This window comes from Archocentrus centrarchus, chromosome 21 (genome assembly GCF_007364275.1).
Source record: "Archocentrus centrarchus isolate MPI-CPG fArcCen1 chromosome 21, fArcCen1, whole genome shotgun sequence".
Lineage (NCBI taxonomy): Eukaryota > Metazoa > Chordata > Actinopteri > Cichliformes > Cichlidae > Archocentrus > Archocentrus centrarchus.
In genome coordinates this window covers 20,786,593-20,930,771 of record NC_044366.1, presented here as the reverse complement: position 1 = coordinate 20,930,771, position 144,179 = coordinate 20,786,593, and the positions used below count along the sequence as shown (strand labels likewise).

General features: G+C 41.3%; 6 protein-coding genes and 1 long non-coding RNA gene across 14 annotated transcripts; 4 read left to right on the top strand and 3 right to left on the bottom strand.

The window, feature by feature from the left end:
* The first annotated feature begins 14,607 nt into the window (after positions 1–14,607).
* Positions 14,608–16,629, top strand: LOC115801243 (uncharacterized). Its single transcript, XM_030759006.1, has 2 exons — positions 14,608–15,443; positions 16,286–16,629. The coding sequence occupies exons 1-2, from the start codon at positions 14,850–14,852 to the stop codon at positions 16,610–16,612; spliced, it is 921 nt and encodes a 306-aa protein (XP_030614866.1). The 5' UTR covers positions 14,608–14,849; the 3' UTR covers positions 16,613–16,629.
* A 703-nt stretch (positions 16,630–17,332) lies between these two features.
* Positions 17,333–21,565, bottom strand: LOC115801076 (uncharacterized). The gene is made up of 4 exons (XM_030758780.1): positions 21,406–21,565; positions 19,833–20,597; positions 19,215–19,643; positions 17,333–18,893 (listed from the first exon to the last, which is right to left on the bottom strand). The coding sequence occupies exons 1-4, from the start codon at positions 21,481–21,483 to the stop codon at positions 17,805–17,807; spliced, it is 2,361 nt and encodes a 786-aa protein (XP_030614640.1). The 5' UTR covers positions 21,484–21,565; the 3' UTR covers positions 17,333–17,804.
* Positions 21,566–21,733: 168 nt separating this feature from the next.
* Positions 21,734–38,117, top strand: LOC115800128 (nectin-1-like). Of its 5 annotated transcripts, none has more exons than XM_030757381.1 (8): positions 21,734–22,091; positions 26,756–27,097; positions 27,213–27,515; positions 31,268–31,361; positions 32,885–33,039; positions 33,633–33,732; positions 34,125–34,200; positions 34,430–34,572. In XM_030757381.1, the coding sequence occupies exons 1-8, from the start codon at positions 21,959–21,961 to the stop codon at positions 34,439–34,441; spliced, it is 1,215 nt and encodes a 404-aa protein (XP_030613241.1). In that variant the 5' UTR covers positions 21,734–21,958; the 3' UTR covers positions 34,442–34,572. The 5 variants fall into 5 exon arrangements, with proteins under 5 accessions (XP_030613241.1, XP_030613240.1, XP_030613242.1 ...); XM_030757380.1 differs by having other exon boundaries at positions 34,122–34,200; XM_030757382.1 differs by having other exon boundaries at positions 34,122–34,200; positions 34,354–34,475.
* Positions 38,118–48,550: 10,433 nt separating this feature from the next.
* LOC115800809 (nectin-4-like) lies at positions 48,551–81,196 on the top strand. Of its 3 annotated transcripts, none has more exons than XM_030758343.1 (8): positions 48,551–48,704; positions 73,330–73,671; positions 73,799–74,101; positions 75,236–75,329; positions 77,178–77,332; positions 78,131–78,227; positions 79,617–79,694; positions 79,833–81,196. In XM_030758343.1, the coding sequence occupies exons 1-7, from the start codon at positions 48,641–48,643 to the stop codon at positions 79,648–79,650; spliced, it is 1,089 nt and encodes a 362-aa protein (XP_030614203.1). In that variant the 5' UTR covers positions 48,551–48,640; the 3' UTR covers positions 79,651–79,694; positions 79,833–81,196. The 3 variants fall into 3 exon arrangements, with proteins under 3 accessions (XP_030614203.1, XP_030614202.1, XP_030614201.1); XM_030758342.1 differs by having other exon boundaries at positions 79,617–79,697; XM_030758341.1 differs by having other exon boundaries at positions 79,617–81,196.
* A 3,596-nt stretch (positions 81,197–84,792) lies between these two features.
* On the top strand, positions 84,793–104,727 carry LOC115800261 (poliovirus receptor homolog). Of its 2 annotated transcripts, XM_030757508.1 has the most exons (9): positions 84,793–85,079; positions 96,205–96,546; positions 96,655–96,957; positions 98,527–98,620; positions 100,514–100,668; positions 101,016–101,130; positions 103,888–103,966; positions 104,248–104,306; positions 104,481–104,727. In XM_030757508.1, the coding sequence occupies exons 1-8, from the start codon at positions 84,965–84,967 to the stop codon at positions 104,296–104,298; spliced, it is 1,254 nt and encodes a 417-aa protein (XP_030613368.1). In that variant the 5' UTR covers positions 84,793–84,964; the 3' UTR covers positions 104,299–104,306; positions 104,481–104,727. The 2 variants fall into 2 exon arrangements, with proteins under 2 accessions (XP_030613368.1, XP_030613367.1); XM_030757507.1 differs by having other exon boundaries at positions 84,794–85,079; positions 104,248–104,727.
* Positions 104,728–138,772: 34,045 nt separating this feature from the next.
* Positions 138,773–140,956, bottom strand: LOC115800700 (uncharacterized). Its single transcript, XM_030758198.1, has 6 exons — positions 140,952–140,956; positions 140,678–140,764; positions 139,531–139,869; positions 139,061–139,190; positions 138,964–138,994; positions 138,773–138,829 (listed from the first exon to the last, which is right to left on the bottom strand). The coding sequence occupies exons 2-6, from the start codon at positions 140,757–140,759 to the stop codon at positions 138,773–138,775; spliced, it is 639 nt and encodes a 212-aa protein (XP_030614058.1). The 5' UTR covers positions 140,760–140,764; positions 140,952–140,956.
* A 2,278-nt stretch (positions 140,957–143,234) lies between these two features.
* On the bottom strand, positions 143,235–143,972 carry LOC115800254 (uncharacterized). The gene is made up of 3 exons (XR_004021648.1): positions 143,892–143,972; positions 143,789–143,816; positions 143,235–143,515 (listed from the first exon to the last, which is right to left on the bottom strand). It is a non-coding gene; the product is annotated as an uncharacterized LOC115800254 (long non-coding RNA).
* Between the last annotated feature and the right edge of the window lie 207 nt (positions 143,973–144,179).

Here is a 144,179-nt window from a genome sequence, read left to right as displayed (position 1 = left end):
GTAAGAGGTGAGTGATTTCACTGATATATATATATATATATATATATATATATATATATATATATATATGTATAATCACTTTTTTCTTAAAAATAAAAAATCTTTCTATCTAATGGTCCTTTGTATACCAGATTATTTCATCCATCCATACAAGAATGCACGCGGCCAGATAATACGAAGACCTTTGGGGGAGTTAAGGATCGTTACAAACCGTAAGTCTTTTTTTTTTTTAACAAGCTGTGTCTGAATTAAATCCATCACAACTTTTCTCAAACTCCTGCTTTTTTTTTTTTCCCCATAGCATTAGTTGAATCGTCAAGAAGGGAATCTGAAAATCGTGGGTGAGTAAAAGTTGTTTGATATTTTTTTTTGGATTTATATTTGATTTTTATTATGCGATATTCATTCAGCCTTTCATACCACAGTAGATCGTTTCATCACGCTGGAGCAGGAAGGCGTCAATCATTAATTCACGGGCACGCGAGTGAAATCTATCGCTCTGTGCACGGGGGTGTGTGTGAGGACATTACGTCGTCTACGAGAGACACAGCGATCGCAGGACCATCTTCACATCACGAAGCAACCTCACATCATACATCACATCAATCTTGTGCAAAAAAAAAGGATGGCCTCGCTCTTTTGAATGATTACGTACATAGGCTGAACAACGGGGAACTTTTCAGCGAAGACGAGGTGGTCGAACAGATTCCATCAGGGCAACAAACCAACTCCTCTGAACCAGGACAACAAACCATCTCATCTGAACCAGGACAACAAACCATCTCATCTGAACCAGGACAACAAACCATCTCATCTGAATCAGGTGACAACAGTCCCTCTTTTTGCTGTGCTACAACTCCACGCTGTATGAGAGTTAGGGGTCCCAATAATAATGTGCATGACATAACTGATCACGATTTGATTGAAGCTTACAACGCATGGGTAGCGTCAACCCCTGCTCCTGAAATCGCCAGTCATAATAATCTTTGTAATCCCGAAGTGTTATCATCTGTTTTAAACTCTATCAAAACCAGGCATTGTACCAGAGAAACAAACCTTACTGAATTAAAAGAAACAAGACAATTCATTGTAGATATTTTAAACACACAACTAGCCGTTGTAGATATTTTAAAAACTATTTTAGAGACCGTAAGTATAAGATTACTGCAAGGCCAGGAGGCACAAGAAGCTTCATCCGTTCCTTGATCTCAGATTATCAATGGAACCCACGAAGAAAAAATTTAAATCCTCTGGCAGTTTGAATATCGACAATAACAAACTTCGTACACAACTCCACATTTTAAATATATTGAGTAATCACATGGTTAAAACATGTGATGGTTTAAAAAGAAGTGTAATGAACTCATCCTCTTTATCAGACAGTGTTGAACCAGGGGCAGAACCATGCAATACACACGCTGTAACTGTTAACACAGACAGCAATAATCATTCTTCACACACCCACACATTTTACATACCAGATGCTAGTGCTGTTGGTAATGTCTGCACAACCATCGGCGCTAATGCTGCTGCTACATCCCAATGCGATGCGGGTCTGCCATGTGCTACTGCTGATGCTACTGTTTGTGGTGCTATTACTGCTGAGGCTACTGTTTGTGGTGCTATTACTGCTGATGCTACTGATTGTGGTGCTGTTTGTGCTGCTAATGTTAGCGACGCTGCTACTGCAGTTGTCACACTCCCTAGAGGTGGGGGCGTGCACTGTGATCCTGCAGGCCCGTCTGGTTTATCTGTTGCTGTTGCTGCTAGCGAGTCCAATGCTCTGTGTGTGTCTAACATCTCATCTCATAGCTATGATGTGGGTGACATACTAGTAGCCCCAGACATGATTGATTTTTGCGATGACGATTGGTTGTTTCAATCGCCGTCTCTGATGAGCGATAGCATGTCTAATGTTGGATGTGCTGATAATGCATACATACAGGCTGGTGATGGTGATCATCTCGTGATACCGTCGTCCTCCAGTCATAGACCGTGTATAGATGTTACCAGTGTGCGGAGTGATGTTACCACAGCCTGTGTGGATTCCATCCATTCTGATGTGAGTGGTACTTTGCAAAGCGGTGGAATGGCTAGGGACATACCTGTTTTTAATGGGCGTGAATTCAGACAGCCCATAGATTTCAGAAACATAAGATTAGATAATCCCAGCCAAGCACCAACAATACTGCGAGAATGTCTAGGTAATGTTATCGATCGTGCGGTGGACGGGGCTCCCCCATCTAGTGTTGAATGTTGTTTTAAGAGGGCCTAGCTTATCTAGCGATGTACAAGCTGTGTTAAATTCAGATAATGATTATAACCCCGATGTTTTTCTCGATGAGATAGCCGCAGTTATGCAAAGTAACGCTGACACACTTGGCGATGATGAGCTTGAGTTCATTGTCAGTATTGCACTGAACAGAGGCGGTGGTCGTGGTAAACGTTTAAAACTAAAGAACATGTTTTACGATGAAATTCTGGCTAAAAAAGGACAGCATCTATACAACCCGGACAATGACGACAACCTGTGTTTCAGCAGGTGTCTCACACACAAAATCCATCCTAAAAAAAAAGAGCCAGAAAAAGACGTCATAGCTAGACAGACACACATAAAAGCAGGCCTAGACATAACACAGCAGGTGATGCTCTCAGATGTCTGTAAATTTGAATCGATCTTAAACATCAAAATTGTAGTATTCCACCACTCTTCTGCAGGGCGTAAACGTGTGCAGCCTTTCCACACAGACACAAAAGCAAGACCCGACACAATTTTCCTGTATCTCCATGATAACCATTACTATTTGATCAAAAACCTCACAGGATTTTTCGGCTGCTCGTATTTCTGTAACCTTTGTTACAAAACATACGAAGGTCCGCTCATGCATAAATGTGATGTGACATGCAATGTGTGTTATACAGCAGCATGTAAACAACAGCAACAACGACAACAACAATCCGAAACAACCATCAGATGTAAAGACTGTAAACGCATTTGTAAGTCTTCCATCTGTTATCAATACCACAAAACACCTGATCCGAAACACAATAAGATACCATGTGCTTACATGAAATACTGCGACAAGTGTGGTAGCGTGTATAGATACTGTAAGAATTCAGCACACGTCTGTACGCCTGCGAAGTGTCCACACTGCCACGAAGCGAAAACTCAGGATGAAACACAACACCTGTGTTTCATTCAACCTGTCGACAAACAAAAGCCTAATGATAAATACATATTTTATGATTTCGAGACCAGGTTTGAAAATGGTAAACATGAAGCAAACTTCGTCTGTGCCATGGATTTTCAGGGAAACAAGTTCTGCTACAACACGTCAAAGTGTGTGAGCGCATTCATTAGGCATTACAGATGTGAAAAATATAGTGGATACACATTTATAGCACATAATGCGTCTGGTTTTGACAGTTACTTAATTTTAGAACACTTTGTCAGACAAAGAATTGTTCCTTCCGTCACAATGAGAGGTAGCAGAGTAATAATAATGCATGATGACTGTTATGATCAACGCTGGATTGATTCATTCAGTTTCCTCCCCATGAGCCTTGCCAAGACACCAGCAGCCCTAGGGTTCGAGGATTTGGAAAAGGGATATTTCCCTCACAAATTTAATACTAAGGCCAACGAGTTTTATATTGGCCCGTATCCTGATCCATCCTTTTATGGGTATGACAACATGACCGCAGATGCTAAAGCTAAATTCATGGAGTGGTACCAGCCCGTGCGCACAACCCTCTTCAACTTCCAGCATGAAATACGCAAATACTGTGTTAACGATGTGGAAGTCCTGCGAAAGGCCTGTCTGATTTACCGCGAGACTCTGCAGGAGTGTGCGGGGCTCGATCCGTTCAGACATGTGACCATAGCGTCGTATGCGATGTCACACCTTAGGTGTGATTTTTCACACCTATGTGATAAAAAAGCCTTGCGCGTGCATGTGAGGTGCGTGTGCGCGTGCGTGTGTCCGTGCGTGTTTGCGCTGACGTGTGATAATGACGTATACGGTATCCGTTCAAATCAGCTGATCTCATTGTCTCTCCTTACAAGGGGGCTTTTTCCCAGACGGACATCAAAAAGGTTCAAACTCACAAGACAGTGGCTAAATAAAAATACAAAGGTAAATAATCTAATATCCGAGCCCACCTGCGGTGCATAAAGCACACAACACAGTGGCTAAATTAAAATACTATGGCTAAATAATAGCCGTATATCCTCCTCAACAGTAGGGCTGTTCATTTACATACAGTAGGTCTGAGGATCCCAGTCTACAGATCAAAGGGTTATGACGTGTGTCTCCACCTAGCGGGGTGTGTCTTAAGTTATAGGGTGTGTATATAAGATCGTATGTACCTCACTTCTTCAATTGACCACCGGCATATACAGCTTCGGAGAGAATTTGCGACAGCTAGCGATCAACCAACCACCCATCTAAACTGTCATGACGTCCTTCAACCCACTTGCCGGAGTGAATCCGTCTGACCCTTTTGGAATCAGGACCGACTTCGGAGGTACGTCATCAGATGCGCAGATTGATGGGCGTCCTCGCAAAAAGAAGCATGATGAAGAGGTTGAATTTAAAACAGATTACCAGGGTGTGAACGGGTACGTGTATACAGCTAAATATAGGGACGGTAAGGTGGCGCTGTGTGTGAATTGTGGGGATGACGAGATTTGGGGCGTTGGTGGTTCACACCATATGTCTATTAAAAACTGGACACTTTTTCGCACCGTGGTCGGGCCTGACCTGGACCAGACAGGCTTCCCCGACATGCTGTATGCATCCCAGTGGTATTCACCAACAGGGCCTGAGTTGTACAGAGTGGAGGCTGATCGTTACAACCGACCCACCGAGGAGTTTATTTTTTTGAGTGTTTGTGAAGACAGGGAGAGGGTTATTGCATCCAGAGGAGTCGAGAGCTGGAGATTAAACCCGTATCCTACCACAAAAGCTGAGCGCATGAGTTGGTTTAAGGACTTGTTTTTTATCCAGTGGGCAGATTGGAGAGCTGTGCAGCGAATGTTTAAGGAAGTCGATGCGTTTATCAAGAGAGACAAGCTCAACAAGGGTTATGAGAACGTTAGAAAACGCCTTGTTTTTGATGATTTCACCCTTACTACGAAGACTGCTGAGCCTTCTGCCTTGTGTAGGCCGAAAATCATCAGACTGTCAGACTACTAGGGATAAAAAATAAATAAATAATGGTACGTTTTTAGTGATTTGTATATATATATATATATATATATTACATTACTTTAATGCTGGATACATAACTAATGATGATTTTTTTTGTTTTTCCAGACGTTAAAACAGCCTCATCTGTTACACCTTCACATCCAACACAGATGTTGAGCATTCCTCCTCCTGATTCACCACCTCGGGCACCATCATCCCCACCCCACCCGCGGGTAGTGGAGCTGTCAGACGAGAGTTTGAAAAACGTCAAAATCGCCACAATTCGTCTACTGACGTGCGCTATACGAAAGTATAGAGAAGAGGTGTGTTACGGATGTATCGTTAACCACCCGAGCCAAATGCAGCATGAATGCATATGGGAAACCCCAGATTTCTATTTCGCCACACATTATGATGAGATCGTAAAGATATTGTGGACCCCAAGATTCATCCCGGCGGTCAGGCTCTTTCTCTGTGCCACCAGCAGCCTGTGGGAGTCACGCAACAAGCTAACAACAGCCGTAAATATCATTCTAACTGAATTGTTGCCTTCAGCAAACATTGAGCAGGCTATGAATGACATATTCTTACCTCTGATGAGTGAAGATGGGGATGCATCTGTTAAATACGCCCATCTAGGAATGATAGAACACTATTGGTCTGGAAGACATATGTTGTAACATAATCAGTGCATATTTGTTGTTGTCACCCATATGTTTGAAATAAAAACGTGTGTTATTCCATACAGACTGTTCATTTACCTTTGCATTCATCATGGAAAACGCTCTGCGCAAAATATATCATAACCACGCACACCCTGCGGGGTTGGCTAGTGTGAATAAATTATACAATGGTGGGGTTGAGTTGCTTGATAAACCACCAACATACACTGAGGTGAAACAATATTTAATGACAGGTGATACATATACTCTCCATAAACCTGCCAGGGTAAACTTTCGCAGAAACAGAGTATTGGTGAACGGCATAGACAAGCAATTTCAGGCTGACTTGGTTGACATGCGTGAATATGCATGTGATAACGACGATGTGAATTATTTGCTAACCTGTATAGATGTATTTTCAAAGTATGCGTGGGTTAGGTGTGTTAAAACAAAGTCCGGACGTGCCGTAGCTGCTGCTTTTGAGGATATTTTGGCTGAAGGGCGCATCCCTCTTAAAATTCAAACAGACAAAGGAACTGAATTCTATAACGCACATTTTCAAAAAGTGTTAGACAAATATAATATTACACACTTCTCAACACATACTGAAATCAAGGCCGGTGTCGTCGAACGTTTTAACAGAAGTCTGAAAACACGGATGTGGAAATATTTGACCTCTGCAAACTCTAGAAGATATATAAACGTCATACAGGATTTTGTACAAGCATATAACGGCTCATATCATAGATCTATTAAAATGGCACCAAAAGAAGTGAACGCAGACAATGAGGAATTAGTGTTTAAAACATTGTACAAATCAAAGCCTGATGAGGTGTATGATTTTAAATTTAATGTGGGGGACAATGTAAGAATTTCAAAACTGAGAGGTAAATTTAGAAAAGGCTATGAACAGACTTATACGGACGAGTTGTTTACCATAAAACAGCGACTGGGGAGAAGATCACCACATGTCTATATATTAAATGATCTTAGTGGGCAAGAGATCGAGGGAACATTTTATGAACAGGAAATACAACATGTTATTATCGATAAGAATAAAATTGAAAAAATTGAAAAAATACTAGCTAGAAAAAAAGTGGGTAGGAAGAAGATGGCTCTGGTGAAATGGTTAGGTTGGCCGTCTCATTTTAATTCCTGGATACCTGAAAAAACCACATTAAATGTGAAATAAAAACACGCAGCACAGACTACAACACAGCACTCTTTTTTAAGATTGTGAAGACGAATGATGGAGAAAAAGAATGGGTTTTATGTTACGCTACCATCAAATGCGTCACAGCACGTTTATCCAAATAATAAGATATGGAGTTTCAGAACTAAACTGGCTAAACCTATCATTCTGAATGAGCCGTATGAATTGATTCTGATCGTCTTTCAAAGATAATTCAATATCGTCTATAACAGATTTGCACACCGATGTGTAATGCGGTCTGTCAAATGTGAGAATGGGTATGGAGCTGCCTTCGTTCGCTACATTTATACATCTGAGGAGGGGTACATGGGAGTCGCCTACCAGCTGGTAATCTACAATATCGCTGTATATAAAAATATTATATCTTCCTCCGTGAATGTCAGCAGGATGAGGGGCGGATTTGGATGTCTTAGAGAGTGTAAAAGCTTCTCCCGGATTAAAACCCAGTATTTCGGCTAGCCGACCTTTAAACGTTAAAGTAACTCCTTCCTGTGCTACTGCATGTATTCTATTTGTAATCAGGTTGTGATAAATGCTGAAGTCCGTGGACTGTGTCAGCTTAAGGTATTCAGAATAAAACTCTTTTATTATTTGCGCTATTGAATCATAATATCCCACGGGAAGGTGCACATAGACATTTGATTTTCTTTTAGGGACATACACGACTACCATCGCATCAGATTTTGAAAAGGTGTTCCAGATTCTAGGGTATTGAAATTCGATAATACCAACTTCATACGGCTCATTCAGAATGATAGGTTTAGCCAGTTTAGTTCTGAAACTCCATATCTTATTATTTGGATAAACGTGCTGTGACGCATTTGATGGTAGCGTAACATAAAACCCATTCTTTTTCTCCATCATTCGTCTTCACAATCTTAAAAAAGAGTGCTGTGTTGTAGTCTGTGCTGCGTGTTTTTATTTCACATTTAATATGGTTTTTTCAGGTATCCAGGAATTAAAATGAGACGGCCAACCTAACCATTTCACCAGAGCCATCTTCTTCCTACCCACTTTTTTTCTAGCTAGTATTTTTTCAATTTTAAAGATTTTATTCTTATCGATAATAACATGTTGTATTTCCTGTTCATAAAATGTTCCCTCGATCTCTTGCCCACTAAGATCATTTAATATATAGACATGTGGTGATCTTCTCCCCAGTCGCTGTTTTATGGTAAACAACTCGTCCGTATAAGTCTGTTCATAGCCTTTTCTAAATTTACCTCTCAGTTTTGAAATTCTTACATTGTCCCCCACATTAAATTTAAAATCATACACCTCATCAGGCTTTGATTTGTACAATGTTTTAAACACTAATTCCTCATTGTCTGCGTTCACTTCTTTTGGTGCCATTTTAATAGATCTATGATATGAGCCGTTATATGCTTGTACAAAATCCTGTATGACGTTTATATATCTTCTAGAGTTTGCAGAGGTCAAATATTTCCACATCCGTGTTTTCAGACTTCTGTTAAAACGTTCGACGACACCGGCCTTGATTTCAGTATGTGTTGAGAAGTGTGTAATATTATATTTGTCTAACACTTTTTGAAAATGTGCGTTATAGAATTCAGTTCCTTTGTCTGTTTGAATTTTAAGAGGGATGCGCCCTTCAGCCAAAATATCCTCAAAAGCAGCAGCTACGGCACGTCCGGACTTTGTTTTAACACACCTAACCCACGCATACTTTGAAAATACATCTATACAGGTTAGCAAATAATTCACATCGTCGTTATCACATGCATATTCACGCATGTCAACCAAGTCAGCCTGAAATTGCTTGTCTATGCCGTTCACCAATACTCTGTTTCTGCGAAAGTTTACCCTGGCAGGTTTATGGAGAGTATATGTATCATCTGTCATTAAATATTGTTTCACCTCAGTGTATGTTGGTGGTTTATCAAGCAACTCAACCCCACCATTGTATAATTTATTCACACTAGCCAACCCCGCAGGGTGTGCGTGGTTATGATATATTTTGCGCAGAGCGTTTTCCATGATGAATGCAAAGGTAAATGAACAGTCTGTATGGAATAACACACGTTTTTATTTCAAACATATGGGTGACAACAACAAATATGCACTGATTATGTTACAACATATGTCTTCCAGACCAATAGTGTTCTATCATTCCTAGATGGGCGTATTTAACAGATGCATCCCCATCTTCACTCATCAGAGGTAAGAATATGTCATTCATAGCCTGCTCAATGTTTGCTGAAGGCAACAATTCAGTTAGAATGATATTTACGGCTGTTGTTAGCTTGTTGCGTGACTCCCACAGGCTGCTGGTGGCACAGAGAAAGAGCCTGACCGCCGGGATGAATCTTGGGGTCCACAATATCTTTACGATCTCATCATAATGTGTGGCGAAATAGAAATCTGGGGTTTCCCATATGCATTCATGCTGCATTTGGCTCGGGTGGTTAACGATACATCCGTAACACACCTCTTCTCTATACTTTCGTATAGCGCACGTCAGTAGACGAATTGTGGCGATTTTGACGTTTTTCAAACTCTCGTCTGACAGCTCCACTACCCACGGGTGGGGTGGGGATGATGGTGCCCGAGGTGGTGAATCAGGAGGAGGAATGCTCAACATCTGTGTTGGATGTGAAGGTGTAACAGATGAGGCTGTTTTAACGTCTGGAAAAACAAAAAAAATCATCATTAGTTATGTATCCAGCATTAAAGTAATGTAATATATATATATATATATATATATACAAATCACTAAAAACGTACCATTATTTATTTATTTTTTATCCCTAGTAGTCTGACAGTCTGATGATTTTCGGCCTACACAAGGCAGAAGGCTCAGCAGTCTTCGTAGTAAGGGTGAAATCATCAAAAACAAGGCGTTTTCTAACGTTCTCATAACCCTTGTTGAGCTTGTCTCTCTTGATAAACGCATCGACTTCCTTAAACATTCGCTGCACAGCTCTCCAATCTGCCCACTGGATAAAAAACAAGTCCTTAAACCAACTCATGCGCTCAGCTTTTGTGGTAGGATACGGGTTTAATCTCCAGCTCTCGACTCCTCTGGATGCAATAACCCTCTCCCTGTCTTCACAAACACTCAAAAAAATAAACTCCTCGGTGGGTCGGTTGTAACGATCAGCCTCCACTCTGTACAACTCAGGCCCTGTTGGTGAATACCACTGGGATGCATACAGCATGTCGGGGAAGCCTGTCTGGTCCAGGTCAGGCCCGACCACGGTGCGAAAAAGTGTCCAGTTTTTAATAGACATATGGTGTGAACCACCAACGCCCCAAATCTCGTCATCCCCACAATTCACACACAGCGCCACCTTACCGTCCCTATATTTAGCTGTATACACGTACCCGTTCACACCCTGGTAATCTGTTTTAAATTCAACCTCTTCATCATGCTTCTTTTTGCGAGGACGCCCATCAATCTGCGCATCTGATGACGTACCTCCGAAGTCGGTCCTGATTCCAAAAGGGTCAGACGGATTCACTCCGGCAAGTGGGTTGAAGGACGTCATGACAGTTTAGATGGGTGGTTGGTTGATCGCTAGCTGTCGCAAATTCTCTCCGAAGCTGTATATGCCGGTGGTCAATTGAAGAAGTGAGGTACATACGATCTTATATACACACCCTATAACTTAAGACACACCCCGCTAGGTGGAGACACACGTCATAACCCTTTGATCTGTAGACTGGGATCCTCAGACCTACTGTATGTAAATGAACAGCCCTACTGTTGAGGAGGATATACGGCTATTATTTAGCCATAGTATTTTAATTTAGCCACTGTGTTGTGTGCTTTATGCACCGCAGGTGGGCTCGGATATTAGATTATTTACCTTTGTATTTTTATTTAGCCACTGTCTTGTGAGTTTGAACCTCTTTGATGTCCGTCTGGGAAAAAGCCCCCTTGTAAGGAGAGACAATGAGATCAGCTGATTTGAACGGATACCGTATACGTCATTATCACACGTCAGCGCAAACACGCATGGACACACGCACGCGCACACGCACCTCACATGCACGCGCAAGGCTTTTTTATCACATAGGTGTGAAAAATCACACCTAAGGTGTGAAAGGGCCGCATTATTATTACTACTTTTGTTTATTTTCCCACCAGTCTGCTACACAGACCAACGAAAGGGTGGAAGTGCTCCTGTGATAAGCAAACACCTGAAATTAAAGTTAAGCATCATAACTGGATAGTTTTATTCAACATTAATGTCTCACTTGTTATAGTTGGAAATTAATCATTCTCTCAGCTGTATTCCTTGATGTTGAAATGTGTTCTGCTTGTTTTAACAGCTTATTTTGAATTAAAGACTTAAAATTAAACCACAAAAAGGAGAAAAAGTTCGTTCTCCGTTTAACAGCTGCTTTACACAGCTGTGCTTCGCACTCACGGTTGCTAGGCGACATGAGCTACGCAGAGGTGACGGCAGGTGACGCTGATATGAAGGCTAGCCGCTCACTTCCGGTCTTTGTGGTCTTCGTGGGCTGCGAAAGACGTGGGCCGGGTCCTTCGCAGGATGCGGCCCCTAATTTGGACATTGTGCGTCGATATAATCTGTATGCCGGGAACTCGTGCACTGAGAAACGTTCCACGGTGCAAAGTGCGATTAAAATGCGTTAAAATTTTTAACGCGTTAATTTCCCCGTAATTAATTAATCAAAATTAAGGCGTTAAAGTCCCAGCCCTAATTTATTTTCATTCCTACAGTGTTTGAGTTGGCTGACCAAACTGATTAGCTTCATAGCCTCTTTTCAGCTTTGGTGTAAACACAGTTTTGACCAGAAGAACAATTAAATTTATGCAGTGATTCTAAGTTTCTTGCAGTAGCACTGTACTATTAAGTCTTTCAGATTTTATTGCTACATTCTGTCCAAATGCTAAGAGAACATTAAAAAAAATAATAACTTCATAGGAATTTTAACCTCACATCACTGTGGGGCACCCTAAAGGAGAAAGTGCTTTTAGTGAGCCATACATGGTTATTTTTTGTTCTTACGCATCTGCACCCCTTCACACAAATGACCACAGATGACCAGTAAGCTGTTCTATGTTCCACTGACTCACAGAATGACCTTAAATAGAAATAGAAACTTTTTTTTTTTTTTGGTACTCGTTCTCTCCTGTGTGTGTTCATAACTTTAAAGCTGCAGTAATCTGTAATGTAATGTTTTTTGTTTGTTTTTTTTGTTCCTGGGGTCCCTGTATAAGCTAAAGCAGCTTCTTGGGAGTTTCCCCTTTTACAAATCTTACAGGCATGGTGTTGTGCAGATGTATCCATCTTAAAGGTTTGTGAATAAAGAATAAAGAGCTCATTCAGATTTAAAAAAAAAAAATAAAAAATCTAGTTTCTCCTCTTTTAGAGGCCAGTCCTGAGGGGTGCTCTATGAAGTGTGATGAATGGGTTAACAAGCTATGCTGAGCATCAAGTCAGAGTTTAGTGTCATTCTTTCAACCTGGCTAGATCACCATGGTAGCTCATGCTGAACATATAATGTGGTCCTGAGAAGGTTTAAAGTCCTCTAAAAGCCTGACACTTTGATCGACTCTTTTAATGATAGCATGCTCTAACCGTGATTCAGATTCTCTGCTGAGACTTGTTAGGACGTATCTCACTGTTACTGCCTGCTGTAAAGTTATAGAAGTGCAAACTGTGTGTTGCTTTGCCACTGGAATTTACACGCCTTGACCCAACCCTTTGTGGTATCCCTGGTTGAATGATGGTCTCTTAAAGTGATAGTTCACAAAAACTTTACTGAAGTCTTGATTTGTTGAAACCTTTCAGTGAACACACCATAAGAGCTAGGGACAAACAAAACCAAAGATTGCCATCTTAAAATAAAATATTAATATACATTTTACTTCCACATAAACCATGATTTGCACATCAAATTTGAGCTTGAATTTGAATTTACCATCACTGGTAAATTAAAATGCAGTTATGACAAAACTGCAGCAGCCCTATTCACTCTAATAGGTTTACAGGCTTACAGCTTAGGTCTGAGGAAGGGCAGCTGTGGCCCGAAATGTCACTCTCATCATTGTTTTGTTTTCAATTTATATGAGATAAGAGGTGCATTATTGTTGATTGACATCACAGAAAGTATACAAATTTAAGTTCAAACAAACTGATGCAGGCAGAGTTATCATTTAGAAGCATTTTATGTATATTCAGTGAATGTATTTTGAAAAATTAAAAGAAAACTAAAATCTTTCCTCCACCTGCTCCTTTGGCATTTTATCTTTAAAGTTTTCTCAGTGGAGTGAACTATAAATGCACAAAGGTTACAGGAAATGCACTGTCTGGCTACAGTTTAAAAAAAAAAAACAAAGCTCAAGGATCCCAAACAAAGGCCACACTGTTCAAGCAGTGTGAAGGGAGGACATCTGAGTTCACCCAAGTAACAATACTTCTTTACAATCTGTGCCTGTTAGACAGACATTGTTTAAGTGAGAATGGGGGGAAAAAAAGAGACATTGTATAAGTCAGTTCATAGAAACTAACTATTGAGCTTTTATTTATTTTTACTCTCCAAACTTACAGTACCAAACTGTGCCTCATTTATTTGACATTATTTCAGTTAAAACCTGTACAGTCTGTCTGAGGTTGCCTTAGACGTACATTTTTTTTTAAGGCGGGGAAGTTACTTGAAAGTATCTGGATGAGTTCAGCTTGTAAAGCATGATCATCTTTAATCTGTTTGAGGGTAAAATATGGTATTTTCATAGTCGACAACAGTAGATTGCCATTATTGTCACATATCACCTTATATGTAATTATATGTTTTTTAACAGAGCTTTTATTTAACCATGCAAGTCATTAAGAACACATTTTATGTGCAATGGTGGCCCAAGGGAATGCAAAGCTTCATGAGAAAGAAAATGAGGTCCTGGATTCATCTACTAAAGTGGGAAATACCTCAGACGTGATTTTGAACTTAAGTGTTTACTGTGCAAGAAAAAGCTCATACGGCCAGAACACATCACTCAGAAGGTCAGATGCCTCCTGGATCATCTCAACCAGATGAGAAAAGACTCTACTCTGAGCCCCTCTCAAATGATGGACCTTCTCTCTCTTTCTCTAAGATTCCTGGATCACTATCTGAAGCTCGTGGCTAACTCTCTCTTAATTTCCCACTTTAATGTAAGTCAAAAATAAACGTTTAAGTAACCAAAAAAAAAAAAAACCTACACGTGTTTTTTTTTTTTGTTTTTTTGTTTTTTTTTTGTTTTTTTTAAATAAATGGCTATAAATGGTTTTCTACGGAACCCCGCAAGGGACATGGGGGAAAAAAAAAAACATGGGAGGAAAAAAAAAAAAAAGAGGCACTTTTGCGAGACCTCGCAAAACTTTTGCGAGATCCCGAGATACCTTTGCGAGATCTCGCAATACTTTTGCGAGATCCCGAGTTACTTTTGCGAGACCTCGCAATACTTTTGCGAGATCTCGAGTTACTTTTGCGAGATCTCGCAATACTTTTCAATTTAAGGCCATGCACTTCTGGGTGAGTCTTGCGACCTTAGAAACAATCACAATAATGGAGGACGCACATCCATGGGGGGAATACATAGATTTTTATTTCGATCTTGGTTTAAACTATAAAGACATTACGTCGGTGCTTGGTAGTAGACACGGCTTTCATATTAGTGAGAGACATCTGAAGAGAGTTCTCAGCGCAAGGGGACACACTCGTCGCAAAGCGTACTCTGACCTCGCAGCCTTGGTTGATTTCATTAGCAACGAGCTGCAGTACTCTGGACAGCTTCACGGATACCGATGGATGTACGCTAAATGCAGAGAACATGGACTACGTGTAAGAAAAGAGGATGTGCGCTTGGTATTGAAGGAGATGGATCCCCGAGGAGTGGCATTAAGGCAAGCAAGACGTCTCAGGCGAAGGAACTATTTTTCCAAAGGACCGAACTTCATCTGGCACCTGGACTCATATGATAAACTAAAGCCATATGGCATTTGTATTAATGCGAGTATTGATGGTTTCTCAAGGAAAATAGTCTGGCTTAATGCCTATACAACAAATAGTAATCCAAAGGTTATTGGGGGCTATTACATAGAAGCGGTACAGCGTTTAAGGGGCTGCCCTAGAGTTGTGAGGGGCGATCTTGGAACCGAAAATGGTCATGTTAGAGGCTTTCAGCGTTTTCTTGTGCCCGTGAACCCAAATGACACCCTTGACAGTTACTTGGAGGGAGCAAGTTCTGGCAATCAAAGAATTGAATATTGGTGGCGTTTTCTTCGCAGCCAGTGTCTGGAGTTTTGGTTGTCCTTGTTTGAAGACATCAGAAACAATGGATACTTTGATGGTGGATTTCTGGAAAAAAACCTCCTTCAGTATTGTTTTATGGGCCCTATCCAGGTGAGCTAATAAATTGCTTTTTTCATACGTGTGTGAATGTATGTCTGTGACTGAAAGAGAAAGTGGGGGGCTGAAAGAAAGGAGGAAGCATAGAGAGAGAGGAGAGAAAGTAAAGTGAGAGATGAGAGTAGGGGCAGGTAGAGGGAATAGACAGACTTGGAGGAACAATGAGACAGGGGAGATGGAAAAGGGAGAGAGGAATTGTCAGGTAAACAGGTTTTTTGTGAAGGAAGACACCTGAGACACTTTAATTAAAAAAGTAAATCATTTATTGTATTAAAGGATCAGAAAAAGTACACATGCATGCGGGGACTCAGAAGAGACAGGCTTGTTTGTGTGCTCTCTCTCTCTCTGAGCTCGTGTTCCTGTCTAACCAAAACATTTTTATACTGTCAGCCTTCTGTTATCTTAAACATAAACAATCTCTGGGCGCTATGAGTTGACCTTCATCACAAGCTGGTTTTCATGACTCATGATTCCTCAGCTGTGGAGTCATGAAGCACATCATCTTCCAGATGTTTTAGTTATGTGTCCTTGTGGCTAGTCCTCAAGATAAGATGTACTGAAACAGAGAAGTTAGTCTACTACATTCTGATCTGTTGCTCTCTGTCTAATGTATTGTTTAATTGTTTATTATTTGGTTGATCCATTGTTCATTATTTAATTTACTGGAGTTTACCTTTAAACATTTGTCCTTTATTCACTGAGTAAAAAATAATCCCTAACAGAATCAAGAGGACCAGGACAGTAAATACAATGAAAACTGAAATTGCTATATTTAGCATCTATTTTTAGACCACCATATACGCACAGTTCCTCAATTTATGCACTCTTTTTAACAGGATGAGCTGGATGAGACTGCACAGGTTTGGAATGCACACTCCATCAGGCCATCAAAAAACATCAACATCCCCAGTGGCCGGCCCAATGTGATGTATACATTACCTGAGCTCTACAGGACAAGAGACTTCATTTGCCACGTTGAGGAGGAGCATGTTGAACTGTGCAAAAATGAGTGTGTTTTTCGGCAGACCAAACCATGTGATCAAGATGTATATGAACTATGCAGTATCCTTATGAGTGAGTCCCATCGGACTCCACCAACAGACCCATATCAGGCTGTGAATCTGTATATGCATCTAAGAGAGGCCATCATGGCATCACTGTAAAACGTGTGCAGCACAGAACATTTCTTAACATTGACCTCAAGGTGCTGTATGTATGAAATCAAACATCTGGATGTAAAATGGACTCAAGTTCTCTAGTACACAGCCATGTTTGAGAATGACTTATTGCACAAGTATTTCATTTTGTATTACAGGAAGGTCAGTGGTAAGCTGTGAAATGACTTCTATAGTAATGTTTTTTTGTTTTCCAGTAAGTGAGTTGGCATTTATTGACTGGAATGTAGTTAGCTATGGTGTCTAGAATATAATGGGTAAAATACAAATTCTGTTCTTTGTATCTGGCAGGCCACACAAAACTGTATTATGGGGCATCAAGACCCTAGGGGCTGCAGTTTGAGAAACTTGACTTTCAGGATCAATACAATCTAACAATATTTACTTTTTTTCCCAATTTAAATGATTTAAGACTTATTGGTGTGCAAAGCTAAATAAAATGCTGATCTTTTGCAGTGTTGGAGGCTCTGAGGTACATAAACACTAGGTTCTGGTCACCAAATTATTCAAAAATGTATTTTATGAGCAGAAAGTTTAATTTTCTGAACACACCTGTCCTGATGAGCTTTAATAAAATGTAAATTAATTCAAATGATACTTTGACATTAGACACCACTTTTATAATGAAGTCATGGTATATGTTTTTGTAATATGGGACAAATAAACTGAAATATAATCAAACTTTTATTTCTTAACTTGAAATATACACTGTACAGACAACAAACACAAATGACTGAAAATCATCATTAACTTTAAATCTTTTTTACTCAACAAAAAACTAAAAGTACATGGACCTTTCACCATGAAATCAAGTGTATATCTCTTTCTTCTTGCCTGGATTCTTCAACAGTTCCTATAAACAGCTAGACACAGCAAAATAAGTATAGGTGGTTTTCATGTGAGCCGAACTTTGACACCAGCCTCAAACATGGTGTCAGCAGTAGTGAAACCTACAATCAATGTACGAGCATATTAGAAATTAAAGAAAATCCTTATGAAATGCAACAGAACATAACATTACACGATCTGAAAATGAAACCGATGACTGATCATTATATGGCAGAATGCATTCAACATTTCAATAACAAATTTAAATAGAAAACAGTGAAATCAAGGGTAAACATATTTGTAATCAATTACAGCTGTAATTATTAATCCAGAAAAAAGACTTCCAGCAAGTTCAAATGATGTCCATTTCCAAGTAATTGCTGGAAAGGATGTTGTCAAACTCCGTGCGAAAATCAGGATAGCAAGTGTAAGTGCACGGTACTTCAAGAGTAGCTCCACAGGTATGAGCAACAGGCCTTCTGTTCAGCCCTGTTTCAGCATTGAAGCACACCAGAATTTTGTCAACACAGATGACAGAAGACCCTGTGCAGAAACGCAGGATTTTCTCAGCTTTGCTTTCATCAGCATTTTTGACATATCGCTGAAGACGGTTAAAGGTTGTTTGTTCTATTTGAGACAGCATCACCTTTGTTGTTTGAAATAGTTGTGATACTCTTTTGCCTGTGGCCTTCTTTGTCTCATACAGAGACACCACACTTTCCCTGTTTGACAGTTTCAGTTGTACACATGCCATGGCTGTGGAGAAGCAATCAACTACATATTTTGGCTCTTGGAGAATCGCCTTATGAGCCATTGCCTCAATGGCAGGCTGCATGTTGTTCTGAGGAGGTAGGGAGTGGGAACCCATCCTTGTAAAAAGGTCAAGCAGGTCCTCTTCATCACTTTCATCCATTGTGCCATTGAGAGCCTTCTCAACAGCTGATCTCTCAACAGGAGGGAGGTAGATTAAAAACGATGACATCAGGATGTCTGCATCAACTGAGTCGATTCCATGAATGCATGCTAAAATGAAAGCCTTTGATAGTCTCACCGGAATGACACCATAATCCAGCAATCCTTTCACCCAAATGTGTCCAACTGCTTTCCACTCTGCCTCACCAAAGTCTGGCCTCAGCCTTGGAACTCGTTCTGTTTCACCTTCACACTGTTCCAAAAATTGCTCCCAAAAGGCAGTGTAAACCTCCCTTGACACCCCAGCATCATCAACAGCTTTTTCATTTACAAAGTCCATCTTTAAAGTCACAGTAATTATGCTGCTGTCCATAAATATAGCCAAAAGATCTTCAACAACATTTACCCTGCGAACAGATATACGTCGGGGGCTCTCTGGATTTCCTGGGTTGCCAGCTGAATTTGATGGGGAAAGTTGGCTGCTAGAAAACAAGGGCAAATCTTGTGCTGTGAAATTCAGTCCATTGTCCTGGAAAAAACAAACAAACACACACATGCCATAAAAAATATCAGTGATTTGAATGTTTCACAGTTTTAAGTTAAGTTGTCTGTCCACTCAGAAATCAATGTTACCTTGACAACTCGTTATTTGTCATTATTTGTTATTTGTGAGTGCACAGAATCATGCAGTACAGAAAATATTGGACCTGATTAATTCTTTTCAAAGCACTAATCCATAGCTGATGTTTTTGAGTTGAGACTCTAAAACTATGCAAGTTATTGTTAGAGTATAATCATATTTTTATATTTTGTACTTTTCTACGTTATCCAAAACTGTTCGTGGTCTTACCTGTATTAGATCGTCACTGTTGACACAATTCAGCATTATCACGACTGCCTCATCAGCATCGGCTCTGACAAGGTCCTCTTCGGGATTCCATACAACTGTATCAGCCTCATCTATACCTGGATCAAATTCAGAGGCCTCATGATGGGTGTGAGCTGACTCTAGCTGGGGGGATTCTTTAGGGACTGCACTGGTCAGATCAATAACTCCTGAGCTGTGGTCATATAAATCGCTGCAAAGCTGAAGTTGATTCCAAGCATTCTCATTACCATGATCACTTGAGTCAGTGCCCTGCCACTGTCCCGTGACAGTTGTTTTAATTTCTGTTGGTGTTGAATGCATGTAATGTGACTGTCCTGGACTATGTGTTGTCACTGTCTCACACGCTGATCTCTTTTTTTTTGGTCTTGGTTGGATCTGGAAATCGTGATTCTGCAAACAAGAAAAAAAAAACAACATAACGCACAAAAACTAACAGAACATAATTATTGTTTTTGGCAGCCAAGCATTTAGTATATGTTAATAAATACAAAGCTGGGAGTCTTTCAAAGATATGTGAAATGTACCTGACCAACCAAGGGGGTTTTTATTATTTGTAATATATTTTCTATTGCCACAAACCTGTTCGCTATTATCACTGTCAGATGAATCCCCACGGTCAACGAGATCTGTGATAAAATCATCCGACTCTGTGTGAGGTCCATGTTTAGGCAACTGTAACTCTTCCTTGGTGATACTGACAGAATCCTCCTCAGATAAGAAATCTTCCCCACATTCATCCACTTCAGATGAGGAAAGAACTGTTAAAGATGTTTCTTCTTTTGTGCAAATGTAAAACCTTAGCAGCTTCAATTTTGTTTTTTCATAAAGTCTGCCAACAGTGTCATCTAAAGGAATTGGATTTTTTTTAAAGTCACTAACAGTAAATATAAAGTCTTCAACTCTCCCTTTTGTAGAGTTACCATCTGGAAAAAACAGGTCCTTTCCCATTTCCAGAATCTGTGCTACAGTCGTGTTTTTTTCCACCGTTGCATGTCTTGTTCCACCACCATTTCTGGTTCTCACTTGATGATATTCATTGTCAATTAAATGAAGCCATCCAATTTCAATCCTTCTGGATGTCTTCTCTGCTGCACTATTTCTATATCTTGACATCCCTTCACCTCGCTTTTGGAACAGACCAGATGTACCACACAGTGCTCCTTTAGTCTTTGATCTCATTTTCCATGCTCCAATTTTTTCTCTTAGATTCTGCAGAAGAGTCTCTTTATCCGTGCTGTATGTAGATTGTTGACAGAAGGACAGGACAGCTACTCGGTCACCATATGAAGTAATATATTTTGACATTTGATCATCAGTCATGATGGATATCACTGCCTTGTCCACCTGTACACAAAAATATTACAGAAAAAAAAATAATTACATTGAGTTTGTAGTTTCATCCTAGCAAGCCACGCAGCACACACTAATTGTATTTTTTTTTTCAAGGAATTTATTAAGATTCTACTTGTATTATTTTCAATGGCACAAGTTACTTTGTCAATTTTTGTCTTCTTCATGTGCTGTAACTGTAGTAATATTTGTACACCGTGTAACTACGGTGCCCCTGTACATGTTGCCAGCCTGTCACAGGGCTAACACTGAGAGACAGACAACCATCCACTCACATTCACAACTATGGACAGTTTAACCTAGGTAACCTAATCCCATTAACTGCATGTCTTTGGACTGAGGGAGGAGGCCATAGAGAACCCACGCGCAAACGGGGGAACACACAAGCTCCGCGCAGGAAGGTCCCGATCTGATGGATTTGAACACAGGACCTTCTTGTGTGGCAATATTGCTAACCGGGATGAAAAAAAATTAAGGGTCCGCACACCAGCAAAGCTCCGGAATAATATTTGTTAGAGACAAACCTCACATGAGAGGGACGTTTCGTGCCGTAGATTACCCTTCCTCAGACTAAAATACCATTGCTAATAGCAAAATATAACAAAACATTGCTAACCACCGCACCACTGTGCTGCCCGCTACAACCATCTATAACCTTAATGAGATGAACTGGCATGTAATGACGACAATTAGTATCTAATGCTTGTAAATGCTGCTTCTGTTGTTACCAAGTTAGCCACCTTCTCAACCCCCGCATTTTTAATGCTATTTTGTTTTATAACTTAATGAATTTTATAAGTACCTTGTCTCGTTGCATGCGCATGATGTCCTCCTGTGGGACCTCTCTTGACCTCAGGAAACCTTCTAGATCGTCCTCCATTTCTGCTCTGTTCCATGAAACCTTCTCATTCTTCAATGGCCCAAACCTATGAAACCATCTTTCTTTTGCGAGATCTCGCAAAGGTATCTCGGGATCTCGCAAAAGTTTTGCGAGGTCTCGCAAAAGTGCCTCTTTTTTTTTTTTCCCCTCCCATGTTTTTTTTTTCCCCCATGTCCCTTGCGGGGTTCCGTAGTTTTCTTGGGCTGCTTCAGCTTTTTAAATCTGAGCAAATACAGCGTCACATTCAATGTGAGGAGGCGTCACTGTTGAGTTTCCCATGATCCCAAATGTGTCCGTTATTCCTTACATCGTGTTTTGGAAGAGATTTTCACCGTTTTGAAAGAAGCAAACAGTATATTATTTCTTTGTAAATATAAGTGTTTTTTTATACACCTAACTAAAAGTAACCTTCGCTGCACGGTGCATCTGCTTCTCCTGAGAGCAGCCGTGAACTAATGGCAAGAAAGAGGAGCGGATGGAGTGGGCTCCGGGTTTTGTTTGTGTTTTCATGGGTAATTACCGCGGTCATTTAATGTCCCGTCATTTCTTTGTGATTCCCTGTCGTTTGGCACTAATATCTGCGGTCCTGCTTACCGGAGAAGCTGACGGTATGTAGAAAGTTTCTTCATGTTTCGATAGGCTTGTGCTGAAATGAGACAATGCGTTGGACTTTTGAAGCGAATTTATTATAAAGTGACTGAATTGAACTCAGAAGTGAAATTGCCATAGCAGTATACACCAGGAGGTGTTGTGTGCTAAAATAAAGCATGTTGTTGATGTTCTAACTACATTAGTTTACTTCAACAGGGCAGGAAAACCGAATGACCGAGAGTTTGTTGCACTTTATTTCATCAATGGCGGAACGCTTCAAGTCAGTATTTTTATTCTTCTCAAAGAGAAGAGCGTTTAGGAAAGCTGTTCCAAAGATGTTGATTCTCTTCGGTTCTACTTTCATATATGAATAAACATTCTCAGTGGTGAATTTTAACAAATCCAGATACAGACCCTCGATCACCAGTCCCTCACATTTCCACCTCAGACACTGAAAAAAGTATGTGACTGGTCAGTTTCAGTGATGGTCTTTGTGCAGTTAGTATGTTGTAGAAACAACAGCATGGTAATATCAGATCATAAAGGTGGGGTGGATTCATCGGCATGTGTAGCTATTAAGTTACTATAACTTTGCTATTTACCTTTCAATAACTCTAAGGATTTTTTTTTTGCGTGCGTGTGTGTGTGTGTGTGTGTGTGTGTGTGTTTATAGAATTTGAAAACATTTTCCATCACTAGCAACTTGTAGGTCTGTGGCAGGACAGATCACATCACAAACACAGTAACAGATACCTAGAAGTCAGTGTAATCTTGACTAGGGTTTAATCCCGGGATCCGGGATTCCCGGGAAATGCGATCAGAACCGTTTCCCGGGAAACGTTAGACGGGAAACCGGGAAAAAAGTCGCGCGCGTCGATTTGACTTTCAGAAAGAAAAGAAAGCTTCAGAAAGTTAAATTTAAGGAAATATTGAGAGAAGGGTTCGTTTAATGCGAAAAGCATTACTCTTCATTTCAGGCACGTTCAGCCTCCGTTTAAGGCTTCAGCCTTCATCTCAAGCGTTTTAATAGAGGTATTACACAGTTGTACTTTTTTCCTCTTTAATTTGTTGAAATCGTAGGCAATGTGTTTACCCTAAGGTATTTTGTATTATATAATTCTATATTATTATATATTGTTATATTGCATTATATAGCCTATAAAATATGCCTGCCCTGAACAATAAAGAAATATCTGTTTAACTTCGAGTGTTTCTTTTCCTCGTTTGCAGCTGCTTACTAACAATCATGAATTAGGATACGGGCCTAATGTGTGAAGAAATTATGATGAAATAGATTGCTTTAACATATTTCGCTTTTAAAATGGAGTTGAGTAAAATGTATATTTTTTAGGCTATAAGGATTGGCCAGTTTTTCAATAGACGATTCACAGCGAACCTACTTTAACCCTCAGACACGGTGTTATAAATTTGCTGTTGCCAGAATGGCAATGACCAAGTCGTAGTGCATTACTCAAGGCCCTGTGTTATGCCATATTATAGTGTAGTACGGTAGTTCACTTTTCAATGACTGTTACAGCGTTCCACTGGTGGAGATATAGTGCAACAGATGTCGCCACGACAGCGTGGCTGAGCCTTTATCAATGCTGTGGAGATGAACCGTATTGTTTTGCACCAGCAGTTGTAAAATATCTTGGTATAATTCCATGTACAATGGAGGAATATTCGAATTATATTTGTTAAGGGAGTGTTGAGGAACGATACAACACCGCATAGCTCGAGCACTCAAATGTCCAGATGTAGGTTTTATTGCGTTAATCAAGCCGACGTTGCCCCCTACTGGGCATAACAGGACATAGCTGGAAAGCTACCTCTACAATATCACAATAGGTTAAGGCCGACACAGGCTACAGAAGGCCTAATTAAAATAAAAAAATAAATAAACTTTTTCCCGGGATTTGATTCATGTCATTTTCGGGAAAAATATTAAACCCTAATCTTGACCAAACATCCATTATCTGTAAGAGTCGCACAGTATTTCCTTGACTGCATACAGAACTCACAGTACTTTTTCATGGCCATTTCTGTAAAGCTCTTTCACTGATGTAGAAATTAAGTGTAGCAACAAATCTCCCCAGACTCCCCCAAGGAATTCAGTCTCTCTGAGAAAAAAAAAACACGCTGGCAATAAAAGTAGTTTTTAAAGCTCCTATTGTCTGTGTTTCAGATAGTTTGTGCACTGTTTGTTTGAATTTTAGGTCCAGTTACATCAATACAACTAGGGTAATTAATTCACACCTCCCCCGTGATTATTTTTTTCCACTTACTTACTTTATGCAGTCTATAAATGTGTGATTTTCAGTATGCTCTTTAGGCAGCAGTTTAATTTAGTGAGTGAATTGAATTTAAATATCACTGGAAAAATCTTGGGCGCAGTGGTTAGCACTGCCTCACAGTTAGAATGCCTTCTGGAAGGCCTGGGTTCGAATCCACCTTGGCCCAGGCCTCTCCCTCTCTCTGTGTGGAGTTTGCATGTTCTCTCCGTGCTCGTGTGGGTTTCCTCTCACATTCCAAAGACATGCCCTTACTGGGGTTAGGTTAATTGGCTGCTCTAAATTGCCCATAGGTGTGAATGAGAGCATGAATGTGAGTGTGAAAGGTTGTTTGTCTCGACCTGTTCAGGGTGTACCCTGCCTCTCGCCCTATGACAGCTGGGATAGGCTCCAGCCCCCCCGCGACCCTGAACAGGATAAGCGGATGTGAATGGATGGATTGACCTTGCTTTGGTTCACAAGGACATGCAGTAGGGAACTAGCAAAATATGTGTTTTCATTCCTCTGTCATTAGTTTGTCTGTCAGCAAGCAGGGTTCCCACTAGCCTATGAAATTCTACCTTTTAATCATTTAAATTTTAGTAATTTAAATTTCTTAAACTTTTACTTCAAAAAGTTTTATTCTTTTTTTTTTTTTTTTTTTAAGTCAGTTTAAGTGGGCATACTTCTGTCTGTAGTCTTATAAATTTAAGAAAAGTTAAAAGTTTGAATATTAAAGCCAGCTTCTCATTTCTTCTAGCTTTTGCTGTTAGCAGCCCACATGTAGTCTTCATGTGTTTGTATATCATTCAGTAAATCATTCACTGGAGGAGGGGAGAGCAGGAGATGTGCGCAAACTATGACAGACAAACTTGTGGAGTGGCTGAAACTCCCAAACCTCTAAAACTAGTGAGGGCAGCCCTCCATTATTTGCTTCATCATATCTAATCAGAGAACCACACCCTAGTGAAATAAATACTGGTGTCCAGCTGAGTGGACATGTTTATAACTCTGTGGAAAAAATAGGTTCATAAACAATGTTTCAATTGCACTTCATTTTTATGCCTAAAGAGGAAGAAAGACAGGAAAAAAATCTTGTCTGAGTTTTTCTTTCATGCTACACTCCCTCTGGCAGCAACTGTTGTGTTTGAGGGTCTCTGCAGACTGCTTACGTGCTCTTCACAAGTGGAAGAAACTAGGTTTCCTGTCTCAAGGTGTTACCATGGGGATGGTTTCAGCCAGGAAGGTGGTCTCCATAATGTAGATCCCTCTCCTATAGGCTGTGGTGCCACTTGCAAGGGGAGAGCAATGGATGGGAGTTGGGGCCTTCACGTACACTCTACCCACATAAACTGTCTGGAACTGCTGCCAGTTCAACTGTTGCTGAAGTATTTCCTCCCTTGGCTGAGAGGTCACCATGTTTTAATGAGGTCAGAGAGACAAGGGGGTCTGAGGTCCCTCAGGTTACACTATGTTAGGTTATTTCCTGTTTTATTTTGGTAGGGCTTTGGTCTGTGTGCTTTGGGTTTAGTTTTGCTTCCTGTGTTCCCCTCCCAGCTGTTTCCCATTTGCCCATTACCTGCTGTGTATATATTGTCTGTTTTCACTTTGTTCTCGTTGTGTAGTCAGACTTTAGTTGTTACTTCTGTCGTGTGTTCTGCAGCTGTGTGCTCTATGTCTAATTCCGGGTTTACTTTAAGTTTATGTTATGTTGCCAAGTCCCGTTATTAAAGCCTTGGATTTCAAGTGAGCTTCTTGTCTCATGAGTCCTGCTTTTGGGTCCTCTGCCTTGCTTGCCACAGCCAACCCTGACAGGTGCTCAATAGGATGGTGTTACACAGAACTACTGGCTGCAAGGAAGTGGAAGGACTTCTACAAACTAAAATGACATCCTGAACATAACATCACATTGGTTCTTACTTCCCGTTATGTTGATCGTTTTAGCTAATTTTGGAGGGTTATAAGTTATTTTAAATTACAATGACTGTGTTTTTAAAGAAATTACAAGAAAGCTTGCCTAAAGAGTTCAGGTTAGGTTGAAGAAAGGCGTTAATATCAAATATTGTGTTTGAAACTCAGTAGAATTGTACACACTGTTTTTGCCTTTTATACTGTATATTTGTACATGTTCTGATAAATTGCTGCACCTATTTACCATATTCTTAATACAATATAAAGAAATGAGGGGTCACTCATGATTTTTCACACAGTACTGTACATTCCTGTAAATCTTTTTAAATTAATATTTGCAGGCAAATGAGGTTTTAATTTACCTAGCCTAAATGCATCTCCTAGAAGCAATTTTTTTCACTCCAGTCATTGTAAGTGCATGCAAATAAAACCCATAGCAAAGTACTCAACACCTTCTTGGATGCTCTTTGAGCATTAATACCATTTCACACTCTTTTCAGCCTTACAGGTGATTGGTGGAAGTGCGACAGTGGTACAAGGAGGTACCGCTATCTTACCGTGCCACATCATTGATACCAGTGATGACTTGACACAGATTACCTGGCAGAGGAGGACTAGAGGAAAACCTCAAAATGACAATTTTCTTACTATCCAGCCCAGAAATGGACCGTTGTTTGTCAATGGAGGTGATGATCGATTTAAATATGTTGGGAGTTTTAATGACAAAAATGGAACGCTCCAGTTATCCAATGTTACCCTGAAGGATGAAGGCAGCTACACGTGCATCTTCACTTTGTTTCCCAGTGGAAATCAGAAGACTGAGATTCCTCTAAAATTGCTTGGTATAAAAAAATGAACTAGTTTTATTTTACTTTTTTGTGTTTGTAAGACATTGATAGAATTACTTTCACCATACTGCTTGCATGTTGACTTACTTGTGTGTTGTAACTCTCCCAGTGCCTCCTTTCACAAGCGTGGAGGACAATCTTCCCACTTTGGGTACAGAAGAGGTTTTATTTGCTACCTGCACGGCTGCTGGTTCGAGGCCTCCTGCAGAGGTGAGGTGGCTCACTGGTACTTTGGCAGAAAAAGTGAGGATGACAACAAACTCCACCCAGTATGACAACGGTACAGCCACCACAGTCAGCTCTCTGTTTGGTGTACCTACGAGAGAGATTAACCGTCACCTGGTCCAGTGTGTCATCAGCGGTGACTCCCTGTCTACAGAAGTAACCCTGCCCTTCACCATACAGGTCTACTGTAGGTATCAGCTGCTCATGTAGTTCATGATTTGTCTTCTGTTGTGTTGATTTTAGAATTTAAATTATTTAATCAAATATGTAAAAAAAACAACAAAAAAACTACATAGATGGATGCACCCAGGATTAAACTCAGCTGCCAAGTGATGCTACTGAACTGAAGTCAGCAAAAACTTCTTAAGGCAGTAAAATTATTTTTACTGGTTAAATCAGTAATTATGTAGCCATAAGACAAAAATAGTTTCTGAAATTAATGACCAAATAATTTTGATTATAAAGTTAAAGTATGTACATTCAGTCCTTTTTACAATACTCTACATCAGTGTTTTTAACAAAAACAGACATAAACCCTCTAAACATTGTGCATACTCTCCTCTTTGTTCAGTTTGTTTTGTTTTTTCCCTATGGATTTGTGACATTATCCCTGCTTTCATGACTTTATTATATTATGATATTATGTTGTCACAATAGATGGACAAAGAATTTCTCAAAGATGAGTAAAGACAAAATGAGAAACAAATCTAGATAAAACTTTTGCTGTTGATTCGAGGTGCCAGTGCTTTTCTTCGCTTACTAGCAGTAGTACAGTACATTATTTACAGTGTTTGTGTGCAATGTAGGTTTATAGCTGTATTATAGATAAATAAGATTAAAATAATGTCTGCCACTTGTCATTTTAGTCATTTTAGTTGTTCTCTCAGCAGATCTTCACCTCTCAGTATCAATTACGATTTGAGTGACACAGCCAGTCCCGCAGAGTAATGTTGCCGACCATGTGCATTTTCACTATGTTGTCAAAATATTCACTCACCCATCCATAACATTAAATTCAGGTGTTTCAATCACTTCCAGGGCCACAGGTGTATAAACCAAGCACCTAGGCATGCAGACTGCTTCTACAAACATCTGTGAAAGAATGGGTCGCTCTCAGGAACTCAGTGAATTCCAGCATGGTGCCGTGATAGGATGCCACCTATGCAAAAAGTCTGTCGTGAAATTTCTACAATACTAAATATTCCACAGTCAACTGTTACTGGTATTATAACAAAGTGGAAGTGATTGGGAATGACAGCCACAAAGTGGTAGGCCACATAAAATCACAGAGCAGGGTTAGTGGATGCTGAGATGCATAGTGCGCAGAGGTCGCTAACTTTCTGCAGAGAAAATCACTACAGACCTCCAAACTTCATGTGGCCTTCAGATTAGCTCAAAAACAGTGCGTAGAGAGCTTCATAGAATGGGTTTCCATTCCCAAGCAGCTGATTCCAAGCCTTACATCACCAAGCTTAATGCAATGCGTCGGATGCAGGGGTGTAAAGCACGCTACCACTGGACTCTAGAGCAGTGGAGACGTGTTCTCTAGAACTACAAATCACTTCTCCATCTGGCAATCTGATGGATGAGTCTGATTTTGGTGGTTGTGAGGAGAACGGTACTTGTCTGACTGCATTGTTGTCACGGTGCACCTTGTGGCATGTGAAAAGGAGAGGACCCAATAGCAGGACTCAGAAGCAGGCAGTGTGGGCTCTGGGGGCCAGCCACGGAGATGGACAAATTCTGGCAGACTGCAGGGCCAGCAGCAGAGGCCCCCCTGAGCCTTAGTAGGTAGCCAATGGGTCACCCTTGGTGCTTTGGTTGTTGGCCGACAATGGTGGCAGTGATGTAACTCCCCAGACAGCGGTGATGTCCGAAACTTGGGACCCTCTGGCTCTGGACGCTCAGACGGAGTGGAACCCTTTGGCTCTGGATGCCCAAATGGAGCGGGTGCAGCTGCAGACGCTGGAGACCGGCCGCTCTGTAGGATGAGCCACCTCCTTTTTCAGCAACTGGGGTGGCACATAATACTCAGCCATCCCTCCCAATGACTGGAGTTGCACAGGACCTGCTGACTTCACCGAAGTCTGAGGCTGTTGCAGGACCTCAGCTGTCCCCACCCTGGAAACAACACCCTGGGTGCTGGGACAAAAACGAGCCTCTGCAGGGCCCATCGCTGACTCCTCAGATGAATCAGGCTGCTTCGAACTCACAGTCCTCCGAAGAGGCAGAAGCAGAAGCCTGGCTGTCCCAACCCTGAGAGGAGAGTCGGGCGTAGGAATGGGCTAGTCCCTTGCCAACCCCACCCTAGGAGCAAGGACAGGTGCAGGATGCTCAGCTTTGACTGGGGCAGTGTGCTCTGAAGCATTAGCAGTCTCTGGGGCAGCGTGCTCTGTAACACCACATATAGTTACAGAGTTAGCCAGCTGGAAAACATTCACAGTCTCAGGGAGGGGCAGCTCAACTTTAGAAACTGCAGTGTAACAAACTGGCAGAGATACATAAACACCCTTTGAGGTGGCTGGTTCATGAACAGAGAACACATCGATACTCTCTGCCAGTACAGGATCCCGACACCTGGCTTGACCCACTGGGTTACAACTTCCACATAAAGAGTCTTTATAGCCCTGTTCACTAGCTCTACAACAAATGTTCTGCACAGATTCAAAAACACTACAAGGGATGTTTCTGTTATCAGCTGGCTTAGAGACAGAAAACGAAAGGTTACTTGTCTTAATTGAGCCATGTGCATCTTTGTCATCTGTCTCCAGAACACAACAGGAAAAGGTTATGGGCTCAGACACACAACATAAAACAGGATTGTGAGCGAACTCAGAAACACAAAATGAACTGGGCTCATCAGTGGAGTCAGCAATACAACACTGAGTCTCTTTATTGGTGACCTGTGTGAGAGAAAACTCATTCTTCATGTTTGACACAGTCTTTTCAGTAACAAGTTCCCACAGAAGAAAAGCACTGGGGTTACTCATGGAAGCCGATGTCTCAGAATGCTATTCAGCGACAGCTGAACGGCATTGCAGTCATTTGCGAGACTCCATATAAGGCTCCAGCACCCAGTGCTCCCTGCCATTAGGCCACTGGGCTCAGACGTGTGGTTGCTGGACTAGTGCTCTTCATTTGACTTGCCTGCACAGAGTCCTGACCTCAACCTGACCGAACACCTCTGGGATGAATTCAAGCAGCAACTGTAAGCCAAACCTTCTCATCCAATATTAATGTCTGACCTCACAAATGTACTTCTGGGGAATGACCAAAAATTCCCATAAACACTCCTAAACCTTGTGGAAAGCCTTCCTAGAAAAGATGAAGCTGTCATAGCTGCAAAGGGTGGGCCGACATCATATTAAACCCTATGGATTAAGAATGGAATGTCACTTAAGTTCACGTGTGTGAAGGCAGATGAGTGAATACTTTTGACAATATGGTGTATCTGTTTCTGCCCAACTACTTCCAGCATAACAAGGCTCCATGTAACAAAGGAAAAGCTGTCTCAGACCCTTTTCTCAAGCTAGACAGTGAATTAATTATGCTTCATTATTCTACCAAGTCACAAAACCCATGTAGAACACATGGGAAATGACAGAGCAGATTTTAAGGTCAAACTACAAGCAAAAGTAACTAAAGATTATGAAAGCAAAAACAGGGTCCTCCTGTATTGTGTTTTAGTGACACAGTATCCTGCGGTGTTCAGTTTCTGGTGTAATTCCCCCAAAGAGCAGGAAACTTTATCTGTTTTTTTTTTTTTGTCGGAGGTGATTGTTAATGAACCAGTGACAGCCTGAAAGTAACCAAGATTTTTGGCTTTGTCAGGATGTGATAAGATTCACACATGGAACATTATTGTGGCATCATTAGTATCGACTCATTTCAGGATTAACACAGTTCTCTCTCTCTCTGTTTTTTTTTTTTTTTTTGCAGTTTCTCCCAGAGAAGTGAACATCAGAGTGATTTCAGAGGACTCATTTGAGTGTGTGACAGATGCCAACCCAAATGCAAAATTTACCTGGAGCAGGTAGTAATGGTTTCAGCTGAAACATTAATTTCAATGTTCAAGGTTTTTTGGGGTGGGGTCTTAAGTACACTGTGCTGACGAGTTGGGCCTTTGGCACGATGAATTTGAATTGTGTCCTCTGATTTTCAAAAAAAAAAAAAAAAAAAGCCTTGAGAGAGAGAGTTACTTAGTGTTATCTAACATGTAACATACAGTACCAGTCAAAAGTCAAACTTTTGACTGGTACCGGGCCTGTTGTTGTGGAGGGTGCCTGTGCATGTTCTGCGTAATGTTAGCTTGCATGCAGGAGCTGTCTGACCTGAGAGGTTCGCTGCATTTGGTCTTCCACGATGAAACAGTGAAGATGAACTGCAGATTGACTCATAGTGCCGCTTCTTGTAGCGATATTATGCGCTTTACGTAACGAAAACACTAGATGGCGCTTCCGTGACCACAGCTTTCATTCAATATATTCAGACTTTCATTCAATATATTCAGACTTTCATTCAATATATTCAGACTTTCATTCTATATATTCAGAGTTCATTCTATATATTCAGACTTTCATTCAATATATTCAAGTTTCATTCAATATATTCAGACTCTCATTTTAATATATATATATAATATTTCCTAAACGGCATTCCATATATATTATATATATATATATATATATATATATATATATATATATATATATATATATATGGTCTCACTTGTTTACTCAAAACCAATAGGTGATGTCTCATCAACTACATGGATAATACTCTTGGAAAGCCAGTGACCAATGAGACTCTTCTGTGGTTATAAAAAATAGGAACTAAATAAAGTACAGCTTTTGTAAAAATCAAGCAGTAATATTAATTAAAGGTCAAACAACCATGAAGCCGTAGAGATTGTGTTCATATCCTTTGCACTTAAGATGACACAATGTAAAAAATTCTTACAAATAAAAATGTTGCTGTAAAATAAATGTTTTGGAGTAAAGAGTGCAAGAGTGCAACTCCACTGCAGTCGAGTACAGCAGCATAAGCTAGAAATAAGCAAAAGAAACTCAAATTTGTAAGAACAGAATCCGTGTAAATGTGTTAAAATAACTGAATCAGTAATACTTTATTAAATACATTATCATGTTCCATAAAACAGTGGAATTACAAATAACATGAATATTTTTTTACATGGCAGGGCAGTTTTGTTTTTTTTTTCCACTGTATATTTCATCGTGCATGGACCGTGTGGTGAAACTGAGAGGTTTCATTGTCTGGTATCATAACTCGCTGCTGTTTAGCCACAGTCTACAGTATCCTCATATCAATGCCCCGCAGAAGAGAATAAAAATAAATGGAAGAAATTGCTCCACATGTTATTAGCTGAGCTCTGCTCATAGATACAAAGTAGCGTGGTACGACACCTCACTAAAAGTAAGATTGTCTTCACAAAAACATGAAATCAACAAATAAAGTGAGGTTTGCTGTTCGGTTAAATTTAAAGAATACAGCAACATTTGTGAGCAATAAATATGAACCTCGTTCATGTTTTTCCAGATATGGCCAGTCTCTGCCGCAGTCTGCTGTCAAAGTTGAGGGTGCAACGCTACAACTGCTGAGTCTGACCTCTAACCTAAATGGCCTATATCAGTGTGAAGCATCTAACCCATACGGAAGAAAACACACCCAGCTCTCTGTGCATGTGGCATCAGGTGAGGTCAGCTTTAATTTAGCTGTGCAGTTTGTTAACTGTTTTTTTTTTTTTTTTTTGGGGGGGGGGAAGGGGGGGGTCTGATTGTTGGATTTGAGCTTTTGTGGATGTTGTCATTCTGATGTTCTGTTTGCTTTTCTGTGGGGTTCCATATAAGGATATAAACAGAAACTTGAACATTTAAACTTAGATTAAAGTCACGGATTCTCCCGATGGAAGCATCCAACCCACCTCTAAATAAGAGGATAAAATTCCTTGGAAAACAGCCAGCATTAAACAGAAGTTAATGAATGGATGACTGATGTTCTCCAAGTGCAGCACGATATTATTCATGGAAGCTCAGAGCACGTCCCAGCTTGTGGGTTTTTTTTAGTTTTTGGGGTTTTTTTCATGGTCATTTAAAGTTTACGCTATTTCCTTTGGTGCCTCAGAACTTGTCAGTACAAGAGATTTTTGAATGTGCTGGGGACAGGTGTTGCATGGGGTTTCAATATTATCTGAGTCATCTAAATGTGAACTATAATGCCTTGAAGGTGAGAAAGAACCATATATCATCTCATGCTCATTATATTATTCATTCTTGTGTCCCTGTAGGAGCCTGCTCTGCTGCTTGGGCATTACTTGGTGTTTTGCTTTCCCTGAATGTTGTTGGGGCTGCAACATGGTACCTTTATAAATCTGGACGCTTTCAATGGTACTCATAAAAATAACCCTGCATAAATTTAATGTTTGATACTCCTGATATTAAAGCATCAAGTAGGTCTGGGTGTTTTTGGTATGCAGAAAGATTTATGCTGTATGTCACCACTAAATAAGGCAGACCTGCTCTGTAGCAGCTACTGTTAGCAGACCAGCTAACAGTACAGATGAAATGAAAGTTCAGCATTCAGCTAAATGATGAGAAGAAACTGTCTAGAATGATTCAACAAAATTTTCAAACTGGACAGTCTGTTTATGATTGTGTTTATTTGTCCAGTTAGATTTCAGCTGCAGGTAAAACCTTTTGTTCAAATCTGCACGTATGCAAGATTTCCAGGCTCAACTGTAAACTGTGCACTCTGTCATTCATTTGTATATTTTGAGGAGGTTCTGGAAGAATGTCCCAGCAAATGAACCATGTGGTGACAGAGCAGCGCAAGAAGGACAGCAGGGCGAGCAAGAGGTCAGTAACAGTTAACTTGTTGGTATTGTTTTGAACATATTTTAATCAATATGCTTTTCTTGGAAAAAAAAACAAACATTTCTGCGAACGAACATTAAATTGATTATTGTTTTGAATATTATAGAAGCTGAATTTTTTTTCTAAAATCCACAGACACACTGAAAGTCTTTGCAGAGATAGTTGAAATAAAACAGAGTTTTAAAGAAATGCACTTAATTGTCTGCCTCAGCAATCTCTCTGACACCTGTGGAAGCAAAAGATTGACTGGAGTGAAGGGTTCCAGCAAGATGTCATTCCAGACTCAGCTGGTAAATGCCATCCATCCATCCATCCATCCATTCTCTTCCACTTATCCTGTTCAGGGTTACTATCCCAGCTGACACAGGGCGGGAGGCAGGGTACACCCTGTACAGGTCAGCTGGTAAATGGTATCCAATTATATCCCTGCCTCCGTTTTATTTACCTTCTCCTGGTGTTAATTGAAGCTTCTGTCCTACTGTAGCCATATGTTACAAGTAATGTGCGCTGATGCTTACATGTAAGGGAGAAATGTAACAAAGTATTTAAAAGCAGAGCATTGTTTAGTGACTTCCATTCTCCTTGCCTGTCACTGTCACAGCGTTAGGATGTGGTTTTAACTACCTGTTTGTCATGAACAGCCCAAACAAGTACTTGAGATCTATACCCGTGTTCCCACCAACAGTTTGAGCTGCTTTCATCAGCAGTTAAAATAATTGGATGAATGTGATTATTGTAAATCCAGCTGTTGTTTTTCTCCACCAGTTCCTGGTGGCTGTTTTAAGCAGATTGTTTCAACAGCAGTGCTTCTTTATGAAACAGCAGATGGATTACCAGTGCACCACAGTAGCCGACACAGACAGTAACATCAATACATCATTCAGACAACGCAAGTGTTGTGTCTGAATGATGTATTGATGTTACTGTCTGCTCAACAGCAATTTAGCATCAGACAGATTACTGGTTTGTGCAATGTGAATTGCACAAACCAGTAATCTGTCTGATGCTAAATTGCTGTTGAGCAGTCAAAGCTGAGGATGCACAGACTTACTCTGTAATCCCATCCACAAGATTACTGCATAATATACATAATGCTATAATAATACAGACGCACCCTCGTCTGTAAATGGGTGGCTCTGAGAGAATGCATAGAGGAGTTTTTATTACTGGAAAAAGATGCTGCTTTCTGTTTCAATATTTTTTAATTCAGTTTGATAAAGGTTGTTTCATCACTAGATTTTTTTTTTTTTTTCACCAAAATTTACCATTGACCAAAATATTGTGTGGTAGATCAGAAGTTCTGCACGATGATGTTGCTGTAAAGTTGTCAAGTTTAAGGAATGTTTAATGGTATTACACTGGTTGTGATGGCACTCGTGGATGTTACATTGTGTTTCAGTGTTCACAATCTTATACAGTATAAATCTGTATTATCAAATCTTTATTTATTCAACAATACCTTTCTTTACACTCCAAAGGTAGTCTGAAATTGCCTTTAGTGTGTACTGTAAGCTGCTTCACTTTCAAATGTGTGTATTTCACTGCCGTATACACACAAGTTTCTAATATCCGTAAATCTGATCATCTGTTTTGTGTTGACTTCATTTGTTGCATTATATCATTTCTAAAATGCACTCAGCTGCTAATCTCATTACTTTCCACACTGGTTTGAAAAGGGATAAACTGGCAGGCTTATTTATTCTGTCTTCAGACTTGAAGAATATTTGAATTCTGAAAAGCTTCAAACTCCAGTCAGAACATCAGAAGATAATTTATTTCCTTTATTTTATCTGGGTTTCACACATTTCTTAGTTGCCCTTTACGTCAACGTGGATAAAATCCCTTGTCTTTGGGGTGCCACGGTGGCTTTAGTGGTAGCACAGACATGCATTCCATGAGGCAAAAGCTGGAAATGCAGGTTTGAATCCTGTCCTGTGCTCTTTGCTGCATGTATTCCCCTATCTCTTCTCCTGCTTTCCTGTCTTAACCTATACTGCCAATAAAGCTGCTGTGGCCTTAACTAAGCAAAGGGATTTTTTTTTTCTTCTTTTTTTAAGGTCTGTTTACCCTGCAAACAGTGCTCGGTAATCTGCGAATATATTCTGCCCGTCTGCAGCACCTTTATGGCCCTCAAGGAGGCCACAGCAGCTTTAGACAATAACATTTACTGCAGTGGAGGATGTAGTCATCATCTGGGGAGCATGACTTTGGCAAATTATTTGACCAATCAGATTGTTGCGAAAATCTGTCTTTAGATGTAGTCATGAAAGGAAAGGTATTTGGGGGTTTTACCTGCAGGTTTCTAAGTAGGGTAAATTTAGCTGAATTCATCTCATTACTTACACTTGTACGTGTATTTCAATACATACAACTACACGTAATGCTTTGGCAGGCAGGTTGAGTACCCCAATGCAGGACTCAGAGTGGGACTAAACTTAAAATATCAGCTTTTATTGCTGAAAAATCAGAACTGCAACAAAATATGAATTCACGTGAAAATTCAGACGCTGCACAAGGCGGGAGGGGAAACTACGACGAGGATGCGACAGAGAACAAAGGGAAATGCAGACAATTAATACACACTACTGTAGATAATCAGGGGGATTGGACACACCAGGGAAAACAGCTCAACAGAATCACATTTAACAAGACAGCAGAAGCAAAACTGAATACGGAGCATGCGATAAAATGGACTGTCAAAGTAAAACAGGAAATGACTGAATACAGAGACCAGGACTAAGAACTTAGACTCCTGCATTGAAGCACTGCACAGTCATGCTGTTAGAAAGCAGTTCATCACTAGTAATTTTTTTTAATCATGTAACATTCAAATGTATGAAGAAGTTTTTTAATTTTGGGGGGGGCAGCTTTTTATAAAACAAACTATTAAAGTATGTTGTTTATTAATTTTACCTCACTTGCGGTATTTGATTTTAATTTTTATGTTTTGGTTGTTTGGTGTGTTTGAAAACTAACAAACTGGAATTTTGTTGTTTTCTAACTGTGTTAATGAACTGTTAAATTACTGATTTTTAAAAACTTGTTTTTCTTAATAAAATGCAAATAAACACACAAAACTATTAAAAATTCCTCTTCATCAGCATACATATTTCTAGTGTGGATACCACACCTGTGATTCTTGATAGAGGCCAAAGCTTCAGTTTATGTCTGTCATGTAATCGTGTGGATGAAAACTGGCTTCTGTCACAACACTGAAGCTTTTCTGTGATTACTTATTGGTGTTTTTATTGTTGTGACAGCTTTTCCTGTTGTGAGCTCTGATTTTCAGACTAATCAAAGACTGACTGAGAATGCGTGCATTAGTGCTGATCTGTAAAACATTGCTCAGTGAGATAAATTCTTCTAAAGTAATGTACCAGCATCGTTTCTTTTGGATCTGTGCTTTAATCTTTTATATTTCTTCGATAATATTGTTGCTCTGATCACCTGTTTTGTTGTTAGCTAATCTGATTTGGGTGCAAATTAAAGACAGAATGAACAAAAAGTTCTGAGATTCAAGCACTACAGAAAAAAAAACAAAAAAAACTATAAGCCTACCTCCGTATCCAGCTTCTAGCATGAGTGTGTCATGCCACAGAGCTACCATGTCAAAATCAACTAAAATCTCCAGCACCTTGTTGAAACTATGCCACAAAAAAATTAAGGCAGTCCTGAAGGCAAAAGTGGATCCAATCTGGTATTAGAAAGGTGTACCTAATAAGGTGGCCAGTGAGTGCATGTCCACAAATAAATAAAAAGGTAGAAGCTGGAGGAACCCAGGCTGTACCTGTCTTACTGCCAACAGGAACTTATTTGGGGCACAGCTGATGTTTTTAAAGAAAAGCTGACTTAATAAACTGAAGACCTTATCTGGAAAATGATATTCGAATGCTGCGTAAAATGGGAAAAGTACCTCTACACATGCCAGTAGTAGAAACTGAAAGTCAGGATATTACAGGCTCTGCTGCTTTGGCTGCACCACTTATTACTTTTTATTTATTTTTTAATCTGTGGCTTTTGAGTTGCTTAATTTGTAGAAGAAAGCTAAATGGCCAAAAAATGAGTTCTACTGAATTCACTGCACCTCTTTTTTTTTAGCTCCCTTATAAACAAACTTTACTCTTTTTTTTTTTTCTTTTCACTTTGCCAACTGATGACCTGAATAAGTTATTGCAGCAGCTGTATACGGTTTACTCTTTCAGATTTTACTTTTGCATTTCTTTCCAAATGTAAAAAGAGCAATCAAACTTTTACTTCATAAGAAATTACATCCTACATCAGTGCCTGTAATCAAACAGTGGGGCACATTAAACGAGAAACTGCTTTTAGTGATTAGTACATGATTATTTTCATTTCTTAAGCATCAACACTGCCTCACATACACATGATCACAGATACAGTGCCCTCTGTAATATTTAGGACGAAGACTATTTTTGTAGTTTTGCCTCTGTGCTCCACCACAGTGGATTGTGTATCAAATAATCAGTATGTGATTGAAGCTCAGACTTTCAGCTTTAATTCAAGGGGTTAAAAAAAAAATGGCATGAACTGTTTAATATTTGCAGCCATTTTTAGACACAGTCCCCCAATTTTCAGTGGTTCAAAATTAATGGGACAAATGACTGAGCAGTTCTTCCAGGTGAGCCCTGCTCCCTTCTTATTTCATGACAAATGAAGCAAAAATATTATCTGATTCAAAGTGCTGAATTTGTATTTTATAGCTTTTCACTGTGTTTTTTATGTAACGTTAAATATGAGGCTCAAAGAGATGTTAGTGGGAGTCAGAGAAACAGCAAAAGTGGCCAAATCAACAATCCAGTGCACTGTTAAAAAGAATGAATGCACTGGCCAGCTCAGCAACAATAAAAGGTCTGAAAGCGTCGACTGAAGTGCAGAAAGAGAGAATTCTTTCAATGGGTCAGAAAACAACCTCACAGCATCGAACCAGGCCAAGAACATTCTTGAGGAGGCAGGTGTCACAGTCTAAAATCAAGAGATGCGTTCATGAATGGAAATACAGAGGGTTTACAACAAAACCTCTGATTCAAGAAATATAAAAGAGCCTGCGCAGTCCTGTAAGGGGGTAACTTGTTCCAGAATGAAGGGAAGAGAAACGTATGGAGGAGAGTGTAGTGTCTGAAATGCCTATGTGAAACTGCATTTGTGTTGTCTCCTAAAGGTGTAAGAAAATTCCAGCAAGGGGCCTCTCAGTTTGGGAGCTCATCTTCACTGATTATCTTTACCACAAAGGGAAAGTTGTGAAACTGGGGGTCTCTGAGCCCCTCCAAAAACTGGTAGAAACCAGTCTAGGTGTGACAACGTGTGTACCAGATGTTAAAGCATATACAAGGCTGTAAGTTTCTTTGTTCAGTGTGCAGAAGATCATTGGCCTTCTGTCATAGCCGGGGATGAAACGGGCGAAGAAGGGCAAACACGCAGGACTCCAGAGATTGGCATAACTTAAAAGGTATTTATTTAGATTGGGGGAAAACGAATACAAAAACCTTGGAAGGGAGACGAAGGGCAGACACAGGGAGCACAGGAACACGCGGGCACAATACATCAACGACGCAACAACAGGCAGAGAAAACGCAGGACTTAAATACACAGAAGGGCTGATGAGGGAAGACGAAACATTTAGCTCAAACATTTAAAGCATGAAAAAATTACTCATTATGGGTAACTCAGAGATTTTGTGTTAAAGCAGCTTGGACGAATAAAGCCAAAAATGTTCTGATTTGATTAAAAGGAAACATAGCATGACTGCCATTTGTGGGGGGGGGGCTGCTTTATCTGACAGTGAGGGGTGAAGGGAGACAAGGAAGACACCCCGGTCGAGATGCGAACCTGCGTGGTCGCCTGCTCATTCATTGAGCCACCCAGGCGCTCGTGTCTCTTTTTTTTAAATCCACAAATATACTCATACAAACATTATTCATTAAAATGGTGAATTTTCTGTGAATCAACTTATTTAACAATTACTGATTCAATTAATTATTTTAGCTTTTTGATATCACCAACATCACATCTTTACACTTAGGGGGATCGTTAGCAATTATCTGCATACATATTTGGTATGTGATTATTTAAAAACTGAAACAGAAACAACAATTGAAAGATGAAGTGGTGTTTACATTTTTTGTAATGATATAAGGTAAACTCCAAGAAAATAAGTCAGTGGAGCAAACTGGAAATATATTACCACAACTTAAAATATTCAACAAATTTAATTGTACTCAAAACAAGTGAGTTAGAACTTCAACAATTCATTTTTAATTACGTTTAATTTATGGGAATGAGTGGCTCCAACTTTTTCAGGAGATTAAGTTAAATGAACTTACTTCTTTTATTAAAATATACTGTTAGGTTTTATAGTGTATACATAGCTGCTAGTGGAATAGGGCCACAAATGCTTATTGATGATGTGACTGCTGATAATTGGATGAATTGTGAAGTGTACAGGGCCGTACTCTCTGCTCAGATTCACACAACTGTGCTAAAACTTCGTTCCAAAGTGCAAATGGATGATCACCCAAAGCATACTGCAAAAGCAACCCAAGAGCTTCTCAAGGCAAAGTAACAGTGGCCAAGTCTTCAGTGGCCAAGTTATGTGATCTCAACCTAACAGTGTATGCTTTTCCATTATTAAATATAAAACTGAATACAGAGAGACCCACAAACAAGCAGCAACTGAAGGTGGCTGCAGTAAAGGCCTAGAGGAGCAAATCCAGAGAGGAAGCCCACTGGGTTCTAAATTTCAGGCAATCATTGACTGCTAAGTTTTTCATCCAAGTATTTACAGTACATGTCTAAATTCATGTTAGGTTGTCCCAATAATTTTGAAGCTCTGAAAATGGGGCATTGTGTTTAAAAAAAAAATGGCTGAAACACTTCATGTAATTTCTGTGTAAAATACTACGATCATGTTGTAAAACATATTGGTACACAATCCACTGTGGTAGTGTACAGAGGCAAAACTACAAAGCTGTATTTGTCCCAAATATTTGGAGGCCCCTGTAAAGACATGTCTTTAAAAACTTGCAGGGAATTTATTATTTATGTCATGTTCTGGGCTGTTTGCCCAGCGTCTCCGTTCTGAAAAGTTTTTTGTAATCTTTTCCCCCCATCTTTAATAAACCTTTTGAGTTATGTATGTCTCCGGAGTCCTTCGTGTTTGCCCTTCCTCGCCCGTTTCCTCCACGGCCATGACAATTTATTTATTGCACTCTAACTCATGATAGTTGTACTCTTCCATATTTGGTCATAACTTAAAAGTTACAATATAGTACTATCGTGTGCACTCATTCATTAACTCCCCATAAGGTAGTTGACATTTTTTGGTACTGTAATTTCCCACACTTTACATATGCTGCCATTGCTGTGCCTCAGTGAGATTAAGAAGCATGTGGTCTTGAGGAACGTGATTATGAAGAAATGGCCTATTTACAGTCAAAGTTTAATGTGTTTGTTTTAATGTTCTAAAAAAGGGATGCTGTAATAAATCTGTTGTAATGTTCTAAAATAAATATTTCTTTCACCAGATGTGTTTCTTGCATTTTTATATTTAGACAGCTTGGATTTTTTTTTTTTTAACCACTTATGGGCATGGAGCCATGCATGATAACTTCAGAGACTTGATTTTCTGAAAGAAATGCCACAAAAGTAAGCAAGTCTTGTTATATCTTCCAATAACACTCTACATATGTCAGTGAGTGCCTGTAAAGGGTTACGACTGGGTTACTGATGTTTCTGTTGTGGCTGTGACGCCCTGTTTCAGCCACATAACTGCTGTTTTTCTTTCTGCCTACTCCTGTAACCAAGCTTCCCTCTATTTTTCATCATTTGACCCCTGCTCAGTTTTGGAAGCTCACATGAGTATAAAGGTGAAAATGGCGACTCAAGGTACTCCCATTGCTTCCTATTAAGAGTGAAAATATGGCCTAATATATTCCTTTAGCTGAATATAGAAAAAAAAATCCCAAAGATAAGTTTCACAGGCATGAAACTTTTGCTCCAACCAGGTGATTCCAAAAGAGCCATTAGCCTAAAACTTGGCACATCTCGGCACAGTGTGCAGTGTGTCCTTAAAAATTTGAGGTTTGAGTTTCTAGTTTTAAGATTGTACAGGCAGACAGAGACGTTACTCAGAGTGTTGAGAGGAACAGAGGGAGAGTTGCAGTTTATGTAATTGAGAAGTTATGCAACCCTACTGTAAGCATCTCTGTGTAGCCCAGACATTGAACTTTCAGCTGTTGGAATATGTCCATTCTCTTCCCAGAGAATACTCCTCCTTTATTATTGTTGCTGTGTACATCCTCGGCTGATACATCAATAGCAGTAGATTGTTTCCATTCTGCTGTGTGCAGACTGCAGAAACTATCCCACTATTTTTATTATAATTACTGGGTATTTCAGCCACACCAAGCTGGACTCTGTTTTATCCACCTTTCACCAACTGGCCCTCTAGGGACTACATAACAAGCAGTCACCACCCTGAACTCACACACTCACCCACTCTAACTGTGCAATACCCACATCTCTGTGCAATATTATATTATTCATACTGAACAATATCTATCACTCCTATATTGTGTAATATCAAATATTCATTCCCCTAGTGCAGTACTCACCATCTTCATTATTATATGTATATACTTATTTTATTTTTTATAATGTATATATTTTTATACATTCTGCTTTATTTTCTGTTTATTTTTAGAAGTTCTATTTTATATTTTAGGAAGTGTGACTTTCTATTGCATGGCACTGAACAGGAGAGGCCCTCCAATCTCATTGTACATTCTGTATAATGACAATGAAGACATTCTATTTTATGCTATTCTATAACACTGGACCTTTTTTATGCTAATTCAACAGATAAATATACTGCCAGGGCCCTACACTTCCCTTTGAAAGGGCAAATGAGTTAAACCATTTCTTCAACAGATTCAGCTCACAGCCCCTATCTGCCTGCTTGACGCATCACACCTCTCCCCTTCCCTCGGATGGTTTCACTGTAGGCTTCTGCGGGCTTGTGCTGCAGCGCACAGATTCTGCAGCTCCTTTTCAACTCGACCCTACAACAGGGATGGTCCAAACACTGTGGAAGACAACATGCTTGATAAATGTTCCCATAAAGCAGTCACCATCTGGACCCAGCGACTACGGCCCAGTGGCCCTGATGTCCTGTGTGCTGAAGGTGCTAAAGAGAGTGGTCTTAGCCGATCTCAGACCACAGGAGAGGTCATCGCTACAGTTTGCATACCAGCCATGCACGGGGGTGGAAGATGCCATAATGTACCTGCTGCAACAAGCTCAGTCACACCTGGATGGAGCTGGTGGCTTTGTGAGAAGCATTTTTCTTTGATTTCTCCAGTGTGTTCTGTAGTGGAAAATTTATTTGTGTTCAAACTCAAATAATCTCTGTGAACCTCAGAGGACGTGTAATTGTAATTTTCATGTACAAAGATGTGTGAAAATGTAACTCAGGTTCAAGGTCATGACACAGGTTATTATCATGCTGACACCTGCATGACAGTGGGAACTGAAACTCCCCACAGCTAACAGAGCAAGATTGTATCCACACAATGGAGTACATGCAGCCTAGTTCTCTACACTGTACCTCCTATATCTCTGTGGGAATAGGTAGTGATTTTGAGACACAGCAGTTCAAGGACAAATGTAGAAATGAAGACCTTACTATCACCAACAGCAATACCCATTAATTCAGGAAGCCATTGCTGGCATTACCTCTGTTTTTAAGTCTTTGATGGAAGCGGGACTGATTGTTCTGTGTGACAGTTCACCAGTGGGTGCACCAGTTTTCCCCATAAGATTATTGCACTAATATATCTTCAAAGACTTTATCTGTCACGCACCTCATGTCTCTGGTATCCCTTGTATATATATCCCTTGTATCTTTCTTTTTTTTTTTTTGCCTATTTTTAATCTTCAACTTCAATCCTCTGTCTATCCTGTACCTATGTGGTATTGACAATAAAGAAAAGTTGACTTTGACTTATGAAAATGTATGATCAAGATCAACCTATATAGCGGAGATTTGTGCAGGATTTAGAGTCAGTAAATGCAGCTGTGCAGCCGAGAGCCTCTGATGTTTCAAACCCCCAAATTATCCTGTCTCAGGTGCCTCCTGATGATTGGTGTTTCTCTGTGGTGGATTTAGCAAATGTTTTAATCAGTATTTCAGTTCACACAGACTGCCAGTACTGGTTTGCCTTCATCTATAAAGGAAAAAGCTATACACATACTTGATTGTATACTTGATCCTGAAATAGGATGCTGCCTTGCAGTATGTTGATGATTTCGTGATATGCAGCCCACAGAGATAGCAATGTGAAATTCACAGTACAAGGTTACTGAAGCATCTGGAAGCAACAGGACACAAAGCCCGTCTTTCAAAACTGCAGCTTGTAAAGCAACCTTTTTGCATCCTGTGATCACAGCTGAGGACAAATCCGTCTCACCAAGAGGACTGAAGCAACTCAAAACATAACATAACTATTTCTCAATAACTATTTCTTGCTGTATATAAGCTGTGGCTGCAGCTGAAAAGGCCAGGCTGACAAAGCCAGACACCACATCTGGCAACAGCACGGTGCCTTGGATACACCACAGATGTGCTTAGCGTGACAGAAATTACATGTTTTAAATCCTGTCATGTTCCTGCTTTTTGCTGGGGAGAAGAACAGCATAATTGTGTTCCTGTGGTAGACGAAGTATGCTATCTTTGCCCTCATGTCTCTGAGTCACCACTGACTAACCCTGATTTTGTTTTCCTTGTAGATGGTTCAGCATCTCGCCATCCAGCCACTGGTCAGAATCAGTGGGTAATGCAGTTGTCACCCAGTATGAAGTTTGAAATCAGTTTTTTCTGCCTTTTTATTACTCATCGCAAGCGGCTGAGTTGGTTACACTCACTGAAGTATGTATACTGGCTGAAGATAAAATAGTTACACTGATTCTGGGCATGCTTTTGGTGCATTATGGAAACACAGGAAGTTTTTGAAATCTGATGATAAACCTATTCAGCATCATGACAATGTGGCTGCACTGCTAGATGCTGTCCTTCTGACAAAAGCGGCCCTTGTGTCTAATTTCACACTAACAAGCCTGAACCAGTTTCTACAGGGAATATCAGAGTGGGATGCAACTGCTCAGGCTGAAGTGAATGTGGGAAGTGAGACACACAAACACATGACAGCACGCTGGAAAAAACAAATGGCTGTACTTTTGAAGAGGGCACTTGGTATGGTCCTAACAATAAACCATGTTTGCTTAAATTTTTTTACTTCATTATGCTAAGTTGAACCTTGGGTTAAAAGCAAGGATGTAACAGAACTGGTTCACTAAAGGTTTCACTACTTACAGTATGCACAATGTTTTTCCAGTCATGCCCAGTTTGTCCAACATATTATTCTGGGAGAAGTATGTCAGGCAAGCTCCACACCCACCTGTAACGAACCTTTTGAGTATGTCATGATTGATGAGTCAGTCAGTTAGAAAATGGGAAGGTCCGTGTGTTAAAATGATGGATGGTACAACAAATACAGCCACACTGGTTTACAAAGGGATTCTAAGTTTAATCTCAAAAAATTTGCAGTTCTTGTGTGGCTTGTGTAACGAACAGTCTGGGTGCAGGTATCAAACTCTGCAAACCTCCATGCCTGGAAAAGCCTTTTGATCATCAACAAAAAGATTTCATCACCCTAATGACATGTGGAGGTTAAAGAATTGCTTGGTGATTGTTGCAGACTAAGGTCTCAAGTATCCTGTAATTACGTGTGATTCTTTATTGGAAATTACACAGAACTTAAATTTAATTACAGGGTACAGTCCTGTAAAATATGTGTACTTACATGTAAAGGTGCATATGGCCTGAGTCGCGGGCTGTATTATGAAGAGTCACCTATCCTACTAAACAAGTAATGTTATTTCACAGTTTCACCTTATGATGTGTTCACTTCCATCCCAGGTGTTTATTTTTGCTATAACAGCTATGTTTTCCTTGCAAATTTTACACTATAAGTGATTAAATGTAATAAAAGGGTGGAATTGTAATGGGAAATGTATTTGTGTTTCAACTCAAACAACCTTTGTGTTTCTCTGAGGACATGTAAATGTGATTTTCTTGTACAAAAAAAGAAATTGTGTAAAAGCTGCGTCTGAGGTCATTAATATGCTGATGCCTACATGATGATGGGAACTGAAACGCCCCACGGCTAACAGAGCAGGATTGTATCCACACAGTGGTTATAAAGGAGCTGTTAGCATTTTGCTGGTGCGAAGACTGTTCATGCTGTATTGATCCCTTTTGCAAAGGTTTGTTTTCAGAGCTCAATTTATTTTTTCCACAACACATTCAACACCATCCAGCCACTGTTACTGGGTGAGAAACTGCAGATGGTAAGAGTGGACAAGCCCACCATCTCCTGGAGTACTGACTAGCAGACAGGCAGACTGCAGTTTGTTGGACTAGGCTGTGGTCTGTCTCATGTGGAGGTCAGTGATACAGGGGTCAGTGCTGTCCCCCTTCCTGTTCACCTTGTGCAGTTCCAGTGAGGGGAGTGGGGGAAGAGGGGGACTCAGAGTAAAGCTGCTGCTCCTCCACATTGAAAGGAGCCTGCTGAAGTGGTTCGGGCATCTGACTAAGATGCCTTCTGGGCACCTCTTAGGTGAAGTGTTTTGGGCATGTCCTATTGGGAGGAGGCCCCAGGGCAGACCCAGGACATGTTGGAGAGATTATATCTCTCGGCTGGCCCAGGAATGCCTCAGGGTTCAGCTGGATAAACTGGAGGAGGTGGCCGGGGAGAAGGAAGTCAGGGTTTCTCTGCTCAGGCTGCTGCCCCACAACCTGGCCCTGGATAAGCAGAAGAAAATGAATTATGGATAGAGGCAGAGACCATTACCATTCTGGCATTTAGTGAATGTTTTTTTGACACACACACACGCACACAAAAAAAATGAAACCCAAGCAACCTGTTCTCCACTACCCCATCTCAGTGCCATTCCTCAGTGACGCGTAAACGACAGGAAAAAAAAAAAAGATCAAGGCTTTCAGACAAAGAGATATTGTTAAAGCCGTGTAGGAAGAAGCTAACAGGGCCAAACTTCACCTGACTAACAATTCTTCTTTGTTCAGAACCTAGAAAAACTTGATAAGCAGCTTTCTGAACTAATGAACTAATAACTATAAATCCTATTTTTTTTTTCAAAGCCTACTGAGACTGCATCTCATTTTCTTTGGGCAATCAGGTCAATAAAGTAAAAACTTTATAAAATTTGTTTAAAAAAAAGTTTTTTCTCTCTTGAGAAAAGTGGGGGAAATGTTTGGTATAGATATATATACATCAATTGGTGATTTCTGGCTGAAATTCTGTTTCTATTCTGTCAAAAATCATGGTTTTAAAAATGAAAGGCTGCTGTGACCCTGGGGTGTTGAGGATGGATATGGAGGATATTGTTACCCATAAAGCCTTGGTTTTTTCTTCAGTAGTTTTTAAACTTGTTGAAATGATCTTATCCCTCACTGACTCTCAGTAACAGTTTGTTCCAACTCTTTAATAAATATTCATGAAATTGCACTGACAGAATACAACAGCACTACAGATGCTGGAAGTCTTTGCATTGACAAGCAGTCTGTTTTAAATGTGTTTTAATGCATAATAAATTACTGGCAATAGCAACAGGCAGAAATGGGTCTAAGTCCACAAAGAGGTACTGTTGAAGCAATGTGGAGACAGAAGTTATTAACTCAGAGATTTTTGAGGAATGTTAGCAACTTCCACATTTATTTGTCCTTGCTCCTGTACCGTGAAGCCAGTTCAACATACCCAACATTCCCGATGCCATTATTTGGATTTACTAACAAGATCAATGATCACGCGAAGTAAATCAACCCGGGGTTAACCCTGAGGTTATCTAGGTAAGACAAAAATCCTGCTTCATAGTACAGGCCTTTGGTTTTCTGCCTAGTTAATATCACCTGTGTCCAGTCTGTCTTTCGGTCAGATGACGGTTTTATTTGCACCAAAGCAGGCGAACTTAATTCACAATAGTTCAGTTTTAAAAATAAATAAATAAATAATTTATTTTTCTACTGTAATTGTAACTGCACAGAAGGCAGAAACCTCTCATTTCTGAGGTGCACAGACTGCCACAGCTCCCGCAAACCCCTCCCACTGGGGAGGAAATCCAGTCCAATCCTCTTTTGCACAGACGGTTTTAAACGGTTTCTAAAATATCAAAACAGTATCCCTTAATAACCCCAAAATAAGTTTTTGTTTGTTTGTTTTGTTTTGTTTTAATTTGTTTTTGTTGTTGCCTACAGGTAACCGAAGGTTTACTTCGCTGTATGGTAAATACGTGTATATAAGAGCTAATGGCAAGAAAGAAGATTCAGTAGATGGAGCCGCGTCTTCTGTTTGCGTTTTCATGGGCAATGCTCCTGCTGACCAGAGATGCTGACGGTATGTAGACGTTTTTTGTTCGCTTTGGTTGTTTTGGCAGCAAAAGGGGGACCAAGACAATATGTGGCAGGTGGGCAAAGTATTATGCCTGATTGGTGGATTCAGATTACTAGAAACGTTTGTGCGGACTTTTGAAATTGTTTGCCTTTAACAAAGCTCCACACGAAAGGAATGTAGCTTCTCACTGGAGCTATTGTTTATACAAAGTTGTTATATTAATTATGTCGTGCATTTTAAGACAAAGTTAGGGAGGTGCTCGTGATTAGGGGGGTGGGAGGTGCTTTTGTGTCTGTGTGTTATTTTGAAGAAATTAAGAGAAATATAACTCCAGTAACATTTTTTTCTGGTAATCTACTTCATTCGTTATTCACTTGGATTAGAAATTTAGTCAAATCTTCAATGTTACCTACACTACCTGTGCATTATTAAGGCTGAGAGCATTTGTCCTCGAATTCCTATGGAGTCCTGTGGACCGGTGCATTGCAATGAAACTCCACACACGCAGAGAAGGTGGCCGAGAAGTGAAATGTGTTGAAAATTTCATGTTTTTTTTTTTGTTTTTTTGTATTTTTAATTAATTTTTGAATATGATGTTAACATATTGCATCAACCTTGCTGAACTTGAGCAGGTTTGTCCTTTAATTTCTGTGGAATATTGCTTGAGAAGCAATTTTGCAAATATTGAATGTATTAGGCAGAATTACAGTTGTACAGTCCAATAAATCATTTTGCTAATACTAATTTTTTGCACACATACAGTAATAGATACATATCAAATGAAAATCAGCAGGTATGCCTCATAGTAAGGTTAGCAGGGGAATTTTGGTTCCCAAACACATGAAAGTATAGACCTATCACTTCCTCCCCCAGGACGAAGGTCTCATTTTCCTCCAGTGATCACGTTTCCTCATGGCATCTTTCTATTGTCTTGAATGAGATGATATCTTGGAGGAAAGAGACTGTGGTAAGTTTGTGGAATGTCCTTGTAACGTGCCCGGGCATTACTCAGCATATACACAGGATGCAATGTTTTCAACTCAGAATTGCACTTTATTGTTTTTTTGTACGGCTGCTGCTTTATCAGCTCTGGTGCATGGCACCAGCTTTCTCGCTGCTACCACTTTCTCTCCTCCTGCCATGCACATCTGGTACCAGTGTGCTACTGCATAAAATGCTGCTGGCCTCCCCTGGCGCTGTGCCCTGCACCCACTGCACCCTCTGCACCACCCCTCCCCTGCACACTCTTCCACCATTCACGTACTACTCTGAAACAATAGTCCACACATATTTGTAGTTTGTACTCTGTGTGGAAAAGTAAAATGGTCTCACAGTCTTCTTTTAAAGTCTGTTAATGTAACATCTGATAATTGAAGCACTCCTCTATCTCAGTTTGTTCATTTATCACAGAATTCCTACATATAAAGGAATACCATAGAGCCAAACTTGAAGCAGCAAAGCAAAGAACAAAGAACTCATAAAGAACCCAAACATAAATCATAGTTAAAACAAAAAGAACCACAAACTCACAAAAAAAAAAATCATCAAAGATTTATGTCTCCCTGTGTTTCAGAAAGGTCTTTCTGTTTGTATGTTGAGTTTTAAGACCAGTTACATTAATACAGCAAGTAAAATTCACACTGCACCATCACCATATTTTTTTCTCAGAATTTCTGTTGGGTTTTGCCTTGGTTTGGTGAACAAGGGTGTGGGATGCTAGTTTGCATTCCTTGGTCAGTAGTTTGTCTGTTAGCAAGGCTACAACCCCCCCAAAAGCCCAGTTTGAGTATTTGGAGTATTGAAGAATCCAGTCATTTCATCCAAACCACCAGAGGTGGGAAGTAACGAAGTACAAATGCTTTGTTACTGTACTTAAGTAAATTTTTCAGGTATCTGTACTTTACTTCAGTATTTATTTTTCTGACTACTTTTTACTGTTACTGCTTACATTTTTACAGAAATATCTGTACTTTCTGCTCCTTACAGTTTCAAAACAGACTCGTTACTTTAGTTTTAAAGTTTGAGAGAAGTTTGCATTTCCGCCATCAAATGATCTGAGCCTAAATGGTGGAACAATAACACATATCAGACAATCCTACTGGCGTATCCTCCATCACCGGGGCTTATCACATACAAAGATTAAAGAGGCAAAATCATAATTTATGTGTCATTTATACCAGAGGTCCCCAACCCCCGGGCCGTGGACCGGTACCGGGCCGTGGGACATTTGGTACCGGGCCGCACATAAAGAATAAATAACTTAAATTATTTCCGTTTTACTTATTATCTGCGCCTAAACTATATTTTATTTTGAAAAATGGGCGGATTTGCTCCGTTACTTCCCTCCATGACTTCCTCTTGACGTGTCAAGACGTTTCTGCTCACATGATACGTCACCGCTAAAATTAAACCCAGAAGCTTCAGGCCTGTCTAACGAAATCGGTTGGTTGACCTACATAACGCTTCTTTAAATTTTTGAGTGCTCAACAAGAGTAGAAAAGCACTATGTAAGAACTAGTCCATTTACCATTTTTATTTATCAACACCGGGGATAGCAGTGAGGTAGACCCAGCCATCAAACTGACTCTCCAGCGCTTGACACCGCGGCTCTGCAGCCACGCTCCATGTGAAATCGGCCGAACCCAGTCAAACCAGAAGCCAGCAAAAATGAGTATCAGAGAAACAAGCTCAGGGGGCTTACACTGATTCAGTGTTATGGTGAGTTGTATTTTTCATGCGCTTTATACAGTAAAAATCACCTAAGTCGAAGTCGCACAAATCGGGTTTTCGCTCTAGTTGGATGGCATCTGCAGGTCCTGATTTTTCCTAACATTAATTCCAATAAAATCATCACATAAATCCGTCGGATATTCACCTACCTCGGATGAAAAATCTGGTCCCATTGTAATAAATTTCCAGTTAAATGTGATCGCATAAACTGGATGAGTTTAGCGCTAAAACCCTCCTCAGCTCCTGTCCGCCCACTTCCATGCATCGGCTCGTTCATGCACAACTACACACACACTAACAACGCCTGGAAATTGTTTTAGTGTTTATATCAGTTCATTTCACCGGGGACAATCGTGGCAAGTGTAAGCTACAAACTTGCACTTACGAGTAAAATTTCAGATTATAAAATTTGCAGAAGCAAATTCATAGATGAAGCAGAAGCCATTGCAGCGAAATTCGATAATAGACCCCAAACTGGGCCATTTGAATCCGACTGAGGTGATTTCTACTGTATTTGTTTTTGCGGTGTATCTTATTTTGAAGGCATGTTTTACCATGGCTCTAACAGCTGACCAGGGAGCGCTGTGGGCAGAGAGCCTGTTATTCATGTTGAGGCGGGATGTTACGAGAACGCTGCTGATAGAGTTGCATACGAATACAAAGTGGATTCCCGTTTTTTATTATTATACGTAGAAAATATCACACTTGGTTATGGTCGTATCATTTATTTTGACGTATTTATTCGCCACACCTTAAAAGCCGGTCCGTGGAAATATTTTCTAACACTAAACCAATCCGCGGCTCAAAAAAGGTTGGGGACCACTGATTTATACCACTGTAATCAGGTGTAGCCCGGTTAAAAAATGGGAAACTGTCATAAATAAGCTGTTCATAATAAATATGTGATATTTGGTTAAAAACAGTTAAAATATATTTTGTTGTGTTAAGTTCATGGCTGAAATGTTAAGAATGTTAAAAACCATTTGTTTTAATTATTGTATATTTCTTTTGGTTTTAAAAACTATATTTCTTTGAAAGAACTGTTTTTTCCGAGTGGAAGTGAATGAGACACAGGTGCAATGGTGGAGTGAGCACGAGAGGAGACGAGAGGAGCTACGGTAGAGAAGTGGATTCCCGCAGAGATCGGAGGAAAAAGTTTATGGCTACAGACATTTTGGATTGTCGGTTAGACGAGTCAGAGATTGTGGGCCATCGTGAAAATGGCAAACGTCGACCTGAAGTTTGCTGTGTGGAAGTTTGCTGCTCGTTGGTGAAGTGAGTAGCTAATGACTGAGCGATCGGACTGTAAGCGGCTAGTAGCTAACCCAGCTTCAAGACAGCTGCCCTGTCTGGACATTTTGTGGGCCTGGAAAAGAGATAGCATCCAAGCAACAATTAGAGTGGCCCGGGGACGCCCGTGGTTCCTGTAGTGGAGGTGAAGTCCATCTTGTTCTGCAGTGATTCCTGAGAGCTTCTGTTCTGCTCCGGAGATGAGGCCTGCTGGCTAGCTTCTTCCTGCGGGACACGTGTCTTTCAAAAGGGTACCACCATTTTATTTTGTTGCTCCAGGTGGAGTGAAACAACCATTGAGTTTTAGGTCACTACGATCTCCAGCCACGACTCAGGCCTGCAACATTTATTTTCTTTTATATTGTTTTGCCGGCTTAGTTGTAAAATGATAAGGATGATCTGAAATTTAAGTTGAATAACAGAAAGGACTTTAATTTTGTATTTCTCTTTTATTTTCATTGAACTATTAGTAAATTGACCCTTTCAATTTCAAATACTGTTGTGTTTATTGTGTTTATAGTAAAGCTCATTCTCTTTAAGGTTTCAAGGTGGTAGTAGTAAATGTACATTCTCTGTTGCTAATCCTATTGTGTGTTAGTGTATGTTAGTTTCTGGGGGTAATTTGAGTTGAATAATCTTTAATTGTTAACAGTTACAGTAGATAGAGAAAAGAACCTAGGGCCCCATCTACATCGTTATTTACTTACATGGTAGACGGGCTACATAAAATGGAGGCACCGCTGGGATGTATTTCACAACCCCCCCTTTTTTTAGATTTCAGTGGATTAGCTAAGAAACCATAGAAAAGCAATACTCTTAAGAATGGCAGATAAGGTAAACCTTTGTTTCTGAGCTGAAGAGATGGTGCAGGGGTGAAGGTTTGGATGAAGCCCATGGACTAATGGTCATTGTCCCAGAAGAAACTGAAATATCCAAAATTGAAGAGACTCTTTAAACTATTAAGTTCTTAGAGCGAGTTCGTGTCAGAGGAGGGATCTTTGATGCCAGATCAGACAACCTGATGGTTTTGTGCGAAAGTAGGGAAACTTTATCTGGCGCAAGGCTTCCTTCAGAGGTCCATCTTCCTGAGGGAAGGGGGTCCTGGCCCTTCGTCACTATGGGAAACTCCCCTGACACTGCTGATGAAGAGTTTGACAAAAAACTAAAAGGGCTATTGGCAGCTGAAGGAAAGACCATAGAGGACCTTAAAGTCCTGCTGACTACTGGTGAACGCCCAACTGACTCTACTGAGTCTATCCTCCAAGCAGTTGCGGATTTTTTGGAAAAGGCTACTGAACCTCCCTTAGAAGGTATTTATCGACGCTTGCACATTTTTTCAGGAGCACAGCCTGTCCCAGCTGGGGAAGAGCAGTTTGAGTACTGGCTCGAACAGGCATGGCTCATGATAGAGGAAAGTGAATGCACTGATAAAGAGAAAGAGCGGCGATTAATGGAAAGTTTAAAGGGGCCAGCACTGGAAATTGCAAAAGCTGTGCGAACCTCCAATCCGGATGCTAGCCCTGCTGTGTATTTGGAAGCCCTAGAAAGTGCTTTCGGAACAGCAGAATCCGGGGACGATCTGTATTTCGCATTCAGATTGATGCAGCAGCAACCTGGAGAAAAACTTTCCGATTTCCTCAGAAGGCTGGAGCGCGCTCTCTCAAAGGTCATTCAGAGAGGTGGCCTTCCCCCTAGTTGTAGGGATAGGGCGCATTTGGAGCAACTACTCAGAGGGGCAGTGGCCTCTGACCTGATGTTAATCCAGCTATGCTTAAGAGAGCGAAAGACAGCTCCTCCTACCTTTCTGCAGCTTTTGAGTGAAGTTCGGGCTGAAGAAGAGTATGAAGCCTCTAGGATGAAACTCAAAACTTCAGTGCATCGAGGGGAAGCAACACAGACAGTGGATCTAAGACAGGCAGAGATCCAAAGTCTAAAAGCTGAAATCAAAGAGCTCAAGAGCATGGTTGCATCAGTTGGGACCAAGCCCCAGGTACCTAAGGACGAATATCCCAGTGCTGGTACTGTAATCAAAGAACACTCTTTTGAGAACACTCAAGAGTCTAAGCTGACATCTTTAAAGAAGCAATTAAAGAGGTTACAGCAAAAAGTAAATAAAAGAGTACCTGAATCAGACACTCTGGCCAAACCAGCTACAGTCTCAACTATGGAGGCTTCTGCTAGCTCGTTCTCCAGACCCTCCAGACACACAGAGGAACAGTTCTGTTACCGGTGTGGGGAGAAAGGTCACTTTGCCGCAAAATGCCATAATCCAGAAAATCAGAGCAAGGTCATTAGACAACTGATTCAAGCTCTAAAGCTAGCAAAGGTACACCAACCTTCTGCAAAACCAGCAAGGGAAGAGGTTAACTGTGGTGTCAAGAGAAGTCTCGTACTTGCACCACAGGACTCTGGAATCCCTGAAGGTTTGATTGGGCCACGTAGCATTGTACAGTTAAAAGTTAATGGACACTCTTGCCATGCTCTGTTTGATAGTGGCTCTCAAGTCACTATAATTTTTTGAGTCCTGGTACCAAAAGTACCTCCCTGATGTCCCCATACAACCAGTCTCCGGTCTGGCTCTCTGGGGTTTGAGTGAGTCAGAGGCTAGCTACCCTTATCGTGGCTATGTAGTTGTAGACCTTGAGTACGCATCCATGGTCACAGGGACACGTCAGACTGTGACAGTTCTTGCCCTGATTTGCCCCAGTCCCCGAACTGATGAGCAGACCTCAGTTATTATAGGGACAAATACCAGTCATGTCAAGAGTCTGGTGGAACAGTGTCGAGCAAGTGGCATTGATATCACACAAACTCTTGGCATACTGGCTGAGTCTAGCAGTGAGCATTTAGCTGCAGGGACTACATCACCTGCCAGTGAGTCAGAGGACAGTGTTGGCATGGTGACGTGGCAGGGCCCTGGCCCTCTTACTCTGCCCCCAGGTGCAGACCAGCAGGTGGTCTGCAAAGTTGATCTCACGCAACCTGTCGATAAAGTGATCCTGATGCTTGACTCTTCTCCCTCGGGTCCACTTCCGGCCAGTGTGTTACTGCAACCCATGGTAGTACCAGGCCATGCAGTGAATGTCAGTAATTTCAGAATTCTGGTTCAGAACCAGTCTCTGAAAGACACAGTCATATCAGTGGGCACGGTGCTGGGACACATTCAATTCAATTCAATTCAATTCAATTTTATTTATATAGCGCCAAATCACAACAAACAGTCGCCTCAAGGCGCTTTGTATTGTGAGTAAAGACCCTACAATAATACAGAGAAAACCCAACAGTCAAAAACGACCCCCTATGAGCAAGCACTTGGCGACAGTGGGAAGGAAAAACTCCCTTTTAACAGGAAGAAACCTCCAGCAGAACCAGGCTCAGGGAGGGGCAGTCATCTGCCATGACGGTTGGGCTGAGGGGAGAGAAAAGAAATGCCGTGGAAGAGAGCCAGAGATTAATAACAATTAATGATTAAATGCAGAGTGGAGTATAAACTCGGGATGGCACGATACCACTTTTTTATGTCCGATACCGATACCGATATTTTAAATTTGGCTATCGCCGATACCGATACAAATCCGATCTTTTTTGTATTATTATTTTTAAAAATTGTTTTTAAATGCCTGGATCAATTTTAGGTAGGTCAACAGTCTCTCACACAACAAAAATCAAAATCTTTTAGTTGTCCCACATACAAGACTAAGGACCGGGGGGCAGAGCTTTTCAGGCAGTGGCACCAAAGCTCTGGAACTGTTTACCACTCCATCTCCATTTAGCTGACTCTGTGGAGTCTTTTAAAAAACAGCTGAAAACTTTTCTGTTTAACCAGACTTTCTGTTGACTTTATTTTTATTCTTTTTCTTTTAATATGGTAATGTTACATTTTAACATGGTGTTTTATCTGTTTTTTGGGTTTTTTTGGACATTGTGTTTTAATTATTGTACAGCACTTTGTGACTTTCTGTCTGTGTAAAGCACTATATAAATAAACTTTACTTACAACAATCGCTCTATCACCTGAATCCTGTTGCTCTTATGTGAGAAGGTGATGCATTGGCTTATGGTAGGTTGCAAATTTCATTAGGGCTACAACTATTGATTGTTTTAGCAATCGAGTATTTTATTGATTATTCCATCGATTACCCGAGTAACTGGATAAGAAATACTTTTTTCGTATTAACAGTTCATCTGCATATTTTAACTTCCGTACTGCAGTTTTTCCCTGTGTGAATCAAACAGGGTGGATGGAGCAGCTACAAAGTTCTCTTTTCTTCAATTACTGATCAGGTGGTTGATGAAGGACCTCCAGCTGTTTCACAGTAAAGGTTTAATGGAGGTTACAGAGGGAAAAGCTTCATTTGGACACTATAAAAACATTTAGTCCACTCCATCTGAGCTCACCGGCTCCGCCTCTTTGCTTGTGCAGACAGACTGCACGTAAATCAGCTGACTGCTGCTGTTGCGTCATCAGTGTTTATGTTGAAAAACTAGGGGCTGCGTGAGCGCAATCTTGTAATACTTTATATTCACAAGCATTCTCCTAAATACGTTTCTACTGCAGGTCTATATTTAGTCACTAATCAGGGATTAAAGTATAAAAAATATTTTTTTTTTTTTTTTTTTTTTTTTAAGCCTGTCATGTCTGGTAGATCTTGCAAGCAGAACTGTGATCTGAATGCGTTGTTGTGCCAAACATATTTGCTATTTCAAGATGAGCTCTATAGGTTCTCAATAGGCTCTTCTTGTTGATGTTTTAACCCTTTATTTTATTTATCTGAGTTATTTTTCCACATACTATGTAACAGCCAGAGCTGACAGGCTGAAGAAGAGGAAAATAAAGAGAAGAAAAAGGGAGAGAGAAAGGGAGCAAAAAAAAAAAAAAAAAAAAAAGGGGAAAGAGCACAAGTCTATTAATCAGATACTTCATCACTTTAACATATAAAAAAATACTATCAATACTTGCAAAAATAAATTTGTGTGTGAAAAACAAAACTAACAAAGCATGTTACGCACACCAACAATTTTGTTGAGTTGTGATTGAGTGGGCGTTTGTGTCTGTGTCATGTTTGTGTCTGTGTCATGGAACGTACTTACCAATGAGGGCAAAACGCTGCAGCTCCACCCATCAGAAGCCAGAGGCAGGTACGGAAAGCCCCCGGAACCCCAGGCCACCAGCAGCCCACCAAGAGCCAGGAAGACCCCCGGCCACTCAGTCCAAAGACAACCGCACACCTACCCCAGCAGACGGGAGAGGGTGGTCTCAGACGGAGCCCCCCCAGTCGAGGAGCGAGGGCTCCAGGGAACCCAAGGCGATGAGAAGCCAGCCCCCCCCCAGCGGCCAGCCCCCTGCACTGGCCGGCGGCAGGGCTCCCGGGCCCACGGCACCCAAGGACCGCCCGACCCTCCACAGAGCCCCCCCCCACGCCGAAGAAGCCAACGCAGCCCCGCACCGCACCCCCAAGGGGGGCAGGCCAGCACCCACGCCAGAACACCCAGCCCCACCCAGGAACCCCGAGGCACCCCCATCCCAGGGGGGTAGGGGGGAGGAGGCAACCAGCAAGGAGCGGCCAGGAGGCAAGGCACAAGGCCCAGACCCAGGTCCAGCCATACATACAAACACACCCAGACACCCGTGTACACATTTATACACAGATACTCATACATGCCCATACATACATACCCACACACAGATATGCCATACATACACATTCACTCACCCACCCATACTCACGGAGACGGTGACAAATACACAAAGACACACATTCATCCATAGCTACCCACCCTCTGAAGGCGGGGCAAGTGGAAACCACCCCAGGGCCAACAGCGACCCCAGGACGCCACCAGCCCGGTCCCCAAGGAACCACCCGACCCCTACCCCAGGCGAGACGCAAGAAATCGGGGTGTAAGATGACCCATCCACCCCTCCTCCTCCCCAACTTGTAGGTCTATGTGTTAATGTTTGTGAGTGAATGAGGTGTATAGGGTGCAGTTAAAATTGAGGGGACAGTTATGCCACAAGCGCCAACTGTTGGTCGTCAGCACTTGCCCACACTGCCCCCCCAAAACCCTCCATGTCTAAAGTGCAAATAAAATTTGGAGACAGACAGTGACGAGGATCCGAGTGGGGCCACCTCAGCGGCCCATCTCATCAACCTCTGAGTAACATGCCTGCCCCAAAGGTCCTATGTGTATCAGGGTGTAAGTGTGTATGTGTTGTGAGTTATAATGACTAAAGTGCAATTAAAACGGAGAGGCAAGTGGTGGTGCAGCTCTCCACGTGGCCTCTCCATCCTACATCTGTGAGTGATGTGTATTCTGTGTGTGTGTGTGTGTGTGTGTGTGTTTGTGTATGGGGAGGGGGAGGGGGGGGGGCATATGACCAGGAAAAATCCTGGAAGAAGAGAGCCAGCTGTCCGCTGGCTCAATAGGCACCCCGACCTCCCACACCCCAGCACAGGGCAGGGGGAGGTGAGCCCCGGGCCGCGGTGACAGCATCCCGGAGCACTGCAGCACCCCAGGTTGGCGCCCTTGCCCCCACCGCAGAGGGCGACCCGCTCCTCCTAGATGCCCATTCACTCAACAATAGACACAAACAGGCGACAGGACATACTGGCCTGGGCATGGAAATGCAGTGCCCAGTCCCCCCCAACCACCCCACCGCGGCCCCATCCCCCACCCCACCCCCCTGCAATGCAGGCACCCCAGGGCCCCAAAAGCGTAGACCGGACATCCCGACGTCAGGCCAACCCACCCCACCCGGCGGCGCGGCCGGGACAGCAGAGGCCCCCCCCGCGCCAGGGGGGGCCCACCGGGAGCCGGCGCGGCCCCAGTGCCGGGGCCCCAGACCCCAGCCCCCAAGCCATACAGGGAAGACCAGCCAACCGACCGAGGGCCGGCACCACCCCCCCAAGCACCCCGCCCACACCCCAGGACCGAAGGCAGCACCATCCAAGCCCCCACCACCATCAACCAGGACAGGCACACAGACATCACCAGAAGGTCGCCCCAGGGCCCCAGCCCCAGGAGGCTACCAGCTACCCAGGCCCCCGGAGTCCCCCTCCACCCCCCCACAAAGCACATCAGGAGCAGAGCCCGCAGCCCATCACCCCCACTAAGTAATGGAGCTGAGCAGTGGGAACCAAAGAGAGTCACATTCCTCCAATTTGTTTTTAGAAGAAGCAGACATTCTCTCTAAACTAACATGATCTACTAATAAATTTCTGTACTGAGTAATACATAGTTTATTTTTTGTCTTCCAGTTCATGAGGATCATCTTCTTAGCGATGCACAAGGCAGTAAGAACTATGTGTGATATATTTAACTCCATAATTAATTCACTGACATCACCTAAGATGCATAGTCTGGGGGAAGTTGGGATATGACAGCTAAACCATGTGGATAGATCTTCACAAATCCTCTGCCAAAATCTCTGAACTGGTACACAAGACCACAGAGCGTGTAGATGATTATCCTCTGAATTGCTTGTACAGTGGGTGCATATGTTTGAGTGTGTAAGGCCCATTTGGAACATCCTTTGTCCAGTGTAGTATGTTCTATGGAGAATCTTATATTGTACAAGTTGTATTTGGGGTCTTTTAGTCATTTTGAAGATATTTAAACATATTTCTGTCCATAAATTTTGATCCAGGTTGACAGAAAGATCACGCTCCCATTTTGTAATTGGGAGGGAAACTGAATCATCAGTTTTTATTAATAATTTATATAATTTTGATAACAATTTTGGGGTACAGAGGTTAAGAAATTCTGTTACCCAAGTAGGCATTTCTAGATTCAATTGATTAAGGTTAAATCTTCCCTGTAGGACGGACTTAACTTGTTGATATTCCAGAAATCTACCGTTGCCAATTCTATATTTTGATATAAGTTCTTGGAACGTGATAAAATTTCCATCTTGGATAATATGTTCTAAGTTATTTATACCCTTATCACGCCATAACGGAAAATTCAGCATTTTCTTTTTCTGACAAATATCTGGATTGTTCCAAATGGGTGTTAGTTTACAGGGGATGAGTGAAGACTTAGTTATTTTTAAAAATTCCCACCAGGCTGTCAGAGAGGTATTTATACTAAGGACTTTATAGCAGTTATGATGTTTAATACTGGAACTAATGAAAGGTAAATCTGAGATTTTTATTTTTCCACAAAACGCCTGTTCTAGATCCAGCCATGGGTTGTCTAATGAATTGGATTTGATCCACTTTGAAATATACTGCAATCTACTGCTTAAGAAATAGTAATAAAAGTTTGGTAATTCTAGACCTCCACTGTGTTTTGGCTTTTGTAAAGTTTTTAAGCTTATTCTTGATGGTTTGTTTTTCCATAAAAATTTTGAGATGTTTGAATCTAGTGACTTAAACCAAGGAAGAGTAGGTTTATTAGGGATCAATGAAAATAGATAATTAATTTTTGGTAAAACCATCATTTTAATGGCAGCAACTCTCCCCATGAGTGATATAGGTAAACTGTTCCAACGTGTGAGATCATCCTCTATTGTTTTTAATAAGGGGATATGATTTAATCGTACCAAGTCTGAGAGCCTGGCGGAAAAATTTATGCCTAAATATCTAATATTTCCTGACTTTAGTGGGGTCCTAGAGGTTCTCTGGAAATTACAATTCAGAGGCAAAACTGTTGATTTACTCCAATTGATAGAGTAATCAGATATAGATGAGAACTTATCTATCAGTGTGATAGTCTTCAAAAGAGAGCCTTGTGAATTCCCAAGGAAAAGTAATACATCATCAGCATAAAGGCTAAGTTTATGGTCCATATTTTGACGGAGAAGAGGTCCTTCCGGTACCGGATGGTCACCAGTGCTAATAGCTGCGCTTGCTAGCAGTATGTCCGGGAGCTGACGTAGATAAAGAAATAACAGCTGATTCTCAGCACAGCGAGCACAACACACAAACACGCAGAGAGCAGTGGAGGCGTGGAAAAACATGTCAGCGATGATCCACTCAGTGTCAAAGGGAATCCGTCGCAGCGACGGAGAACTTCATAGAATCTGAGGGTTTTTTCTAACTCCCGATCCACTCCATTCCAGTAGGTGGCGGTAATGCAGCTCTAAGCTGGTTTGTTCAACCGCAGACCCACAAGAAGAAGAAGACGACCGAAAACTGCAATGCAGCTAATGTGAGTCGGATCGGATTGCATTTTTTATTTCTTTCCGATATCCGATCCAGTAATTTAGGCCAGTATCGGACCCGATACCGATACTGAATATCGGATCGGCGCATCCCTAGTATAAACAAAGTAAATAAGGTGAATGAAAAGAAACAGTCTATTGTGGGACATGGGACACATGTACCTCACTGAGAGTGTTGCTACAGTTCCTCTGGCCAAGTCAGCATCAACATCAGACATTGATGCCAAACTGATTAATTTTGGGGATTCACCTGTCCCAGAAGAATGGAAGAGACGATTAAGAGAAAAACTGTCTCAGCGATCAAATGTCTTCTCCAAGGCTGAATGGGATGTTGGGCTAGCCAGAGATGTGGAGCACACAATTCGCCTCTCTGATGATAGACCCTTTCGGCAGCGTTCCCGCCACCTGGCTCCTGCAGACATTGAGGATGTCAGAAAGCACCTCCAACAGCTCCTGTGTGCAGGCATCATTAAGGAGTCTCGTAGCCCCTATGCGTCACCAATTGTGATCGTTAGGAAGAAAAATAGGACTATAAGGATGTGCATTGACTACCAGCTACTGAATAGCCAGACAGTTCCTGATCAATACACTACACCTTGTATTGATGAAGTACTGGACTCCCTGTCTGGAAGCCAGTGGTTCACTGTTCTCGACTTGCGGAGCGGCTATTACCAAATAGCCATGGCTGAGGAGGACAAAGAAAAAACTGCATTCATTTGTCCTCTGGGCTTTTTCCAGTTCAAAAGAATGCCTCAGGGAATAACTGGAGCCCCAGCAACTTTCCAAAGGTTAACGGAAAAGACTGTTGGTGACATGAACTTGCTGCAAGAACTGGTTTACCTCGATGACCTAATTGTCTTTGGAAGGTCCTTGGAAGAGCACGAGGAAAGGCTCCTCAAAGTTCTAGACCGACTTGCAGAGGCTGGACTGAAACTCTCTCTTGAAAAGTGTCAGTTCTGCCAGCCAAAAGTAAAGTTTCTTGGCCACATCGTATCAGCAGATGGTGTTTCACCAGACCCACAGAAAATCGAGGCAAACATTGGCTGGCCTCAGCCAACAAACCTGAAAACATTGAAATCCTTTTTGGGTTTCTGCGGATACTATCGCAGGTTCATAGCCAACTATGCTGCCATTGTCAGACCGTTGACTGAGCTTACAAAAGGTTATGCCCCCACTCAGAAAAGTAAGAGGCAAAACAGAGACCCTACTAAGACTTATCTGAGTGAGTCAGAACTTTTTGGTGAAAGATGGGATCAATCCTGCATAGATGCATTCCATCAGATCATCTACTGCTTGACTCATGCCCCTGTGTTAGCTTTTGCTAACCCTGAAAAGCCGTACATCCTGCATGTGGATGCAAGCTTGAAGGGGATTGGGGCTGTCCTTTATCAGGAATACCCAGAAGGATTGAGACCAGTTGCGTTTGCCAGCAGAAAGCTGAGCCAATCTGAGAAACGATACCCAGTACATCAGCTGGAGTTCCTGTCACTTAAGTGGGCTGTGGTGGACAAGTTCCACGATTATCTTTATGGGGTTCGATTCACGGTGCGCACCGATAACAATCCCTTGACGTATGTGCTCAACACAGCCAAGCTTAATGCAGTAGGGCATCGATGGCTTGCTACCCTCTCCACATACGACTTTGACATCCATTACCGACTTGGAAGACATAATATAGATGCTGACCTCCTTTCCAGAAACTTTCCAAACAGTGATAACACAGAATGGGAGATCATTCCGCAGGCAGATGTAAAGTCAGTCTGTCAACAGATTGGTGTCTCTGAGTCCTTAGATGACCCCCCAAGGTATATTGATCAGTTAGGAGCTTCTCCTGCTTGTGTGCCAGACATCTACTCTTTCCCGACATACATGGGACTGAAGTCTTTAGAGTGTCTGAGAAAACCACAGCTGGTCAGTGCCCAAAAAGAGGATGCGGTGATTGAAGCAGCTTTGCAAGCAGTTCAAAGTCAACAATGGCCTGAGGCTACAGAGAATAATCCAGAGCTCTCCCAGCTGAAACAAAACAAGGATAAGCTGGTAATAAAGGATGGACTGCTTTATCGAGTAAGTAGGCAACCTTCAGGTGAAGAACTCACTCAGCTTGTTCTACCTGTGGAGTTCCTTAAGAGTGTGTTGACATCATTGCACGATGATTTGGGACACCTTGGAATTGAGAGGCCCACTGATCTCCTGAGGAGAAGGTTCTTTTGGCCCAAAATGTCAAGAGATGTGGAGCAGCATGTAAAGACTTGTGGAGAGCGCATTACCCGTAAGTCACCTCCACAGAGAGCAGCTCCATTACATCAGATCCTGAGCAGTGGCCCTATGGATCTAGTATGTATTGATTTCCTTTCATTGGAACCTGATAGTAAAGGCATGAGCAGTGTATTAGTGATCACTGATCATTTCACTCGCTATGCACGAGCTTTCCCTACAAAGAACCAGAAGGCTCAGACTGTAGCAAAGATACTGGTTGACAAGTATTTTGTACATTATGGTCTGCCTTCCAGAATCCATCCAGATCAGGGCAGAGATTTCGAGAGTCACCTGATTCGAGACCTGCTGAAGATGCTCGGAGTGCGGAAGTCCCGAACTACTCCGTATCACCCTCAAGGAGACCCTCAACCGGAAAGGTTCAACCAGACCTTGCTTTCCATGCTTGCTACTCTGAGTGATGAGAAAAAAACAACAGTGGAGTCAACATGTTGGATTTCTGGTGCATGCATACAACAGTACTAAATGCGACGCAACAGGGTATTCCCCGTATTATCTGATGTTTGGCAGGGAAGCCCGGCTCCCAGTGGACTTGTGTTTTGGTACTGGTGAGGATGGAAAAGGAGAGAGCCATTCACGCTATGTGGCAAAGTTGAAGGAAGACCTTCAGAGAACATATCAGCTTGCCACTGAAACTGCCAACAAGAGTCACCATAAGAACAAGAGAATGTACGACAAAAGAGTTGGCTTTCAGTCTCTCAAAGTAGGTGACAGAGTGTTACTCAAGAACTTGGGGCTTAAAGGAAAGCATAAGTTGCAAGTCCGGTGGAGTCCTGTCCCCTACACTGTAGTGGAAAAACTGCCCAATCTTCCAGTTTATAGAGTCAAACCTGAAGATGGCTGTGGAGGCGTGAAAACTATTCATCGTAACCACATCCTGCCTATTGGACAACTTGCGAGGTTGCCAAAGACTAATAGGGATTGCAATCCACCCACCAGACCAAACACCAGAACTTCATCTACCCAGTGATAGACCCAAAACTTACCTGAGATGAGAGATCACTTTCTCAATTAGATGAAGGTCCAGAGCTGGATCATTCTGAGCAAGAGCGTTGGACTGATCAAAACCAGCAATCTCAGGATTCTGTTCCTGATTCTGGAACTGATCTTGAGGAAGAAGATTTGGAAGGGGATGGATCTCACCATGCTAGAGCCCCAAGACAGGTGAGAGAGATAGATTGCAGACATGATGAGAAAACTGAGATTCGCCCCAAGAGAACAGTGAAGCCAGTTGTTAGGCTAACATATGACAAACCAGGTACTGCCAAAGATGAACCAATCACCATCATACATAGCGGTGTTGTCAAAAAGATTGGGCAAAGCTAAAAAAAAACAAACAGGATGCTTGCTCACACCCCCTTATGTGTTTTATCTGTTGAGATGTTTGAAGCCTGATGAGGACATCAGATGTTTAGAAGGGGGAGGGTGTAGCCCGGTTAAAAAATGGGAAACTGTCATAAATAAGCTGTTCATAATAAATATGTGATATTTGGTTAAAAACAGTTAAAATATATTTTGTTGTGTTAAGTTCATGGCTGAAATATTAAGAATGTTAAAAACCATTTGTTTTAATTATTGTATCTTTCTTTTGGTTTTAAAAACTGTATTTCTTTGAAAGAACTGTTTTTTCCGAGTGGAAGTGAACGAGACACAGGTGCAATGGTGGAGTGAGCACGAGAGGAGCTACGGCAGAGAAGTGGATTCCCGCAGAGATCGGAGGAAAAAGTTTATGGCTACAGACATTTTGGATTGTCGGTTAGACAAGTAAGAGACTGTGGGCCATCGTGAAAATGGCAAATGTCGACCTGAAGTTTGCTGTGTGGAAGTTTGCTGCTCGTTGGTGAAGTGAGTAGCTAATGACTGAGCGATCGGACTGTAAGCGGCTAGTAGCTAACCCAGCTTCAGGACAGCTGCCCTGTCTGGACATTTTGTGGGCCTGGAAAAGAGACAGCATCCAAGCAACAATTAGGTGCCGTTTTCACTGGAAACGGTGTCGTCTTGATGCGTTTCAGCCTTTCGTTTACACGATGGCGTTTCAGAAACAATCCGCGTTTACACGATGACATGTGAAACGATGAAAATGATGTAGTTCCCATGCCAGGCCACAAGTTGACGTTGGTTTTCTCTATGCAAAGTTTGTTTATGCAAGACGCGCATGCGTGGAGTGACACAGTAGGTAGTTGTTCATTACTTACAAAACGGCCAATGTGAGAGGTTTTGTGTGGACTGACTGAGGTTGGATCGCTGCTGCACACAACGCTGAATTACAAAACGGTAAAAACACAAGAAAAGCATAAGAAGCACTCGTGAATCCGCGAGTACTGTTTATCAATTTGCGCGTGCGCGAAAAACTGTGGCCGTCGCAACCATAGTGCGCATGTGCGAGTCGAGCGTTTTCAAATCACCCCGGTTTCAAGTGTTTACACGAGAACGCAAGCCGGTGCGTTTCTGAAACGCTCCACTCTGGACCCCGTTTCCGAAACACATCGTTTTCACGCTGTTGTCGTGTAAACAGAAGGGCGAAACGCATCAAAACGACACCGTTGTCATGTAAACGCAAGGCCGAAACGCATCAAAATGACGCCGTTTCAAAATGAAAACGGTCTCGTGTAAATGGCACCTTAGAGTGGCCCGGGGATGCCCGTGGTTCCTGTAGTGGAGGTGAAGTCCTTCTTGTTCTGCAGTGATTCCTGAGAGCTTCTGTTCTGCTCCGGAGATGAGGCCTGCTGGCTAGCTTCTTCCTGCGGGACACGTGTCTTACAAAAGGGTACCACCATTTTATTTTGTTGCTCCAGGAGGAGTGAAACGACCATTGAGTTTTAGGTCACTACGATCTCCAGCCACGACTCAGGCCTGCAACATTTATTTTCTTTTATATTGTTTTGCCGGATTAGTTGTAAAATGATAAGGATGATCTGAAATTTAAGTTGAATAACAGAAAGGACTTTAATTTTGTATTTCTCTTTTATTTTCATTGAACTATTAGTAAATTGACCCTTTCAATTTCAAATACCGTTGTGTTTATTGTGTTTATAGTAAAGCTCATTCTCTTTAAGGTTTCAAGGTGGTAGTAGTAAATGTACATTCTCTGTTGCTAATCCTATTGTGTGTTAGTGTATGTTAGTTTCTGGGGGTAATTTGAGTTGAATAATCATTAATTGTTAACAGTTACAGTAGATAGAGAAAAGAACCTAGGGCCCCATCTACATCGTTATTTACTTACATGGTAGACGGGCTACACAGGGATAACAGAGGACCGAGTCTCGAGTCCTGATGTCCGTAAGTTGTGGTTGCAGTACTTCCAGCATATTAGCTAGCACTACACAAGAGGAGCGAAAATTAAGGGAGTAACGTGTGGCAGGTAATTTTAAGTGCAGCATTTCTAAATGCTCAACAGATATCAGCAAACACACAAAAAGTGTCTGCAGTTGGTCACACAGTGTGTCTGCTAGCTAAAAGAAGAGCTGCTGTATTTCTAGAGAGAACAGAATGAGAGAGAAGTTCACTCAGAGATGGAGAAAGATGTAAGAAAGAGGAGAGGAGAGGAAGAAGAGAGGTTAGATTTAAAGGTAAGGACTGCAAAACAAACTGAGGTATCCACAGTATTCCTGACTTCGCGCCACTACCCATAATTCATAGCGGAAACCGGTTGTTTACTTCCGTTTGCGCTGTTGTTCACGGTTGCGGGCTTACACGCTTGCCGTTCAGTTTAACATTTTAACACTGCAGTTCTTTTACCTGGCCTAAATGGTACCACATCGGAGGTGGAGACATTGCAAGGATGTTTTAAAAAGCAGCGAGGTAACAGTGCCTCACCCATCACTTGTGTAAATGACATTAAATTATGGCCTGAAGTCAGCTACATCCACATTATCAGTTACCTTGTTTTTTCCGAAGGTGTTGATGGCGGGGAAATCGCGTAATTATAAGAGCACCAGATTACCTTCAAAGCAATATAATCAATAAAGTAATGCTTAACAAACAAGGCAACGCTGTTTTCCTTAAAGCAGCTGTAGAGCCGAGCCAGCGCATCAGCCAAGCTAAGCATCCCTTAGCATGGGTCATGCTAAGGGAAAGTGGAGTGGTGGAGACAGCTGTTCCTGTATCGCGATTAGGGAAATTATGTAGTGATGCTGCAGCTATTCTGTGGAAGGTATATCAATTATCTGGATATCAGTGTTCAGATCACTGAAACAGAAACACTGGACTGGCCGAAGGCTGTGATCGGGGAGACACGCAGCTGTCATCTTGCTAACTGCTACGTGTCTACATGAAGGCACGCATTGTTTAAGCTTTGTGCAGGCTGTATGCTGTAGTGTCACACTATAAATAAAATAATGTAAAAAAAAAAAGAGGCTGTACATTAAAGGAAAACTTAAAACATAAGGAGAAAATACAGTAATAGGATGTGCAACTGAGTAGTATAATTTGGGGGAAAAAGCACAAGTTGAATCCGAGCTCATGTTCCAACTAATAAAGCCGCCTGTTACAGCACAAAGTAACTGAATTTTGTCATTAACTCTGGCTGTAACTTTGGGTAACCGGAAGTATAAAACCGAACAGCGGAAGTAGCAGTCTGTCATGGCAGCCTACGTGTGCTCTTCCAGAAACCCGTGGATATGCTAACTCTGTGTAATACAAAGACTTATAAAATCTGTATGCTGTCAGTGTAGGGGATGGAGGTCAGCTCAGATAGCTAAGAAATACTGGGTTACATCTTTTTGAATTCAGTTCATCCTCACAGAACAGTAAACCTCAGAGCAGCAGCAGCAGCAGGTCAGCTGATCACAGCCTGCACACCAACATCATTTACTGGAGCTCTCAATAGAAAGTTGTGATTCTTCTCCCCATGCAGAGCCACTACAGCTGATCTTAGGGTTCCTCCACCTTCTGAATCCCACTGTAACCCCTGAGTACTCTCCTGTTTGTGTTTACATGTGGAGGCACAGTCACCCTCTACTATGGAGGACACAGAAAATAGAGCTGTTTTTAAATTCCCTTTCACAGCTTGTGTCCTACATAACAGATTCAAGTTGAGTACATTTATTGGAGTTAAAATTTAGTTTGGAATAACATTTGTATTCTCCTGTATAATTTTATATGATTACAATAATGTATAATGACGTTCAGTTAGCTTTACATGAAAATAGCAGATAGAAACGTCCTCCAAAGAGTTACTTTTACTTTCTTACTTTGAGTACATTTCAAAACCTGTACTTTTTTACTTTACTTGAATAAAGAAGTTGAACTAGTACTTCAACTTTTACCAGAGTATTTTTCAACACAAGTACTTGTACTTCTACTTAAGTACAGAATGTCTGTACTTTTGCCACCTCTGCAAACCACAGAATTCAAAACAGGGAGTTGGCAGTGTTGGCAGTGTTGCCAGATTTTGCAATAGAAACAAGCAACCAGCTCTATGAAAACAAGCCAAAAATAAGCCCAACTGGCAACCCACAACACTGTGTAAAAAGCACTATAGCTCATTTATTTGTTTTGTCTCATTGGGTGTTGAAGCTGTGAAACCCATGTTTCTTAGCCTCAGAAGAGAAGGGTGGGTGCACAGTTTTGTTTTTTTTTGTTTTTTGTGCATTTGTGCTTCTCGGTATTAGCATGTTGAAATAAATCAGCGTGGTGAGCACATATTTCACACTTGCAGAATGCCTTTAATACGTCTCCCATCAGGACCGCAGCTACTTTCTGACCCCCACCCCGCCCACACACACACACACTCACCAAAAAAATAAGATTTCACTCATTCATGAACTTATAAAATCCAAGACTTATTTTACAGGCTTTTATTTTCCATCACTCACACACACAAAAAAGTGTGTGTGTGTGTGTGTGTGTGTGTGTGTGTGTGTGTGTGTGTGTGTGTGTGTATGGGGGGGGCAGGAGGAGGGGAGGTGAAGGGGCACAGGGGCGTCTAATCAGCACCGTGCCTCTGTTACTGATCATATCATATGCACAGCTGTTAAATACAGAAAATGCCAACTAGAGAAATAATTTCGCCACATCATTTTGGCACCCCCCTCTTGTGAGGCGACCCTATGCATTGCATATAGTGCATACCCCCTTTTTGCAGCAGTCTCCCATCTGAGCTCAAATCCATTTTTTAAGTGTGCTCTCTTTCTCCCACTCTTTATTATATTTTTTCTTTATTTTCCCCACTTACTGGAGCTCATTCTTATCCTTTCTCCTCACTGTGGGCTGTTATGAGTGTTTGTTTGGGTGTGCGCCTGGTCAACTTCTGTGGGAACGATAAACAGGAAACGGGAGCTTGCAAGGGACAAACTACCTACCACTCGTCTTTTGCTTTCTTATGGGGCGCCGGGAGATAATCAAGGCATTTCACTCAGAAAGAAAATCAAGCCCAATAAGCAAGTTCACGTTCACAAACAAGCCCAAAAAACCTGAACCTGCGACTCAAGAGATTTGCAAGCCACTTTAGAAAAACGCAAGCCCAAAGTCGCTTATCATAAGCAGACTTGGCAACACTGGGCGCTGGCCTTTGCTGAGAAGGCAAGGAAGCTCAACCCCTTGAGTTGTTAGAATTTTTTAGACTCTTCCAGTGATGTGAAAATTCAAACCATGGCAAAGATGTGTTTGCTAAGTCAGTAGCTGGAGCATAAAATCTAATCCAGCTAGTCCATTTTTTTTTCAGCAGTGTAGCCGTGACTCTTGCCTGCCTGTAATCAGGTTACTTACCTCTACACAGTGGTAGATTTTTAAGGTATCTGTACTTTACTTGAGTATTTATTTTTCTGACAACTTTTTACTTTTACTCACTACATTTTTACACAAGTATCTGTACTTTCTACTTCTTACATTTTCAAAACAAGCTCGTTACTTTAGGTTTAATGCGTTTGAGAAACGTTTCCATTTCCGGTCAGTGCGGGAGCCGGCTTTTGATTGTGAGCATCTTTTTCTTGGAAGTTGCAACTACAGGGCGGGAACAGACACCCCACATGGTAGAGGGAGAGGCTCCTGCAACGCTCGCTCAGAGACCAGAAAGAGCTAGAGGAAGTTGCACTTTACATAGAGGCTGCACGCTGGAACAGTGAGGAAAATAAATGACAGAAAACGTAGAGGACAAAAAAGTGTCTGCAAGTGTGTCCGCTAGCTAAAAGAACAGCTGCTCTATTTTAAGGGAGAGCAAAGAATGAGCAATAACTTAACTCAGATGGAGAAAGATGTAAGAAAGAGGTAGAAACGTCCTCCAAGGAGCTACTTTTACTTTCTTACTACGAGTAGATTTCAGAGTCTGTACTCTTTTACTTTTACTTGAGTACAGAAGTTGAACCAGTACTTCAACTTTTACCAGAGTAGTTTTTAACACAAGTACTTGTACTTCTACTTAAGTACAGAATGTCAGTACTTTGGCCACCACTGCCTCTACATGAAGAAAGTACTTTATGGCATGTTTTATGACGACTGTGCCAAACCTCGTGAAATAAGATGATAAACAAACTTGCTGGGTAAAATCTGTGGTGTTCCTGTTTAGCTTCATTAAAGCCGTGTTTCCATACGGAACGACTCAGTGCGGGTCCACTCGACTCAACACAACTCGCCACGGTCGTGTTGTGTTTCCATTGCAAATGAGGGCCACCACAGTGTGGGTGGAGTCGATATAGCAGCGCCGGCAGTAGTCTCATGACATAACTTAAAAAAACAATTGATGAGATAGAGCAGGGATCAGGTGTGTTGGATCAGGGGCACATCTAAAACCTGCAGGACACCGGCTCTCGAGGCCTGGATGTGAGGATCCCTGAGACAGAGGCAAGCTAACAGCTAATGACAGTTTAATATCATCATCATGCATAAGCCCCCTGTACAATATTTTAATGGATGATGGTTATTATTGTTAAGTATAACCCTATATCCCCGAACATGTCATAATCGGGTCACAGTGTACTGCAAAAGTGCAGCCGTTAGCAGACTTACGGCAACAATTACCATAATGAAACCCTATGTTAGTTGTGAAGTGCAGTTTCTCAGCTTTCAGAAACCGTTTGAATTTTTCCGATAGGACAAACGGTCGCATAATTACTGTAATTCAAAGTTCCTTTGATCAGCCGCCTCCGGCTCGGTGTTTACCAGCTGTCCACGGCTATTGGAAAAATGATTTCTGTGATAGTATAACCATTGTTGTATAACAATTATGCTTATATTACATGTATCTGTATTGCTCATTTAAGTTGACTGCGTACGTGGGGGGATTTTTTGTCTATAACCTTATGACCTTTTGTACAGAATGTGTTTCTTAGCAATGAGAAGTGTAAGACAGAGGTGCGAAGATTCATGTCTGTAACCTTCCTTTGACCCATCTGAGTTTCATATCTATATGGTAGTACAGAGAAGGTAGATAGAAGTGAGAGGTTATGCTAATGTCATTATTTAATTATCGCTATAGTAAGGTGCAAAATCAACTTTCCATCTGACTCCACTGACCTTTAGAACATTGAAAGCGGAACATTGAAAGATGTCAGTGTTTCTGTTATTTCCTTTATTTATGTGCCTTCCTATTTCCTGTTCGTGTGCTCAAGTGTGTGTGTATAAGAATGACTGAGAGCAGAGGACAAACTGATGTACATGCTCCTGTAATTGTCTTGCAAGAGAATTAAATGATCTTTACTGGAGATTTGATCGTGTGGCCTCTGGTTTTGGTAATTTTCTGAATTTATCCAACAACAGCTAGTAGGAGCAGGTAAATGGTGCTTCAGGGTTAAAATATGCATGCTGGGTGAGCGTTTCAGATGGCTCTCTTGTTGCAAAACTACCGCTGCAAACTGTCGGTCTGGGCATTGTGCTTCTATTTTCTTGCTGTCAGTTTTAAAAATGGCATGCTTGATTCTGGTGAAGGAGTCGCTCTCATGACTCCGCTAGTGATGACACTCCCTGGCCAATCAGTGGCATGCTCTTCTTCCACGTCACATTTTCGGATCACCTCGGTTCGCTTGGAGCTCAGGGTGAGTGAGTACAAAGAAAGTACCTGCAACCTTGCACCAGATACTAATAGAAATGCTTTCAAATCGCGGCGAGTCGAGTCGCACTGAGTAGTTCCGTATGGAAACGCAGCTTAAGATGCACTTCATCACACAAATTTAGTACATCAGGTAAGTTTCTCCTGTTTCAGTTCCTGTCATTAATACCATTTCATGCTCTTTTCAGCCTTCCAGGTGATTGGTGGAAGTGCGACAGTGGTACAAGGAGGTACCGCTATCTTACCGTGCCACATCATTGATACCAATGATGACTTGACACAGATTACCTGGCAGAGGAGGACTAGAGGAAAACCTCAAAATGACAATTTTCTCACTATCCAGCCCAGAAATGGACCATTGTTTGTCAATGGAGGTGATGATCGATTTAAATATGTTGGGAGTTTTAATGACAAAAATGGAACGCTCCAGTTATCCAATGTTGCCCTGAAGGATGAAGGCATCTACACGTGCATCTTCACTTTGTTCCCCAGTGGAAATCAGAAGACTGAGATTCCTCTAATCTTGCTCGGTATAAAAAAAAATATAAATATATATATGTATGTATGTAAAATATGCTGAGTGTTTGTATGTGAAACAAAGTTAGCTTTACCATACTACTTGTATTTTTACTTTTTTGTGTGTTGTAACTCTCCCAGTGCCTCCTTCCACAAGCGTGAAGGACAGTCTTCCCACTTCGGGTACAGAAGAGGTTTTATTTGCTACCTGCACGGCTGCTGGCTCGAGGCCTCCTGCAGAGGTGAGGTGGCTCACTGGTACTTTGGCAGAAAAAGTGAGGACAACGACAAAGTCCACCCACTACGACAATGGTACGACCACCACAGTCAGCTCTCTGTTTGGTGTACCTACGAGAGAGCTTAACGGTCACCTGGTCGAGTGTGTCATCAGCGGTGACTCCCTGTCTACAGAAGTAATCCTGCCCTTCACCATACAGGTCTACTGTGGGTATCAGCTGCTTGTGTAGTTTATGATTTGTCTTTTTTTGTGTCACTGTTGATTTAAGAATTTTAACTTTTTATTAAATATTAAAAAGGTACACAGACAAACACACCCTGTAGCTTGAGCCACAAGGTGTTGCTCCTGAACTCAGCAAAAACATCTTGAGGGAGTCAAATTATTCTTTACTGGTTGTTCAGTACAGTATGTCTGTGTAGGTTCTCAGTCATCCAGCTCATAGTAGTCTCTGGAGCTTGAAAAAAAGGACTTAATTTTTTTTTTCTTGAAGATGTTTCACCTCTCATCCGAAAGGCTTTTTTAATTCTCACGCGAAAAGGTGGAGAGACCCAGGTATTTAAACCCCAATGGGCGTAGTCCCCTGGAGGTGGTTGTAACTCGCTATTGTTCATGTGTATAATCACATGCTCCAGCGTGTGAAAGGAGGCATGGGTCATTGCAATCAGTGGTTTCGGGTAAAACCAATTTGGGACTTCGCCCCATTGTATCAAGTGATCTATTGAGATCATCTGAACAAAGGTATGATTGAGATTGAGGCGCCTGTGGAGGAAGCTCAGGACAGCATTGTAAGAGAGGAAAGTTGGTGACATAATCCCACCTCCTGTGTTCAATGATGGTTGTTCACAGTGGACATAGATGGTTGTTCAGTATTATCCATTATTCAGCTGCCTCAGTTGAGCTTTGTTTGCAGCAAGAGTGCTGCTTAGTCACATGGTACATTTGTGGCATCCTGTTTCTAGTGAAATTCCCACAGAGGCGGAAACAAAATATTTTTTTAGTGTCTGCAAGTGAGCCAGTGAAAACCGAGAATGCATGCCATGAAAGTATGATGACCTTCTGCCAGTTACTGTAATGTATCACCCTGATCTTTTTTTTTTTTTTCCTGTCCTGAGAAACGGCATCTTGCTTGTGAAAGGGAGCCAAGTGAGTGTAAATATTGAGTTGCTATTAAATAAAGCATGCAGCATGCAAAGCATTGTTTTCCCAAATGACTTTGAAACTAAAGGAAAAGTAACCAAAATTTATGGCTTTGAGAGTAAAACATATGAAAAATGTTATTTTGATATCATTAGTGTTTCCTCACTTCAGGATTAACACAGTTCTCTCTCTATTTTTTGCAGTCTCTCCCACAGAAGTGAACATTACAGCAATTTCAGACGACTCTTTTGAATGTATGACAGACGCCAACCCAAACGCAAAATTTACCTGGAACAGGTAAAGTTTGAATCACAATTTCAGATGAAACATTTCAATGCTCAGTGCTTTTTTTTCTGTTTTAAGCACACTGTGCTGAAAGAGTTGGGCCTTTGGGAAGATCAAAATGAAGTGTTTCAAAACACATGCCTCACCATGGCTCACATTGTGAGGCATCTGCACACAATGTGATCCAAGCTTGTCAGCTAAGACAGTCCAACAATCATTTTGCATTTGTCTTTTGTGATGCTTTTCCAGGCTTTCACTGCAGGGTCTTTCATTTTTTTTTTTGTTTTGCTTTATTTTGTTTTATTTGTGTGTGTGTGTGTGTGTGTGTGTGTGTGTGTGTGTGTGTGTGTGTGTGTGTGTGTGTGTGTGCGTGCGTGTGTGTGTGTGTGCGTGTGTGTGTGTGTGTGTGTGTGTGGGCAGTCGGGGTGGGGGGGGGTGTTACTGCCTTCAGTCTCCGCATTAACAGGTAAAATGCTCTATAGGGTTTAAGTCTGGAGATTGACTAGGCCACTCTAAAACCTTCCACTTCCTGCCCCTGATGAACTCCTTTGTAGTTTTGGCAGTGATGAAGGATCTCCCAATCAGTTTGGTTCCATCTTTCTTTAAATTGGCAAAATGTTTCTGTAGACTTCATTGTACAGTTGCCATCATGCATGACAACATCAATGAAAATAATGAATGGAATTAGGATTTGAATGGAAGGAATGTCTGTTCTGGCTAAAAATGACTTGGTGTCAATTATTCATCTTTTCTCTAACTGCAGTCCCCTATAGATATTTATTTATTAATCCCATCTAGCTAGATTTGGCTCATGTTATAGGAGCCTTCATGTCAAAATGTGTATGTTACTAGACAGCCTGGTGTGCCATAATAGTGGTTTTACATTAATTTCTATGGGGTCAAAATGGTAAGTGCTCATCTTTTTTTTTCCTTCATATCACACACACCCCAAAATTCACTGTTTTATGAAGAAGCCAATTTTATGAAAAATCATGAAAGATGAGATGTTTTTTTTATTTACATGATTTTTAAAAAGCAGAGGGGTCAAAATTACTCCCATGGCCAGTGTTGCCAAGTCTGCTTATTATAAGCGACTTTGGGCTTGCTTTTTTCTAAAGTGGCTTGCAAATCTCGTGAGTCGTGGGTTGCAGTTTTTTGGGCTTGTTTTTGAACGTGAAGTTGCTTATTTGGACTTGATTTTCTTTCCGAGTGAAACGCCTTGATTATCTCCCGGGGCCCCATAAGAAAGCAAAAGACGAGTGGTAGGTAGTTTGTCCCTTCCAAGTCCCTGTTTCCCGTTTATCGCTCCCACACAAGTTTACCGGGCGCACACCCAAACAAACACTCAGAAAGTAGCTGCGGTCCTGATGGGAGACGTATTCTGCAAGTGTGAAATATGTGCTCACCTTGCTGATTTAATTCAACATGCTAGTACCGAGAAGCACAAATGCACAAAAAAAAAAAAAAAACTGTGCACCCACCCTTCTCTTCTGAGACTAATAAACATGGGTTTCACTGCTCCAAAACCCAATGAGACAAAACAAAGAAATGAGCTATACTGCTGTTTAAAAGTACCTCAGTTTTACAGTGTTGTGGGTTGCCAGTTGGGCTTATTTTGGGCTTGTTTTCATAGAGCTGGTTGCTTGTTTCTATCGCAGAATCTGGCAACACTGCCCGTGGCTGTTCCAGTGTTCACCAGGAATTTGGGTTAAATTTAAAGACTACAACAGCATTCTTGTGAACAATGAAAATGATTAACACAAAGAGCTAATAATTGAAATTAATTTGAATTTTGGCACAACTCACATATTTCTGCCCTCTCTGTACGTTTCACATTGAGCCTCGTTCATGTTTTTCCAGATCTGGACGATCTCTGCCGCAGTCTGCTGTCAAAGTTGAGGGTGCAAAGCTTCAACTGCTGAGTCTGAACTCTGATCTAAATGGCCTCTATCAGTGTGAAGCATCTAACACATATGGAAGAAAACACAGTCAGCTCTATGTGCATGTGGCATCAGGTGAGGTCAGCTTGGATTTAGCTGTGCAGTTTGCTAATATATTTGAATCTGTTTCTGTTTTTTTTGGTTTTGATTTTTGGATTGGAGTTTTGGTGGATTCTGGTATTATTCTGCTTCCATCTAAGGCTATAAATAGAAACTTGAGCATTTAAACTTAGAGTAAAATCATGGGCCCTTCCTATGGAGGTATTTTAAGTTATAGTTCCTTCATAAGCAAATAGCTTAAAAAAGTGGTTGGTTTGCCCTAAAGCCAAATAAATTGATGCTCTACCCAGTGCAACACATGATATTATTCAAGTCAACCTGTTCAGCCAAGCTCAGAGCACGTCTTGGCGTGTGATAGATTCCATTCATAGTCATATCAAATTTGTCAAATCACTTTTGTTGCTCGGAACTTGTTAGTACAAGAAAGTTTTTGAGTGTGTTGGGTACAAACTGGAAGCAATGTCGTGATCAGATGCCACAAAAAGTGAATGACAAGAAACTACGAGCAAAATAACCACTGGTGACAGGAAGTGGCTGGACCAGAGATAAATGTTTCTCAATTTCCAGGTGAGCAACTGAAACAGCTTCCAGTGAGAATGAAAAGTACTGAAATATGAAATATGACCTGGTAGCTAATAGATTAGAGAGTTAAGTTAGGCTGGAATCTCATCAAGTGAACAGCTCTCAGCTTCAAAAGTTATATCTGATGAGCGAATCATTTCCTGTCTGGACACAGCTTTAATACAATGAAAGTGAGAAAGAACGATATATCATCTCATTCTCATGATAGTCTTCATTCTTGTGTTCCTGTAGGATCATGCTCTAATGCCTGGGCCTTATTTGGTGTTTTGCTTTTCCTGAATGTTGGGGCTGCAGCGTGGTACTTCTATAAATCTGGACACTTTCCAAGGTACTTAGGACAATAACACTTTACACACTTAATATGTAGCATAATATGCAGTACTCCTGATATTAAAGCATATACACGTAATGTACTAATAGGTCTGGAAGTTTTGGTAAGTAGAAATAAACAATCTAATACAGCTGAAATATCGACTTGAGTTTAATTCAAGATATCTAAAAATATTTCTTCTTTTCTATACACAGCATTTACTCAGTTGTCAAATGAAATTTTGAGGGGCTCAAATATAATCGGACAATTTCTTTGAAAGCTGTTGCAGAAGGATTCGGCCATATTTGTGTCTCAAAAATAAATTCACCATAGAGCCAATGGAAACATTAAGAGTGGTCAAATCGATAGCTTTGGTGCATTCTGTGCAGAGCAATGTGCACTAGCTATCTTGGTAAAAACAGAAAGGCCAGATTAAACAATCTACAGAACAACAACAACAAAAAGACTGGAACAGCATTCTTTGTACACATGGAACTGTTTTCAACCTGTACAAAAATATCCATCCATCCATCCATTCGCTTCCGCACATCCTGTTAAGGGTCGCGGGGGGGCTGGAGCCTATCCCAGCTGTCATAGGGCGAGAGGCAGGGTACACCCTGAACAGGTCGCCAGCCTGTTGCAGGGCCAACACAGAGGGACAGACGACCTTTCACACTCAGATTCATGCTCTCATTCACACCTATGGGCAATTTAGATTAGCCAATTAACCTAACCCCAGTAGGGCAGCACGGTGGCGTAGTGGTTAGCACTGCTGCCTCACAGTTAGAATACCATCTGGAAGGCCTCGGTTCGATTCCACCTTGGCCCAGGCCTCTCCCTCTCTCTGTGTGGAGTTTGCATGTTCTCCCCGTGCTTGCGTGGGTTTCCTCCGGGTACTCCGGTTTCCTCCCACATTCCAAAGACATGCACTTACTGGGGTTACGTTATTTTCCAAAAATAATGGAAACATTATTTTTGTACATTCGGAACAGCTGATAATCTGAAATGTACAACATCCCCTTTAAAACACAGTGAATTTGATCTCATGTAAGTGATAACTGGTGTTTATTAATGATTTGGCAGTACTTGTATGAGGTAGTGGAATATTCTGCTCTGGCTGACTCAGCTGCCTGATGTCACCCCTATTGAGCTGCATCTTACCTAAGAGCAGAAAGAGCCATGAACAAGAAATAACTGAAGTGCATCTCAATAGTGTCATTTCAAATCTACTGCGGTAGTGTACGGAGGCAAAACTGAAAAATTTTTTAAGACCTGAGCAGTTTAACAGTAAGCTTTCCTGTTTTGACTTAAGCTTAAATGTTGTTCTAAAATCTGTAGATAAACTGAAAGTCTTTGCATGTTCATCTGAAACTGTTTTGAACACATCCTCTGAATCGTCTGCCTCAGGAATCTCTTTGATAGCTGTGGAAGTGGAAGATGAACAACATTTGGACTGAAGGCTCCAGCATGTCATTCCAGAGTCAGGTGGTAAATGAACAGATTAAGTACAGGTGGAGGTACTTGGTGTCATTTATATAGCTGCCTCCATTTTATTTATCTTCTAGATTTATATGTGCACTGATATCTGTCCACTAAATCACACTAACACTAAATTTCTAACAGTTTGGTCAGAAGCATGCACATGAGTATCCCACTGGAGGTCACTTTGAAGTGCTCCTCCTCTTGTGTAACGGTACATCTTCTGGTATCTCCTCTCCTCCCTGAATTGGATAAGAGGAAGAAGATGGATGGATAAGATTTGCGTGTTCATCGAGCAGAGGCCTTTGAGGTTTGAGTACAGTATCGTAGCTGTTCCTGGGACTGCTCTCTTCTGGACAGAGACCTCTGATGTTGTGCCTGGAATCTCCTGGAGCCACTCTTCCAGTTCGGAAGGTTACAGTTCCTAACACTCCTGTTGCCACTGGAACCAGATGTTCCGTTTTAAATGATAATTAAAAGCTTGAAAACTGGATTTAACACTGATTATTTTTGTCTCTTCTGCCTCTGCTGCCTGTCTTTATTAAAGGTTTGTAACTTTGTACCTACAAATTAGAAAAGTAAATTGCTCTCTGCTCCTTTAATCTGCTCCTTTTTTCATACTTTTTGATGTTTTAACTGAACTTTGGTTATTTTTGCAGAGCAGTTAAAGCTGGTTCTGGAAGCTTTGTTCAATCCATACAAAAGCTAATTACACTGAAGTTTAAATGTAAAAGCTACTATGATGAAATTTCATTGACTGACAGTCTTTTCAGTCTTTTCAAACTTGAGTCTTTAGTTCTTAGTTTCTGTTCACGTCCATCTGAATTATTTAGTTCAGTCGCTTATGTTATTTTTTTTTCTCTCAGCTTTCTTCCATTTGTCATGTTTCTGTGTCATGTTTTAGTGTGTTAGGGATTCTTTATTTTGGGAGCTGTTTGACTTCTGTGCCTGTACTTCCCCTCCCCTCTTTTGTTACCCTTGATTAGCTGTTCCTGGATGGGCACATGTTTTCTCTTCCCTTGATTGCCTTCGGTGGGTCTTAGGATAAATTGTTGTACACACTTGTTTCCCCCATGTGTTTGTGTTGTCTGGGTTTAGTTCCTATTGTATTCTATTTAATCTTAGACTTTTTCAGCTAAAATAAAAAACTTGCTTTTTTATTTTGAAACTTGGTCTTAGCGCTCTGCACTTTGGGTCCTCACTCGTTGCACTCTAGATATGACAATGGGACAGAGTGTCTTTTTGGAGGGGTGGGGATGGGAGTGAGGGAGTATTTGTGTTTTGTTTTTGTTTTTTTAAATGAAAGTGGCGTTCTTGTGCTAAGTTTAAAATAAATTTGACCAATGTTCATCCTGACATATTGGCATCTTTGGAAACTTGATGATCACTCATAAAACCTTTTTTGTCTTGCACAAGGTCTAAATGCACAGTGTTATTTCCCTCGGGGGATCAATAAATTATCTACCTACCTGCACCCCACCCCCACCTCTCACCCTATGGCAGCTGAATGGATGCAAGGAAGTTTAATAGCCAGTAGATGGTGACAGTTTACTGTATGTGTTATGCCATATATGGTGGTAAATTTATATGTTTGTCAGCTCTAACTGGTTAAGTTTTATTTATTTATTTTTTTTTTACAATGTTCTCAGCATTGCAGACCTCCATCTCTCTGTTTGCTATGCTAGCATCCCAGTTTAATTTCCCTGTGATCTGGTCAGGAATGTTAGCAGGAAGTGCCGTACCCTAAGCAGTAAAAGCAAAGCAAAGTAAAAAGTGCTGAAAAAATTGTTCAAGGATTCAGTTGATACTGTTCAAGCAATGTGGAGGGAGGAGCAGCAGTAAAAACAAGCCAAAGTTCACCTGAATAATAATTATTCTTTATTGAGGTTGTAAAACTGTAGACAGTTACAGTAGACACTGTAATGCCATTCTTTTCAAAATGATAATGGGAATATGACACATCAACGACAGACTATAGAGCCTGTTTAAAAAGCAGCTCATTGAGACTGCCCTTCATTTCTCTTTGGGCCTGCTTACAGACCAGCACCATGTAATTTGATTGTCATTCAGCCAAGAGCAGCAGAACTGGCGGGTCTGCTACTGGTGCCTCATTCTCTTCACAGACAAGAGCAGATTCACACTGAGCACATGTGACGGGCGTGAAGGAATCTGGTGGTAGTGGGTCAGTGATGGTCTGGGTAGACATATCCTTGGAGGGTTACACAGACCTTCATGTGCTAGCCAGTGGCACCCTGATTTCTGCTAGGCACAGGGATGAAGTCACAAGTCACGCCCTTTGTCAGACTTTACACTGGTGCAGTGGGCACTGGGTTAGGCAATGGGCAGTCCCTAGAAGATGAAGGCATTGATCCTATTGGCTGGGCCTCACATTCCCCAGACCTCAGTCCAAATGAGAACCTCTGGAACGTTATTAATCTGACACCACAAAATAGCAACACATACTGTCCAGGAGCTCAATGATGCCCTGATCTGGGCCTGGAAGGAGATCCGCTGGACACCATTCACCGTCTTTCAGGAGCATGTGCACACATCATCTCAGTAGTGATGAGGACACTTGGAAAAAGCAAACCTAGAAAATAAAATCAGTCAAGAGGGAAATGGAGAAAGCAGTGGTCTGTGACAACCACCTGTAAACCCACTCTCTATTAGGGGGGTTGTATTTTTGCCTCTCCAGTACACCAGTTTTCATTTTCATTTTAACCAAAACAGGTGAAATTGATTCATAATGGTTTTACTCACCTTCTGTTATACACTGTCTGGTGTTCCCTTCAGTTTTATTTTTGAGCAGTGTATTTTCATCTGAAATCTTCTGTCGTTTTAACTGTTCATACAGTATAGAATCAGAATTCCTGCATCTTTAAGCCATCACTAAAATGAGTGCTCATTAAGGGATGTGAAATGAACAATAAATCTTTTTAGCTAAATCTAATGTCAGAATCCATTGTTGGTGACATTTTTTTTAGGGTTTCCATGTTCCTTTTGGCCGAAAATGCAAACCCAATTAAACCCAAAATATCCAAAAACTCACTGGGACGAGCAGGTTCTGGTGCAGGCTCTTTATTAGACATATTCGTTACACAGAACACAGACAAAAACAAAGATACAGACAGTAACATAGTTGAGACTAAGATACACACAGAGAGAAGAGAAGAGAGAAACACAGAGACAGAGAAAGATGCAGAAACAGGAAGAAAAAGAGGACAGGAAAGAGAAAAGCCAGAAGTCAGAAGAGAGCCCGAAACAAAGAGTAACTGCCCACTTGCCTTTGACCCCTCCTAATTTACATAAAGTCTCAACCCATGAAACTTGAATCCCAGCCAATTGTCTTTTGGCTATATTACACCTATTCTAAAGTCACATGCTTAACATCACAGGGGTACCTCTTGGTTTATGACAGTTCAGACAGATGTCACCATGATGAATCTTTTTATTCAAACAAGCTTTATCTCTCCCCTTCTTGCTACAAGAACAAAAGGGGGGGCCTCACCCCAGTGGCCCAAAGGCCATAAAGCGCTCAATACGTCGGTGTGTGTGTGTGTGTGTGTGTGTGTGTGGGGGGGGGGGGGGGGGGGGGGGGTTAGGGTTAGGGTAGGGGCACCTGGTACCTAAGACATGAAAATAATGATCACGCGTACTAGTATGAAACCAAATATCTTTGTAGATTTGGTCATACTGCATTTAGATACCAGTTCAGAATTTTGGATTTATATATGAAACATGTTGCAGAGGTGAAAGTGCTGGAACCAGGCAGAGGACAAATATGCAATTTCAGTAGATTCCTTTAAAATCTACTTTTACTTTTTCTTAAAAAAAAAAAAAAATGAAAAAAACTGTACAGCAACACAAAACCAGCAAAAGCAGGCAATCAAAGTGGGATGATTTGCAGAGCGAGATGGTTGGGGAGAGGGAAGTCAGGATTTCTCTGAAGTGACCCGGGCCCAGATAAGCAGAAGAAAATGGATGGGTGGTAACAGAGACCATTACCATTCTGGTATTTAGTGAATGTTTTTTGACACATTAAAAAAATAAATAAATACAACAAGGGGAAAAAAAAGAAACACAGAAACTCAAGCAACCTGTTCTCGACCTCCTTTCCAGACATTTCTCAGTAAAGCGGAAATGAAAGAAAAAAATAGTTCAAGGACCCCAAGCAAAGAGATAATGTTAAAGAAATGTGGAGGGAGGAGTACCTTTACAGGCCAAAGTTCGCCTGACTAACAATTCTTCTTTATTCAGAAGGTTGTAAAACGAGATAAGTTGCTAATGTGATTCATCCTCTCAAAATGATTATGGAAATAGGACACGTCACCCACTAACTATGGATCCTTTTTGAAAAGCTTACTGAGACTGTATCTCATTTACTTTGAGCAGTCAAGTAAGTAAAAACTTTATATCGCTTAGAAAAAAGTTATTGTGCGTTTTCCTCTCAGTGGGAAAAATACTACAGCAGCAATGGTGGAGGGACAGTAATGAGTTATGTAAACTTCAGCCAATCATTGACTGCAAAAGATTTTCACCCAAATATTAAACACGATTCTTACATATACTTTTGACCTCATCCCAAAGTAACTGTTTAAGAGACAAAGCTGTTCCTGGTGATCATGTTCAACTTAGACACTTGATAACAATGATCATTTCAAATATACTGAGTTGTGTGTATGAGGATGCTGTAACACAAATAGCCTTTTTTTTTTCTTCAGTAGCTTTAAAGTTGTTGAAATTATCTTATTCCTCACTCACTGACAGTAACAGTTCGTTTCAACTCTTCGTTTAATTTTTATGGTGATCACACTGACAATCATCATAATGACCATGTGCGACTTTCTCTGACTTTTCTCAGTTTTAGAGAAAAATCACAGAGAAATATTATTAAATATGCCTTTATATATCCTTTTATGTCTTTGTAGATTTGGTCTTATTACATTCAAACATCATTTTAGAATTTTTGATTTATACATTATATGGCGCAGAGGTTAAATTAGTGTTAAAACCACAATTGTAGACTAAGACATGTGCTCTCAAACTACGGAATGATAATGGTTTTGTTGGTGGTGGGTTTTTTTTAAAGGCTGACCCTGATTGACGCCTCTCTCCTCCTTTTCAGCTTTCTCCTCCTTTCCAGGAAATCCAGGTGCTGGGCTGGTTTTCCCAGAAGAAGTCTCAAAGTGTTTAACGGGCTTGTGCGTAACGTTATTTCTTGATGAACGTGTTGCTTGTACATTAACCTGCGCCATTAACCTGGACACAGAGAGTCAATGGATGGAGCTTCGTCTTCTATTTGTGTTTTGACACAAAACTATTTAATGCTGCATCATTCTGTCCTACGCTGTTTGGTTCTCCTGGCTGTCCTGCTGAGCCATAATACTGACGGTATGTAGAAACCTTTTTGTTTCTCACTTTGCGCAACAAAACAGCTAAAGTGACTATAGTCATGGATCAGAGGGCTAACGCTAAGAAGTGTGGGGCTAATATTGTAGAAAAATGTAAAAAAAAAAATAAAATAAAAAAATATATATAGGCACGTGTGTGTGCGTATTTGGAGACTTGTGCATATTGCGATCTGTGCGCGTGTAATCTGATTTGTAAAGGTGTACATAAGTAACTATGGGCAGTTATTGTTGTCTGATTAGCAGAGGAAATGCTGACAGCTTTCACTGGATTACTTTAGTGCGGAAGAAAATGTTAAAACCAGAGGATTCAAACATAAGTTCTGAAGCCAGTGAGAAGTCAGTTCATCTACGTGTGGCGTGTGCGCATAGTTGTGGTTAAACTGGCAAACTTCACTTTACTGTCATGGTTGGCTGTGTGGCTGGAGCGGGTAGACCCCAAAACGCAGGACTCAGGAGAGGGTGAACTTAAAGTGATTTATTGGGAAATAACAGAATACAAAAATAAACCTACACTGGGAGAAGCTAAACCAAAACCCGAGGAGGAGCAGGGAGACACACCGCGAGGGAACACTGAAGCAGAAACATCAACGACGCGACCACAGGCAGAGAAAACGCAGGACTTACACAGAAGGGCTGATCAGGGCAAGAGGAAACAGCAGGGAGCAACAGGTGAAGCAAATTAAACTAACAACAGGAAGCAAAACTAAACACAAAGCACAGGGAACACACGACTGTCAAAATAATACAGGAAGTGACTAACCAAGGTGCACGCATACTACATACGGGGGACTGGCACACAGACACGGGGCAGAGACACAGACTAGTCACAACACTAGGAATAAACTCAACATGAAAACACAGGAGGTCAGGGTTAAGACACCCTGGAAGGAGATCCGCTGGACACCATTCACCGCCCCCGCCGACCGCGCTCCAAGCGGCGGCGGCGACGAGGAGACCAGACTCGAACTGAGCCAGACGCTCGGACTGAGCGTGATCCTCGGCAGACCCGTCGCTATGGGCGGGCCCTAGGGGGCCGTGCCCGCCCATTGATACGCTTGGGCCCGCCCTGGCCCGCCCACCCAAGCCATATCACTAATCAAGCTAATAATCGTGGTGCCCCCCCCGCTGGATTTCATAAGCCCCCCCTTAAGACTGAGATCTGGCGACAGGACTGATCCTCGGGCTTCAAACGCGGCTCCGACTGAGCTGGACCCTTGGGCTGAACGGGGCCTACAAGGCGAGGCTCCGGATGCGCAGGCTGGGTCTGCGGTGCAGGGCACACACACTCAAAAAAATTATTCTTTAAATTAACTTAATTTAATCATGGACAGTGGTTCCACACAAAAGAATTGTGTTTCTTCAACATGAAAATATCTTTTTAAGGCTACACAAAAAACTTGTGTGAAAAACATGCAACTAAATTTAGCAAATCCAAATCAAAGTAGTAATATTTTCCTAATCCAATTCAAATTCTTTAAAGTAACGTAAACAAATAAGGTTCCCTAAACATACAGATTTATCATGTTGAAATAGATTTACTTGTGTTCATCCAACTCAAAGCATTTTCATTAGGTTTACATAATGTGATTGTGGACAGTGGTTCCAACTAATTGAATTACGTTACTGAAACACAAAAATTTTAAATTCAAATAACATTAAAGGTTAAGCATGTGTTAAGCCTTAATGGTGTGGTGGTGATGAGAAACGGAACACATGTGTAACAACTGCATAAAATCTTTATTTAGAAAAATTAAACAAAAAGTGCAATACTTTAAACTTAAATGCCAGTACGATGACAATTTTAAATCACCTGCAGGTAAAAGTGAACACATTCCATGAAGTTTACAAAGTGCAACTGTGCATAGAGTAAAAGCAGTACTTACAGAATGTGCACTAATTCCAAAATCTTGTTCAAAACTTTGAACAATTCAGCATTAAGGACTACAGTTCAAAAACATTTAAACATGTACTGTAACTTACATGTAAACCTATAAAGCCTGACAGGGTCTGCTCCATTCTGATTGTGCAAAAATTTAACAATTTAACATACAGTTAAGTAAAAACACTTTCATATTTAGATCTGAAATCTGTCAGCAAAAATATAACAGTAAATCAAGATTTGTTCAGAAACTGCAACATGTAATTAGCATCATGCCACATAGGCTTAATACTTCCAAAATCAATAGCTTCATCAAAAGATCATCCCTACAACTCAATGAAGAGTTTTGTTTTCAGAGCCTGAGCTTTGCGTGATAGATTGTTTGCATCGAGTTCCAAAAGGAGTTTCTGCACAACTTCAAAAGTATATCTAAGTTTGGGAGGGTAACTCAAGTTTAAGGCATAAATTAACCCAAACAACAACGCAAAAGCAAGAGACACACTGCCAAGGTCTTCCAGAACCACTACACCTTCAATTACCACTCCAACATCCACAGGAAGGGTCATAGCTTCAGCCCCCTGAGCTCTGGTTGCATAGATTCCCAAGACAGTCTCCTCAATTTCCTGTCAATTTGCAGCCACATCAGAAACCTACAGTGGAACAAGAAAAAGAAAATGTAAAAACAGAAATCACTAATTCATAGGACAGAAATTCCCATTTAAGAATTTTCAGTAATTCAACACTTAACTCACACACTCACCCACCGTAACTGTGAAACACCCACATCTCTGTGCAATATTATATTATTCATACTGAACAATATCTAGCATTCCTATATTGTGTAATATCAAGTATTCATTCACTAGTGCAATATTCATTCACCAAGTGCAATATTCATCATCTTCATTATTATATGTATACACTTATTTACTTTTCTTACAATGTACAGATGCACCAATGTATGTATATATTTTTATACATTCTATTTTTTTGTATATTTTATACATTGTTTATTTTCTGTATATTTTTTACTAGATTATAATATTTTTATCTTTATTTTAGAGAGTTTGATTTTTTGTTGCATGGCACTGAACAGGATTGGCCCTCCAATCTCATTGTACATCCTGTATAATGACAATAAAGGCATTCTATTCTATTTTATTGTAAACTCACCATGTATTCATGAATAAGATCATCCGGATCTTCATTCAAGTACAGACACAGAGCTCTGAGGACTGATTCTCTTTTCATTTCGACGTTGTCACTCTAAGGATGGGAAGAGTAATCAATGTTTAGATAGATTTCCTCCCATACTCACTCCCAAAACTATTACGTTTGAGCTTTTCTGCTCATTTATCCTCCACCATTCACAGTTTATATTGTCTCTTACCTGCACTTCTTAAATTATATTTGAATGCAACTATGAATACCTGTGTCGTGGCAGTCACAAGTTGCATAATCTTTCGTCCTTGGACTCCTCCTCTTTTGGTGAACACTTTCAGAAGTTTTGCAGCATGCAGGTCCAGCTTCGAAAAGAACCGTGAAAGCAGAGGGACTGTTGTAATCCGCTCAAACTCTGTGCTGACCTACAAACATTCAGATGCACAGAAATTACACAAGATTTGGGAGTGTGACAAATATACTTTACTTGATATGTGCATTCACTTACCTCTTTTGTCCTAAAAAGAGCAGGCCATTTTGTTTTGAAGTCTGCTATCACAGGTGATTCCTGGATAACCTCATGCCTTCTCAATGCAAAGGTCTTATCCATTAGCGCTTTCAATGTCTGGTCATTGTCCTTCCTTTTAACTTCTGAAAGAAGGGCCGCTCTTACTCTCTCAAGACTCTCAGCTGTTTCACCACTTGGAAAGGAGGGACAGTAGTTCACTTCCGCTTTTCGTGGTTTCTTTACACCATATGCTGGGCTAGACTTTCCTGTCGGTTTATGTTTGAGTGAATTCACAGTGACCTCCACGCAGCCAACATTCCTCAGTTTTGTTCTATAGTTGCCAAGTTTGTATTTTAGGCTTACTTTCCATCCACTGCAACCAGTAACTGAGCCTGGCTCTTTCAAGCAAGGGTGTTTTCTAATAAGTGCTTTTGCCACTTCTTCAAAGTCTGAATCCTTTGGATAAAGTTTGTACTTCACAATTTCTTCTGCAAGTCCATCTAAAATGGAAGATTTCAGTTTTGGGTCAGGGCTGAGTAATTTTCCTTCTTCTTTGAAGACTGTATTGGCTTGTTGCAACTTGAGTTCGGCATCATAAGAGAACCTGGGCACAACAAACACTTGGGGCCATGGAGAAGACTTCAAGCTGCTGACTGACTCTGATGAAGCCCCAAGTGATGACTCAGAAGATAAACTTGATGTAGATGCAGGAGTTGACAATATAAGTGTATCAGATGAGGAGAGCGAGGGAGAAAGCCCCGGAGAGAGGCTTCCAGTGTGTAAAACATATGAAGGCGTGCTACCATCCTGGCACAGAGCAACATGTGTAGAAGAAGACTCTGGTAAAAATATAACCTTTACAGTAGATTTGTCTTGAAGGTCTGATGGTGAGGTAAGATTCATGAATACATTGTCAAACTCAGGATCCATGAACTGCAGTCTAAAACTTCCAGGCAAATTGCACTGTCTCTGAACTTCAGCCAAAAGATCATTCATTGAATGCGGCATGCCATCCTGACGAATCACCCGCTGAGAGTTGTTTTCTCCAAGGATGACTCTTAATCTGACTGAAGAAACCACTGCCATTTTGATAAACCTGTGAAGTGTAAAAAAAAATAAAATAAAATAAAATAGTAATATTTTTACTGGTTCTCATTTTTTCTAAATTAAAAATACAGTGTACAGTATTTGTCAAACTTCCAAAACATCTTTTCAAGATTTTCAACTTACCTACACATGCACATGTCTTTTTAAAGTCACCATACGAAGGGGACCAACCATATATTCTTCCAATGGATATTTATCGACTAAGTCATCAAATAAAACAAAGACAACATCCCTTGCTGGTGATTCAGTCAGCTCAAAAGCCCTGAAATGTTCTCTGTACCATCCACAAAGTCGTTTTGATATGAAACACAAATTCTTCTGAACAACACATATCTGCACTATTTCTCCAAAGTCAAGGAGGCCACCAGCAAATCCATGCACAAGGACCATACCTTTTCTGAAGGTCAAACCCTTGTTGGTAACCATCTTAGTAAGATAAACTTCAATTGTGTCAGGATATGTCCCTCTGATAGCCTGAGCTATTTCCACTCTCAAAACATCTAGGGGAACCACTGAGACACTGGATACATCAAGTGCAGATTTTTCAAGACTAGGTGCTTTTTTCAAATGATAAGAAATCATGATCTGGTGTTTCACTGCAAGTGAAAGGGGAATGTTTCTGAAGCAATTTGTGTGTCGTGCAACCTTTTTAAAAAAGCTGTGCTTTGCTTCAAAGCGCATGGTCCAACATACTACAAGTGGACCAAACAACTTAATCATTTCTGGGTAATGCTCCAGATAATGGTGTTTTGGTAGCAGTTTAACATGTGGGAAGAGCTGTTGGTACTTCTGCCTGTGTTCAGAGATCTTGCTCTCAAGATAAGCTACAGATTCCTCAGTGTGTACTGGAGCAACCACAAGCTCAACAATATCCTTAAGGTCTAAGAGCACCTGCCATGCAGGCTCATCCTCTGGTATCATGTGTCCTATTAAAAATGGAAGCAATCTTACCAAACTCCAGTTTTCATGAGCATTACCACCAACTGTTTTCCGGGTTGCAAATGAACCAGGGATTACATGAGGCTTGTTGGTCTTATCAGCCCCCTTGTAGGGGAAATGCAGTATAGACTCATTCAGACTTTTCAGTGTTACATACTTCTTAGCTATCAGCAGATCTAAGCACAGTGCAAGCTCTACTGGCACAATACCTTCAAAAAGGTCATGCATGACATCTGGGGGGTAACCAGAGAGAACATGAAAATGTTCAAGGCTCTTACTAAAAGCACATTCTTTTTTAACCCCACAAAAGCTAGTACCATTTTCCATTGCATAATTAAGATGAGTTTCATGGACATCTTTACTTCTCCTTTCAAACACACCTGTCCTAACCTCATTTGACTGTATGTCTGAACTTTTTCCCAAACAAAATCGGCAGAAATACTCTCCAGAGAAACTCTCAACAAAACCTGCGATGCCATGTGCTCCTAGGTTATCTGCCACCACAGCTTGAATTGTGCCTTTCATTGACTGCCCAAGCAGAGGAACAAAAACACCATCTTGTTCTAAAGTTGAAAGGTCATGCAACAGAGGGTACAATACTCTATCATATCCAAAATGCTTCACATCATCAGCACAACACAGCCAAGTAGATTGAGCACAGTGCTGAGTGAGAGCCGGGGGGATAAATTGCTCAAACTCCAGTACACAGCACAAAGCTTATGTTTTCTCCGTGAAGTGCCAAGTGGATTACATATTTCAAAGTCATCTAAATATAAAGTTAGTGAAATTTTTATAGCTTCATCTGAAAAGAAGCTCTTTCCCTTGAAATGATCACCATCCTCATAGGATGTGTAAAGCTGTTTGCCATCCAATACACTGTTTGTCTGTGCTTTGTGGTTTTCAACGATATTGTTAACAACGTCTTTCCTAGCAAGAAGCTGTTGAAGGGATTGTAGTATTGGAACATACTGAAAAGACTTCCTCTCCTTTGCCTCAAGAATGTATTCAACAGGTTCAACAACACAGAAGTGATCATTATAAAATTTCTTGCGTTGATATGCAGTGCTTAGGACTCCCCCTTTCCTTATAGCTGTGTATAATGGGTGTAATGCACTAACACTGGCAATGTCTTTAAGGACTGACTTCTCAACCACAAGATTGTGTTTCTCAAACACTTCTTGTAACTTATTTTCAGAGAGAGGGGCAGAAGCAGAAGTTAACAGATAGTGCAGCTCTTCTAAAAACTGATCTATTGCTGTGGCTGGAACATGAACAAAATGCTCCAGTTTCAATAACATTGCAGCTAAATTCTCCACAATAGTACTAATCAAGTCATGGCTTTGGTTAGGGTCTGAATGTGTATCTCCAACCTCTGAAACGTCATCTTGCCTGTCTTCAATATCAATGTCAGGCCCCTGATCTTTTTGCATGATTGTAACTACACCCAATTTAAAATCACTTAACGAATGTGGGTTGTGCTTTCTGTTTTTGTGGGACTTAAAAGTTCCATACACATTTGTCTGAAAATCACAACCAGAAAACATACAACACACAGTTTCATTCCTCTTTAAATGTGTATTTACATGAGCAAAATAATCCCTCTCAGAAGAAAGCTCTGCACATGCACACAAATTACAACTAAAGGTGGTCAACTGAACTTCATCTGGACCAGAATGAGTTGCATGCATTCGACTTAAATGTATCAGAAGAGCATTCCATGTCTTAAAACTGCATGGACAGTTTAAATAAGTGCAAGGGTAACGCTGACTTCGACCATAATGCCTTTGCTGCAATTTGTAATGTTTCAGTAAATGAGACCTGGAATTCACTGAAACTCCACAATCTTTACATTCCCACATCTCTTCTGATCTTTACAACGCAGTGTATTCAATCAAAACAGCTCTAAGTAAAAAGAAGTAAAAAGATATTTACTTCTGAAATGTGATAGTCCCACAGCTGCTAAACCCTCTCAAACACCTGCAAACAGAAGAAAAAAAAAAGAAATGAGTATTGGTCGTAACATTTTTTTCAAAAATAACACTGCAAGGAGATTTTTCACCAATTGCTTTGAGCCTGCTTGTTTTAAATTTAGGTCACAAAATGGTTTGTTTTTAGACTTTACATAACTAACCATCAAAATGAAAAGCAAAGCGTTATCTTCAGGCTTCAGCTGAATGCAAACGTTAATATTTAATCCTAGCTAGCGGCGTTAGTGTTAGCGTAACCATGATAGTTTCTACATTTATTTTGAACAAACACGTATCACAAGTACGAAAAGATTAACGTTAATATTAATAAACCAAATAAGAATAGAACAACATCTCAATATAAAACACCTCAGTTGGCATGTATTTGCACATATAAAACTTGATTTCACATTACCTGAGACGCCATTGCTGAAAAAATGCACGCTGTGAAGAAACACCGTTTCCGTTGCGTCATATCCGGATGTAATTAAATTGAGTAGTTTCAAGGTAAGAAAGCAGTTGAATTAAGTTAGAAGTACATGAAATTGTCAAGTATGATGACAAGCTTGTGTATTTGAGTTAAAGAAACACTGTGCATTTATGTTTAGGTGCAAAACGTAATTAAGATGAGTCATACCAGCATTATTTAATTATGTAAAACCAACAGCTACTGAAAACCTTTTTTTGAGTGCAGCTGCTTCACTGAGCAGCCAGGGCTGCTTGGGGGATGGACCAGGTGCATGTGATGGCGGGGGCGTGGAAGCTGACACTGGGGAGGCTGAGGGAGCTGACACTCTGGACTCTGACTGCTGGGAGGATGAGGGAACTAGGGGGACCGAGGGACCAGGAATGGGAGTACAGGAGGGAACTAAGGAGACTAAGGGGACCCGGGAGACTAAGGGAGCTGGGGGAACTGAGGCTGACACTGGGGGAGCTGACACGGAGGGAGCAGACACGGAGGGAGCTAGCAGCGTGGAAACTGAGGACGTGGAAGCCGACACTGGGGAAGCTGACTGCGGGAGAGGTAAGGGGACCGAAGCTAACTGCGGGGAAACTGGAGTCAGGGGAGCAGGAGCAGAGGAGACTGGGACTGAGGCTGCAGGGGGAACCACAACTAAAGGAGCTGAGGGACCAGAGGAGGGAACAAAGGGAACCTGAGGGACCGGGGAGACTAAGGGGACCAAAGAGAGCGAAGCTGCGGGAGCTGGGGGAGCTGAGGCCGAGGGAATTAAGGGGGCTAAAGAATTGCCTGAGGGGCCTAAAGGAACCGAAGGAGCTGAGGTGATAGAGGGGACTAAAGGGACCAAAACTGAAGGGACTGAAGCTAAGGGAGCTGGCACTAGGACAGGACCTGAGGGGACCGGAACGGAGGGGACTGTAGGGACTGAAGCTGAAGTTGAGGGGACTCAGAAGCTACAGGGACAAGAACTAATGCTGAGGGAGCTGACAGGCCGGGAGACGACTGGCCGCGTGGAAGCAGGCCGGGAGACGACTGGCCGCGTGGAAGCAGGCCGGGAGCTAGGGAGAGCTGAAGGGACAGAGACCGAAGGGACTGAGGGACCAGAAGTGGGAGTAGAGTAGGAGACTGCACTGAGACAGATTGTGTGACAGTCATAATTAATCTAGACTGACCTTAAAGCAAAAATAATTAGCAGGTCTGTCAATTAGAGCATCTGTTATGATGCTGATGCTGATGCAGCAGCTGGAGATGACGGTGGTACGTTCAGACGTTAGCCGTTTGACAGCCTCGCTGGTCTGGTTGGGCTAAAGAAACTCATTTGTTTGATGCGAGGATCCAACAGGGTGGCCAACGCCATGATGCTCATACTTTGAAGGTTTTAGAGCTTTTTTCTTAGGAGCCTGATGAGTTGCTTGTCCAGTTTGCTTGCTTCTGACAATTCCACAGTGGCTTCACTGAAGGGTAAGAGAATAGACAGGTATGCAGTAACATTATTATACTCATCAGCGCAGGAACGTCAGTTTGTAAACTTGACAAAGCTGCCCCCACAGGGCCCCTAAGCTCCACCAGTCTCTAAAGCAGATGAAATGCGCTCTTCCTGGTTTCTGCATCCTGAAGCCGTCCTAGTTTGGGTCTCCCCATCAGCTCCTGAGCAAGAGCAAGTTTCTCCTTTAAAGACAAAAAAAAAGGAAATCATGTTATTGTGACATGCAGAAGTATAAAAAAGATAATGCATCAACAGATATGAAAATAACATTAGTGAACTAACTTTGGCAGTTGTGCTGCTTCAGAAATATCCCACCAGCTTCCATGCTTTGGATAGAATTGAGGGCAGGACTGGCTTCAGATCTAGAGCCTTTTTAGTGATGTTTGCAATGTAATTATTGCAAATGACATGGCGCCATTTCATTCACTGACATGTTATTTTTGCTTTTGTCATAACACAAACTAATTTTCCTGCTGTGTGCCTGTTGGAGGTTCACTGCATTCTGTAAAGCTGACAGGAAACAGGTGTTTCCGTCTATGAAATGCCAGGTAGGCATACCTGTTAACCGATGTCCACATATCTGCTGTTAAGCTGACTGCTGCTACATTCTAGACCGCAGCTTTGGTTTATTTCTTTTTCTTTCCAGTATTTTTCCTCAACCACTGCCTTTATAGCCTAAAGGAAAGGAAGAAAAAAAATGGTTAAAAGAAGAAAAAAAATCAACAATTTGTTAAACGCAACAGTACTTTCATTCTTCATCCACGTCTCCAAATATACCTTTCAAACAAAGCACAAAAATGTCTCAGCATGGGAAACGTGTTACTGTTGTAGCCCAATTCTTTAGCACACAACAAGCACTTCACCTTGGATTAACAAAAGTGACAGTGAAAAATATAGCACATTGCATAACAAACATAAAACACATGTAATAATGCTACTCTCTACCTTATTAGGAGAGATCAGTTCAAAATGATCCCACATGGAGGAATGTAGAGGAAGATGACAGTGAGGGGGGTAGGGTCAGGAAGAGCAAGAAGCAGAAGAGAGGATGGAAGTTTGTCGGGGACAAAGATCCCCAAACAGTGTTAGAAGGAAATAGTTCAGATAAAGGTAGTGTAGTCTGGAAAAACATTGGCACAGAAGAATTTAAAATAAACTTGAAATTCAGGAAGGAGGGTGAGGAGGAGCAGTTAAGCCTGATAGTTTTGTCAAGAGAACTGAAAAAGAAGTTTGGAAAGGAAGTCTGCTGATAGCAGTCAAAATGGAAGAGCAGAAAGTTATCAGAATGTTTAGACTTTTCCAATCTGATGTGAAAATTCACACTATAGTAAAGGTGTGTTTGCAAAGCTAATAGCTGTAGCATGAATCCAGCTGGTCAACTTTTTTAGCAATGCAGCCATGACTTTTGACTGCCTTTATTTATACTGCATAGTTAAGCCAGTTGTGTTATAAATAATATCAGAAATGCATGGTTCTGCAATATTGTAAGGGCATGCCCCTCATGTGAGATGCACTACAAATTGTCACACACATTTTCTTGCTTTGTTGTTTCTCCTTTTTTAGCTCACTTCATTAATACTATTTCATGCTCTTTACAGCTCTCCAGGTGATTGGTGGAAGGGTGACAGTGGTTCAGGGAGGAACTGCTATCTTACCATGCGAACTCATTGACTCAAGTGATGACTTGACCCAGATTACCTGGCAGAGGAGGACCAGAGAAAACCCTCAAAATAAAAATTTTATTACTATCCAATCTGGAAATATACCGTTGTTTGTCAATGGTCATGATGATCGATTTAAGTATATTGGGAATTTTAAGAACAAAAATGGAACGCTCCAGTTATCCAGTGTTGCCCTGAAGGATGAAGGCATCTACACGTGCATCTTCACCTTGTTTCCCAGTGGAAATCAGAAGACTGAGATTCCTCTAAACTTGCTTGGTATAAAAAATATTTAATATATTCTGGGTGTTTGTGTGTCACAAACACACTGTTCATTTTACCTTCCTCCTTGTATTTTGACTTATTTGTGTGTTGTAACTCTCCCAGTGCCTCCTTCCACAAGCGTGAAGGACAATCTTCCCACTTTGGGTACAGAAGAGGTTTTATTTGCTACCTGCACGGCTGCTGGCTCGAGGCCTCCTGCAGAGGTGAGGTGGCTCACTGGTACTTTGGCAGGAAAAGTGAGGACGACAACAAACTCCACCCAGTATGACAACGGTACAACCACCACAGTCAGCTCTCTGTTTGGTGTACCTACAAGAGAGCTCAACGGTCACCTGGTCCAGTGTGTCATCAGCGGTGACTCCCTGTCAGAAAAAGAAACTCTGCCCTTCACATTACAGGTTCACTGTGAGTATCAGCTGCTCATGTAGTTTATGATTTGCCTTCTTTTGTGTTACTGTTTAACTATTTAATCAAATGAAAAGATACAAAGACAAGCACGCCCAGTATTTAACTCAGCTGCAAAGTGATATTGAATTCAATTCAATTTTATTTATAAAGCGCAAAATCACAAGTCGCCTCAAGGCACTTTATATTGTAAGGTAACGACCCTACAAAAATTGCAGAGAAACCCCAACAGTCAAAAGGACCCCCTATGAACAAGCACTTGCTGACAGTGGGTAAAAAAAAAAAAAACTCCCTTTTAACAGGAAGAAACCTTCAGCAGAACCAGGCTCAGGGTAGGGCAGCCATCTCCGGTCGCCGGACAGGGCTACCCTCGGGAATTTTCTCTTCTTCATCACTTTGACACAAGATGTTTCTAATTTTAGGAATATTGTGCAAATGCTAAAAAGCAGTCCTACATATTTGTTTAATATGTGCATTGAAGGACATATCCTGGTCAAAAATGACTCCAAGATTTCTCACAGTGTTACTGGAGGCCAAGGTAATGCCATCCAGAGTAAGTATCTGGTTTGACACCATGTTTCTAAGATTTGTGGGGCCAAGTACAAAAACTTTACTATTCTGCTCTGCACTGTGTTGCCACATGGCACTGAAGAGCATAATAATGAAGGAATTATATCCTTAAACTTAGTTACAGCACTACTGTAATAAAACTTATTCCCCACTGCTGTGTAATCCATTAAGGTAAATGTAAATGTTATTGAGAAATGATCAGACAGGAGGGGGCTTTCAGAGAATACTGTTAAGTCTTCAGTTTCAATGCCATATGTCAGGACAAGATCCAGAGTATGATTAAAGTGGTGAGTGGGCTCCTTTACACTTTGAGAGAAGCTGATTGAATCTAATAATAGATTAAATGCAGTGTTGTGGCTGTCATTTTCAGCATCTACATGGATGTTAAAATCACCCACTATAATTATTTTATCTGAACTGAGCACTAGTGTATAGTGTGAATTACTTTTTTTTAATTTTTATTCTTCTTATTTATATGTGTGTGTATATATGGTTGCAGGTACAAAATACATTTCACTGTGCATTGTACTGTGTATAACTGTGCATGTGACAAATAAACACTATCTTAATCTTAATCTTAATCTTAGATCAGATAAAAGGTCTGAGAAATCAGACAGAAGCTCTGAGTAAGGACCAGGTGGACGATCGATAATAACAAATAAAACAGGTTTTTGATTTTCCAATTAGGGTGGACAAGACTAAGAGTCAGAGTTTCAAAAGAATTAAAACTCTGTCTGGGTCTTTGATTAATAAGCTGGAGTGGAAGAACTGAACTGAAGTCAGTGAAAATCTCTTGAGGCAGTGATGACCTTAAATGAAGGACTGCCATGAAAGGATGATAGCTAGTCTCAATATCAACAGAGACTAGCTTTGAAAAAATCAAAACAATCTCCTGTGAAACAGAATGCTGTGTGTTGAAATCTAAAACAGCAGTTTGGCTAATAAATAAAATGTATACATCTCATTTCAGGATTAACGCATTTCTCTATTTTTTTGCAGTTTCTCCCGCAGAAGTGAACATCAGAGCGATTTCAGAGGATTCATTTGACTGTGTGTCAGAAGGCAACCCAGACCCCAAATTTATCTGGAGGAGGTAAAGTAGTTTGAGTCATAGTTTCGGCTGAAACAGCTCATGGCTTCTTTTTGTTTGTTTTAATTTCACAGTGTTGAAACAGGTGAGCCTCACACATAGAAACATTGGAATTCATTTTTGGCACAATACCAAGTGTGTGACTAACCGGGCAGGTTGCTGGTTGTACAGAGCAGCAGGAGAACCATAACTGAATTGAGCAGAGAATGTGGAAAAATAACCAGAGCAACTAAAGAGTGACATCTGGAGCAGAATAGCTGAAGAGGGCGGGTTTCCGGCCTGAGGTTCAGAGGATCTGAGGTGACGGGCTGCAGAGTTTTTTTAGCCAGCAGTTTTAAAATGCAGGGAATGAGTTGTTCAGTCTGTTTCACAGTGAGCACTCTCCTTTTATATCTCCTTTATTTTAGTGCAACTAATAACCACACATTACCCCAAAAAACAGTTATTTCGGTGTGTCAGCTATTTTGCTATTTGTTGTACCCTGTATTTATTAGTTTATTCAAATATATATTTTAACTATGATCTGTAATGAAATGAACTACATCATTTGTAAAACTAAGAAAACTCTTAAAATTGACCTTAAATACTAAAAGATAAAAAAATTAAATGAAAATTAACAACTTCTTCAAGAAATTATAAAATGACCCCTCCTGGCATTTTTGCAAAGTTTGGAATTCTGGCATATTCCAGCGTTGTTTTGCTCTCAAAAAATTTTAATTAATTGTACAGTACAGCCAGCCAACAACAAGAACCTCTCCCGCTCCACTTTCCCCTCAATCATGAATAAGAGCCCAAGATAAACAAATTCGAGCATTTATTTATCATAAATAAATTCCACTCTTTTCTGGCTGAGAACCATGGCATCAGACTTGGAGGTGGTAATTTTTCTTCCCACTGCTTCACACTCAACTGCCAAACACCTCACTGCTGACTGGAGGCCACCACCTGATGAAGCCAGCAGGACCACATCATCCACAAAAAAGCAGAGACATGATCCTAAAGATTCCATTGTGGAGATTTTCAATGCAGAAAGCACACAAGAGAAAGTGAACATACAACTAATAGGTTAACAGACTGGACTACACACGAGAGTGATTCCGGAAACAGGAAACAGGAGGGAAATTATTCACAGCTGCATGCAATCAGGGAATGTGACAAACAGGAAGTAAAACAAGAAAAGGGACAAGAGGCACTCAGTGACAAGAAACACTCTTCTTCTTCCGTCTCTTCCCTTTAGGGCTGACACACCTTATCCCTAGCATCCTCCTCTCACACAAAACCCCTACATCCATGAACCTTTTCTGTGGTCTTCCCTTTTTCCTCCTATATAGTAGCTCCATACTCAGCATCCTTCATCCAGTGTATCCACTGTGCACATGTCCAAACCATCTCGACCTTGCCGCTCAAATTTTGTCGACATTTCTACAGCAGTTTGAGTACAACTGCAGAATACAGCAGCATAAAATAGAAATCAGTAAAAGAAACAGAATTTGTGTAAATGTGTTAATATAACTGATTCTGTAATACTTCATAAATATCTGCAGCCTTTAAGTTCCATCTCTTGATTATTTTAAAGTTATTAACAAATTCATTATCACGTTCAGAATGGGAATACAAAGGGAACTAAAACCCTTATAATCAACAAAAGCTAAACAAAATTACAAACTCATAAGCACAAGGGCACATAAGGTCAAACCACTAACAGAAATCTGTAAAGTTTGACCTTATGTGCCCTTGTGCTTATGGTCAAACCACTAACAGAAGTCTGTAAAGTTTGAACATAAATCCTTTCTCAAAACCAAAAACAAAGTGTAACTCCACAAACTCAAAACCCTGGGTCACATTTTTCTGCCCTCTCTGTACATTTCATGTTGAGCCTTGTTCCTGTTTTTCCAGAGCTGGCCAGCCTTTGCCGCAGTCTGCTGTCAAAGTAGAGGGTGCAAAGCTACAACTGCTGAGTCTGACCTCTGACCTAAATGGCCTCTATCAGTGTGAAGCATCTAATGCATATGGAAGAAAACACGCTCAGCTCTATGTGCATGTGATATCAGGTGAGGCCAGCTTGGATTTAGCTGTGCAGTTTGTTACATTTTTATTTTTTTATTTTTTGCATGGATGACTAAAGCTCCACTCAGTGCAACACATATTATTCAAGTCAGTTCCACTAACTGAACCTCCGAGCATGTCGCAGCTTGTTTTAGCTTTTCATGATCACATCAAGTTTGTGTGGTTCACTTTTGTGTCTCAGATCTTGTCAGTACAAGAGAGATTTTGAATGTGTTGGGTACATGGTGTCTGAATACTCTGTCATCTAAATGTGAAATTTATGACTAAATGCCAGGAAAGAACAATATAGCATCTCATTCTCATTATATTCTTCATTCTTGTTTTCCTCTAGGATCTTGCTTTGCTGGTTGGGCCTTGTTTAGTCTTTTGCTTTCCCTGAATGTTTTGGGGGCTGCAGGATGGTACTTTTATAAATCTGGATGCTTTCAAAAGTACTTGACCTTTTGGTAAGTACAAATAAACAGTCAAATGCAATTAAAGTGCATTCTTTCAGGGTTTAATTCAAGATCTTGGACAACAATATTTCTTCTTTTTTTTTATACACACAGTTCTCAGTTGTCCTCTTAAATGCAGAGGAGCTCAAAAAATACCTGAATAATTCCCTCAAAAACTGTTATAGGGCAGTGAGGGCTGTGCCATAAATTAAGCAGGTTAAAGTTATAGAGAGGATTCCAAGTGTGGCATTTGCAACCTGGAAGCAGTTTCTGTAAAGTCAAACAGGTTGAATCAAAACAGAGGGAGGAATGGGTACATTAGGACTGGCTAAATCAATCAATTTTGGTCAGTAATAGCTCAGTAAGAGAAAGGCCAGATTAGACTTTATCTTAAAAAAGGAAGACATCTCAGCTCTGGAACAGCTTTCTTTGTACAGATGAAATCTTTACCAAAATAAAAGTATGGAAACACTGAATAGAATAGAATAGAATGCCTTTATTGTCATTATACAGGATGTACAATGAGATTGGAGGGCCACTCCTGTTCAGTGCCATGCAACAGAAAATCAAACTCTCTAAAATAAAAATAAAAATATTATAATCTAGTATAATCAAGAAATATACAGAAAATAACAATGTATAAAATATACAAAAAATAGAATGTATAAAAATATATACATACATTGGTGCATCTGTACATTGTAAGAAAAGTAAATAAGTGTATACATATAATAATGAAGATGATGAATATTGCACTAGTGAATGAATACTAGATATTACACAATATAGGAATGTTGGATATTGTTCAGTATGAATAATCTAATATTGCATAGAGATGTGGGTGTTGCACAGTTAGAGTGGGTGAGTGTGTGAGTTCAGGGTGGTGATTGCTCTGGCGAAGAAACCGTTCTTGAGTCTGTTTGTTCTGGCTTTGATGCACCTGTAGCGCCTGCCAGAGGGCAGCAGGTCAAACAGGTCAAAGCCAGGGTGTGAGCTGTCCTTGATGATGTTCCTGGCTCTGCTGATGCAGCGGGAGGTGTAGATGTCCAGCAGGGAGGGGAGAGGGCAGCCAACGATTCTTTGTGCTGTCTTGACTACCCTCTGAAGCCTGACCCTGTCTGCCTCAGTGCAGCTGCCGTACCATACTGTGATACAGTACGTCAGCAGGCTCTCAATGGATGAGCGGTAGAAGGTCAGCAGCAGGTTTGAGTCCAAGTTGTTCTTCCTGAGGACCCTCAGGAAGTGAAGTCGCTGCTGAGCCTTCTTGATAACAGCTGTGATGTTATCTGACCAAGAGAGATCAGCAGAGATGAGGACACCAAGAAACCTGAAGGTGTGGACCCTCTCCACACGCTCGCCGTTGATGTAGAGGGGGGGCTGGGTCAGTCCTGTGCTTCCTGAAGTCGATGATGATCTCTTTGGTTTTTCATGGTGTTCAGTACCAGGTTGTTCTCTGAACACCAGGCTGTCAACTTCAAGACCTCCTCTCTGTAAGCTGCCTCTCTCCCTTTGAGATAAGTCCGACCACTGTGGTGTCGTCAGCAAATTTGACGATGAGGTTGTTATTGTGGGCCGGACTGCAGTCATGGGTGTAGAGGCAGTACAGGAGGGGGCTCAGCACACAGCCCTGTGGGGAGCCAGTGCTCAGTGTGCGGGTGGAGGAGAGATGGGGGCCAAGTCTCACAGTCTGGGGCCGGTTGGTTAAGAAGTCCTTGATCCAGGAACATGTGAGAGGGGGGAGGCCCAGGGTGTGCAGTTTGGTGGTGAGAATGTCCGGGATGATTGTGTTGAACGCTGAGCTGTAATCCACAAAGAGCATGCGAGCGTAGCTCTGCTGCTGCTCCAAGTGGCTCAACACAGAGTGGAGAGCTACAGCGATGGCGTCCTCTGTGGATCTGTTTGCACGATATGCAAACTGATGGGTGTCGAAAGTGGGGGGCAGATGGTCTTTGATGTGCTGGAGAACCAGCCTCTCAAAGCACTTCATGATTACCGGTGTGAGGGCCACAGGGCGGTAATCATTTAGGCTGGTGACAGATGACCTTTTGGGCACGGGGATGATTGTGGCTGTTTTTAGGCAGGGGGGGATGACTGCTTGGGCCAGGGAGAGGTTGAAAATCCTGGTGAGAATCAGGGTGAGCTGGTGGGCACACGCTCTGATGGTTTTTCAGTCTGATGCTCTGCTTCACTCGTGTTTATTTGTGATTTCACAGTACTTATTGTATACCATTCAGCCAAATATAGTAAAGTTGAGTGGTCAGTGCCTCACAGTACAGATAGGCAATGGTCCAAAATACACTGCAAAAGAAACCCAGGAGTTTTATGGATATTCCACCACCTCATCAGTCACCTGATCTCACCCCGACTGAGCTGCATCTTAGCTGCTGAAGGCAAAAGTAAAGGCAGAAAGAGCCATGAATAAGAAATAATTGAAGACACCTACAATAAAGGATCACTGAGGAGGAAACTCATTCTTTGGGTGATGTCCATGAAGTCACTCATTGCCAAATAAAATATTCAAATTGGACAGTCTGTTTCTGATTATGTTTATTTGTCCAGTTATATTTTACAGGCAGGTAATGCAGTATTGTTTTTGAAAGCCTTGAATTAAAACTGAGAGTCTGCATTTTGAATTGATTTTATTTTATTTCAAATCTATTATGGTTGTGTATGAAGGAAAAATTGTGTTGCCATCCAAAAAGCAACATAATTTTTCTTAAACACAATAAACTGTGCGGACTATGTCATTCTTTTGTATTTTTTCCATAGGCATGGTAAGAGGCATCTTTCCAATCCAGCACCAGTAGTATCCAGTAATGGCAAAACACATGAAAAACACAAGGAAGAGGTAGAGGTCCTGTAACAGTTAATTTGTGTGCTCTCTTTTATTCCCCTCAAAGTTGAATATGCCCACAATATATGTTGGTACATAATTTAATTTTAATTTAATTCTTACCATTACTGGAGATATATTTTGGTTGTGTAAAAGACATTTTTATTAAATCTGCTTGTCTTGGAAGACCTGAGCAGCTCAGCAGTAAAATTAACCTTTTTCATTATTATTGCGTTGATACTCTGAAAGTCTTTGCAGATTCAGTTTTAAACTAATTTTTGAATTTTCTGCCTCAGGAATTATTGACTTATATGGAAACAAAAGACTCCACCAAGGAGACACCCTAGACTTACAGGTAACTGGTTAATGAACAGATGATCGTATTGCTTGGTGGATCAAAGTATGACAGTACTGCTGCATTCATTCACAAGAAGGACAAGATCACCACACTATAGACCACATGTCAAGTTTGTGGCTTGTATCATCTGTGAGGCATGAGCATTAAACTTTATTTTATTTGACATTTCAGCATCCCAGAAAAAGAACTACTGCATTAAAGCATCACACAATGAAAAAATATAACAGTTTTTCATGTACTATACACTTGTGTCTCAAATGGGTAAAGACACGTGTGTGTTTACCCACACACTTACCCAAGCATTAACTTGTTAAAGCATGCCATTTGCACTGTATTTTTTTTTTTAATTGATGGTGGTGTAAATTTTTTTCATGATGACATTGCTGATGTTTTTTTAATAAACTGTAATTTAAAAAGATACACAGACTCAGACTGAGTTGTCTTGTGGTTACATCTTTCCATCTTGTGGATGGAAACTGGCTTCTGTCACAGCTCCTCAGAGAGGAAATACTGTAAAGGCTGTTTAATTCTCCAGTCTAAATTAATGTGTGCAGAGAGATGTTTTGACTATATTCCACACAGCATCTTTGTAGCTTTGGTTTATACATAAAAATGTGACCAGAAGAATGATTACCGTTATCAACTGTTTGTATATAACAAATAAAAAATCTCAGAAGTACTGCATGCTGGAGATAGGAGTAAATTTGCTTTGCTCCTGTGAAAGCGGCAATGTAAACAAAACCCTTTTAGAAACTTCGTAATCCAGCCTTGAACTGCAGTGGGGGTTTCTAGACTGTAAATTGAATCCACTTAGCAGCTCACTCATCAAAGGTCTTATGTGATTACTTATCAGTGTTTCCATTTTAAAGACCGCTTTTAATGTTGTTAGCACTGATTTTCAGACTAGTCAGAGGCTGACTAAGAATGTGTGTTTGAGTAAATGGTAAATGAACTGGTTCTTATATAGAGTGCTCGAAACTGAGGATAAAAGCAAATCTCATTCACCCAATCACGCACACATTCATACAGTGCTTTTATCTATAAGGACCTACACGCCCCTCCAAAATTTGTTGTTACTGGAACAGTGAGGCCAATACCTTTTATTTTTAAAATACATTTGTACCTTACCGGCTACAAATGTATATAATATTTTGATATCTTTATATAGTGTTTTGACGTGTGTGTATATGTGTGTATATGTAAATGTGGGTATTGACACTGATATATATATTTATGTATATAGTGCTTATGTATATGTGTATAGTTTTTTGCTATTTTATTTTATTCTATTGAATTTTAGTTTTTAGTTTAGTTATTTGTTCTTACTCATCCTTTTCATTTTTTCTCTGTATTGAGCTGCTGTAATGCACAAATTTCCCCGTCATGGGATTATTAAAGTTTTATCTTATCTTATCTTTTGTTCTTGACTGAAAATATTTGGGTGTGATATCAGAAAATCACTATGAGACAAAAGATTGACATCTCAGGTTTTATTTCCAGGTACTCACATCTGGATCGGATATACAGAACATCGCACTTTTTGTCTGAACCACCCATTTTTCTTGGATGCAAACAACTAATTAGCAAGGCAAATAGGAAGGTTGGGCTGGAATTTGCCAGGAAGTACAAAGACAAGCCTCAGAAATTATGTTCCCGAAGCTTATTTGAGACAAAGATTAACCTTTACCAAGGTGATGGAAAGGCTGAAGTTTGGAGAAAGAAAGAAACACACGAGCTCATCTGTGAAACACAGTGGAGGTAATGTCATGGCTTGGGCTTGCATGGCTTGATGGGCTCAATAATCTTCATTGATGATGCCACACATGATGGTAGCAGTACAGCGAACTCAGAAATCTACAGAAACATGTGGTCTGTAAATTGAAAGAAAGATGGAGCCAAACTGACTGGAAGAGTTTCATCATGAAGCAAGATAATGACCCAAAACACACTGCCAACACTACAAAGGAGTTCATCAGGGACAGGAAGTGGAAGGTTTTAGAGTGGCCTAGTTTATCTCTAGACTTAGTCTAAACTCAAACTCAGTCTAAATCAAAAATAAAGGGATTGGCCTCACTGTTGCAGACTTGCTGAGGGGAGTGTAGATCTAACAGTCACACACTCACTCTGATGATACATTGATAGCAACTCAGAGATCAGTATCTTTCCCAAGGATACTTCAACGTACTGTATGGACAGGAGGAGCTAGGAATCTATCCACCGACTTTCTGATTGGTACATGGCCCGATCTACCACCTGAACCACATTCCACAGGGGTGTTTTTTGTTTTTTCAAATCCACAGCTCTGTACTATCAGGGCAAGAACTAAAATGCAGAGTAACGCAAAAATATTTAGTTTAATGTTACTATGTAATAATACAGAGATTCTCTTTGCATTATAAAGGGAAAAAATTAACAGAGCTAACTAGCATACTTCTTTACAGTTTACATACTGGGAAAAGGGGGGAAAGCAACAAATTATACTCTATTTTCAGAAATTCTTCTAAAGTAATGTCCCAGTATTATTACCTTTGGATCTGTGTTTTGTTTAGAATCAAGTTTAATATATTTCTGTGATAATATTGTTGCTCTGATCACCTGTTTTGTCTTGCTCTAATTATGGGTGCAAACTAAAGATAGACTGAACACAAAGTCAGCACCGGGACATATGACCAGTATTTTCAAAGATCAAAATAAAGTTCTGAGATTTAAGCACTACAGAAAACGACTGTAAGCCTGCTTGGGTATTCTGACTCCAGCACGATCACGTGTCATGTCACAAAGCTATCGTGCCAAGATGGACCAAAATCTCCTGCACCTTGTTGAATCTATGCCACAAATACTTAAGGTAGCTCTGATCCTGCCTGGTACCAACATGGTGTAGCTAATAAAGTGGGCAGTGAGTTCATGTTTATAGAAACAAAAAGAAGCCGGAGGAAACCAGTCTATTGTTGGATGACTGACAGCCTAAACAGTGGACATTCAAAGGTCCCCTTTGTCTCGCTGCTAACAGCAACTGCTTTGAGGTGCAGCTGCTGTTTTTAAGAAAAACTAATTGAATGAATGGAAAAACTTCCTGGAGAAAAAAAAAAAGAACTTGTGGAAGAGGAAGAAAGGTTATCAGGATATCTCAAGCGCTCCTGCTTTGGTTTCACCAGTCACTGTTTTTGTGAATATCATAATCTCCACTGGTTGCTGTCTTCTGGAGTATTGTTCCTCCTTGTCCAAAGTCCAGATGGTGGACTTCAACTTTTTTATTGTCATTATATATACAATGGAATTTTGGGATAAAGAATTACATACACTGGTATAAAAGAATGCAATATAGAAAAATAATAACTATAAAACTAAAAACTATATAAAAAAATACGCTCATATGCAAGATAAGGTATAAAATACAAGGGAAAAGTACAAAAAAAACCTAACTGTATTGCACATGTAGTAGACAAGGTTATTTCAAAATAGACAGATTATTGCACTTGGGTCAGTGCACATGGTAGTTCTTTGAGGTATGAGTTCAGATCAGTGATGGCTCCGTTTAGGACTGTTAAACCTGTCTAACAGTTTTGTAATGTGAGTTTTAAAAGTCCAGTTTCACTTACCTGAGGCAGTTCTTTTGAGCCACTTCAGGAAGCCAACATCTTCACTAAGCTGGACCTTCATAACACATACCGCTTGGTTCACATCCATGAGGGACATGAGCGGGAAACTGACCCACATCTTTTGTCAGTTCATCTATAGCAGGGGTATTCAAATAAAATTTAAAGAGGTCCAGTCAGACAAATTTTCATGAGGCCAAGGTCCGGAAGTCCAACTATTTAATGTGATATATATATATATATATATATATATATATATATATATATATATATATATATATATATATATATATAATTATGTTCCCGAAGCTTATTTGAGACAAAGATTAACCTTTACCAAGGTGATGGAAAGGCTGAAGTTTGGAGAAAGAAAGAAACACACGAGCTCATCTGTGAAACACAGTGGAGGTAATGTCATGGCTTGGGCTTGCATGGCTTGATGGGCTCAATAATCTTCATTGATGATGCCACACATGATGGTAGCAGTACAGCGAACTCAGAAATCTACAGAAACATGTGGTCTGTAAATTGAAAGAAAGATGGAGCCAAACTGACTGGAAGAGTTTCATCATGAAGCAAGATAATGACCCAAAACACACTGCCAACACTACAAAGGAGTTCATCAGGGACAGGAAGTGGAAGGTTTTAGAGTGGCCTAGTTTATCTCTAGACTTAGTCTAAACTCAAACTCAGTCTAAATCAAAAATAAAGGGATTGGCCTCACTGTTGCAGACTTGCTGAGGGGAGTGTAGATCTAACAGTCACACACTCACTCTGATGATACATTGATAGCAACTCAGAGATCAGTATCTTTCCCAAGGATACTTCAACGTACTGTATGGACAGGAGGAGCTAGGAATCTATCCACCGACTTTCTGATTGGTACATGGCCCGATCTACCACCTGAACCACATTCCACAGGGGTGTTTTTTGTTTTTTCAGATCCACAGCTCTGTACTATCAGGGCAAGAACTAAAATGCAGAGTAACGCAAAAATATTTAGTTTAATGCTACTATGTAATAATACAGAGATTCTCTTTGCATTATAAAGGGAAAAAATTAACAGAGCTAACTAGCATACTTCTTTACAGTTTACATACTGGGAAAAGGGGGGAAAGCAACAAATTATACTCTATTTTCAGAAATTCTTCTAAAGTAATGTCCCAGTATTATTACCTTTGGATCTGTGTTTTGTTTAGAATCAAGTTTAATATATTTCTGTGATAATATTGTTGCTCTGATCACCTGTTTTGTCTTGCTCTAATTATGGGTGCAAACTAAAGATAGACTGAACGCAAAGTCAGCACCGGGACATATGACCAGTATTTTCAAAGATCAAAATAAAGTTCTGAGATTTAAGCACTACAGAAAACGACTGTAAGCCTGCTTGGGTATTCTGACTCCAGCACGATCACGTGTCATGTCACAAAGCTATCGTGCCAAGATGGACCAAAATCTCCTGCACCTTGTTGAATCTATACCACAAATACTTAAGGTAGCTCTGATCCTGCCTGGTACCAACATGGTGTAGCTAATAAAGTGGGCAGTGAGTTCATGTTTATAGAAACAAAAAGAAGCCGGAGGAAACCAGTCTATTGTTGGATGACTGACAGCCTAAACAGTGGAGATTCAAAGGTCCCCTTTGTCTCGCTGCTAACAGCAACTGCTTTGAGGTGCAGCTGCTGTTTTAAAGAAAAACTAATTGAATGAATGGAAAATCTTCCTGGAGAAAAAAAAAAGAACTTGTGGAAGAGGAAGAAAGGTTATCAGGATATCTCAAGCGCTCCTGCTTTGGTTTCACCAGTCACTGTTTTTGTGAATATCATAATCTCCACTGGTTGCTGTCTTCTGGAGTATTGTTCCTCCTTGTCCAAAGTCCAGATGGTGGACTTCAACTTTTTATTGTCATTATATATACAATGGAATTTTGGGATAAAGAATTACATACACTGGTATAAAAGAATGCAATATAGAAAAATAATAACTATAAAACTAAAAACTATATAAAAAAATACGCTAATATGCAAGATAAGGTATAAAATACAAGGGAAAAGTACAAAAAAAACCTAACTGTATTGCACATGTAGTAGACAAGGTTATTTCAAAATAGACAGATTATTGCACTTGGGTAAGTGCACATGGTAGTTCTTTGAGGTATGAGTTCAGATCAGTGATGGCTCCGTTTAGGACTGTTAAACCTGTTTACCAGTTTTGTAATGTGAGTTTTAAAAGTCCAGTTTCACTTACCTGAGGCAGTTCTTTTGAGCCACTTCAGGAAGCCAACATCTTCACTAAGCTGGACCTTCATAACACATACCGCTTGGTTCACATCCATGAGGGACATGAGCGGGAAACTGACCCACATCTTTTGTCAGTTCATCTATAGTATCAGTCAAATGTTTGGACACATGGTGTTTCCAAACTTTATAAATAGAAATAAAAACACCTTAATTTGATTTTACCTGTTTTTGATTAATGTGTGACAATGTCAAATCTTGTCAGTATGATTTTAGTGTAGGACACAAGCTCTTTTTGTTAGAACTGTCTCAGTAGTTTCAAAAGGTTGTGTTTATGGATACTGGGGTGATGGTACAATAAGATTGCTTCCACTGTGCTTGCACTTTTTCTCTATTTGGAAATAACCACTCCAGCTTTTCAGAAAACCTTTTCACATGGTGCTGAGAAGGAAGGGTGCACAGCTATCCCACAGGAAGCCTTTAGGCTTGGATACCTCTGCCTACATGATACCCATAGATGAGGTGCTGCTCTTCTACCCCAGATGTAAATCCTTCACCTTGGAATGAAAAAAAAGACATGTGAGTAGTGTAGTAGTAACATATCTCATTGTTTACAGGCATACATACATAATACCTTACTAGGAATGATCAGCTCAAAGTGTTGCCATACAGGTGAAACCAGGTCCTCTGTGTCACAGGCAAACCGGCAAAACTCCAACACAGTAACTAAAGCATAAATTTTGGTCTTTAATAACGCAAACCAAGATACACGCTTCATAAAATACTTCCTGGATTTCTCAGCACAGTAGTCCCGTTTTCAGTTCTATTCTTGGACTTTGTGTTTGGTCACTGCTATCAGCCATCATTAAACACCTCATTTTCATTTAAACCCTGTTTGTCACCTGCATTCAGGTCCTGACTCCACCAACGGTGACACATCACCGAAATGACAGCATGACTGATAGACTGCTCAGTGTCTCACTGACTCATGAACGAAACTGTGAGTCACAAAAGTCAGCCCAAACAGTTGATAAAAGTTACACTCCCCAGCCACATTCATCAGGTTAATGGTATAAAACCCTTTCATTTCTATAGTTCACTCATTATATAGTAACGTGCAAAGAATTCTATGACTAATTCCTTTTTATTTAACAGAAAATATTTGTGTTGAGAACAAAGAAGTGAATACAAAAGGACTGACACAATAATATATTAGACACTAATGAAAACAGCAAAACAAAACTAATAATTCAGACACCAAAATACAAAAAAAAAAAAAAAGAGTTCAAAAATCCACCATGGACCATGACAAAAATATTAATTCAGCTCTGAATGGAAATAAATCTTGTAGCATTTGTGTAAGCTTACTGAAACTACAGACAATTTTATACACAAGCCCCCATTTTCAGAGGCTCAAAGGTAACTGAGGTAAAAAGAAAAGGCTTGGACAGATGAAAGAAAGATTGACTAATGGAAGCTTATTTCTGCCACTGGAAAAAAATGCCATCCATACAGTAACTCGAAGTTTCAGGTTAGGTATCTCAATTTTTGAGTTAATAAGTTGAAATTTCAAGAAAATAACTCAACATCACAGTGCACATAAATATGACCCAAAGCATACGAGATCACAAGTGAGGGGAAAAAGGGATTTTAAAATTGGAGATGTGGAGCCAAAGGTGGTTGGAGGGGGAATTGAGGAAAAACAAAACAATTTTCATGGAAGGTAAATAATCACCTGTATGGGGCTCTCATTGGACAATAAACTGGACTAGACTCCAAACACTGACTTTCTCTACAGCAGTGGTTCACAAAGTATGTGCTGTGGCCCCCTGATGTGCTCCGAAAGTACTGCAGGACGCCACTGTAATAACAGAAATTCAGTTTGAAATTAGTATGTAAGTATGCACAGTTACGATTTATAAATATGTAATTATTTTATAAAAAGTGAATTAAAACTGGTACTAGGAGGCAGTTAGTTTGTGATATCACTCATTACTCTGGTCTACATTTACTGGTCTGGTATTGAAGTTTGTGTCCCAGTGGTGAGTGGGTCACATATCGGCAACAGCACTTTACATTTGACTGGGTAGCATTAGCAATTTATAGCCAACATCCTGAGTTATTTATGTTTTTGATTCAAATTTTCAAGGAAATACATCTATTTCTATTTTGATGAGTGTGATGACAGGCTTCTAACCAGGACAATTTCACAGGCTGGCACTACTAGACAGCCTGGGGAAGGAAGGGCCTCATGGGATTTTCTGGTTAAGTGTGCTGCAGTACTCTTGACTTTGGGAACTGCTGCGCTGCAGGAAGGGCAGGCCAGACTTTACTTCCTCAGGATGCTTAACACATTGTCATGGCCGGGGAGGAAACGGACGAGGAAGGACAAACATGCAGGACTCCGGAGATGGGCATAACTTAAAGGCATTTATTAAAGTAGGGAAAAACAATACAAAAACCGTTCAGAAGGGAGACGAAGGGGAACCACAGGGAGCACAGGAACACACGGGCACACAACATCAACGACGCGACAAGGAACACATGGAAACTGAGGGCTTAAATACACACTGGGTAATCAGGGCAAGAGGAAACAGCAGGGAACAACAGGTGAGGCAAATGAAACTAATTACACAGGGGAAGCAAAGCTGAACACAAAGCACAGGAAAACCAGACTGTCAAAATAAACAGGAAGTGACAAACCAAGGAACATACTGACTAAACACGGGGAACAGGCACAGACTCAGGACAGAGACGCAGACATATCACAACACTAGGAAACACAAGACAAACATACTGGGAGGAGAAGCTCAGGAAATAAACTAAACACAAAACGCTGGGCAAACGGCCCAGGACGTGACAGTACCCCCCCCTTAAAGGCCGGCTCCCGACGGCCAAAACCAGAAAACAAAACCAGACAAGGGCGGGAGGCGGGGGACCAGGAGGGAGGGCCCGAAACAAAAACAAAGACAGGGAGCAAAACAGAAATCACAGGGCGTGAACAAAACAAATCAAACCCGTACAGGAAGAAAACAAAAACACAGGACCAGAACAAAAGGCGACGGCACAAGGCCGGAGACAGTCCAACAGGGGGCATCAAAATGAGGCAGAGCAGAGGCAACACAGTCCAAACAAGAACAAAACACGGGGACGAGAAGCAAAAAAAAACAACCGGATGAAACAAAAAGCGACGGCACAAGACCGGAGAGCTCCAATGTCCAAAACAGGGGGTCGAAACAAGGAACAGTCCAGGAGCTATGACAAAACAAAAAACAGCAGGGGAAAAAACAGTCCACAGTTCAGGGGAGTCAGTGGGAAATCCAAAAACAAAAAACACACAGTTCAGGAGGCCGCAGAGGCCAAGGGGCCACAAAGCAAAATCCCAACGAGGGAGGCCGACCGCGCTCCCAGCGGCGGCGGCGACGACGAGGAGGAGTCACTGGAGGCCGACCGCGCTCCCAGCGGCGGCGGCGACGGGGAGCAGGCACCGGAGGCTGACCGTGCTTCCAGCGGCGGCGGCGGAGACGCGGAGAAGACACTGGAGGCCGACCGCGCGGCATGCGGCGGCGACGAGGAGGGGTCACTGGAGGCCGACCGCGCTCCCAGCGGTGGCGGCGACGAGGAGGGGTCACTGGAGGCCGACTGCGGGGCGTGCGGCGGCGGCGACGGGGAGCAGACACTGGAGGCCGACCGCGGGGCATGCGGCGGCGGAGAAGGGCGACCCCGGGCTCTGGTGGGGAACCCTCGGGTGACGTGGAGCGCTCGGACTGAGCAGAGACCCCCACCGGCTCGGACTGAGCGGGACCCCCTGGCTCGGAGCGCTCGGACTGAGCGGAGACCCCCATCGGCTCGGACTGAGCGGGACCCTCGTGCGCGGAGCGCTCGGACTGAGCGGAGACCCCCATCGGCTCGGACTGAGCGGGACCCTCTGGCGCGGAGTGCTCGGACTGAGCGGGACCCCCTGGCTCGGACTGAGCGGAGACCCCCATCGGCTCGGACTGAGCGGGACCCTCTGGCGCGGAGCGCTCGGACTGAGCGGAGACCCCCATCGGCTCGGACTGAGCGGGACCCTCTGGCGCGGAGCGCTCGGACTGAGCGGAGACCCCCATCGGCTCGGACTGAGCGGGACCCTCTGGCGCGGAGCGCTCGGACTGAGCGGGACCCTCTGGCGCGGAGCGCTCGGACTGAGCGGGACCCCCTGGCTCGGACTGAGCGGAGACCCCCATCGGCTCGGACTGAGCGGGACCCTCTGGCGCGGAGCGCTCGGACTGAGCGGAGACCCCCATCGGCTCGGACTGAGCGGAGACCCCCATCGGCTCGGACTGAGCGGAGACCCCCATCGGCTCGGACCGAGCGGAGACCCCCATCGGCTCGGACCGAGCGGAGACCCCCATCGGCTCGGACTGAGCGGGACCCTCTGGCGCGGAGCGCTCGGACCGAGCGGAGACCCCCATCGGCTCGGACTGAGCGGAGACCCCCATCGGCTCGGACCGAGCGGAGACCCCCATCGGCTCGGACTGAGCGGGGCCCTCTGGCGCGGAGCGCTCGGACCGAGCGGAGACCCCCATCGGCTCGGACTGAGCGGGGCCCTCTGGCGCGGAGCGCTCGGACCGAGCGGAGACCCCCATCGGCTCGGAATGAGCGGAGACCCCCATCGGCTTGGAGTGAGCTGAGCCCATGGGCTGAACGGGGCCTACATAGTGAGGCACCGGATGCGTAGGCTGGGACCGCGGAACAGGGCACACTGCTGCTTTATTGAGCAGCAGGGGCTGCTCGAGGAATAGCCGAGGTGCAGGGGACTGCGTGGAAGCAGGCCGGGAGACGACTGGCTGCGTGGAAGCAGGCCGGGAGACGACTGGCTGCGTGGAAGCAGGCCGGGAGACGACTGGCTGCGTGGAAGCAGGCCGGGAGACGACTGGCTGCGTGGAAGCAGGCCGGGAGACGACTGGCTGCGTGGAAGCAGGCCGGGAGACGACTGGCTGCGTGGAAGCAGGCCGGGAGACGACTGGCTGCGTGGAAGCAGGCCGGGAGACGACTGGCTGCGTGGAAGCAGGCCGGGAGCCAGAGAGAGCAGACTGCGTGGAAGCAGGCCGGGAGCCAGAGAGAGCAGACTGCGTGGAAGCAGACCGAGAGCTAGGGAGATCTGGCTGCGTGGAAACAGACCGAGAGCTAGGGAGATCTGGCTGCGTGGAAACAGACCGCGAGCGAGGGAGAGCAGACTGCGTGGAAGCAGACCGAGAGCTAGGGAGATCTGGCTGCGTGGAAACAGACCGAGAGCTAGGGAGATCTGGCTGCGTGGAAACAGACCGAGAGCTAGGGAGATCTGGCTGCGTGGAAACAGACCGAGAGCTAGGGAGATCTGGCTGCGTGGAAACAGACCGAGAGCTAGGGAGATCTGGCTGCGTGGAAACAGACCGAGAGCTAGGGAGATCTGGCTGCGTGGAAACAGACCGAGAGCTAGCTGACACTGGGGCCTGAGAGGGAGCTGACACTACTGGAGCTACAGAAGGAGCAGGAGCTGAGGGAACTGGGACCAAAACCGAAGGAACTAAGACAGGGGCTGAGGGAACTGACTGAGAGGGCACTGAAACAGCTGACACTGGGGACCGAGGAAGAGTTACTGGAGCTGACTGAAGGCGAGGGAGAGCGACTGGAGCTAGAGCTGACTGAGACCCTGCTGCTGCAGCTAACACAGAAAACCGATGCGAAGGCTTGGACCTGGTTGCCCCCACCCGCGGAACAGGAACGGGTGCAGAGGTCAGCCCGTCCGTGGCTGCCCCCACCCGCGGAACAGGTACGGGTGCAGAGGTCAGCCCGTCCGTGGCTGCCCCCCCCCCCGCGGAACAGGTACGGGTGCAGGGGGAGCTGGAGCCAACTGAGGGGTCTGAGACTGCGACTGAGGAGGAGCTGGAGCTACAGCTGACTGGGAACACTGCGACTGAGGAGGAGCTGGAGCTACAGCTGACTGGGAACACTGCGACTGAGGAGGAGCTGGAGCTACAGCTGACTGGGAACACTGCGACTGAGGAGGAGCTGGAGCTACAGCTGACTGGGAACACTGCGACTGAGGAGGAGCTGGAGCTACAGCTGACTGGGAACACTGCGACTGAGGAGGAGCTGGAGCTACAGCTGACTGGGAACACTGCGACTGAGGAGGAGCTGGAGCTACAGCTGACTGGGAACACTGCGACTGAGGAGGAGCTGGAGCTACAGCTGACTGGGAACACTGCGACTGAGGAGGAGCTGGCGCTACAGCTGACTGGGAACACTGCGACTGAGGAGGAGCTGGCGCTACAGCTGACTGGGAACACTGCGACTGAGGAGGAGCTGGCGCTACAGCTGACTGGGAACACTGCGACTGAGGAGGAGCTGGCGCTACAGCTGACTGGGGAGACGAGAAGGCTGGAGCTACAGCTGAGGTCTGTGGCGCTGGCTGTGGATGAAGGGTGGTGATGACAAAGTCTTTCACGAGCCCATGCAGAGAGTCCAGCAGCCAAGGATGGTCACACACTAGCCCTTGCAGTTTGGCTGTGATAGCTTTTTGCTCAATCTCGCATGGGTCAGACAGCAGCTCAAAGACCAACGAGTCCACCCACCGAATGATGGTCTGCTTTGCCACCTCAGGGAGGGGAAAAGCAGCGGGGTCCTGTGAACGTCTGTCCTTGTTAGTGGGTTGTTTTGTTCTGTTGGGCCGAGATGCATGAGTTTCTGCCTCCAAAATGTCCACCATCAGGGGAGAATCGATTATCTCTACATCGGCGGGTAGCCAAGAGAGATCTGGCTGGCAGCTGGTGGTGTGAGAAAGCCCCTTATCCCAAACGGTTGTGATACTGGAGTCAGTCTTACTCACAGAGACGGTAGTTTGCGCATGACGCTGTGACAATATCCGCGGCGTTATACCGCTCGGGTCTGGGGGGGCCCCCCACCGATGCTGCCGGGAACTCCCCCTCCTCCGTGGCCGCCGCGACTGCAGTGGAAGGGGGAAGCCAGTGAGCGGAGCCGCAGATGAAGGACGCTGACGGGCACTGTTCTGAAATGCTGGGCCCCCCAGCGCCAGACGAGTGCCGTTGAAGTAGCCGGAGCTAGCCTGGTCTTTAGTATGGTCGCGTCGTTCTGTCAGGGCCGGGGAGGAAACGGACGAGGAAGGACAAACATGCAGGACTCCGGAGATGGGCATAACTTAAAGGCATTTATTAAAGTAGGGAAAAACAATACAAAAACCGTTCAGAAGGGAGACGAAGGGGAACCACAGGGAGCACAGGAACACACGGGCACACAACATCAACGACGCGACAAGGAACACATGGAAACTGAGGGCTTAAATACACACTGGGTAATCAGGGCAAGAGGAAACAGCAGGGAACAACAGGTGAGGCAAATGAAACTAATTACACAGGGGAAGCAAAGCTGAACACAAAGCACAGGAAAACCAGACTGTCAAAATAAACAGGAAGTGACAAACCAAGGAACATACTGACTAAACACGGGGAACAGGCACAGACTCAGGACAGAGACGCAGACATATCACAACACTAGGAAACACAAGACAAACATACTGGGAGGAGAAGCTCAGGAAATAAACTAAACACAAAACGCTGGGCAAACGGCCCAGGACGTGACACACATGCACAAAGCTGTTACAAATGTTTTATCGGTCGGTGGGTGCTTGTGTGCCTCTGTGTGTTGTAGTCTGCTGGAGGAGCAGTGCCAACAAGAAGAACATACACCACCTGAATAAAATAATCAAAAAAGAAGGCTTGGTGTTTGGACCCTGTGGAGGCAGTGTTAGAGCAAAGTGGTGTCCTCCTTGGTCGTCTTCCATTAAGTCTACTTTGGCTCAGTCAGCTTATTTACAATCTTTTCTGGGGGTACCATCATCTTTGTCCAAGCTAATAATTAATATTTTTAAACTTACTCTTGGGTAACTCTTTGTTCTTACTTTTCCCATTTTTGTTGTGAAGCTCTTTGTGATATTTCTCTTGAAATTTACTATATATAAAAATATTTTTTTAAAATTTGTTGCAAAATACAGTTGGAGGAGAAGTTCTGAGGGTACACACTGACATTTGTTGACAGTAACATAAGTTTTATCACTCCTTTTCCAACAACAAAGTGAGAGACCACAGAACATGTTTTTTTATTCCTCACATTTGAAAATGCTCAAAAGTCCCCATGATACTATCAAATGAAATGCTACAATGAAGTGCATTTTAGTAGTTCACTGCTTTGTACTCAGATATGGCATCATAGACAATAGTTTCCATGCTGCATGTAGCGCAGTGGAGATGCAGCCTACTTGTTTGTACTTTGTTCCTGTAGTGCGTCTGTTTTCTTGTCATGGACTTTTGCTTTGACTAAGCTTGTTTTGGGAAGTTGTCCTTCAAAAGTATGTGGGATACAACTGAGACAGAAACACATCAGCGGAAGTCTGTTTTTCATTGTTTCCATTTCTGTTTAGCTTGAATTTGACATTTGACTTTCTAACTAGAACACATTTGTACTGTTTTCAGGAGCTGTGACCTAAAGTACATCCACCCACCAATCTTCTTCCGCTTATCCAGGGCAAAGTCACAGGGGTAGCAGCCTAAGCAGAGAAGCCCAGACTTCCCTCTCCCCAGCCACTTCCACTTCCTGGCATTCCCAGGCCACCCAAGAGATATAATCTCTCCAGTGTGTCCTGGGTCTGCCCTGGGGCCTCCTTAGGGAGTCCATCTTCTAAATGAACACAGAATAAAAATTCTGTGTGAAGTCACATAAATACACCATTTGTTTTTACAAAACATGAAAAAAAACAAAAAACAAAGGGCATTTCTAATCTCATCATTCGTTCACCTTCAGGCACCAAAAAGTACTTGGTTTAGGTCTTTAAAAACTTTAAAAAAAAACTTTAAAAACAGCAAGCGCTGACCAAAGTGTCGAACAAAGAAAACACTACACAACAGTACACTAGAAAAGTGTACTGTAGATAGAAAAGTAACACAAGATATAAGCAACAATAAAATACATAGTTTGTCATAAGTCAAATAATAAAATAGTATAAAATAACTAGATAAAAATAAATAAGAAATAAATACACAACAACTAAAATCAACATCTCAAACTTGGTCAAAAGCCAGGTGAAATAAGTGGGTCTTAAGAAAAGATTTAAAAGTTGTCAGTGAAGAGGCCTGTCTAATATGCAATGGCAGCGAGTTCCACAGTTTAGGGGCTGCCACAGCAAAGGCTCTGTCCCCACTAAGCCTCCCCTTAGTCCTCCGCACATCCAAAAGCAGTTTGTCAACTGATCTGAGCACTCGGGAAGCGGAGTGTAGGTGCAGTAACTCAGAGAGGTACGATGGAGCAAAGCCATTTAAAGACTTAAAAACAAAAGAATTTTAAAATGAACTCTAAAATAAACAGGTAACCAGTGCAATGAAGATAAAACAGGGGTAATGTGCTCCCTCTTACGTATTCCAGTCAAAAGCCGTGCGGCGGTATTCTGGACCCTCTGAAGACAAGCCAAGGAGTACTGGTTAACGAAAATCTACAAAGAGTTACAGTAATCCAGCCGGGTCGTAAGAGAGGCATGGATTACAGCTTCAAAATGATCTTTCGACAAGATAGTTTTAATCTTGGCGAGATGTCTCAGGTGAAAGAAACTGGATTTCACCACAGGAATAATCTGACCCTCCAACTTAAGACTCTCATCCATCTTTACACACAAATTTGTGACCATGGGCTTTACATACTGGGGAAAAGGACCCAGATCCACAGAAGTTGACCCCCCGGTGACGCCTGAACCAAAAACGATCACCTCCGTCTTATTTTCATTAAAATTCAGGAAATTCAAAGCACTCAAGCTTTGATTTCATCAAGACACTTTGTTAAGGTCTGTAAGGAGTTTGCATCGCTATGTTTTAGGGGCATATAAATCTGGGGATCATCAGCGTAGCAGTGGAAAGCAATTTTATGCTTTTCTGAGAATAGAACAAAGGGGCAGCAAATATAGAGAAAACAGCAACAGTCCAAGTATTGAACCCTGGGGTACCCCACACAACAAAATGACAAGATTAACATTTTACAATTTTTTTTTTCTTCTTTTTTTCCCATAAAAGTCGACTCAGCAGCACAGTGGTGTGGTGGTCAGCACTGCTGCCTCACAGCTACAATAACATCTAGAAGGCCTGGGTTCGATTCCACCTTGGCCTGGGCCTCTCAGTGTGTGGAGTTTGCATGTTCTCCCCGTGTCTGCGTGGGTTTCCTCCAGGTACTCCAATTTCCTCCCACAGTCCAAAGACATACAGTTACTGGGGTTAGGTTAATTGGTCACTCTAAATTGCCTGTGAGTGTGAATGATTGTCTGTCTTTCTGTGTTAGCCCTGCAACAGGCTGGTGACCTGTTCAGGGTGTACCCTGCCTCTCACCCTATGACAGCTGGGATATGCTCCAGTCCCCCTGCAACCCTGAAAAGGATAAGCGGAAGCAAATGGATGGATAAAAGTCAACTTCATAGGCAGCACGGTGGCACAGTGGTTAGCACTGTTGCCTCACAGCAACAAAGGTGCAGCAATGAATGCTGCTCCCTGAGCCTGGTTCTGCTGGAGGTTTCTTCCTGTTTAAAGGAAGTTTTTTCTTCCCACTGTTGCCAAGTGTTTGCTCATAAGGGGTCATTTTGGTGGTTGGGTTTTCTCAGTAATTATTGTATGGTCTTTACCTTACAATGTAAAGCGCCTTAAGGAGACTGTAAATAAAATTGAATTAATAGTACCAGAGGTCAGCTAACGCCATCGGGTGGCATTCAGATAGGCTGTAGGTTTAAGGCACGCACACTCTGGTTTCATTTTTTCAGACCTGGAAGCTAAGTCTACTTGCTTTTACTTTGAAAAAACTGTGGAAAATCTACAAAGTTGAAGCCCAGCCTACAAGGCCTCTGACTGAGTTGTGTTTAGGGGGTTAGCTTCACATATGACTGATGGAATGCTAACTGATTGGTTCAGGTGCAAGGAGTGATTCCCAGGCACAGTAAGACCAGAGCCACTGAGTAAGTAACGTTTCCCCTTGTGCTATTGTAATTTGATATGAAGAAATAATCCTTTAGAATATTTTGTTATTTTTACCTTGCCCACATTTTCACCTCTATTCTTATGTTTGACTGTTAGAAATTTAACACAAAAAGTTTTGAACAAAAATTGATTAAACTTTGTGGAAATATTCCTTAAAGCCCCAAGAACATATTTTCTAGGTCAAAAGGTCAAGATCAGAAAAAATTTTGAGTCATTTAAAAAAAAATCTCTGCCTCCTCATTGGCAAAATTTTCAAATTCATATCACTGTGAATTTTTCATCTACTGCAATTAAATCTGGTGCTCAGGTATTAATTAATTAAACCTAAATAATTTCTAAACCCTGGTCACAACCCTGCAACCATTCCAACTGCAGAGTCACCACACAAACATTCACACCTATGGGCAATTTAGAATCACCAAGCAACCTAACATGCATGGCTTTGGACTGTGGGAGGAATCTTGAAAAACCATGCAGACCCAGGGAGAACACGAAAACCACACAGAAGAGAGTGGCATGGTTGCCTCAAGCATGTTATAGAATAAATAGAAGAGAAGGGAGGCCTAAAACTGAGCCCATGACCCACATAAAAGAGGAAAGGAGGAGGATACACAGTCACCAAGGCTGACACAGAAAGTTTGATCCACTAGTCAGGACCCAGGGCTGTCCCTGATGCCCACCGGCTGCTCCAAATGACAAAGTGAAATTTTATGATCCACTGTGTAACAGTTAAATATAAGAGTACAACAGTGCCTGGAGACAGTCACTAAAATATGTAACTAAAACCTCTAAAAAGAGCTGATTTAGTATCGTGTAAGGTTTTAAAACTGAACTGGAAAACCTCTGGAATGTTATGGCTTCCAGAAAGCTTACAATCAACTGATGATCCATGATTTTAGAAGGAAAGGGTAGTTTGGAAATAGGCCTATCATTAGTGAGCTCTAGAGCAGGTTTTTTAAATTAGAAGCTGAACTATTGCATGACCTAGAATAGAACAAGTCCGCCAGGCCCCATCTTTACATTTATACATGCTGTAGCATCTTGTGGAATATTTTAACTGACTATACATCAATAGAATCTCCATAACACTAATTTTAATAATATGTATGAAAGAACTCCATAGTAACTACAGAAAGTAGCTATAGATTAGTATATAGATTCAGTTATGGCATTTTTCTGATGGAAAAAGGCAGAGAACTGAACAGCGGTGAATAGTCTCTTTAGAGAAGTGTTAAGTTGTTTTTTTTTTATTTGTGAAGGAAAACATTTAAATCACTTAAAATTAAAACATTTAATATATTAAAGAATCAGAAGATATCACACGTACACGGGTACTCTGTTCAGGAAATCACAGGCCATCCAAGCAGCTGGCTGTGACTCCCCTCCCAAGAAGGGTGCAGCTTCTAGACTAAACATAGCACTTTAAACTACCACTATGTACAAGCATTATCAGTTCAAAACAGATGGTGACAGCCGTGGTTTAGACTTGGCCTTCTTAGATTGGTTCGTCCAGTGGCTGGTTCCGGCTTCATGGCACAAGTTTCTTCCAATCAGCAATATGAGCTCTGTAAAAGAAAAGCATGCCTTCCCGCCCTCACATGTCCCTAATCATGACATGGCAGTTTTATCCTACCTACCAACAGGGTGCGGTGACCTATACACACCCTCCTTAGACACAGACGTACATGTTTTAGAAAAATCTTCAAGGATAAGAAACATTTTTTTTCTCAGAGACCAGGAAGGCCATAAATAAGATACACATATCTCCCGTGAAGTTAGTCTGGCGACTACTGGTCTACTATTTGTCTGCTCACCCACTACTTATTAATTTCCTGCAGTTTACTTTTAAGCATTTGTCATTTTATTCATTGAGTAAAACATAAAACCCAACAGGAGACAAGAGTTAATCACACAGACACACTTGACAGAAAGAGAGAGAGATGGCAGATCAACAGCTGTAGCCAGTAACAGTTTACTAAATATAACCTCAGCTAATTCATGCTGTTAGTGTTTTCATTCACTTTGCAAAGTGATGACTTGTGTATGTTACTTGCAGTAACAGTGTAGTATTTGTTTTGTTTTTTTTAATTTTTATTACATTTCTTGTGAACATTAAAAAACTCAGAGCAAGTTGCCTCCTACATCAGTGCCTGTAATTAAACAGTCTGACACCTTAAATGGTTGATTTTAGTGGGTGTACATGGTTATTTTTATTTCTTAAGCATCTACACCATTTTACACTAATGACCATGAATAATTGATATAGCGGTTTTACATTTAGCACAAAAAGTAAGAAAATTTCTGCACACACTTCTGGGTTAAGCAGCAGACTTGAGCATGTGGGCTGCATCTATGAAAAACATCGCCAATTCCAAACAGCTTATTTTGCTATGAGTCTTGTTCTGAGGTTCTGGTACTGACAATCAGACTCGTCATCATTGGAGGCAATCTCAACGCAGCGAGCAACCAGTGGCAATCATATACTGTATCTGCACAGTTGGAGACCAAACTCTATCCTCTAAGATACGATACCATACCACTTTATTTATAAAGCACTTTTAAAGACAACAGGGCTGACCAAAGTGCTGTACAATAACATCAAACATAAAAGACCAAGACAGGCCAAAAGGCAATGAGATACAGAAACAAAACAAAAGTGTAAGAGATTGAATAAATAGATAAATTAAGAACTATAAACATGTCTTATGATTTCAGTCAAAGTCTCACACTGGGTTGAAGGCCAGGGAATAAAAATGTGTTTTTAAACAAGATTTAAAAAATGGCGAGTGAAGGAGCTTGTCTGACATACAGCAGCAAATCATTCCATAATTTTGGAGCCACAGCTGAAAAAGTTCAATCACCTCTGAGTTTGCGTTGCGTCTTTGGAATGAGTGAAAGCATCTGGTCTGCTGACCTAAGGGAACGAGATGGAACATATGGGTGCAGCAGTTCAGATAGATAAAATGGGGCACAACCATTAAGAGACTTAACAAATAAAAGAATTTTAAAATGGATTTGTAAATGAACGGGAAGGCAGTGAAGAGAAGCAAAAATTGGGGTGATGTGCTCTCGCTTGCTTGCACCAGATAAAAATCGAGCAGCAGCATTTTGCACTAATTGTAGGTGAGCAATGGAGGCCTACAGGTGTGAATGGTTGTCTGTCTCTCTCTGTTAGTCCTGTGACAGACTGGCAACCTGTTCAGGGTGTAACACTCTCTGATCTCTGACTGGGTTCTTGTCAAGCTAGCTAACACAGCGAAAACTTGTCAAAAGGGAAACTGTTGGTATTAGTAGATATACTAATACCTAGATTTTTCAATGATCAAGGAGGCAAATATGATTGTTTAAAAATTTGCAACATGATAGCTTTTTTAAATTAAAAAAAGTCTGAAACAATTTTAAGTAGACTATTCGTATCTCAGTCTCTAAGCTGTCACCCATTTCCTCTGCTCTATGGAGTTTTTAATATCTCAAAGCTGATTGTTTCCTTAGTCATAATAATAATAATAATTCATGTTTCTCTCTAAGAGCCATAGTTGGCAAAAATAAAGAGAAACAAATGTATCTGCTCAGCAGTTAACTGGTCAAAATGACAAACACCCCCCATGATTCTTGTTCTGTATCATATTTCTGTTCCCTCTTTCTGTTGCTGCAGGTTCGGTTAAAAGGCATTTGCTTATTTATGTTTTTCTCTATTAAGCTGTAAAGCCTAAGATTACAAAGTGAACAGCCTAGGATGGCATACTTGTGAGTTGGAGTTATATAAAAAACTGAATTCATTTAAAACAAAAGTTGGCAAATGAGTGAGCAATGAGTGAGAAATGAGTGAGCAACAACTTTGCTCAAAATAAAGTAACTTTTTCTAGTGGAGCTGAAACAGATGTTTTTGTTGAAAATGTTCAGCTGCATGTCCAGATGTTCAGTATCACCTAAAATAGACATGGTTGCAGATGTGCTTGATCTTGTGTACTTACAGATTGTGTACAAATTTAAAAAGGAAAAAAAAAAAAAAAAGCCTCAGATTTTATTTACCAATGTTGCTCTGGGAGACTGGGTGGAGTTTCTGTAAAAATAAAAATAAATATTTTTATTCCAGCTGTGTAATGCGATCACCACTAAACTGTATAAAAGAATGAAAGAAGGTAGCTTACTCTGAACGTTGTTTGTAGATTCCTATCAGCATAATCAAAGCAGTACTTACAGAGATCAGGAAACCCACACACATTACAAAAAAAACTACAGCAAAACCGGTTTTATGTGGATTTCCAGCTTCAATGTCCTCTGTAAAATAAAAAGACTAATTTCAGTGCAGTTCTAATACTCAGTTAACTTATGCTCACTCTCATGGAAAATCCAAAGAGCTCAAACACTCACAAAGTTGTAATTGTGCTTTGTATCAAAGCCGGAAACTTGGAAGTTTTATTTTTAAGGAATATTCATGGAAGTACAGTGAGAGAGATAAGCTGGTACGGAATGTCCAACTCTTCCTGTTTCAGTGGCCCAAATGCTCCCACACTGTACTCAGTCATGATAGATGTGTAAGGAATGCTTGTTGGAGGTTATTTTTTTGTCGTTTTTCCCTGATCCAAAAACACTTCGAGACTTGATTTACTCACCTGTAATTAGGAGCTCCCATTTCTGGTCGAAGACTCCTGAGTCTGTGGTCGTTGCACAAGTGTAGTTTCCTGTGTGATTTTTCTGGGCGCTCTCTATGATTAGTGCATACAGTTGGCTCTCTGAGGTGGACATGTTCACTTTCAGGCTGGCAGCTGCAGGATACTGGATCCATTTGCTGTCTGAAGATTTCTGGCTGCTGTTTGAGGTTCTCTGTAGCTTGAAGCTGAACAGATTATCTCCGTCCCTCATCCATGCCACTTGAATAAGGCGGTTAATTGACATATTGCTACATTGCAGGGTCACTGTGTTGCCAGTCATCTGGGAGATGCTGTTCCCATCTGAGAGGGTGACAACAAAAATTAGGCCTAATTTTAGCTGCATCCACATTGTCATAATTACAATACTACATCAATAGAATTCTTTTTTTAAAGCCACATAAAATGTGTATAAATACAAAATGCAGTGATTTGCAAATCATATAAAACCCTATATTTGTCCATCCATCCATTTTCTCCTACTTATCATTTTCAGGGTCGCGGGGACGAGAGGCAGGGTACACCCTGTACAGGTCACCAGCCTGTCGGTGGACCAGCACAGAGACCGACGATCATTCACACCTACAAGCGATTTACAATCACCAATTAACCTAACCCCAATAACTGTATGTCTTTGAAACCAAGGAAAATCCACGCAAACACGGGGAGAGCATGCAAGCTCAGCTCAACACAGAAAACAAGGTGGGTTCAAACTAGGGATGCGCCGATCCGATATTCAGTATCGGTCCGATACTGGCCTAAATTACTGGATCGGATATCGGAAAGAAATAAAAAAATGTAATCCGATACATTAAATAACGTTTCGCTCACATTAGCTGCATTACAGGGCTCCGTCGTCTTGTGGATTTGCGGTTGCCCAAACCAGCTTAGAGCTGCATTACCACTACCTACTGGAATGGAGTGGATCAGCAAATAACCCCCTCAGTTCTCCGTCGCTGCGACGGATTCCCTTTGACGCCGAGCGATCATCGCTGACATGTTTTTCCGCCTCCACCGCTCTCTGCCTTGTTTGTGTGTTGTGCCTGCTGTGCTGAGAATCAGCTGTTATTTTTTTCTGTACTTCAGCTCCCGGACATACTGCTAGCGAGCGCAGCTACAACCCCTGGCAAAAATTATGGAATCACCAGTCTCTGAGGATGTTCCTTCAGTTGTTTAATTTCGTAGAAAAAAAAAGCAGATCACAGACATGACAAAAAACTAAAGGCATTTCAAATGGCAACTTTCTGGCTTTAAGAAACACTAAAAGAAATCAAGAAAAATAATTGTGGTAGCCAGTAACAGTTAGATTGTTAGAACAAGCACAGGGAATAAATTATGGAATCACTCAATTCTGAGGAAAAAATTATGAAATCACCCTGCAAATTCTCATTACAAACACTAACACCTGCATCAGATTAAATCTGCTCGTTAGTATGCAGGTAAAAAGGAGTGATCACACCTTGGAGAGCTGTTGCAACAAGTGGACTGACATGAATCAATCAGATGTCAATTGAAACAAAGGAGAGGATTATCAAACTCCTCAAAGAGGGTAAATCATCACGCAGTGTTGCACAAGATGTTGGTTGTTCACAGTCAGCTGTGTCTAAAACCTGGACCAAGTACAAACAACATGGGAAGGTGGTTAAAGGCAAGCATACTGGTAGACCAAGGAAGACATAAAAGCGTCAAGACAGAAAACTTAAAGCAATATGCCTTGAAAACAGAAAATGTACAACAAAACAAATGAGGAACAAATGGGAGGAAACTGGAGTCAACGTCTGTGACCGAACTGTAAGTAACCGCCTAAAGGGAATGGGATTTACATACAGAAAAGCTAAAAGAGAGCCCTCACTAACACCTAAACAGACAAAAACAAGGTTACAATGGGCTAAGGAAAGGCAATCGTGGACTGTGGATGACTGGATGAAAGTCATATTCAGTGATGAATCTCGAATCTGCATTGGACAAGGTGATGATGCTGGAACTTTTGTTTGGTGCCGTTCCAATGAGATTTATGCAGTCGACTGTCTGAAGAAAACATGTAAATGTCCACAGTCATTGATGATATGGGGCTGCATGTCAGGTAAAGGCACTGGGGAGATGGCGGTCATTACAACTTCAATAAATGCACAGGTTTACATTGACATTCTGGACACTTTTCTTATCCCAACTATCGAAAGGATGTTTGGGGATGATGAAATCATGTTTCAAGATGATAATGCATCTTGCCATAGAACAAAAACTGAAAACATTCCTTGCAGAAAGACACATAAGGTCAATGTCATGGCCTGCAAACAGTCCGGATCTCAATCCAATTGAAAATCTGTGGTGGAAGTTAAAGAAAATGGTCCATGAAAAGGCTCCAACCTGCAAAGCTGATCTGGCAACAGCAATCAGAGAAAGCTGGAGCCAGATTGATGAAGAGTACTGTTTGTCACTCAGTCAATGCCTCAGAGACTGCAAGCAGTTATAAAAGCCAGAGGTGGTGCAACAAAGTACTAGTGATGTGTTGGAGTGTTATTTTGTTTGTTTTTCATGATTCCATAATTTTTTCCTCAGAATTGAGTGATTCCATAATTTATTCCCTGTGCTTGTTCTAAAAATCTAACTGTTACTGGCTACCACAATTATTTTTCTTGATTTCTTTTAGTGTTTCTTAAAGCCAGAAAGTTGCCATTTGAAATGCCTTTAGTTTTTTGTCATGTCTGTGATCTGCTTTTTCTACGAAATTAAACAACTGAAGGAACATCCTCAGAGACTGGTGATTCCATAATTTTTGCCAGGGGTTGTATTAGCACTGGTGACCGTCCGGTACCGGAAGGACCCCTTCCCCGTCAAAATATTTTTGATACTTTAATCCCTGATTTGTGACTAAATATAGACCTGCAGTAGAAACGTATTTAGGAGAATGCTTGTGAATATAAAGCATTACAAGATTGTGCTCACACAGCTCCCAGTTTTTCAACATAAACACTGATGACGCAACAGCAGCAGTCAGCTGTTTTACGTGCAGTCTGTCTCCACAAGCGGAAAGAGGCGGAGCCGGCGAGCTCAGATGGAGCAGAAGGAAATGTTTTTCTAGTGTCCAAAAGAAGCCTTTTCGTCCCTGTAACCTCCATTAAACCTTTACTGGGAAACAGCTGGAGGTCCTTCAACCATATGATCAGTAAGTGAAGAAAAGAACTTTGTAGCTGCTCCATCCACCCTGTTTTACACAGGGAAAAACTGCACTACGGAAGTTAAAATATGCAGATGAACTGTTACTAGGAAAAAAAGTATTTCTTATCCAGTTACTTGGGTAATCAATATAAATAGAATACGCAATTGCTAAAATAAAATCAATAGTTGCAGCCCTAATGAAATTTGCAACATGCCATAAGCCAGTGCATCACCTTCTCACACAAAAAGCAACAGGATTCAGGTGATAGTTATTGTTGTAAGTAAAGTTTATTTATATAGCATTTTTCACAGACAAAGACGCTGTACAATAATTAAAACACAATATCACCTCCCCCCTCGACCCCCCCAGGAAAACACTATGTTAAAATCATAACATTACCATATTAAAAAGAATAAAAATAAAGTCAGAAACCAGAAAGCCTGGTTAAACAGAAAAGTTTAACTATTTTTTAAATGATGCCACAGAGTCAGCTAAATGGAGCTGGAGTGGTAAACAGTTCCAGAGCTTTGGTGCCACTGCCTAAAAAAAAAAAAAAAAAAGCTCTGTCCGCCCTGGTCCTTAGTCTTGTATGTGGGACAACTAAAAGACTGATTTTGTTGTGAGAGAGACTGTTGACTTCTTTTTTTTTATTTTAATGTTTTTAAATGCCTGGATCAATTTTAAGTATCGGATTTATATCGGTATCGGCCGATATCCAAATGTTAAATATCGGTGTCGGACATAAAAACAAAAAACAAAAAGTGGTATCGTGCCATCCCTAGTTCAAACCCAGACGTTCTTACTGTGAGGAAACAGTGCTAACCACCATGCCACCATGCTTCCCCCCTGCATTTGTGACTGTTTTTTTTTTTTTTTTTAAAGAAACTCAAAGAATATTTTTAAAGATTTGTTCCCACTTCAGTTACCTCTATTCCAGCTCTGCCTTTTCAAGCTTTTTCTGACTTGGTGCCATATATGCATGTAAAAAGACAGAGGAAAATAAAAAATAAAAAAAAAAACACTAAAGGTGACTTAATTTTTTGATTAAAGTTGTTGTGACTAAACTAAAATAGCAGCCTTGCTATGATGCAATGCCAAAATTGAAAATAACGCATCCCACATGTTCCGTTTCTGTTGTTACTGCTCTGTTGGTGTTTTTGTCAAAAGGTTCTCATAAGTTATATTCATTATCACAGAAAAGGTGCATGAATTTTACCTGCTTGCAAGGAAGTATACAAGATGCAACATATTAGAGCCAGGGTCCTGTTGATGCCCAAATATTTGGAAAAGTCTTCCATGCCAACTTGAAGGAAAGATGATTTAGAAGCATGCTGACACTATAGCCGACTCATCATATAAAGAGTGAATTGTAAATATTTGTAACTAGTATTTTATTTAAATTGAGGTTCAAAATATAATTATCAAGAATATCTTGGACAGTGAAGCAGCAATAACAATAAACAATATAATAAAAAAAATATAGCAACATACCATAGCAAAGTTTCAACTTCATTTCAGCCGAGAGCTTCTTTTTTAATTGCATTAAACTGAAGAGCAGTAGCCAAAGACTAGAATTTAAATAGATGTGACTGATCAGATACCTTAAATTGGCAGTAAGAGCGACCACATCCTGTTTAAACCTGCATGCAGTACAACAGAAACAACAACAACACCTTCTTACCAGTATTGAGTGTCATATGCTGTTTGTCCTTATCTCTATACTGCAAACAAGAAAACTATATTTGTAAAATGGCAGTAATTATACCAAAGAGCTTCTATGGTGGACATACAAGCAAAGTGTTCAGATTCAGCCTTGCCCAAGCACTTTATTAGTTTCCATACAGGAAGTGAATGAATTTAGTCTTTGGCCATGTGAGTGATGTGCTTTTTTGTTTGTTTTTGTTTGGTTGGTTGATTGGCTGATTCTGACAGTTTGTTGACACTGACAAAATTACCATTTAACACCATTAAAAAGTTAAACCCAACGTTTTGATGCTGTTATTCACACTTTAAATATCGCTTAAGTTCAAGTCATGATAACCCAAAAGACAAAAAAAAAAAAAAAAGATTTTCCCCATTACCTGCAAATTATTTTATACAAATCCTAAAAGACATGGCTCATAATTTATACCTGCAGCTTCCACATGAGCCCATGCTTTCTGGGGGATGTGTCTTCAACATCTACGAGCATCGACAAGATGCAAAAACATCCATCCATAGTTGTAACCAGCTATGAGGTCACCAAGGTCTGGTCCCATAGACAGTATAAAAGATGGTAGTATAAATATAAATAAATATAAATAGAATACACAATTGCTAAAATAATCGATAGTTGCAGCTCTAATGAAATTTGCAACATGCTTCTCACATAGAAGCAACAGGATTCAGGTGATAGTTATTGTTGTAAGTAAGTAAAGTTTATTTATATAGCGTTTTTCACAGACAGAAAAGCGCTGTACAATTTCTCTGGAGCTTGAAAAAGGCGACTGGACTTCTTTTTGTTTCTTGAAGACGTTTCACCTCTCATCCGAAAGGCTTCTTCAGTTCTCAACCAAATGGTGGAGAGACCCAGGTATTTAAACCCCTGTGGGCGTAGTCCCCTGGAGGTGGTTATGACCCTCTATTGATCATGTGCGTGAACACATGTGCCCAGGTGTGAAGGGGGCGTGGGTCATATTTAATCAGTGGTTTCAGTTGAAACCAATTTAGGACTCCGCTCCATTGTTTCCTGTGGCCTATTGAGGTCACTGGAACAAAGGTGTGAATGGGGGTTGAGACGTCTGGGAAGGGAGCTCAGGACAGCACTGTAAGCGGGGGAAAGTTGGTGACGTAATCCACCTCCTCTGTTCAATGATGGTTGTTCACAGTGGACATAGATGGCTTCTTTCACTCCTCTTTCAAACCATCTGTTTTCCCTGTCCAAAATGTGAACATTGGCATCCTCAAAAGAGTGCCCTTTTTCCTTCAGATGCAGATGTACTGCTGAATCTTGTCCTGTCGAGGTGGCTCTTCTATGTTGTGCCATTCGTTTGTGAAGAGGCTGTTTGGTTTCACCAATGTAGAGGTCCGAGCACTCTTTACTGCACTGAACAGCATACACTACATCGCTGATCTTGTGTTTGGCGGGTTTGTCCTTGGGATGAACCAGTTTTTGTCTTAGGGTGTGACTTGGTTTGAAGTATACTGAGATGTCATGCTTGGAGAAAATTCTTCTGAGTTTCTCTGACAAGCCTGACACATATGGGATGACAATGTTGTTCCTCTTGTCCTTCCTATTCTCTGTAGTTTGTGTTTGGCCTTACAATGATTAAAACACAATATCACCCCCCCCACCCCCAGAAAACACTATGTTAAAAACATAATAACATTACCATATTAAAAGCAAAAAGAAAAATAAAGTCAGAAACCAGAAAGCCTGGTTAAACAGAAAAGATTTCAACTATTTTTTAAATGACGCCACAGAGTCAGCTAAATGGAGCTGGAGTGGTAAACAGTTCCAGAGCTTTGGTGCCACTGCCTAAAAAGCTCTGCCCGCCCTGGTCCTTAGTCTTGTATGTGGGACAACTAAAAGACTTTGATTTTGTTGTGTGAGAGACTGTTGACTTCTTTTTTTTTAATGTTTTTAAATGCCTTGATCAATTTTAAATATCGGATTTATATCGGTATCGGCCGATATCCAAATGTAAAATATCGGTATCAGACATAAAAAAGTGGTATCGTGCCATCCCTAGTTCCAAGTGGCAGCAGGTACAAGGAGAGATCCCAGAATGGAGCCTTGTGGAATCCCCAAGGGAGGGCAGCAGAGGCAGACTTAAACATCATCAATGCTGACACAGAAGCTTCTATCAGAGAGGTACAACTTAAACCACTGGAGCACTGCACCTGTGATGCCCACACACTTTTCCAGCCTGGAGATGAGGATCTCATGGTCTACAGTGTCAAAAGCAGCTGTTAAGTCTAATAACACAAGTCTCACACAGTGACCACAGTGGGTTGCTAACAGAATATCATTAAAAACCTTTAACAGAGCAGACTCAGTGCTGTGATGGGTTTTAAACCCAAACTGGAATACTTCCAGAACTGCATGTTCATCCAGGAAGGTCCTTAGTTGGGTGAAAATCTTTTCCAGAATTTTTGGCAAAAATGGTAGCTTGGAGACAGGTCTAAAGTTTGATAAAACAGAAGAGTCTAGACCAGATTTCTTCAGCAAGGGCTACACAACAGCATGTTTGAAACCTTTTTTTGCACCACACTAGAGGTCAAACTGCTATTAATAATGGTAAGAATGAATGGACCAAGGGCAGGAAAAACGTCATTAACAAGTCGAGAGGGGACAACATTAAAGGAGGAACCTGATGGCTTCAAACTGGAAACCAGCTGTTCTAAAAGAGAGAGCAAGACTGGCTCAAAGTGATCAAACTCAGCTGAACAGGATATTAGGGTAGATGGATCACGAGAAGGTGGTGAAATTAGAGCCCTAGTGCTTACCACCTTCTCTAAAAAGAAGTGAAGGAATCAATCACAAATTTCACTGGAAGCTTCCAGATGGACAGGTTCATGGACATTTAGGACAGAGTTCAGTGTGGTAAAAAGCACACGGGGTTGTGAGAGTTAGAGACAATGATATCAGAAAAGAATTTTGACCTAGTTGCTTTCACAGTCATCCCACCTGTCATCCTGGAGACTCGGCGTCTCTCGTCCTGGCGCAGGATGCGGGATCGTGGAGGCGGCGTAAACCATGCTAACCTTCGCCTGTTGAAGCGGGCCCCGGCCTCAGCTAACAAGGATCTGGACATCCGAATGGCCCTACTAAATGCTAGATCGTTAGCCAACAAAACTTTCCTTCTCAATGACTTTTTCATCGCACAGCAGTTGGATTTTATGTTTGTGACTGAGACGTGGCTTCATGCTGGTGAGTCTGCACCTTTTTCCGAACTTTTACCTCCCGGCTGTTCTTTCTTCAGCTCCCCGCGGATCTCTGGAAAAGGTGGAGGACTTGCTTCAATATTTAAATGCAGTTTTCGCTGTCGTCAGGTCTCGGCAGACCTGTACGCCAGCTTTGAACTGCAGCTGTTGGAGATAAACTCTTCCCCCTCGGTGCTCTGCGCGGTGATTTACCGACCACCGAAGTGCACGAAGGACTTCATCGGTGACTTTGCTGACTTGCTGACGGGTCTCATACTAAAATATGACCGTATTTTAATTGTTGGCGACTTTAATATTCATGTGTGTTGTGAGAGTGGTCCACTGGTTAAAGAATTTGCCTCGCTTATTGACTCTTTTAACTTAACACAACTCGTGTGTGGTCCCACTCATGAAAAAGGTCACACACTGGATCTGGTGTTGTCTTATGGACTTAGAGTCTGCATCACAGGGATACGTGACTGTGGTATATCGGACCATTTTCCTGTTTTATTTACAGCAGCGCTCCCCAGCTCTGGGATAAATAGAGTATCCTCTACACGTCGTGTGCGCTTGGTTAACTCTTCATGCGCTGCTGATTTTGCAGCTGCTTTTAAAAACTCTGACTTAAGCAATTTGGATTTTTGCTTGAGCCTGAATACCGAGGACTTCACTAACTCTTTTATATCTGCTTGCACTGCTGTACTGGACTGTATTGCCCCTTTTACAACCAAACGCACCAAACCTTCCTCCCAGCCCTGGCTGGATGAGACAACCCGCGCTCTCAGACGTGAGTGCAGACGCGCTGAGAGAAGGTGGAAAAAGGATAAGCTCCATGTCTCCTTAGAGATCCTGCGTAACTGTTTATTGAAATACCAGAAAGCAGTAAAATATGCAAAGTCTGCTTATTTCTCTAACATTGTTTCAAGTAACAGTCACAGGCCTCATTTTCTTTTTAGTGTTTTTAATTCACTCACTGATCCTCGCTGTAATGTAAACCAAGCCAAGGTCTGTCCTGCACTGTGCGAAAACTTTAAGAAATTTTTTGTGGAAAAAATTTCTGCCCTCAGGCCTTCATCACCTCAGGCTGAAACAGACTCATCTGCACCTCCTCCCAGCAGAGCTGTCTTTGAGCAGTTTGAGCCTGTCACACTCTCCACACTAAAGGAGGTGATTCAAAATATGAGACCTGTAAACTCTCCCACAGACTGTGTTCCGTCTCGCCTTTTTAAAGAGGCTTTTGATTCAGTGGGACCAACTATCCTCGCTCTGATTAACAGTGCGCTTGCATCTGGTTGTGTTCCAGCTGCCTTTAAACATGCAGTTGTACAGCCTCTAATCAAGAAGAAGAACCTTGACCCTGATGTTCTTTCAAATTACAGACCAATTTCTAAATTACCATTTTTATCCAAGGTTCTTGAAAAAGTTGTTTTTAAGCAACTTCAAGCATTTTTAAGTGAACATGGAATGTGGGAAAAGTTTCAGTCAGGTTTTAGAATGCGTCACAGCACAGAGACAGCTCTTTTAAGAGTTTTTAACGATCTGCTTTTAACTGTGGACTCTGGTAGTCCTGCAGTTTTAGTACTTCTAGACCTGTCAGCTGCCTTTGACACTGTGGACCACGAGATCCTTCTATCCCGCCTAGAACATGAAATTGGCATTAAAGGCACGGTTCTGACTTGGTTCAGATCATATCTTACTGATAGAAGTTTCTCTGTCCATCTAGGAGACTGTTTTTCTACCACAGCAAAGCTTTCTTGTGGAGTGCCTCAGGGGTCCATTCTGGGCCCAATTCTTTTCTCATTGTATATGTTGCCTCTAGGGTCGATTTTTAGGAAACATAATATTTGTTTCCACTGTTTTGCTGACGACATCCAGGTGTATATGCCCATCAAACTGAACAGCAGAGATCCATGGGAACCCCTGCTGAACTGTCTAAGTGACATCAAGTCCTGGATGAGAAACAATTTCCTAAAACTTAATGAAAGCAAAACCGAGGTCATATGCTTTGGTAAATTTGACCCCTCAAGCTACTCCTCTGGCACTCCGAGTCATTTGGCTCCTCACTGTCGTGATGCTGTGAAAAATCTGGGTGTCATTTTAGATAGTAGTTTTAAAATGGAGAAGCAAGTAAGTGCTGTTACCAAAATCACTTTTTACCAACTCAGAGTCATTGCCAAGGTAAAACCTTATCTCCCACAGCAGGACCTGGAAAAAGTTATTCATGCTTTTATTACTTCCCGCCTGGACTACTGTAATTCTCTGTACTTTGGCATAGATCAATCATCTGTGCGCCGCCTGCAGGTAGTCCAGAATGCGGCAGCTCGTCTTTTAACCGGTTTAAAAAAGCATGAACACATTACCCCAGTCCTGTCATCCCTTCACTGGCTCCCTGTCCGTTTTAGAATCGATTTTAAGATTTTATTGCTTACTTTTAAAGCCTTAAACGGACTGGCACCTTTGTATCTGTCTGAGCTGCTTCACTGTCACACCCCTGTAAGAGCTCTGAGGTCATCGAACCAGCTGCTCTTACAGAGGCCTAAAACTAGACTAAAACAGAGAGGTGATCGAGCTTTTGCAGCAGCAGCACCAAAGCTATGGAACGATCTACCTCTCCATATTCGCACAGCTCAGACGATACACACATTTAAATCTCTATTAAAAACACATTTCTTTTCCTTGGCATTTGGCTGCAGTACTACCTCCTTTTAGATGATTGTTTTATGGTATTTTATGGTACTTGTTTTAAACGTTTTAATTTTTAATTTTCTTATGTTATTTATTGTTCTTAATGTTTTTATTTATTTATTTTTATTTTATTATTTTATTTATTTATTTATATATTTTTATTTTTATTTAGTATAGTCCTTGGGGTTACAGATCTTGTACAGCACTTTGGTCAACGTCGTTGTTTTAAATGTGCTTTATAAATAAACTTGACTTGACTTGACTTGACAGTTTTCTGATAACACTGCAATCTTTCTCTCAGTATTTCAATATGAATCTGCAATCTGTCCTTTTTCCACCTCCGTTCAGCTTTCCTGCACTCTCGCCTAATGGCACAGGTATACTCATTTAACAATGGCTCTGGTCTGGGCTTTACTTGCCTGATTTTTAATGGAGCTATGGAGTCCAGGACGGTTCGGCAAATCAAATTAAATTGAAGGGTAGAAAATGTCTATTGAATGTGTGCCGGCCCACCCTTTCTGCTTTCTGCTATTTAGGGATCCTCAAATCCAGGCCTCGAGGTTCGGTGTCCTGCAGGTTTTAGATGTGTCTCTGATCCAACACACCTGATTCAAATGGCTGAATTACCTCCTCAGTATGCAGTCAAGTTCTCCAGAGTCCTGCTAATGACTTCTATATTTGACTCAGGTGTGTTGGATCAGGGACACATCTTAAACCTGCAGGATACTGGACCTCGAGGCCTGGATTTGAGGACCCCTGTGCTATTCCTGCTTCGTTTATAGCAGCAGCAGTTGGGGTGGATCATCACAGAAGTGGTTGCACCTGAAGTGGGGGTGGCTAAGGGCATTCCTTCTCCAAACCTTTTTTATTTTAGGCCAATAAAAATAGTGCAAGTCTCAATCAAAGGTCTGCCTCACAAGTGTCCAGCCGCAACATCATGAGATCATCTGTGTTGCCCTTTAAAGGGGCTGAATCCCTGAGAATATTCACTGGAACTTTTTGCTTGCTACCAACTAAAGACATGTGCCCTTGTGAAACATATGGCCTGTAACTTGGATCTACCAAAGGCATGTCAGGAGATACAGAAGAACTAGGACCAATAGACATAACAGGTAAAAATACCTCTTGGTATAAAATTTCACCACTGCAATAACATTAGCTTTGTCAGCCAGGCCAGGTGAAACTGCATGAGCAACTGGTTTTGCGGAGCAGCTTCCTGAAGATTTATTCTTAGCTTTTGGAACAGGGCAATCATTTTTCCAGTGACCTCGTCCCAAGCAATAGCTGCAACACCTGCTGCAATCTTGCTTTCCGTGACTATAGCAAGTACCAGACAACAATAAATAAGTCTGTGGCTCACCCTGACCCTGTCAAGCTAGCTAACACAGAGAAAGCTTGTCAATAAAAGGGAAACTGTTGGCATTAGTAGATATACTAATACCTAGATTTTTCAATGATCAAGGAGACAAATAGGATTGTTTCAAAAATTGCAACATGATAGCTTCTTTAATGAAAAACAAACTGAAAAAAATTTTAAGTAGACTATTCATATGTCAGTCTCTAAGCTGTCACCTGACTACAGTTTCCTCTGTTCTACAGAGTTTTTAATATCTCAAGGCGGATTGTTTGTTTCCTTAGTGATAATAATTCATATTGCTCTCTAAGAGCCATAGCTGGCAAAAAATAAAGAGAAAAAGTTTATCTGTCATGGCTTGTGTGTGGCAGGAGCACGGAGACCCCAAAATGCTGGACTCAGGAGTGATGAACTTAGTGTGAGTTTATTGAAATGAAGATAACACACAACTAAAGCTGTAAAGTTTTGAGATTACAAAGTGAACAGCCTAAGATGACATACTGCAGATGTGAGTTGGAGTTATATAAAGAACTGAATTCACTTAAAACAAAGTTGGCAAATGAGTGAGCAACAGTCCATTTAGAAGCTAAAACGTCACACACTTTAATCAGTAATTAAACACCCACTTCAAACTGACAGATGTGTGAAATGTTAACTTATTTATGATCACAAACTGAGGTCAGATTATGAGTGCTCAGTTTACCAGAAAAAAATAAAAGCAGCTTTGACTACAGATTGTGCTTGTCCTTAGATTACATTAATGGAGAAAAAGGAAAAAAAAATGTGATCACTCAGCCGTCTGTTTGTGAGGGTAAACCTGAATTTGGCCACATCACTGGTGAGCTTCAAGTTCCAGGGGGTTTTCATAAATATGTTCTCTCTGCTCCCCCTGCAGGAAAAAATGGAAACAAAAAACAGCAGCCAAAACATGAAACACAACTTTGCTCAAAATAAAGTAACTAATCTAATCAAGCTGAAAAAAAAAGAAAAGAAAAAAGCCTTCAACAGATGATTTTTATCTACCGATGTTGCTCTGGGAGATCGGGTGGTGTTTCTGTAAGGAAAAAAAATGTTTTTATTACCATAAAACTGTATAAAAGAATGAAAGAAGACAACTTACTCTGAACGTTGTTGGCAGACTCCTATCAGAATGGTCAAAGCAGTAATTATAAAGATCAGGAAACACACACAAGGTACAATAACAGCTGCAGCAACATGGGTTTTATGTGGATTTCCAGCTTCAACATCCTCTGTAAAATTTAAAAAAGAGACTAATTTCAGTGCAGTTCTAATACTCAGTTAACTTATGCTCACTCTCATGGAAAAACAAAAGAGCTCAAACACTCACAAAGTTGTAACTGTGCTTTGTATCAAAGCCGGAAACTTGGAAGTTTTATTTTTAAGGAATATTCATGGAAGTACAGTGAGAGAGATAAGCTGGTACGGAATGTCCAACTCTTCCTGTTTCAGTGGCCCAAATGCTCCCACACTGTACTCAGTCATGATAGATGTGTAAGGAATGCTTGTTGGAGGTTATTTTTTTGTCGTTTTTCCCTGATCTAAAAACTCTTCGAGACTTGATTTACTCACCTGTAATTATGAGCTCCCATTTCTGGTCGAAGACTCCTGAGTCTGTGGTCGTTGCACAAGTGTAGTTTCCTGTGTGATTTTTCTGGGCGCTCTCTATGATTAGTGCATACAGTTGGCTCTCTGAGGTGGACATGTTCACTTTCAGGCTGGCAGCTGCAGGATACTGGATCCATTTGCTGTCTAATGTTTTCTGGCTGCTGTTTGAGGTTCTCTGTAGCTTGAAGCTGAACAGATTATCTCCGTCCCTCATCCATGCCACTTGAATAAGGCAGTTAATTGACATATTGCTACATTGCAGGGTCACTGTGTTGCCAGTCATCTGGAAGATGCTGTTCCCATCTGAGAGGGTGAAAACAAAAATTAGGCCTAATTTTAGCTGCATCCACATTGTCATAATTACAATACTACATCAATAGAATTCTTTTTTTAAAGCCACATAAAATGTGTATAAATACAAAATGCAGTGATTTGCAAATCATATAAAACCCTATATTTGTCCATCCATCCATTTTCTCCTACTTATCATTTTCAGGGTCACAGGGACGAGAGGCAGGGTACACCCTGTACAGGTCACCAGCCTGTCGGTGGACCAGCACAGAGACCGACGATCATTCACACCTACAAGCGATTTACAATCACCAATTAACCTAACCCCAATAACTGTATGTCTTTGAAACCAAGGAAAATCCACGCAAACACGGGGAGAGCATGCAAACTCAGCTCAACACAGAAAACAAGGTGGGTTCAAACCCAAACGTTCTTACTGTGAGGAAACAGTGCTAACCACCATGCCACCATGCTTCCCCCCTGCATTTTTTACTGTTTTTTTTTTTTTTTTTTTTAAAGAAACTCAAAGAATATATTTCAAGATTTGTTCCCACTTCAGTTACCTCTATTCCAGCTCTGCCTTTTCAAGCTTTTTCTGACTTGGTGCCATATAAAAGGACAGAGGAAAATAAAGTAAAAAATAACGCATTAAAGTTGTTGTGACTGAACTAAAATAGCAGCCTTGCTATGATGCAATGCCAGAATTAAAAATAACGCATCCCACATGTTCCGTTTCTGTTGTTACTGCTCTGTTGGTGTTTTTGTCAAAAGGTTCTCATAAGTTATATTCATTATCACAGAAAAGGTGCATGAATTTTACCTGCTTGCAAGGAAGTATACAAGATGCAACATATTAGAGCCAGGGTCCTGTTGATGCCCAAATATTTGGAAAAGTCTTCCATGCCAACTTGAAGGAAAGATGATTTAGAAACATGCTGACATTATAGCCGACTCATCATATAAAGAGTGAATTGTAAATATTTGTAACTAGTATTTTATTTAAATTTAGGTTCAAAATATAATTATCAAGAATATCTTGGACAGTTAAACAGCAATAACAATAAACAATATAATAAAAAAATATAGCAACATACCATAGCAAAGTTTCATTCTCATTTCAGCCGAGAGCTTCTTTTTTAATTGCATTAAACTGAAGAGCAGTAGCCAAAGACTAGAATTTAAATAGATGTGACTGATCAGATACCTTAAATTGGCAGTAAGAGCGACCACATCCTGTTTAAACCTGCATGCAGTACAACAGAAACAACAACACCTTCTTACCAGTATTGAGTGTCATATGCTGTTTGTCCTTATCTCTATACTGCAAACAAGAAAACTATATTTGTAAAATGGCAGTAATTATACCAAAGAGCTTCTATGGTGGACATACAAGCAAAGTGTTCAGATTCAGCCTTGCCCAAGCACTTTATTAGTTTCCATACAGGAAGTGAATGAATTTGGTCTTTGGCAATGTGAGTGATGTGCTTTTTTTTGGTTGGTTGGTTGGATGATTCTGACAATTTGTTGACGCTGAAAAAATTACCATTTAGCACCATTAAAAAGTTAAACCCAACATTTTGATGCTGTTATTCGCATTTTAAATATTGCTTAGGTTCAAGTCATGATAACCCAAAAGACAAAAAAAAGATAAGATTTTTCCATTACCTGCAAATTATTTTATACAAATCCTAAAAGACATGTTTCATAATTTATACCTGCAGCTTCCACATGAGCCCATGCTTTCTGGGGGATGAGTCTTGAACTTCTACGAGCATCGACAAGATGCAAAAACATCCATCCATAGTTGTAACCAGCTATGAGGTCACCAAGGTCTGGTCCCATAGACAGTATAAAAGATGGACGTAGCTGCTGTGAATCACCCACTGGTTTCTGATGTCCTGTTCTGAAGCCTCGAGATGAACATTTGTGCCACTGCCATGTTGGTTTAATGATGTTATGAGAAAGGACTGTTAGACTGCACACTCATTGGCTAAACAACTTGTTAATCACAAGTCATTTGCCAGTGAGCATTATTTTTTGGGTTGTTTGTTTTGGGGGAGGGGCAGTTTTAGCCAGTAAGTAAGTTTAACCTCAGCTAATTCATGCTCTTAGTGTTTTCATTCACTTTGCCAGCTGATGAGCTGCAGTGGCAGTGTACTATTTGCTCTTATTGATTTTTGTTTTTTTTCTTCTGAACATTTTAAGAAAAACTTTCATAGGAAATTACCTCCTACATCAGTACCTGTAATTCAACAGTCTGCTGCCCTAAATTGTCTTAGTGAGTTGTACATGTTTATTTTTATTTCTTAATCATCCCCCCACTTCACACCTGTGACCACAGATAACTGAAATAGGTGTAATATGTTGCACATACTCATTGCACTTTTGTTTCTTGTTTTGCACTCTGCTGTCCTTTTCATTCATGACTTTAAACCATTTTATAAGCACCTCTCATGTAGATGTGTTCTTTTTGAATGCAGTCCTGAGGGGCACACTGCAAAGTAAATGGACTAGTTCTTATACAGCGCTTTTCTACTCAATCAGAGCACTCAAAGCGCTTACACAACACGTTTACATTTACCCATGCACACCCATTCGTACAAGCACTTCCATATTAACTAAGCTAAGTGCTTTAATTATCTACCATTCACACTCCGACAGTTGCGTTAGAGAGCAACTTGGGGTTAAGTACCTTGTCCAAGGATACATTGGCATGTAGCCTGGAGTAGCCAGTAATCGAACCACTGACCTTCCGATCAGTAGGTGACTTGCTCTACCTACTGAGCTACAGCCACCCCAGTGTGACTCCAATTTTGGAATTTGATTTGTTGCTGCAGCACACTGTAAATGTGTATATATAGTGTATATATTCTCTCCTGAAATAATACTTTATATCTGTCACCTGTTGAGATGTATCTTACTATCACCAGAGAGTGAAGCTCTTCTGTAAAGTTGCAGCAACATAAACTATGATTTTATTTCATTGGGAATTTGTGTATGTGATAAAACAAAAATGTGTTTTTTATACTTGCTCCTTGTTTTTTATATTTGCTGTCAAGTCTGTTGTTTAGTTATGGCATACACAGAAACAAAAGTGATCGCTCTGTTTGTGGGCTTTTCATCACCAAGAATATTCAGTTAATGAATTTAGTTACTCTTTGATTTGGTTCTTTCCATAGCTCCTTTATTATTATCCTTTATTATGAGACGGTGTCAGAGGTGAATGCAGTGAGGACCCTAGAATGTTTAAATGCATCAAGTTTAAAGTTTGCCTTTCATATTAGACATAAACTGCAGCACGGTGAGCATACTGAATGGGTACTTGTTTTGAACGCCAAAAAAGTTTCCTTGGTAATTAAACACCCGCTACAATCTGGCAGATGAGTGAACTGTTAATTTATTTATAATTACAAGTGATGAGATCACATTATGACATATGTTCAGTTAGCCAGAAAAAAAATGCAATTTTAACTACAATTAATGCTCTTCAATAGAAAGCTATTTAAAACTGCTGGTAATCTAAAAACAAATAGTAAGTCTTTAGTATGTGTGATTCATATCACTCAGCCCTGTATTTGTAAGGGTGAATCTGAATTTTTACAGATCGTTGGTGACTTTCAATTTCCAGGTTTTCATAAACAGGTTCTCTCTGTTGCTGCTGCAGAAAAAAAAAGGAACAAAACAAAATGATGATAAGATTTAAGAAGCTTAAATCTGACGTGAATGCAGACATGCTGGTATGGGGTGATATGCCCCCATGCTAGTGGAGCTGAAACATGTTTATTTTGAGTGTTCAGATGCATGTCCATATGTTCAGTATTGACTGTATTGGACAAGGTGGCAGATCTGCTTTAACTTTATATCTATGGATTGTAGATAGACATTAAAAAAAAAAAAACTTCTCAGCAAACAAGATGAAAACTATATTTACCAATCTTCTTGGAGGCTGGGTTAAATTTCTGTAAAAAGAGACAATATGGTCATTTTTGGCAATGGTGTAAAATCATGTAAAAGAATGACTGAAGGCAACTTACTGTGAACGTCGTTTGCGGACTCCTCTCAGAATGATTAAAGCAGTAATTATAAAGATCAGGAAACATGGCACAGCAACAACTGCAGCGACATAGTTTTATGTGGATCTGCTGAAAAATAAAACCGAAAACTGACTCATTTCACTGCAATTCTACTACTTAGTTAACTTATACTCACTGGCAAAAAAGCAGTTTAGTTTTTTTTGTTTGTTTTTTGGTGTGTGTTGGATCAAAGTTTTCAAAAAGGAAGTCAGAAGTGCTTACACATACCCTGTGGTCTCTGAAAAGACG

Bases quoted from the DNA above. Each gene is read 5' to 3' on its own strand.
- LOC115801243 (XM_030759006.1), top strand. From the start codon at position 14,850: ATGTACGCTAAATGCAGAGAACATGGACTACGTGTAAGAAAAGAGGAT. The intron at 15,444-16,285 runs GTGAGCTAATAA...TCTTTTTAACAG, and splicing joins GTTTTATGGGCCCTATCCAG to GATGAGCTGGATGAGACTGC.
- LOC115801076 (XM_030758780.1), bottom strand. From the start codon at position 21,483: ATGGAGGACGATCTAGAAGGTTTCCTGAGGTCAAGAGAGGTCCCACAG. The intron at 19,644-19,832 runs GTTTGTGGCAAT...TCTTGTTTGCAG, and splicing joins ACAGTGATAATAGCGAACAG to AATCACGATTTCCAGATCCA. The intron at 18,894-19,214 runs GTAAGACCACGA...TGTTTTTTCCAG, and splicing joins ACAGTGACGATCTAATACAG to GACAATGGACTGAATTTCAC.
- LOC115800128 (XM_030757379.1), top strand. From the start codon at position 21,959: ATGGAGTGGGCTCCGGGTTTTGTTTGTGTTTTCATGGGTAATTACCGC. The intron at 22,092-26,755 runs GTATGTAGAAAG...CACTCTTTTCAG, and splicing joins GCTTACCGGAGAAGCTGACG to CCTTACAGGTGATTGGTGGA. The intron at 27,516-31,267 runs GTAGGTATCAGC...TTTTTTTTGCAG, and splicing joins CTTCACCATACAGGTCTACT to TTTCTCCCAGAGAAGTGAAC.
- LOC115800809 (XM_030758343.1), top strand. From the start codon at position 48,641: ATGGAGCCGCGTCTTCTGTTTGCGTTTTCATGGGCAATGCTCCTGCTG. The intron at 73,672-73,798 runs GTATAAAAAAAA...TAACTCTCCCAG, and splicing joins GATTCCTCTAATCTTGCTCG to TGCCTCCTTCCACAAGCGTG. The intron at 74,102-75,235 runs GTGGGTATCAGC...TATTTTTTGCAG, and splicing joins CTTCACCATACAGGTCTACT to TCTCTCCCACAGAAGTGAAC.
- LOC115800261 (XM_030757508.1), top strand. From the start codon at position 84,965: ATGGATGGAGCTTCGTCTTCTATTTGTGTTTTGACACAAAACTATTTA. The intron at 98,621-100,513 runs GTAAAGTAGTTT...CTGTTTTTCCAG, and splicing joins CCCAAATTTATCTGGAGGAG to AGCTGGCCAGCCTTTGCCGC. The intron at 101,131-103,887 runs GTAAGTACAAAT...TTTTTTCCATAG, and splicing joins CAAAAGTACTTGACCTTTTG to GCATGGTAAGAGGCATCTTT.
- LOC115800700 (XM_030758198.1), bottom strand. From the start codon at position 140,759: ATGGAAGACTTTTCCAAATATTTGGGCATCAACAGGACCCTGGCTCTA. The intron at 138,995-139,060 runs GTAAGTTGTCTT...TTTTCCTTACAG, and splicing joins GTCTGCCAACAACGTTCAGA to AAACACCACCCGATCTCCCA. The intron at 138,830-138,963 runs GTAGATAAAAAT...TTTTTCCTGCAG, and splicing joins GATCTCCCAGAGCAACATCG to GGGGAGCAGAGAGAACATAT.